The 142,599-nt window shown below is 46.8% G+C and overlaps 4 protein-coding genes and 1 non-coding gene across 10 annotated transcripts in view; 2 read left to right on the forward strand and 3 right to left on the reverse strand.

The window, feature by feature from the left end:
• Positions 1–1,716: 1,716 nt before the first annotated feature.
• PTPN23 (protein tyrosine phosphatase non-receptor type 23) lies at positions 1,717–37,006 on the forward strand. 2 transcript variants are annotated; one of them, XM_047839386.1, is made up of 25 exons: positions 1,717–1,884; positions 10,225–10,299; positions 28,155–28,282; positions 28,535–28,611; positions 29,263–29,312; positions 29,470–29,601; positions 29,868–29,948; positions 30,043–30,174; positions 30,277–30,324; positions 30,679–30,735; positions 30,874–30,932; positions 31,092–31,171; positions 31,286–31,400; positions 31,495–31,560; positions 31,932–32,077; positions 32,366–32,686; positions 32,761–32,915; positions 33,003–33,154; positions 33,248–33,427; positions 33,501–35,304; positions 35,407–35,591; positions 35,678–35,782; positions 35,861–35,999; positions 36,099–36,212; positions 36,291–37,006. In XM_047839386.1, exons 1-25 carry the CDS (start codon positions 1,801–1,803, stop codon positions 36,768–36,770), a joined length of 4,965 nt encoding a protein of 1,654 aa, XP_047695342.1. In that variant the 5' UTR covers positions 1,717–1,800; the 3' UTR covers positions 36,771–37,006. The 2 variants fall into 2 exon arrangements, with proteins under 2 accessions (XP_047695342.1, XP_047695351.1); XM_047839395.1 differs by lacking the exon at positions 10,225–10,299.
• A 323-nt stretch (positions 37,007–37,329) lies between these two features.
• SCAP (SREBF chaperone) lies at positions 37,330–110,517 on the reverse strand. Of its 4 annotated transcripts, none has more exons than XM_047839408.1 (23): positions 110,366–110,517; positions 73,888–74,107; positions 60,217–60,346; positions 50,884–51,041; positions 49,877–50,097; positions 49,591–49,696; positions 48,779–48,951; positions 48,256–48,382; positions 46,586–46,698; positions 45,495–45,589; positions 44,186–44,284; positions 43,819–44,037; positions 42,609–42,985; positions 41,953–42,141; positions 41,667–41,868; positions 41,473–41,588; positions 40,837–41,359; positions 40,656–40,741; positions 38,678–38,760; positions 38,410–38,567; positions 38,172–38,252; positions 37,783–37,989; positions 37,330–37,701 (listed from the first exon to the last, which is right to left on the reverse strand). In XM_047839408.1, the coding sequence occupies exons 2-23, from the start codon at positions 74,007–74,009 to the stop codon at positions 37,456–37,458; spliced, it is 3,831 nt and encodes a 1,276-aa protein (XP_047695364.1). In that variant the 5' UTR covers positions 74,010–74,107; positions 110,366–110,517; the 3' UTR covers positions 37,330–37,455. The 4 variants fall into 4 exon arrangements, with proteins under 4 accessions (XP_047695364.1, XP_047695371.1, XP_047695380.1 ...); XM_047839415.1 differs by lacking the exon at positions 110,366–110,517 and adding an exon at positions 108,163–109,046; XM_047839424.1 differs by lacking the exon at positions 110,366–110,517 and adding an exon at positions 103,129–103,149.
• Positions 101,616–101,718, forward strand: LOC125161350 (U6 spliceosomal RNA). The gene has a single exon (XR_007150565.1). It is a non-coding gene; the product is annotated as a U6 spliceosomal RNA (small nuclear RNA).
• A 7,926-nt stretch (positions 110,518–118,443) lies between the features above and the next one.
• ELP6 (elongator acetyltransferase complex subunit 6) lies at positions 118,444–132,884 on the reverse strand. Of its 2 annotated transcripts, none has more exons than XM_047851081.1 (7): positions 132,753–132,884; positions 130,604–130,682; positions 129,308–129,378; positions 126,089–126,207; positions 124,469–124,670; positions 122,272–122,418; positions 118,444–120,398 (listed from the first exon to the last, which is right to left on the reverse strand). In XM_047851081.1, exons 1-7 carry the CDS (start codon positions 132,882–132,884, stop codon positions 120,270–120,272), a joined length of 879 nt encoding a protein of 292 aa, XP_047707037.1. In that variant the 3' UTR covers positions 118,444–120,269. The 2 variants fall into 2 exon arrangements, with proteins under 2 accessions (XP_047707037.1, XP_047707036.1); XM_047851080.1 differs by having other exon boundaries at positions 126,050–126,207.
• Positions 132,885–140,248: 7,364 nt separating this feature from the next.
• The window catches only part of CSPG5 (chondroitin sulfate proteoglycan 5), a 52,771-nt gene continuing 50,420 nt past the window's right edge, over positions 140,249–142,599 (reverse strand). Inside the window, exon 6 of the mRNA XM_047850921.1 lies at positions 140,249–140,451. Coding sequence (XP_047706877.1) covers positions 140,388–140,451 — 64 coding nt within the window. The 3' untranslated portion in view covers positions 140,249–140,387. The remainder of the gene's footprint in view (positions 140,452–142,599) is intronic.

Here is a 142,599-nt window from a genome sequence, read left to right on the forward strand (position 1 = left end):
GAGAGTGAGGGGCACCTGGGTGGCTCAGTCAGTTAAGCATCTGACTTCAGCTCAGGTCATGATCTCGCAGTTCATGAGTTCGAGCCCTGTGTCAGGCTTTGTGCTGGCAGCTCAGAGCCTGGACCCTACTTCAGATTCATTCTCTCTCTCTCTCTCTCTCTCTCTCTCTCTCTCTCTCTCTCTCTCTCTCCCCTCCCCCACTCATGCTCTGTCTCTCTCAAAAATAAAGATTAAAAAAAAAAAGTTGAAAAAAAGAAAAGAGGAGAGTGAAGCTAGGGGAAGGAAGGACAGTAGGGCCAAAGGTGGCTGCTCTAGGAAACTGATTAGGTAGGGACCCATCTGCCTGGCTCCTTTGAATTCTGGAGCCTAGTCAGAGATCTCTTTTGTAGCTGCAGTTCCACCCACCTGGAATGCCTGCCTCTCTAGGTCCTCCCTGTCTTAGGAGGAGGCTTCCTACTCCCAACCTGTCCTGTCCCTTTCTGACTGTTCCAGTCCATACTGACTTCCAACTGCTTAATCCTGACCCTTTGCTGTCTCGTGTTTGGGGCCTAAACTGTCTGTCCTGTGGCCAAATTGCTTCCTATAGCTGCCTGCTTCATAGTCCCATGTCCTATCTTGCTTCTTTCCTTGCTCAGCGATGCTATGCTGTCTCCCACCGCCACAGCCTCCTCTGGTCCCAGCTGCTGTGTCCAGGTCTAATGATTCCCTTATGGCTGGCCACTACCACACCATCAGAGGACCCCAAGATGGGCTACTTTATGTTCCTGCATTTCATTTACTATAAATTGTGTTGGGGCAACTTTCTCCTCTTCCTCATGGTTGGGATTTTTCAGGGCATGGGCATTATCTTCAATGCCTTCACCTTGGCCAGGCGACCTCAAGATGGTCTTCCAGAAATAAGCTCTTTTAAGGTACTGGTCAATTTTTCCCTTCCCTTAAAAAAATAATTGCAAGGTCCTGCATTTTCTTTTCAAAAAATTTTTATTGTAGTAGAATATACCTAACATAAAGTTTGTATTTTAATCGTACAATTTGGCATTAAGTGCATTCACATTGTTTTGCAACTATTACCACCATCCATCTCTAGAACTATTTCATCATCCCATACTGAAACTATGCCCATTAAACACTAACTCCCTGCGCAGAGCCCCAAGTGGGGCTTGATGTCACAAACTGTTGAGATCATGACTTGAGCCGAAATCAAAGGTTGGTCGCTTAACCGACTAAGCCACCCAGGCACCCATAAGATTTTATTTTTAAGTTATCTCTGCGTCCTACCTGGGGCTCGAACTTACAACGCAGAGATCAAGAGTGGCAGTCTCCACCATCTGAGCCAGCCAGGCTCCCCTTGCCACGTTATCTTTATAGAACGCCTGCCCCTGTCTTCTATGTCCCCGACTCTACTTGGGACTATAAGCTTATGGGCTCCAATGCACTTGCTCCGACACAGGAGCGCCAAGGCCAAGGCCAGGACCCCAGGTCCTGGCTAGGGAGGAGAAAACCACCCTGCCCCGGCTCCGCAGCTAATGGAGGAAGACTATCATTCCCAGACACCCTTTCGAAGGGGGCTGGAGATTCGCTTTCCACGCCCTCCCCGCGGAGGAGTGAGCATGCGCAACGGCAGCTGCGCTTAGCGCTGAAGGCTGCGCGGGGGAGGACTGCATTTCCCAACAGGCCCCGCGTGCAATTTTCGGCCCCGCGTGACGAGTGACTTCCGGCGTGGAGGGGCGGGGCGCGAGGCTGAGGCAGCAGCTGGGGCAGCTGGGGGAGCGGCCGGGGGGCCGACGGGCTCAAGCCGCCATGGAGGCTGTGCCCCGCATGCCCATGATCTGGCTGGACCTGAAGGAGGCCGGTGACTTCCTCTTCCAGCCGGCGGTGAAGAAGGTAAGTGCATCCCCTCCCACCCTCCTACCTCTCCGGCGTAGCTCCGTCTGCCAGCGCGTGACGCCCCCTGCGCGTCCATCATCTCCCTAGGCCCTGGTCGCAGGGTCGGATGAGGCCAGGAGGGGCCTTCCCCTGGCTTTTCTCAGCCTGGTTCCTTCCCCCCCCGGCCCTCCGCAGACATTCCTCTCCCCTCCTCGCCCGCTCGGGGCCAGCATCCGCAGCCTTTTTAAAACCCGCTTCCCTACTTCTGCCCCGGGCCATCCACGGTTCCCACCGAGGCACCAGACTTCCTCGGTGTGACGCTCCGGACCTAGTTCTGCTCCGCCCCTCCTCCACGCCGGGACCGCCCCGCGGGGGAGCGGTGGGCGGCCCTGGCCGTCTAGTTTGAACTGTGCCCTCCGTGCGCTATCAGTCCAGGAGCGGATTGGGATGGACGCCGGTGATGGCTCAGCATGTGTGTTTCAAGATGGGAACCAGAGGAATGCCTGACCTCTGCGTTTGGGGTCTCTCTGACACTTAGTGCGATTCTCTCCGGTCTCTTGAGAATAAGAACCATATTCAGGAGCCCCCTTGGGCCGAAAGATACAGGTCCTTGTCATTTTGGGGGAGGGTTATTGCTTTTCTTAACTGCCCGAAGGGGATACCAGTTGTAGCTCCTGAAGAAACATTTGCAGTCGTTGTGTTGAACCGTCAGTTGGACGGGGAAGACAGGCAGGTTTGGTGGTGATGGAGGAAGAGACCTCTGTGGCGAGATCAGGTGGGGCTGGTACAGAGAGGGGCCAGGTGTGTTGAATGAGCATCGGGTGCCCTCTGAGACATCTCCCGTGGGGAGGGCCACCTAGCTGCAGTGGGTCAGAGCAGAAGAGAAAAGGAGCCAGGTTGTTGCAGGTTGGCATCCTTGGGTTTTCAGTAGAGCAGCTACCAAAGTAAGTCCCAGGTAATCTAGGCAGTGCACCACCCAGCAGGGTGCTGAAGAAGAGGGATAGAAGAAAGACAGTAGGTTTGGAAGTAGTTACCCCAGTAAACTGTCTCCCTCCTCTTTATACTGCCCCTGCCTTAGTTCAGACACTCACAATTTGTATTCCTTTGATTCTGTCATTAAATCTCTTTGGGTGTCTGTTTCCTCATTTGTAAAGACAGGAAATTAGATTAATCTAAAAGTTAAGAGTTTTGTTACCTTTTCCTCAGACTTTGGTCTTCTATCTGCTCTTTCATACAAGCACAATTAGATGACTTTTTCTAAAACAACAAAACTCCTTTGTTTTCTAGTTCAGTCCCAACCCATTTAGAGGTCTGCCTGACCAACCCCAGTTCTTTCAGTATTTTTTGAGGGTCCAGTGTGTGCTTGATCTATGTATTTGTTACAGATTCTGTTCACATTCAGCCATTTGCTGTTCCCTTAACATTCTCTGTATATTTGCTCTTCTCTGCCTTTGGTTGTGGATTTTCTCCCACCCAGAAGAACTCTCATCTTTGCCTTGTGGGATGGGAATGGGATCCTTCTTTAATGTCTGTATATTCTGTCCATCTTTCAAGGTCCAGTTTAAGTTCTGTCTCTTCCAAAAGGCTTCTTGAATCCGTTCATCTGGATTAATCTTTCCCTTCTCTGAATCCCTCTTTCCATTCTTTTCCTGGTGTTAGTATGTGTGCTATGTTTTAATTCCTCTATTCAATTCTAAGTGACCTGGGAGGCATCTGCATGCTGCTCGTAGCCTAGCAGGGCCCCCTCTACGTAGTTGGCATTCAGGAAAACATTTCTCAAATGATTGAATGACAGTCGAAAGGGAATTTAGACATGGTGACCACACATTTATGGAAATCCAGTGGATAAAATCCTAGCCCAGAAAATCCTAGGAGACGTTTTGTTTTTAACTTATCCTTTGATATTCTGATCACCCTTGCCTAACCAACAAGGTTTTATGTGAGTAATGACTTTGCTGGAGTAGTTGCTCATTACCATTTAGCCTGAGGTGGTATCAGATGCAGAAGAAACTTCGTTTTGCAGACATCACCTCTTTTTGTTTCCTCTTTGGGATTGGGGAAGATACCACCAGTTTATTTGATAGGTTAAGATTGGGGCTTGTATTGCGTGAACCCACTGAAAAGGAATAGCAGCCTGTGGGTAGGCTGGGCTCGAGAAGGGCCAGCTCCCTCGGAGTACCCTGGATCTCTTCCTGCAGAGAAGACTGCAGAAGCCACTGCAGCCTGGGAACTCTTCCTGACCTGGACTCCTCCCCTCAGCCCTAGAGCCCCTGCTCTGCCTCTGCCACTCGTACCCTTGTCTTCTTCTACCCTTTCTCTCAGCTGTGGGAACCTTCACCAATGACTTGGAGCTGAGAGGTAGAATTTAATGTAGAATACTAAGGTAAAAATGGTTCTGTTGAGGTCAACCTGTTGAGCACTATGCTGAGCCTTGGAAATACAGATGAATAAGAGACTGTTCTTTCTTTTTTTCTTTCTTTTTTAAAGAATTCAGTTTAGTAGAGGAAACTTACAATTAAATGGTAATATTAGTGGAAGTGTATGTGCACTATACAGAAGTACCAGCCTAAGGAGGGGCCATCAGAGAAGGCTTGGTGGGTTTTGAAAGATGAATAGGAATTTTCTAGATAGCTAAAGGGCTTGTTTCTTTGTGAGGCCTGGGCTGTTGAAAAGACCTTTCATAGTGGTTAGTATTAGTTTTCGCTCCTGATGGACATGCCTTCAATTATGGAATAATGTGAAATAAGAGCCAAGAGAACAGCAAGTTGGTTTTGAGCTGCAGTGCCAAGCTTTAGGTTGGGATACCTGGACCCACATAATTTTTTAGTGGGAAAATGCTGCTGTCTTTTCACTTTGTTTCCTGTGCTTTGGAGCCCAGAGTGCTGACTCATTGGCAACTGATGAAGGCTGACCGATACTTTTCATCACTGAGTGATTTTGGTGACAGGTGTTGGTGTTTGAAGTTGTTTCCTCTTGTCTCAAATACCTGCCTTTAATCAACTGCATTAGAGCTTAAGTCAAGCTTACTTGGACTTAGGTGTTAACATCCATCTCTGATTCATTCATTGAACAAATAGTTATTGAGTGACTATATGTGCCAGCCCTGGGAATTCAGGGCTATATGTTATGATAAAAATTCCTGCCTTCATGGAGCTTACCTTCTAGGGTCCACATGGTTATCTATCCTCAAGGGCAGATGTATCATGTAGTAGCCACCCTGCCAACTCAGTGACTTCTTGGCCTCTCTCTTCCCCACCCTTAGCTGGATTGATTTCTGCATCTCCACTTTTCCACCAGGTTCCTCCAGAGAATCTGCCTACTATTCAAGGCCTGCCACCACTTGGCTTCAGCCTCCTTCTCTAATTCATTCCCCCAGGCCTCTCCTATAGGAACTTTCAGTCTCTTTTCCTTCCACATCTGGTCATTGTTCTTGCTCTGGTCCTTACTGGAATTCCTTTCTTCCTGTTCATCACTCAGGTTGAACCATACCTCCTCAGGGCCCCTTTAGCTGCCTGGCTGTTGTACCACACTCCTAAATTCAGACCAGGCCTACCGCTGTTAACACTCAGTTGACCTGCACCACAATGCACACTCTTATTACCTCTTCTTACTGTTGATCTTATTCACGTGTAGGTAAAGCCTCCTTTTCAGGTTTGTGGAATCCTCCCCGCTGCGATTTCTCATGGGATAGTTGACTCCTTTGAAACACTTGCTACATAGAAAAGGAAATCAAATGGCCAGAGGCCTAAAAGGGGGCCCTGCCTTCTCAACAGTGAGGAGCATGGGACATTGCCAATTACCTGTGGTGATGACCTGTCTTTTCTCTTATCACAGATCTGGAGTTACCGAGCCTGTCTGCCCACTGTGTTTTACAGCAGAATGGCTCCAGGAACAGATGACGTGCACTGTTCAGTTCATTCTTCTCTGATTTTAATCTCCTACACCAAAAGCCTGTATCCATTTCACTTGAGATTCTTTCCTTTCCTCGGGAAGTAATAAATACTTATGTGTGGAGAATGCTTCATAAGTGTTGGATGAATGACCTAGTCTAGTTCTGGCACCTGCCAGGAGATGTAACTTGAGTTGTCCTTGCTGGTGTTGTTTAGAAGAGATGTGGGAGAGATTCCTTGAGTGTAGAGACAGAGGTTAGACTAGGCGAGGATGAAACTCTGTTCTCATCCTCAGTACTGTCGGCTTGTTATTTGGTTTTAGGTTTGCTGACACCAAGGGGCAATCCAACTCCTTTCTCTGAATAAAATTAATCTCATGTGAAATTCAGTAGCAAAACATATATCGTATTGTATTTATTAATAATCCTATATGTGGGACTTAGTTTTGTGTGTATTTCCATGGACCAGCCCAAGGAATCCCCCATTTCCCCATATTTGAGTAAATCCTGCAAGTGGAGAAAAGAGAAATATATGTACAGTGAACGAAGGTAATGTTTACACCTGTGATGCCTTTTATTCTCTTTTCTTCTTGGATTATTGCTTTAATTAGTTCCGTGAAATTCCAAGATGTTCTATCAAATTAAGAGCAAAAGCTAAACACCGCCAGCATCTGGGGGTGGGGTGGGGGGGTGGGAAGCATGCACAGAAGAATGAGAACATGCTAATTAATACAAGAGAAAGTGACACAAAAGGAATATCCTTGGGTCAGGAGTCAGGAAACCTGGCTTGGAGTTCTAGCACAGCCATTGCTGATCTCTAGTTTCCATTTTTCCAATCTGCAAAAGAATGGCAGGACCTAGGATGAATGTTTCTCATCCGTGATGAATGTGATCTTATCTGCCTACAAAATTCTGTGCCATTTGTTGCTCAGTAAAAGAGCCGAGTAGTATCATGGAAATAGCCTAGACATTGGAATCAGACCGACCTTGGTTTAGGTCCCATCCCTTCCACTTAATTGCTAGGTGACCTTCAGCTGCTACAAATGATTATATAACTAATCTGGTCCTCATTTTTCTCACCTATAACATGGAAATAATATACCTCTTAAGCCTGTGAGAACAAGAATTAATGCATGTGGGTCCCTATGAGAGGTCTTGGCATACTATATTGATTTTTCTCTGGAAATGGCCTTTGTATTCTTATTGTTTGCACTTGTAACTCCTTCCTCTCTTCTCCACCCCCCCCCCACCCCCCCGCAGTGGCTCTGATCCTTAGACATGCTCTCAATTAACATAGACATGTCCATAGGTCTTATTGTTTCCTCAGAAAAGGATCCCCAACTTCTTCAAAGTCCGGCCGGGCTCTGGAGGTTCTCTGGGTCCTGTTGACCCTAACTACCTGTTGGTTGTGTGGGTGCATTGGGGTCCTGTCATTGCCTTCTATGGTGGCAGTGACCTGCTGCTAGACCTGCTGCTAGGTCTCAGATTGTCGGGAGCTTCACATCCTGACCAGACTTTGTTCTGAGCTCTGTAGAACACAGACTGCAAGATGGTCTCTGTTTTTTACTCTAGAACCTTCAGCCAGCCTTTTTCCTCTCTTTGGTGGGGGAGTGATCTGCAGTCAAAGAGGACTCCATCAGAGTTTAAAAAATAACCTGGCTGCTCTGTTGTGGCTATGAGATTCACTATGTGGCTAGAGATTCATTTTCTCTAACTCTTTCCCCAGAATTATTTATGAGAACTGTATTAAAAATAGAGGGAATGAATTGGTCTAATGTGCGATTAAGAACCTGGGCTCTGAAACCCAAATGTTTGGGTTTTAGTTACTGTTCTATCAGTTATTAGTGCTGTGAACTCGGCAGATGCCCTGACCTCTTTGCCTCAGTTTGTTCATTTCCTCATCTGTAAAATGGTGATGATAATAGTATCTACTGCTTTGGGTTGTTACAGGGTTTGAGGAACTTTTTAGGTGCTCACCACAGAGCCTGGTCTGTGGCAGGAGCTCAGTCAGTTTTTGCTGCTGCTGATCTTAGAGGAGGAATGAGACAGGTAGAAGGTGACCTCTTAGGGACAGTTTGCTGGGGTTGGGGCAGCCTTTCTCTCTCCTTCACCATGTGTGAACAGCAAGGACAGGTGTTTTTAGCGACGCCAGGAGAAGCCTTGTTTCTAAGACTCCAGTATCCCTCTATCCCATGGGGCCTCCAGGCTGTGTGTACTGTTACTCTAAAACCTCTTACCAAAAGGGAATTAATCAAGGAATACATTCCCATTTTAGTCAAGTTCTACCTTACAGCCCAGGCCACACTCTATATTTATGGTGTTTGGAGGGCTGGTTGAGAAGAAGAGGTTTGGCTAGATCCAAGCGAGGATTGCAAACCAGGAGCCCATAAACGGGCTTAAGAGTGTCTGCGAACTCCTAACATTGTTTGCACATTTTTGCGTTTGTGCATAGTTGAGTATTTCTAGGAAGATTTCTTTCATGGCTTTTATCATATTGTCAAAGGACTTACAGAAGGCCCTGTTGGGCAGAATGTCCCATCTTCTGAATTTTTCGGAGTGTCTCCTTTTAGTATTTTCAATTTGTTCATCCCTCCTCTGCATTTCCTGTAAAGGCAGCCATTTGCTGAGGATCTAACACATACTAATGAGGGCCCTGCTGTTCCTGACGCACTCATTGTTTGGTGTGGATTGGAGGGGTGTCACTGGCATGACCCTGCCCCAAGGCACAGTCTGGTGCAGGCATGTTTGGAATGTAGAGAGAGCAGCAGCTGAAGTTCAAGGAAGTGACATTTCATCTGAGTCTTAATAGAGAAGAGGTGACAACATGGGGACAGGTATTGAGACCTGAGAGCAATTCCATAGGACTGTTGGCTGGGTGTCCCTGGAACATGCTAGAGGACAGTCTTTGAAGGCTGTTGGGAGCAGGTTGTGAAGAGCCCTGAACTCTGTGCCTAGGAGATTAGATTTGGACTTGGAGGCTTTGGGGAGCTACTGTTGCACATTCTTTTTAGATTACAATTTTTCTCTTTAGATTGCAACTCATTTCTCATAATCTCACTATCCTAAGAAAAGCATATTTTGGTTTATTTTTTTCCCCAGGTGCGTGTGTGTTTCAGAAGGCTCTGAAGTTAGGAGTGACATTGGAGTTGTGCTAGAAAGATCATTCTGGCCTCTAAGTAAGCGATAGCTTTGAAGGGGTTGCAAGAGGATAGAAAGGAGAGCTCATGGGCACATGGGACTTTCAGGAGGTAAAGCCAACAGAAGAGTGGTCAGGGTCAGAGGTTTTGGGAACGTGACTGGGTGATGCTGAAACAAATTCAGCAGTAGCCTCCCTTCTGTCTGTCCCACCTCTCCCTTTCCCTGCCAGGGCAGATAGGAGCTGTTCCACAGCCTTCCAGGTTTCCATGTGGCCAATTCCCTAGCCATGAGGCATAGGTCCTGGGAAGGGACCTCACAACAGGTGAGTGGGCCACAGACATCGTGCGAGTGTGCTGCTGGACAGAGAGGCCACCTCTTTTCAGTCTTTGAACCTCAGGGAACCTGTAAGGTGGGCATCAGTGCTCAGTGTTTGTGGAATGGATGCATCTGCCCCCCTCCCCCCACCCAGATTGCTAACTCGGGCAGCAGGAACTGCAATGGCAGTAGTTCAGCTGCCTTAGCCTGTCGATCTTAGGTAAACAAGGGGTCTTTTGGCCCAGGCTCTGCCTCCAGACCGATGAGTGTGCTCATTGTCCTAGAGGGTCAGCTCCTGAGGTGAAGAGTGCTGTTGTGGGCAGGCATGCCAGTCCCCTCTCTGATGCGGGCAGTGACTTTCCCGTCTCCTGTCTGAATCATTCCCATCACACACCTGTGGGCCTGTCCTCAAGTAAATCCTTTATTCTGTGGTGCTTTTTCCTAGTGAGAAGGGCTGGCTGGTGAAGAAGCCTTTGCACTCCCACTCTTACTTGGTATCTCTTGTCTGTGTTGGTTGTTGGGTTGGGATTATGGTTGTGATCTCAGAACACAGCAGGGTCCAGTCCTTGAAGGAGGCTTGAATTTGTGGCCTGTTTTGGGATGCTCAGTAGGATCCTATTTCAGCCAGCTAAGTTCCCCAATTCCTGACCTGCCAGAGTCCTGGACTTTACAAAGAGGGCAGTAGCATGACAAAGACCAGCCAGGGTGTTCACACAGGGTCATCCAGTCTTTCCATTTTGCTCAAAGGTGGAGGCTCTCATGGTCAGCTTTTAGTGCTGCCCTGTTACTGAGGTAGAGTTCCCGGTGGACCAGGAGGTAAGCTCATGCTTGTGGGTCTGGACCCAATCCTGAGCCCTGACTTGTGACTTCCAAGGACTCTGGGAAGGAGTGGGAGCCGGGGAGTGTTTTGTATTCCTGGCTTACATCTCTCTCTCTCTTTCTCTCTCTCTCTCTCTCTCTCTCTCTCTCTCTCTCTCTCTCTCTATGTGTGTGTGTCTCTATGTGTCTCTCTCTAGTTTGTCCTGAAGAATTATGGGGAGAACCCAGAAGCCTATAATGAGGAACTGAAGAAACTGGAGTTGCTCAGACAGGTAGGAGGATAGTATTTTTATGCACATATGAACAGGATTGGTTTGATAGGGAGGTAAAGAAACCACCTGGAACTGTGTTCTTCTTCTAATTTAGTATTTTTTCCTCTGTAAAAGCAGCAAAATTAATGATAGAAAAGTTTGAAAATGTAAAAAGTAAAAGATAAGCTTAAAAATCTTTCTCAGAAAGTTTTGCATATATATTTTATAACTTATACATATTTATATATAATTTATATACTTATATTTAAATGTGTATGTATGTTTATATACTATATATAATTATATAAATATATATGTTAAATTATATGAATATGTATATGTGCGTGTGTATATATATATATATATATATATATATACATATATGATATGATTGACCTTTTAACAACATGGGTTTGAACTGTGTGGGTCCACTTATGTGCATTTTTTTTATAGTACAGTACTATAAATGTATTTTCCTTATGATTTTTTTAAAGTTTATTTATTTTGAGAGAGCGCATGCTTGCGTGCAAGGGACTGGCAGAGAGTAAGGGAGAGAAGGGATCACAAGCAGTCTCCATGCTGTCAGCTCAGAGCCTGGCTTGGGGTTTGAACTCCCGAACTGTGAGATCATGACCTGAGCTGAAACCAAGAGTCCAATACTCAACGAACTAAGTCACCCAGATGCCCCTTCCTTGTGATTTCTTTAACACTTCCTTTTCTCTAGTTTCATTGTAAGAGTACAGTGTATAATACATATAACGTACAAAATGTGTGTTAATTGACTATTATCAGTGAGGCTCTGGTCAACAGTAGGCTATTAGTAGTTAAGTTTTTGGAAAGTCAGAAATTATAGTGGATTTTTGACTGCATGGGAGTCAGTGCCCCTACCCAGTACCCCCCTCACTGTTTTAAGTGTCAACTGTGTATACTGTATAAAACCACAGTAGGATCATACACCACCCAAACTGCTTATGTAGTCTGCTTTTTTCACTTCATGTATTGTAGATTTGTTTCTGTATTGATGAAAGTAGAACAGTAGTATTTTTAACGTCCTGTAATCATCACATTGCACTAGAATTTAATTAGTCTTGTCTCAGAGAACATTAGGTTATTTCAGTTTTCGGCATTGTGAATATAATGCCTGTCTGCATTCTTGGGCACATATGGGATTGTTTCTGTAGGAATTAGTGGGCAGATGGGATGTACTTGTTTTCATGTGCACCCCTAACTCTGATGATATACATGCCTACTCCTGCTGTTACTTTTCAGTTCTGGCGGTCTGGTAGTTGAAAAGGGTATTTAATTTTAATTTTCAGTTATTTCATTAATAGTAAGGTTTCACAGTTGTCAGTGTGTTTGTTGTATACCTTCTTTTAGAAATTGTCAATGTCCTTTGCCATTTTTCTATTTTTTTTTAATTAAAAAAATTTTTTAATATTTATTTATTTTTGAGAGAGGGAGAGAGTGTGCGAGCAGGGGAGGGGCAGAGAGAGAGGGAGACACAGAATCCAAAGCAAGCTCCAGGCTCTGAGCTGTCAGCACAGAGCCTGACATGGGGCTCAAACTCATGAAGTGTGAGATCATGACCTGAGCTGAAGTCGGCCACTTAACCTACTGAGCCATCCAGGTGCCCCTATTTTTCTATTCTATATAGGCATACCTTGTTTTATTTTCTCTTTAAGACTTTTTTTTAAAAACGCTTATGTATTTATTTTGAGAGAGACACAGAGTGAGAATGGGGGAGGGACAGAGAGAGAGTGAGAGAGACAGAATCCCAAGCAGGCTATGCATTGACAGTGCAGAGCCGGATGCAGGGCTTGAACCCACAAACCAAGAGATCACGATCTGAGCCGAAACCAAGAATTGGAAGCCCAACCAACTGAGCCACCCAGGCGCCCCTAGGCATGCCTTGCATTGTGCTTTGCTTTATTGTGTTTTTTTTTAAGATTTTGTTTTTAAGAATCTCGATAACCCAACATGGGGGGCTAGAACCCACCACCCCAAGACCAAGAGTCCCGTGCTCCACCAACTGAGTCAGCCAGGCACCCCACTGATCTGTGATCAGTGATTTTTGATGTTACTATTGTAATTGTTTTGCGTACTACAAACTCCATATGAGACTGAACTTAATCAGTAAATGCTGGGTGTGTTCTTATTGCTCTACTAACTGGCTGTTCCCCTGTCTTTCTTTCCTTGGGTCTCCCTGTTCCTTGCGACACAACAATATTGATATTAGGCCAATTAATAACCTTAAAATAACATCTAAGTTTTCAAGTGAAAGGAAGAGCCACATGTCTCTCATTTTAAATCAAAAGCTAGAAATGATTAAGCCTAGGGAGGAAGGCATGTTGAAAGCCAAGATGGACTGAAAAGTTGAAAGGTAGGCCCCTTGCTCCAGTTAGCCAGGTAGCCAAGTGGTGAATGGAAAAGACAAGTTCTTGAAGCAAATTAAAAGTGCTCCTCCAGTGAACACGTGATTAATAACAGAACCACATCAGCCATTGCTGATGTGGAGAAAGTTTGAGTGGTCTGGATAGAAGATCAAACCAGCCACAACATTCCCTTCAGCCAAAGCCTAGTCCAGAGCAAAGTCCTTACTCTCTTCAATTCTGTGAAGGCTGAGAGAGGTGAAGAAGTAAAGTTTGAAACTAACACAGGCTGGTTCATGAGGTTTAAAGAAAGAAGTCATGTCCCTAACATAAAAATATAAGGTGAAGCAGCAAGTGCTGATGTAGCATCTGCAACAAGTGATCCAGAAAGTTTGGTTAACATAATTCGTGAAGGCAGCCACACTAAACAACGGATTTTCAATGGAGACAAAACTTAGCCTTCTGATGGAAGAAGATGCCATCTAGGACTTTGACAGCTAGAGAGGAGAAGTCAATGTCTGACCTCAAAGCGTCAAAGAACAGGCTGACTCTCTTGTTACAGGCTAATGCAGCTGGTGACTGTAAGTTGAAGCCAGTGCTCATTTACCATTCTGAAAATCCTAGGGCCTTTAAGAATTATGCTAAACATACTCTGCCCGTGCTGTATAAATGGAACAACAAAGCCTGGATGGCAGCACATGTATTTACAATGTAGTTTACTGTATTTTAAGGCTCCTGTTGAGACCTACTGCTCAAAAAAAAAAAAAAAAAAAAAAAGATTCCTTTCAAGATATTACTGCTCATTGACAATGCACATGGTCACCTAAGAGCACTGATGGAAATGTACAAGATAAATGTTGTATTCGTGCTAACACAACATCTGTTCTGCAGCCCATGGATCAAGGAGTAATTGTGGCTTTCAAGCTTATTCTTTAAGAAATCCATTTCTTTTTTTTTTTTTTTTTTAATTTTTTTTAAGTGTTTTCTTATTTTTGAAAGAGAACATGAGCAGGGGAAGGGCAGAGAGAGAGGGAGACACAGAATCCGAAGCAGGCTCCAGGCTCTGAGCTGTCCGCATAGAGCCTGATGTGGGGCTGAAACCCATGAACCGTGAGATCATGACCTGAGCTGAAGTTGGATGCTTAACTGACTGAGCTACCCAGGTGCCCCTCCTGTTTTTATTTTTTAATTTTTTAAATGCTTTTTTTTTTATTTTTGAGAGAGAAAGAGACAAGCATGAGCAGGGGAGGGGTAGAGAGAGAGAGAGAGACACAGAAGCTGAAGCAGGCTCCTGGCTCTGAGCTGTCAGCACAGAGCCCAATGCAGGGCTCAGACCCACCAACTGTGAGCTTATGACCTGAGCCAAAGTCGGACACTCAACCGACTGAGCCACCCAGGCGCCCCTTTAAGAAAGATATTTCTAAGGCTATAGCTGCATAGATAGTGATTCCTCTAATGGATCTGGGCGGAGTAAATTGAAAACCTTCTGGAAAGGGTTCACCATCCTAGATGCCATTAAGAACAGTCATGATTCATGGGAAGAAGTCAAAATGTCAACATTCATGGGAGTTTGGAAGAAATGGATTCCAGCCCTCACAGATGACTTTGAGGGGTTCAAGACTTTAGTGGAGGAAGTAACCACAGGTGTGGTGAAAACAGCAAGAGAACTGGAAGTGGAGCCTGAAGATGGGACTGAAGTGCTGTGATCTCATGATCAAGCTTGAATGGATGAGGAGTTGCTTCTAATGGATGAGCAAAGAAAAGTTTCTTGAGCTGGAATATACTGGTGAAGATGCTGTGAAGATTGTTGAAATGACAACAAAGGATTTAGAGTATCATGTACACTTAGTTGATAAAACAGCGAGACTTGAGAAGATTGACTCCAGTTTTGAAAGAAGTCCTATTGTGGGTCAAATGTTCTCGAGTAGCATTACACGCTACAGAGAAATCGTTCTTGAAAGGAAGAACCAGTTAGTGCGGCAAACTTCATTGTTGTCTTGTTTAAGAAATTGCCACAGCCGCCCAGCCATCAGTGACCACCACCCTGATCAAGTCAGCAGCCATCAGTGTGGAGGCAGGACCATTCACCAGCAAAAAGATTACAACTCACTGAAAGCTTAGATGATGGTTAGCATTATTTTAGCAATAAAGTGCTTTAAAAAAAATTTTTTTTTTAACATTTATTCATTTTTTGAGAGGCAGAGTGAGACACAGTATGAACAGGGGTGGGACAGAGAGAGAGGGAGACACAGAATCTGAAGCAGGCTCCAGGCTCTGAGCTGTCAGCACAGAGCCCGATGTGGGGCTTGAACTCACGAACTGTGAGATCGTGACCTGAGCTGAAGTCGAATGCTTCACTGACTGAGCCACCCAGGCGCCCCAATAAAGTGCTTTTAAATTAAGGTATGAACTTTTTAAAGATCTAATGCTACTGCACACTTAGTAGACTACAGTGTAGTATAAACATAACTTTTATATGCACTGGGAAACCAAAAAATTCATTTTGACCCACTCTATTGTTTTGGTCTGGATCTGAACCTGCAATATCTCTGATGTGTGCCTTTACCTTTCTTCTTACTACTTTATAAGACTTATTCACACATTAATGATATTGCTCCTTTATCTTCTATGATACAAGTTTTTTTCAGTTCATTGTTTTTGTTTATTATGTTTTTAATGCACACTTCAGATTTTATATATAAATGTGTAAGGTCCATCCCATCCTTCCTTTTACCTGGCTTTGCTATGCACCCAGAAAAGCTTTGTCACCCATGTAAAATTGTGAGCAGTTACATATGTTCTGCTAGTACGTGTACTGGTTGATTTTTACTTAAGTCTTTATATGACATATATTTAAGTATATGATAGGTAAGGGGAAGCTTGTACTTTAACTTTTTCTCCATATGTTCTCTACTTGTTGGAAACACTCTTATACTGAATTCTTATATGTACTTTAGGTCTTTTCAGAATTTCCTGTTCTCTTCCACCATGTATCTGCCTGTGACAGGTCCACAGTATTTTAAGTATTGTATCTATTGTAGTTTTTCTATCTGCTAAGACTAATTCCTGGTGATAACTTTTCTTTTTCAAGTTTTCCAAGGCTATTCTCAAATGAGTATTTCTCAATGAACTTAGAATCTTTTTGTCAAGTTCTGCAGAATAGTGTTGGGAATTTTGTGAGCTCATACACCTTACAGGTTGATGAGATAGAATTAATATCTTTATGAGGTTGCTCTTCTCTGCATTTATTCATATATATTACACACACACACACACACGTGTGTGTGTGTGTGTGTGTGTGTGTGTGTGTGTATACATCTTTTTTTTTTCCTCCCCAGGCTTCTCAGTAAAATTTCCTTCATGTAGGTTTTTCACATGTCTTGTTGAGTTTATTTCCAGATTTTTTTTTGGTTGTTGTTGCTATTGAGTGTCCTTCCCCCTTCTATTATATATATTTTTCACCTGTTAAGAGTTGGTGTAGAGAAAAGCAACTGAGCAATTTAAGTTTATTTATTTATATATTTGTAAGTAATCTTTACATCCAATGTGTACTCAGACTCAAGACCCTGAGATCGAGAATTGCACTCTCCTCAGACTGAGCCAGCCAGGTGCCGCTCCATTGCAGATCCTATCCATACATTTTTCAATTTGGTTAAAGTTTTACCAGTCCTTGCTAGTACTAATTTCTGAATAGCTGATATAGAGAATGTTGGTAGTCTATGGGAATGCAAGCTGGTGCAGCCACTCTGGAAAACAGTATGGAGGTTCCTCAAAAACTAAAAATAGAACCACCCTGTGACCCAGCAATTGTACTACGAGGCATTTATCCAAGGGATATAGGTGTGCTGTTTCGAAGGGACACCTTCACCCCCATGTTTATAGCAGCACTATCAACAATAGCCAAAGTATGGAAAGAGCCCAAATGTCCATCGATGGATGAGTGGATAAAGAAGATGTGGTATGTATATACAATGGAGTATTACTCGGCAATCAAAAAGAATGAAATCTTGCCATTTGCAACTACGTGGATGGAACTGGAGGGTATTATGCTAAGTGAAATTAGAGAAAGACAAAAATCATATGACTTTACTCACATGAGGACTTTAAGGGACACAACAGATGAACATAAGGGAAGGGAAACCAAAATAATATAAAAACAGGGAGGGGGACAAAACAGAAGAGACTCATAAATATGGAGAACAAACTGAGGGTTACTGGAGGGGTTGTGGGAGGGGAGATGGGCTAAATGGGGAAGGGGCACTAAGGAATCTACTCCTGAAATCATTGTTGCACTATATGCTAACTAATTTGGATGTAAATTAAAAAAAAAAAAATGTTGGTAGTCTAATTGAAAATACATCCAAAGTTAACAGGTCACTTGTGTACTAAAAAGTCACGAGTACTATTGGTTTATTGCAAGGATGACTGCTTAGATATGTGGCCGGTGATAGACCAGAAAATACTAACAGCTAATGATTTCTACAGCACGTATGTACATCTCTGAGACCCGAGCTCAGTCAAGCCAGTACAGACTTCAGACCTTCAGACTTCTAACAAAAATCCCAGGGGGAAACACGTCTTAACAACAGAGCATAAAATGATTAGGAAGATAATATATAAAAATATATTATTTGTAATTTGTTAGAAACCTTATTGCAAGGAACTTACCTGACTTTTAAAAAATATTAAAACATTTTTTTCATTGTGGTAAAATACAGGTAATGTAAAATTTAACATCTTAAACATTGTTTTTTACAGCTTTATTGAGGTATCGTTTGTATACCATAAGATTTACTCAATTTAAGTGTACAGTTCAATGAATTTTAGTAAATTTATGGAGTTATGCAGCTTTTATCACAGTCTAATTTTAGAACATTTGTTATATCCCCAAAGGAAACTTCTTGCCCATTTGTGGTCATTCCCTGTTCCTATTCCCAGTCCAGACAGCCACCAGTCTGCTTCCTGTCTGTGTAGACTTTCCTTTTCCAGAAATTTCTCAGAACTCCTTTAGCCTCAGTTTCTTTGTCCAAAAAATGGGTTTCCCGATGATCCTTACTTCATTTTATCATTGTGTGGATTAAGTGAGATAATCCAGTATCGGTCCAGTGTCTGGTATTCAGTAAGCACTCAGTGAGTATTAGCTATCATTATTATTTTACCTAGCTATCTGCAATCCTTAGGGATTAAACCTGCCATGTTTTCTTAGATCTAAAATATTAAATCAGATTTACTCAACTGCCTTTTTTTTTTAACTGAACTTTAAACTACTTTTATTTATTTTTTAAATTTACATCCAAGTTAGTTAGCATATGATTTCAGGAGCAGATTCTTTAATGCCTCTTACCCATTTAGCCCATCCCCCCTCCCACAACCCCTCCAGCAACCCTCTGTTTGTTCTCCATATTTAAGAGTCTTATGTTTTTGTCCTCCTTCCTGTTTTTATATTATTTTTGCTTCCCTTCCCTTATGTTCATCTGTTTTGTATCATAAAGTCCTCATATGAGTGAAGTCATATGATATTTGTCTTTCTCTGACTAATTTCATTTAGCGTAATACTCTCTAGTCCATCCATGTAGTTGCGAATGGCAAGATTTCATTCTTTCTGATTGTCAAGTAATACTCCATTGTATATATATACACCACATCTTCTTTATCCATTGATGGACATTTGGCTCTTTCCATACTTTGGCTATTGTTGATAGTGCTGCTGTAAACATGGGGGTGCATGTGTCCTTTCAAAACAGCACACCTGTATCCGTTGGATAAATACCTAGTGCAATTGCTGGGCCATAGGGTAGTTCTATTTTTAATTTTTTGAGGAACTTCCATACTATGTTCCAGGGTGGCTGCACCAGTTTGCATTCCCATCAACAGTGCAAAAGAGATCCTCTTTCTCTGCATCCTCGCCAACATCTGTTGTTGCCTGAGTTGTTAATGTTAGCCATTTTGATACGCGTGAGGTGGTATCTCATTGTGGTTTTGATTTGTATTTCCCTGATGATGAGTGATGTTGAGCATCTTTTCATGTGTCAGTTGGCCATCTGGATGTCTTCTTTAGAGAAGTGTCTATTCATGTGTTTTGCCCATTTCTTCACTGAATTATTTGTTACTTAGATGTTGAGTTTGATAAGTTCTTTACAGATTTTGGATACTAACCCTTTAGTTCATATGTTGTTTGCAAATATCTTTTCCCATTCCGTCAGGTGCCTTTTACTTTTGCTGATTGTTTCCTTTGCTGTGCAGAAGCTTTTTATTTTGATGAGTCCCACATCTTAAGCATTTTTTGTGTGTGCATCGTAACCATTTTTAAGTGTATAGCGTTGTTAAGTACGTTTACATTATCATGCAACCAGAACTCTTTTCATCTTGTAAAACTGACACCTTGCACCCATTAAACAACAAATCCCCATTTCTGCTTCCCACACCCTGGTAACTACTGTTCCACTTTCTGTCTCTGTGAATTTGACTACTTTACTACTTGACATAAGTGGACTTACATAGTATTAATCTTTTTTTTTATTTTTATTTTTATTTTTTTTTATTTTTTTATTTTTTTATTTTTTCTAAAATTTTTTCTTTCCAACGTTTATTTATTTTTGGGACAGAGAGAGACAGAGCATGAACGGGGGAGGGGCAGAGAGAGAGGGAGACACAGAATCGGAAACAGGCTCCAGGCTCCGAGCCATCAGCCCAGAGCCCGACGCGGGGCTCGAACTCCCGGACCGTGAGATCGTGACCTGGCTGAAGTCGGACGCTTAACCGACTGCGCCACCCAGGCGCCCCAGTATTAATCTTTTTATAACTGGCTTATTTCACTTGGCAAAATATCCTCAAGGTTCCTCTGTGTTTTAGTATGTTTCAGAATTTCCTTTTTTCAGGCTGAGTAATGTTTCATTGTATGTACATACCACATTTTGTTTATTCATTTATCCATTGATGGACACATGGGTTGCCTCCACCTTTAGCCTATTGTGAATAATGCCACCGTGGGTGTGAATGGGTTGTATGTGTAATGCTCATGTACAAATATCTGTTTGAGCCCCTGCCTTCAATTCTTTGAGTATATATCCAGAAATGGAATTGCTGGTTCATATGGTAATTCTATTTGTAATTTTTAGAGGAACCTCCATACTGTTTTCCACGGCAGCTGCACCTTTATATTTCCACCAACAGTGTACAAGGGTTCCAGTTTCTCCACATCCTTGCCAGAATGCATTATTTTCCATCTTTTTTATAGTAGTCATCTTGAGGAATGTGAGATGGTATCTCATTGTAGTTTTGATTTTGCATTTCCCTAATGATCAGTGTTGTTTAGTATCTTTTCATGTATTGTGTATCTGCTTTGGAGAAATGTCTATTCAGGTCCTTTGCCCATTTTTGAACAGAGTTTCTGTTGTTATGTTGTAGTTCTTTATATGTTCTGGGTATTAACTCCTTATCAGATACATGACTTGCCAATATTTTCTCCTATTCCATGGGTTGCCTTTTCACTGTTGATTGTGTCCTTTGATAGTCAGAAGTTTTACATTTTGATGTAGTCCTGTTTATCTGTTTTTTCTTTTGTTTCCTGTGCTTTTGGAGTTCTACTCAAGAAATCATTGCCAGATCCAATGTCACAAAGATGTCTTTCCTTTGTTTCTTCTCCTTTGTTTCTTCTAAGAGTTTTATAGCTTCAGCTCTTAAATTTAGGTCTTCGATCCATTTTGAGTTTATTTTTGTAAATGGTATAAGGTAAGGGTCCAACTTCATTCTTTTGCATGTGGATTATAGTTTTCCCAGCACCGTTTGCTCAAAAGGCTGTCCCCCGTTGAATGGTCTTGGCACCCTTGTCAAAAATCATGTGACCCCATGTATTAGTTTACTATGGCTGCCATAATAAAGTACCACAGACTGTGGCTTAAATAACAGAAATTTAGTTTCTCACAGTTTTAGATGCTGGAAGTCTGAGATCAAGGTGTTGATAGGGTTGATTTCTTCTGAGGCCTCTCTCTTGAGCTTGTGGATGGCCATTTTCTCGCTGTATCTTCACATAGTTGTCCTTCTGTGCATGTCTGTGTCCTAATCTCTTCCTATAAGGACAACAGTCCTATTGGACTAGTGCCCATTTGTATAATTTCAGTTTACTTTACCTCTTTTAAGGCTTTATCTCTAAATACAGTCACATTCTGAGATAATGAGGGGGGTAGGACTTCAACATATCAATTGGGGGCAGTACAGTTCAGCTCATAACATCATATATGCAAGGGTTTATTTCTGGGTTCTTTCCTCTCTTTCATTGGTGTATATGTCTCTTTATGCCAGTATCACATTGTTTCAATTATTGTAGCTTTGTAATAAGTTTTGAAATTAGCAGTTGTGAGGGGCCCCCCTGGGGTGACTCTCAGTTGGTTGATTGTCCGACTTTGGCTCAGGTTCTGATGTCATGGTTTATGAGTTCAAGCCCCGCCTCTGGCTCTCTGCTGTCAGCCTGGAAGCCCACTTCAGATCTTCTGTCCCCCTTTCTCTTTGCCCCTCCCCCACTGGTGCGCCCGCACACACAATGTAATAAAACATTAAAAAAAAATTTTTTTTAAATTAATTGTGAAATCTTTAGCTTTGTTCTTCTTTTTCAAGATTGTTTTGGCTCTTTGGAGTCCCTTGAGATTCCATATGAATTTTAGAATGGATTTTTCTCTTTCTGCAAAAAATACCATTGGGATTCTGATAAGGATTTCACTGAATCCCTAAAGATCAAAAATCCAAAAAAGTAGATCATTTTGGGGGAGGTTTGCCACCTTAGTATTAAATTTTGTTAATACATGAATATGGATATCTATCCATTTATTTATGTCTTTAATTTTAAAGTTTTTGGCAAAATTTTGTAGTCTTTTGCATTCTTGGTTAAGTTTACTTCTGTGTAATTCTTTTTGATGCTATCGTAAATGGAATTTTTTTTTTAATTTCTCATTTTCTAATCGTCCATTGTGATTATATACAAACAAATGAATTTTGTGTACTGATTTTTTTATTCTGCAATTTTGCTGAATTTATTTCTAACAGGCTTTTTATGAACTCTTTAGGGCTTTCTATATATAAAATCATGTCTGTATACAGAGATAATTTTTGCTTCCTCCTTTTTAATTTAGATGCCTGTTATTTCTTTTTCTTGCCTGATTGCTCTGGCAATCCAGTATGATGTTAAATAGAAGTTGTACAAGTGGGAAGCCTGTCTTATTCCTAGTCATAGAGGAAGAGCTTTCAGGCTTTTACCAGTTTGATATGATGTTAGTTAAGAGTTTTTCACATATGGCCTTTATTATGTTGAAATAGAGGAACTTAACTGACTTTTGTAGAAGGTGACACTGTTCTTAGGAAATTTGTCCAAAAGGTGAAATATCTCGCTACTCTGTTTCAAAGAAGTTAAAAACAACTTTTCCTATCTGAATAACAAAAAGTTGAAATAAAAATTTTACTTACAATTTCAAAGTGTAGGAGATTGTATCTTTCTCCCAAAGCAGGGATAATTGTTTGTTTGTTTGTTTGTTTTTTCTTGTTTTATTTTAGAGAGAGAGCACATGAGCATGTGCCAGTAGGAGGGTGCAGAGAGAAAGAGAATCTCACTCAGGCCCCACAGCCAGTGTGGAGCCAAATGTGCTACTTGATCCCATGACCCTGGGATCATGACCTGAGCCAAAATAAAGTCAGACGCTCAACTGACTAAGCCACCCTGGTGCCCCAATTGCTATGTTTATATATACTAAAGAGGTCAACTACTGTGTATAAATTGAATTTTTTCCTTTTTTTGAAATATATTAGTCTCTTATGTAGAAAACAAAAAGTGGAGTCACATCTTTGTTAAAATAATTTTAGCTTTTATAATTGCCCACGTATGTACATTTACTGTGATCTTTATTTCTTCATGTGGCTTCAGGTTACTTTCAAGTGTCCTTTTGTTTTAGCAGTTCTTGCCGGGTAGATCCGGTGGTAGTGAATTTGTTCAGCTTTTGTTTATCTGGGAATGTCCTAATGCCTCCTCAGTTTTGAAGGACAGTTTTGCTGGATATAGGATTTTTGTTTGCAGGGTTTTTTTCTTTTTCTTTTTCTTTTTTTAAAGTAGGGCTCCATGTCCAGTGTGGAGCCCAGTGCAGGGCTTGAACTTAGATCAAGACCTGAGCTGAGGTCGAGTTGGATGCTTAACTGACTGAGCCACTCAGGCGTCTTAGCAGGCGTTTTTCTTTCAGTTCTTTGAATGTATGGATCTACTGCCTCTGGTCTCCAGAGTTCCTGGCGAGAGATCTGAGAATCTCTTTGAGGATCCCCTGTATGTGATGAGTCGCTTCTCTCTCGCTGCTTTCCAGATTCTCCGTGTCTTTGGCTTTTGACAGTTGACTACAGCGTCTTGTGTGGGTCTTTTGAGTTCATCCTACTTTTTTTTTAAGTTTCATGTCTTTCACCTAAGGAGTTTTAGGCCATTATTTCTTCAAATGTTTTCTCTGTCCCTTTCTTTCTTCTTTTTCTGGGATTTCTACAGTGCTTTTGTTGGTCTGCTTGAAGATGTCTTCACAGGTCCCTTAGACTGTGTTCACTTTTATTCAGTATTTTTTCTTTCTGTTCCTTAGACTTGGTAATTTCAGTTGTCCTATTGTCAAGTCCACTGATTCTTTTGTCTGCCTGTGCAAATCTGCTTTTCAGTCTAGTGGTGAATTTTTCAGTGTATAATACTTTTCAGCTTCAGATTTTTTTTTTTTTTTTTTTTTGGTTTCTTTTTACATTTTCTCTTTGTTGATGTTTGCGTCTTTCCTTACATTGTTTTCTTGGCCTTCTCTACATCTTCCTTTAGTTCTTTGAGCATCTTCTTTTTAAAATTTATTTCTATTTTTATTAATGTTTATTTTTGAGAGAGTAAGCACACAAACTGGAGAGGGACAGAGAGAGAGAGAGAGAGAGAGAGGGAGACAGAGGATCTGAAGCAGGCTGTGTGCTTTCAGCACAGAGCTCAGTGTGGGGCCCAAACTCACAAAGCATGAAATCATGATCTGAGCTGAAGTCGAATGCTTAACCAGCTGAGCCACCCAGGTGCCCCAGTTCTTTGAGCATCTTTAAGATAGTTGTTTTAAAGTATTTGTCTAGTACATCTACCACCAAGTCTTCTTCAGGAGCAATTTTTTTTTGTTTTTTAAGTTAATGTATTTTGAGAAAGTGCAAGCAGGGGAGGGGCAGAGAAAGAGGGAGAATCTCAAGCAGGCTCCGTGCTGTCAGTACAGAGCCCCGATGGGGGGCTCAAACTCATGAAGCAGTGAGATCATGAGTTGAAATCAAGAATTGGACACTCAACCAACTGAGCCATCCGGGTGCCCCTTCAGGGACAATTTCTGTTTTTTTGTTTTGTTTTTCCATTTGAGTGGGCCACACTTTGCTGTTTTTTTGTATGCCTTGTGCTTTTTTGTTGAAAACTGGACATTTGAATCTAATGATGCGGTGACTCTGGAAATCAGAATCTCTCCCTTCCTCGGGGTTTGCTGGGCTTTTTGTTTTTTTTGTTGTTGTTGTAGCCTGTGTGTCAAGAATTAGCTGAGGTTTAGGGGTGCCTGGGTGGCTCAGTCACTTAAGCATTCACCTTCAGCTCATGACCTCATGACCTCATGGTTCATGAGTTCAGGTTCTGCGTTAGGCTCTGTGCTGACAGCTCAGATCCTGGAGCCTGCTTCAGATTCTGTGTCTCCCTCTCTGTCTGCAAACCTCCTCCCACCCCCTCCACCCTGGTTTGCGTGCGTGCGCTCTCTCTCTCTCTCTCTCTCTCTCTCTCTCTCTCAAAAATAAATATCAAAAAGAAAAAAAGAAAAAGAATTAGCTGAGGTTTCTGAACTTAAGGTCTTCTCAAGTCTTCTAAGCCTGTGCCTTTCCCTGGATGTGCCTGGTGACTTTCTCATTTCCCCTGTGTATATGGTTGCTTTTGAATGTCAGTCTGGCTCCCACATGTCAGTCTGGCTCACAGAAGGGAAAAAAGACAAATGGAGGGGTGAGTGGAAGGAGAAGTACTGTTGCTTTATTTATTAAAAATGTTTGTTTATTTTGAGAGAGAGTGTGAGCAGGGGAGGGGCAGAGGGAGAGAGAGAATCCCAAACAGGCTCTGCACTGCTAGCATAGAGCCGACATGGGGCTCAGACTCACAGACCGTGAGATCACGACCTGAGCCAAAATCAAGAGTTGGGCACTCAACTGACTGAGCCACCCAGGTCCCCCAGCACTGGAGCTTTAAATCCCCTTTGAAGTCACTTCCACCTGAGGGAAGGTGCAGCAGTGGAGGGAGGTGTTTGTCCACCTTCCCCTTTGCTCCTCTGAGATCGGAAGCAGCAGTCCGTGATCAGAGCACAGATCCCCCGTATCTGGAGGACAGAGTCCTTGCTGCCTACTCTGGCTCCCACAGACTGTGCAGGCTGCTCCAGAAACACTTGCAGGGCTGGGGGCTGGGTAGCTGCTACTGTGCCAAGAGCTAAAATTCACCAAAATTTACCACCTAAGCCTTCCTCTGTGAGCTACAAGCCTTCAGTAGACTCCAGAGCTCCAAAATAGTCACCTCAGACAGATTCCACCAGTGCCATTGTTGTCTTGGTGGGCACAGGTTTCTGCTGCTTCCTGCTCTTCCACTTCCCAGAATATTCCTCATAAATTTTTTTAAAAAGGTTTTACTTGGACAGTTTGCAAACTAGTGAGAGAATCTTAACCCCCAGGACTGCCACCATTGTGTGCACGTGCCACGCCCTGGGAGCAGCACTCCTCCTGGTCTCCAAAACCTCTTCTGCGGCACATTCTTTCAGGTGTGGGGCAGGCGGCCTGCACAGAGCAGTGGGCTGGAGAGCACCGGCCCAGGACCCAAGGCTCTTCCCAGGCCCTGGGAGGACAGAGACTAGGATAGCTACTTCCTCTAGCCGGGACTTGATTTTTTTTATCCAGAAAGTGTGAGAATTGGACTGGATTCGTGTTTCTTCAGCAAACAAACTTTTGTGTATAATCCAGACCAAAAAACCTCCCAAGTTCAGCAGTACATGAAGTGAAAATAAGGGTTTAAATTAGGAGGGGAGGGTGGGTGAGGGGTACTGAGGAGGGCACCTTTTGGGATGAGCACTGGATGTTGTATGGAAATGAATTTGACGGGGCGCCTGGGTGGCGCAGTCGGTTAAGCGTCCGACTTCAGCCAGGTCACGATCTCGCGGTCCGGGAGTTCGAGCCCCGCGTCAGGCTCTGGGCTGATGGCTCAGAGCCTGGAGCCTGTTTCCGATTCTGTGTCTCCCTCTCTCTCTGTCCCTCCCCCGTTCATGCTCTGTCTCTCTCTGTCCCAAAAATAAATAAACGTTGGAAATGAATTTGACAATAAATTCCATGTTAAAAAAATTTTTTTAAATAACTAAATTATTACAGCAATTTTTTAACACTGGTCTAGTGAATTACAGAAAATGTGTCAAAGCAGAGAGACATGCAAAGCAGAGTCAGCATAAGTGAAGTTAAGCTTTTACCATGACTCTGTGATTTGTAGTTCAAATGGAGGGTGGATATAAGTTGGGAAGCTATGGGCAACCCTCTTTGTGCGATCTGGCCCCAGTTTCCTCACCTGAAAAGCAGGGGCTGGAAGAGTCGTCCTCTAAGAAGACCTTCCAGTTGTAACTCCAAAATTCTCAGTTCTGTGACTATAGGGCATAAAGCTGGCAGGCGTGGTGAGGGGCTCATGAGGGTGGTGGGAGTGCTGCGGCTTCAGAGCTTCCTTTCTGACTCCTGTTCTGCTTGGCTCCTCCATGTGTAGGCGACAGAGAACATGGCAGGTGGGACACGGAGGGCCGCGTTTCTTGGCTGGATTAAAAGTGCCAGTGGAGTTGTGTGGCTTGGAGGGAGGGTTGCTTCCATTGTCTCCCAAAGATGGTGTTAGGAAGTACAAAGACAAATCTTCTCTATTTTAACCTTTTTATATGTGCTTTATCGAGTATTTTAAAAAATGTGTAGCTAGCACATCAGATTTGTTGTTTCAAAGAGGTGGCTGCTTAAGATGTGGCTCCCGCTTTGAAAAATGGCGTCAGCCTGAAGGGAAAGGTTAAGTCCCCATGGTATTTGATGACAGCAGAGGTTCTGATGGGGAGGGGGTGGTGACTAGATTCCAGACGCCCTGGCCTGAGGGACCGGTCACACCTTACCAGCATGGCCGTGAGCCTTCGCCTTGCTCTGCACCCTCCGGAGGCTGCTCCACAAGGGAGCTTACATTCCTGCTCCGAGAGGACGACGGGGCCCGGGGGAGAGCTGCTGAGTGGGACGGGCCCCAGCTCTCCCTTCTGAGGCAGGGGCCTTGGAGCCCAGCTCCACAGGGTGGTGTCTTGGAGGGTTTCTTCTAGCAGGTGGTGCTGGCTAGCTGTCCCCTGGAGTCCGGGGGTGGGGGGTGCTGGTTCACCCAGCTGGGGGGCGAGGGCGTGCACAGTGCCTCCGGCCCAGCCCTTTTTTGTGTTGGGCACTTGCTTCTTGGAGAGTATGTTGTCTACTCTTCTCTTTGAGCACAGGTTTTGTCTGCTTTGTTTTGTTTCCCCAAAATGGGAAAAGTTTTGTTTTTTATAAAGAGTAAAAGTATTCAATATAAAAAATAGAGTATTAAATACATATCCCTATGTATATAGAGAATAGGATAAATTACTTAGACCCAGTGGTAATCACGTAACATTTTGGTGTATAACCTTCTAGAATCTTTTGTCTTTGTGTATATACCTAGTTGGCTCTCAGTATCTATGTAATTTTACATAAATGAAATCATACTGCTCATCTGTTACTTTTTTTTTCCCCCAACGATAAATATGTCATAAACATCTAAACATAATAGAGACTCTTGTCTTCAGCCTTTGTGGCTGTAGAGTATTCTCTTTTGTGGGTAGGCTTGACATAATTTAAACAGTCCTCTTTAATGGAAATTTTGGTGGCATCCAGTATTTGGCCCTGTTAATAATACTGTGATAAATACCCTGTGTGTTCATCCAAGCATTTGCTTTACTGGGTATCTTTTACTGTAGGTTTTAGATACAGAACTGTGGGTCAGCATTAAGTACTTTAATGTTTTTTTCCTAGTATTTATTTTTTTTGAGAGCAGCGGGGAGGGGCAGAGAGAGGCTAGGGGTGGCGGGGCACAGAGGATCTGAAGCAGGGTCCGAGCTGACAGCAGACAGCCTGATGTGGGGCTGGAACTCACAAACCCTGGGATCATGACCCGAGTTGAAGTCAGATGCTTAACTGAGCCACCCAGACACATCGTACATTAACGTTTTTAATGTATGTTTTAAAATTGCCTTCCAGAAAGGTGGGACTGAGCCAGCCAGCCAGCCCTGGCTGGTGGGATGGGTGTTGAACAACTACAGGTATAGCTGTGGGCTTTCTTTGCATCCCTTGGAGTGTGCAGTCTCCTAGCTCAGATGTATGTTTCTTGGGCATCTGTGGGCAGACAGACCTGCCTGTACTCTACCCCAAATGATGGCAGGCCTGCTTCTCCCATCTGCCCCCCAGAATGCGGTCCGTGTCCCACGGGACTTTGAGGGCTGCAGTGTCCTCCGCAAGTACCTAGGCCAGCTCCACTACCTGCAGAGTCGGGTCCCCATGGGCTCGGGCCAAGAGGCCGCTGTTCCTGTCACCTGGTAAGAGCTGGCAGGCAGGGCTGGGGGGAGCCTGGAGGGTGCCTGGGCAGCCCAGGGTGTTTGGATGGTGGGGGTGTCCCTTCCCTTTACTCTCCTCCCCGCCCCCTTCCTTGCTGCCGAGGATGGGGAGTGGCTTGGTGTGGTCTCCCCAGGCCTCCCTCTGACCTGCAGTGGGGTAGCTGGTCCCATCACCTGGCCTCAAGGTCCCGGCCAGCTCCTTCCCTTAAGATGATGGGGGTGGCCTGTCTGCAGGACCGAGATCTTCTCTGGCAAGTCTGTGGCCCATGAGGACATCAAGTATGAGCAGGCCTGCATTCTCTACAACCTCGGTGAGCTGCCTAACCCCTTCTCCATGTCCCTACCTCCCAGGCCCGCCAACCCAGGATCTCAGCTCAGCAGAAAGTCACAAAGGCAGTGTGTTCATGGACAGAAGGTCCCCGGATTCTGACCCCTTCACTGCCTCCCCCATATCTCTGCCAGCACCTCTTTTCTGGGCCGCGGGCAGCCACCTGCTGGGGAGAAGCTCCATTGGGCTGGCTGCCACATGGTATTGCTGCTGTGTGCTCTGGCCAGGAGTAGCGACCTGTCTTCATAGACTGGACAGCACTGCCTTGGCTTCTGGTTGGTCTCAGCTAGCCCTGATGACTTGGCCTTAGTGTGGCTCAGGGGAGGCGCCTGGGGAGCCCCAGAGTCCTGTGTAGGCACCCCTGGGGCTTCAAGACTGGACCTGTAGGCTAGGGGCTATGGATGGGAGCTCCTCCTTCCAACACCCACACCTCTGCCTGGTGTAGAGCAGCAGACTGAGGGGCTAGGCTGGACTTCTGAGTGTGTCCTTGGGCCAGCAGCCCCAGTTTTCAGATCCCTGTTTTCCTGACTGTGAGTGACAACACTGCCCCCTCTGCCTTACACTTGACAAAGGTGTGGGCAGCCTGGGAAGCAGCCCCGGGCCAGCCCTGACACCATGTTCTCTGACTCCCCAGGGGCACTGCACTCCATGTTGGGGGCCATGGACAAGCGGGTGTCTGAGGAGGTGAGGAGGGGAGGGGCAGTGGGTGGGACAGAGGACATAACCCAGGAGGGGTGCTGAGTGTCCTTCACCTCCAGAGTTTGCGTCCTGTCCTGTGGGAGTGGACACGGGCAGCTATCTGGCTCTGCCTCTGGCCATCCTCCGCCTCTTCCCCTCCCAGGGCATGAAGGTCTCCTGCACTCACTTCCAGTGCGCGGCAGGCGCCTTTGCCTACCTGCGTGAGCACTTCCCTCATGCCTACAGCGTTGACATGAGCCGCCAGATCCTCACTCTCAATGTCAATCTCATGCTGGTGAGGAGGTGCCCTTGTTGGGGCCCGGTTGAATCCGGGGATGGGGACGGCTGGTGCCGGCTCCTAGACCAGGCCCTGTGCAGATGGCAGTGGGGCCTTGGCTTTGAGCTTTTGAGCCCCGGTGGATCAGAGCAGGGCAGCGCTTCTTGGAGTAGGGGAGGTTGGAGGAGCGAGGACAGGGGAGGGGAATCCCTCTGTGGTCCCCCTGATGGGAAGGGTAAGATCTCCGGGTAAACAAGCGAACGCACCTGCATTTGTTGGTCCAGGGCCAGGCTCAGGAGTGCCTTCTGGAGAAGTCAATGTTGGACAACAGGAAGAGCTTTCTGGTGGCCCGCATCAGTGCACAGGTAGGGACGGGGGTGGGTGGTGGCCCTCAAGGGACTGAGAGCAGGCCTTTAGTTCACTCCTGACCCCCACTCACGGCCCCATCCTGGCTCCCAGGTGGTGGATTACTACAAGGAGGCATGCCGGGCCTTGGAGAACCCTGACACCGCCTCGCTGCTGGGCCGGATCCAGAAGGACTGGAAGAAGCTCGTACAGATGAAGATCTACTACTTTGCAGCTGTGGCTCATGTGCGAGCACTGTGACCACTGGGCGGGGGGGGGGGGGAATGGGCCGGGGGTGGGGCTGCCACAGCTGGGAAGTAAGTGGTGGCGTCTCTTCTCTCTCGCCAGCTGCACATGGGGAAGCAGGCTGAGGAGCAGCAGAAGTTCGGGGAGCGGGTGAGTGAGCCACGGCAGGGGGTTAGGACTAAGTGCAGCCTAGGGGGTGCTAGAGGGGAAACTTCCCTTACGGAGTAGGAGAGGTTGTCCTGGCCGTCCCTCACGCCCACATCCTTGGCCACCGCTGGCTGTAGGCCTGGTGTTTCTTTTATGTTGTCCCATCTGTTTTCACCCTGATCCCAAGAGGCCTGAGGAGGTGGGGCAGGGGGTGACACTAAGCTGTTGGCTTGGCTGGTGCCTGGCTGCTTCCTCAGCTTCTGGTCTTCTAATGGGTCACCCGATGGCCAGGCAGGGCTTAATGGGGTGGCAGGAGGAGGGAAGGATGGACCGGGCTCTGCCTGCTGCCCCGTACAGGTCGCATACTTCCAGAGTGCCCTGGACAAGCTTAATGAAGCCATCAAGTTAGCCAAGGTAAAGCTGAGGAAGAGCATGGCTGCCCCTCAGAGCCCTGAGAGTACATGGTGGGGCTGAGGGTTGTCCTGACGCCGGCTTGACTTGGTGCTGAGTGTCCTCCCCACTCCCCGCCCCCCCACCTTCCCTGTCCTACAGGGCCAGCCTGACACTGTGCAAGATGCACTTCGCTTCACTATGGATGTCATTGGGGGAAAGTGAGTCTGTGGGGCTGGTGGTGGCCCTGGTTCCTATTTGTTGGGAAGGGTCTTGGCCCTTTGCCTGCATCATGTACCTGAGAATAGTGGGCCCCCTGGGAGGCTAGGTCCTGGATCCCTGCTGATTGCTGGACTCCCCACTTCCCCTTCTGACCCCAGGTACAATTCTGCCAAAAAGGACAATGACTTCATCTACCACGAGGCTGTCCCAGTACTGGACACCCTGCAGCCCGTGAAAGGTCTGGAGCTGAGCCGAGGCTGAGGCTTGGGGTAGGGGGTGAAGACGGGAGGACAGAACAGAGGCAGACTCCGCTCGTGTGGACTTGGTCTCCAGTTGTTCCTCTCCCTCCCAGGTGCCCCCTTGGTAAAGCCCTTACCAGTGAACCCCACAGACCCGGCCGTCACGGGCCCTGACATCTTTGCCAAACTGGTACCCATGGCTGCCCACGAAGCGTCGTCACTGTACAGGTGGGCGGGAGGGGCCGGCCCCGTTCTTAGCAACACGTGGGGTTGGGATGTCTCAGGACATAGGTTTCCAACAACTGCTCTGTCACTTCTGTAGTGAGGAGAAGGCCAAGCTGCTTCGGGAGATGATGGCCAAGATTGAGGACAAGAATGAAGTCCTGGAGTGAGTGTGGGGTTGGACGTGACACAGCAGATGTCTGTGGGGTCCCCAGTGCTGCCTGCAGCAGGGAAAGGAATAACGAATGTCCTCTTGCCCCAGGTTTCCTAGCACTGCTTTTCCTGCCCGTGGTCTCGGGTGCTGGATTTAGAGGGTGAAAGTCACATGTCTTGGGAGGACAGTGTCCCTCTGTCGCATTTTCTTCACCAGTGCCCTGGGTCTGTTCTGTGGGGCCAGGTGAAGACCCCCAGTGGTAGAGTCAGGATGCGAACTTGCCCTTTGCTAGGACCTCAGACCCAGTTTCAGTGGTGGGGCTCGCTCTCGGGAGAGGAGTGAGAAGTTAGGTCAACACCCACCTGGTCCTCTTGCCCTCACAGCCAGTTCATGGATTCGATGCAGTTGGATCCGGAGACCGTGGACAACCTTGATGCGTACAGCCACATCCCGCCCCAGCTTATGGAAAAGTGTGCCGCTCTCAGTGTCCGGCCCGACACCGTCAGGAACCTTGTCCAGTCCATGCAGGGTGAGCAAGTTGGGAGAAACAAGTGGGTGGTGGAGGTCACCTGTAGTGGCCGCCTCCGTGTCCTCTGTTCCCCGAGGACAGAGGTTAGACTTCTGAGCACTAGGCACGAGCGCCCACCTCCATCCCTCCGTGGATCCCTGCACCCTGTGTGCCCTGCTCGGTGAGCACTGGGTCACACATGGGCCCTTGACTGAGTGGGTGGTTCTGTCTCCCTGGGGATGGACACAAACGGGTGCCTAGTGTGCCTACCTCAGGAACTGCGCCCCCCCCTCCCCCGACACCCCCTAGTGCTGTCAGGTGTGTTCACGGATGTGGAGGCCTCCCTGAAGGACATCAGGGAGCTGCTGGAGGAGGATGAGCTGCTTGAGCAGAAGTTGCAGGAGACCCTGGGCCAGGCCGGGGCCAGCCTGGCGGGAGGGGCCGGCTCCAAGGCAGAGCTGGCCGAGGTGAGGCGAGACTGGGCCAAGTACATGGAGGTCCACGAGAAGGCCTCCTTCACCAACAGCGAGCTGCACCGCGCCATGAATCTGCACGTCGGTAACCTGCGCCTGCTCAGCGGGCCGCTGGACCAGGTCCGGGCTGCCCTGCCCACGCCAGCCCTCACCCCAGGTGAGTCCCTCCCCTCCCCAGGGCAAGGGAGGCAGGGCTGGAGGCTCCAGTCTCACGACCACTGCTGCTCCCAGAGGACAAGGCCGTGCTGCAGAATCTGAAGCGCATCCTGGCCAAGGTGCAGGAGATGCGGGACCAGCGCGTGTCCCTGGAGCAGCAGCTGCGTGAGCTTATCCAGAAGGATGACATCACCGCGTCACTGGTGACCACGGACCACTCGGAGATAAAGGTGGGTGGGTGAGCAGGGAGAGTGTCTCTGGGCTCCGCCTGTAAGCGGCGAGGCCCTGAGTGTCTGTCCTCCGCCTCCTTCCCGCAGAAGCTGTTCGAGGAGCAGCTGAAGAAGTATGACCAGCTGAGGGTGTACCTGGAGCAGAACCTGGCGGCCCAGGACAACGTCCTGCGGGCACTGACAGAGGCCAACGTGCAGTACGCGGCCGTGCGGCGGGTGCTTAGTGACCTGGACCAAAAGTCAGTGTCCGGCCCCCTGCTTTTTCTTGCCCAGCCTCCCGCCCAGAGCGTGGCCTAAGCTGCTCACCTCGTGCTGGCCCTTCTGCCCCGCAGGTGGAAGTCCACACTGCAGACCCTGGTGGCCTCCTGTGAAGCCTATGAGGACCTGATGAAAAAGTCCCAGGAGGGCAAGGACTTCTATGCCGACCTGGAGAGCAAGGTGGCTGCCCTCTTGGAACGGGCCCAGTCCACCTGCCAGGCCCGAGAGGCTGCCCGCCAGCAGCTCCTGGACAGGTGGGTGCGGCCCCACACCCCAGGCTAGGCCAATGGGGGTCTGGCTCCATGACTTCCTCACCTCGTTCTGCAGGGAGCTGAAGAAGAAGCCACCCCCACGGCCCACCGCCCCGAAGCCGCTGCTGCCCCGGAGGGAGGAGGGAGAGGCGGTAGAGACAGGAGACCTGCCTGAAGAGCTGCGCAGCCTGCCTCCAGACATGGTGGCCGGCCCACGGCCACCCGACACCTACTTGGGAGCCGCCGCCCCTCTCCACTTTCCTCCCGGCCCCTTCCCCAGTGTTGCAGGCCCGGGACCCCACTATCTCTCAGGACCCTTACCTCCTGGTACCTACTCGGGCCACACCCAGGTATTGCCACCCAGGGTCCCCCAGGCCCCAGGACACCCTGCAATGGCCATGGCCCCCGGACCTGCCCTCTACACGGCCCCTGCCTACACACCGGAGCTGGGCCTCGTGCCCCGATCCTCCCCACAGCACGGCGTGGTGAGCGGCCCCTATGCGGGGGTAGGGCCACCCCCACCGGTGGCAGGACTACCCTCAGCCCCACCTCCCCAGTTTTCGGGCCCCGAGTTGGCCATGGGGGTTCGGCCAGCCACCACCACGGTAGATAGCATCCAGGCCCCCATCTCCAGCCACACGGCACCACGGCCAAACCCTAGCCCTGCTCCTCCCCAGCCCTGCTTCCCGGTGTCCCCACCGCAGCCACAACTGCTCCCTGCACCCTACACCTACCCTCTGGGGACCAAGCAACCCCTCACAGCTCCCCCTGCCCAGCACCACTTTCCTCCTGGGATTCCCCCAGGTTTTCCAGCCCCGAGGGTGGGGCCCCAGCCCCAGCCTCATCCCCAGCCTCATCCCACAGGCGTAGCATTTGGGCCCCAGCCCCCCCAGCAGCCCCTTCCACTCCAGCATCCGAACCTCTTCCCACCCCAGGCTCCAGGGCGGGTACCCCTCCAGCCCTCCCAGCCCCCCCAGCCTCCCTATCCCTTTACCCCTCAGCCTGGTGTCCTGGGACAGCCAACACCGTCCCTGCACACACAGCTCTACCCGGGCCCCTCTCAGGACTCTCTGCCCCCCCACTCAGGGGCTCTGCCCTTCCCCAGCCCTGGGCCACCTCAGTCTCCCCATCCCACCTTGGCATACGGTCCTGCCCCTTCCTCCCGGCCTCTGGGCCCCCAGGCAGCCCCTCTCTCCATTCGAGGTCCCTCACCTGCTGGCCAGCCCCCGCCCAACCCCCACCTGGTGCCTTCTCCGGCCCCATCACCGGGGCCTGGCCCAGTACCTCCTCAGCCCCCCGCAGCAGAGCCGCCCCCGTGCGCGCGCCGGGGCACCGCGACCGCGGACCTGCTCTCCTCCAGCCCTGAGAGTCAGCACGGGGGCGCACAGCCCCCCGGGGGTGGGCAGCCCCTGCTGCAGCCTACGAAGGTGGACGCGGCTGAGGGCCGTCGGCCACAGGCCCTGCGGCTGATTGAGCGGGACCCCTACGAGCGCCCCGAGAGGCTGCAGCAGTTGCAGCAGGAGCTGGAGGCCTTCAGGGGCCAGCTGGGCGACGCAGGGGCTCTGGACGCCGTGTGGCGAGAGCTGCAGGAAGCACAGGAACAGGACGCCCGGGGCCGGTCCATCGCCATCGCGCGCTGCTACTCGCTGAAGAACCGGCACCAGGACGTCATGCCCTACGACAGTAACCGTGTGGTGCTGCGCTCGGGCAAGGATGACTACATCAACGCCAGCCGCGTGGAGGGGCTCTCGCCGTACTGCCCGCCCTTGGTGGCCACCCAGGCACCACTGCCCGGCACAGCCGCTGACTTCTGGCTCATGGTGCACGAGCAGAAGGTGTCGGTCATTGTCATGCTGGTGTCTGAGGCTGAGATGGAGAAGGTAAGGGGGGAGGGAGGGGTGCCGGAGAAGGTAAGAGGGGGCGGGGGGTGCCCAAGAAGGACCCTGCAAAGAGCCCTAACTGCCTCATCTGTTTTCTCTCAGCAAAAGGTGGCACGCTATTTCCCCACTGAGAGGGGCCAGCCCATGGTGCACGGTGCCCTGAGCCTGGCGCTGAGCAGCGTCCGCGCCACCGAGACCCACGTGGAGCGCGTGCTGAGCCTGCAGTTCCGCGACCAGAGCCTCAAGCGCTCGCTCGTGCACCTCCACTTCCCCACGTGGCCCGAGTTGTGCGTCTGCTGCCCCGGGGTGGGGACGGTCGGGGCGTCGGATAGGGTCCCCCTCCGGCTCACGGGTCCTGCCCCCACCCCCGCAGAGGCCTGCCCGACAGCCCCAGCAACTTGCTGCGCTTCATCCAGGAGGTGCACGCGCACTACCTGCATCAGCGGCCCCTGCACACGCCGGTCATCGTGCACTGCAGGTAAGGCACGGAGCGGGGAGCGGGCACTTGCCCGCGGGGTTCCTCCGGCCCCGGCCTCACACCCCCTTCCCGCCGCAGCTCCGGGGTGGGCCGGACCGGGGCCTTTGCGCTGCTCTACGCGGCTGTGCAGGAGGTAGAGGCCGGAAACGGGATCCCCGAGCTGCCCCGGCTGGTGCGGCGCATGCGGCAGCAGAGGAAACACATGCTGCAGGAGAAAGTAAGGGGCTGGGCCGGTGGGCGCTGGACGGGGGCGGGGGGCCTGCCCCGGGGGTGACGAGGCCCGGCCTAGCTGACCGGGCCGGGGGCACCGCTGCAGCTGCACCTCAGGTTCTGCCACGAGGTGGTGGTGAGACACGTGGAGCAAGTGCTGCAGCGCCACGGTGTGCCCCCTCCGGGCAGGGCTCCGACCGGCACAGGCAGCAGTCAGAAGGTGAGGAAGGCGCCCCTGGGGGAGGCTGGGCCGGCCACAGCCCCGTGGACTCGTTTTCACGTGCCTCTGTCTCCACAGAATCACCTTCCTCAGGACTCCCAGGACCTGGTTCTCGGTGGAGACGTGCCCATCAGCTCCATCCAGGCCACCATCGCCAAGCTCAGCATTCGGCCTGCTGGGGGCCTGGATTCTCCGGCTGCCGGCCTCCCTGCCCCTGTAGAGCCCCCAGGCCCGCCGCCAGCCAGCCTCCCGGAGTCTGCCCAGCTCCCCTCCTCCTCCCCACCCCCTCTCTCTTCACCGCTGCCCGAGGCCCCCCAGCCTGAGGAGGAACAGCCAGCACCTGCGCCTCCCAGCCTGGGGCCCCCCTCTTCCTCCCTGGAGCTGTTGGCCTCCCTAACTCCGGAGGCCTTCTCCCTGGACAGCTCCTTGCGAGGAAAGCAGCGGATGAGCAAGCAGAACTTTCTGCAGGCCCATAATGGGCAGGGTCTGCGGGCTGCCAGGCCCACCGATGACCCCCTTAGCCTTCTGGATCCGCTCTGGACGCTCAACAAGACCTGAACAGGCTTTGCCTACCCGGTTTTTCTGCCACATCATCTCCCACGCCTGTCTGCCCATGCCTAGCAGGGCCTCTCAGGTGGGCCTGGCCTCTCACTCCCATTCCCACTGCCTTCAGCCCTACCTGGCCCAGCCCGCACCCCTGTGGGGTTGAGACGTATCGCGGCCCTTGGGTCAAGTTCTCCTTTGTGGGACCTGACATTTTTCAGCTCTTTGCTATTAAAGTAATCAACCAACCAGTTCTGTGGCCAGTGTCTGCCCACTGCTGCCTTAGGGAGGGAGCCGGAACCTCTTAGCAAGCTTGGATGTGGACAGGTAGGAGGACGACAGTGGGGTCTCCCCTGGTGTCCACACCTCAGAAAGGTTAAGAAAGAAGGCCTGCAGCACTGCTCCACCCTGTAACCACCCCTCTACAGTCGTGTACAGCTCCTGCCTGGAGCAGCTCTCAGAGGCATGTGACTAAGTGCTGGGGTTCAGGCACACGGAGGGCACGCAGAAGTGATGGAGCAGCTCGAGGGGAAGATGCAAGTGGTTTGAAAGGTCCATGACAGGTGGGATTTAAAAAAAAACAAAAACAAAAAAACCTTTAATATTACAGTCAACAAGGCAGAACAGTTCTAGAGGCAGCTTCCAGAAGACTCAGCTCTGCACCGCAGCTCCTGCCCCCCCCCCCCCCCCCCACCCCGCCTCAGTCCAGCTTCTCCAGCACGGAGGGTACATATACCAGGCTGAGCTCGCTGCCAAAGTTGCAGACGATGGCGGCATTGTCCAGCACCAGGATCTGGCGGGTGGGCTGGGCTTCACTGTTCTTCCCCAGGTAGACAGTCTGTAACAGGTCCCCGTAGTTTAGGTCCCAAAAGGAGACACAGCCCTGGCCACCAGTCACCAGCAAGTTGTCAGAGATGACACCCAAGCTTGCTCCACAGCCCAGGTCCTAGAGGCAAAGACAGGATAACTTAGTGTCTTGAATCCCTCTCTACAATACCAACAGTCCTGTGGCCCCCAATGTGCCCACCTGCTGAATGGAATAGAGCTTGATGCCTGTGCTACGGTCCCAGATGCTGATGAGGTCATCCAGACCACTACTGATGACGCAGGAGGTGGTGCAGGTGAGGGAGGTGACATCCCCACGGTGAGCGAACATGTGGCTGACCCGGCTGCCAGTCAGTACATCCCACAGGCAGATGGCCCCATCTTGTCCTCCACTGGCCAGCACCATGGTCTAAAGGAATAGGCCCAAGGGAGCCGGGTCACCGGTGGAACACCTTTGGACCCAAGGGTGTCCCGGTGCCCTGGGAGTAGGGATCCTCACTGCTTCCCAGAAGGTTCTGAGGGCCAGCTGCTGAGAGTCAGAAACAAAACCCATGGCTTGGTATCCCTGCACCCCACACACGGCCCCCTCACCTGATCAATGTACACAGTTGTGATGGCCCCCGAGTGGCCCTGCAGGGTGAAGAGGCAACACGAGTCCTCCAGACGGAACACCTGGGGCAGGGACGGGCATCAGGTTCTGACCTCTGGCGTTTTCCCAATTACATGTGGGCCAGGAAGTCCCTCCTGCATCCCCTCCCTGGCTGACCCCCGGATGCCCCCCATCACCTGTGGCAGGCCACCCGGCACCCAAGAGATGGAGCCGACTCACTCTCAGCGTGTGGTCTTGACTCCCAGTCACGAGGCGCCCAGCTGCCGCCTTCAGGGCCGTGATGGGTTTCTGGTGTGCACAGGGCACGGTGTGGGTCAGGCGACACGTTACCGTGTCACTGCTGCTGTACACAGGGGATGCGGGGGAACTGCTCCGCCCTGGGGACGACAGGCCCAGTCAGGGATCTCCGAGAAGACATCGTGCAGGCAGCCACCACACTCCGCCCACCAGGTGCACGCACTCAGCCACCCAGCCTGGGCCCTCTGACCTCGGAACTGCAGGGGGCTGAGGGCAGTGCCGGTCTCCAAGGAGAAGAAATCGAGGGAACCGTTGAGCCGGGCAGCCACGATCCTGAAAAAGAGTGGCTGCTGATGGCTCTCCCTCAGAACGCCCAGGCCCGGGGCCGAGCACTGTGGGCACCCGCCAGGTCAACTCCACCAGACGTAGGGACGGTGGCCAAGAGGCAAGTGCAGGGGCTGGGGAACATGCTGAAGCCGAGGGACCCAGGTTACAATTCTGTTCTGTGTCTCAGTCTCTTCATCTGTGAAATGGGGACAACTGCCCACCTTACAGGGTAGTCACGAGGGATAGTGTGTGAGGTGGTACCTGGAGAACATCATGTGAGACTGGGAGTTAAAAAAACAAGCACGTGCTGGGTGGGGTTCCCCTCCACGGCCTGGAGCTCACGGAGGGGCTTCTGAGGAGGGGAAATCAGCCCCAAGGAGAGGCTGTGTGTCGGAGCCACAGGAGGTACTGTTGGGCATCCCCTCTTAAAGCAGCTTCAGTCCAAGTACCACCCACTCTATGTCCTTTTTCACAAAGAAAAGATTTTCTTCACAGCCCAGGAATTCCTAAGCAGAGATGGGGGCATTTGCCCAGTGGCCCCAAAACCTCAAAGTGAGTGGAGTTTAAAATCTTACTCCAGGGGTTGGATTTTAAACTCCAGGAGTTTAAAATCTTAGTTGGTTGAGCATCCGACTTCAGCTCAGGTCACGATCTCACAGCTAGTGAGTTCAAGCCCCGCATCGAGCTCTGTGCTGACAGCTCAGAGCCTGGAGCCCGCTTCAGATTCTGTGTCTCCCCATCTCTCTGCCCCTCCCCTGCTCATGCTCTGTCTCAAAAATAAAAACATTTAAAAAAAAAAAAAATCTTGCTCAGTTGGTTGAGCATGACTTTGGCTCAGGTCCATGCATGATCTCCTGGTTTGTGGGTTGGAGCTCCTTCATCAGGTTCTCTGTCAGCCTCTCCCTCTGCCCCTCCCCTATTTGCTGTCTCTCAAAAATAAATATTAAAAATATTTAAAAAACAAAATAGGGGTGGCTCACTTGGTTGAGCGTCTGAGCCCCATGCTGACAGCTCAGAGTCTGGAGCCTCCTTCAGATTCTGTCTCCCTCTCTCTCTGCCCCTCCCCTGCTCGAGCTCTGGGTCTCTGTCGCTCTCAAAAATAAACTTAAAAAAAAAAAAGTTAAAAAATAAAATAAAATCTTACTCCAGCAAAAGGCCTACAAGCCCTGACTTTGAAGGGTCTGAGCCAAAGCCTGCAAAAGTATCGTGTCAGAGGGCTCGGCCGAGACCTGGGGGCCTTCCCTAAACCTGATGAAACAAACAGCGGGGAAGAATTTACAAGTGTGAAGGGACCCAAAGAACTTGGCCAGGCTGGAGGGGAGGGTATCAGCCATGGCCTTTGCAAGCACAGCCTAACGGGGTAAAAATAACAACAGCAGCCACCAGAACCTGAGCGCTAAGGGCAATGGGTACCCTGGCCCCGAGAAGAAAAAGGCTCCAGCTCTAGCTTAGATATCAGGGACCCCAGAGGGCAGGGCCAGCACGGACGGACAGGTGAAGTGCTGAGGAGGCATCTGGTCGCAGCGAGACCTGGGTTTATCAGCCCAGAACAGGGAGCACCCACAGCCAACAGGCATGCCAAGGAAGGAGGCGAGGGAGGTGTCCAGCACCAACCAGGAAGGGAAGTTTTCACACAAAAATTCTGCTGAAAAAGCATTTTTCTGCCACTGAAAATGCAGCCAAGACCGGATCAGGTCAGCAGTGATAGGCTAATGGGGGAAAGAAAACTCTGTGGTTTCCCTCTTGCATGCTGTCACAGTGGTCAAGGGCCTATTCTGAGGGCTTTAGTGGTCACCTCCCACTGTGTGGTTTACCCCCTGTTCACAGATGTGGGGCTGAGTACCGGGAAGGGACGAGGAAGGGAACATCTAGGGACAGGGCAAGCAGCCCAGTGCTCTCACCTCTTGTCTAGGAAGACGAGGGCAGTGATACCCGAGGACACCTCCTCACTGCTGCAGCGCAGCGTGCCCTCGATGGCGTCCCACACCTGCAGACCCAGAGGTGGTGAGCACCTGTGGGCCGGGGAGGCCCTCAAAGCCGCGTGGGGACTGCCCTCTGCCCGCTCCCGGGGTCCCTGCCCACCTCCAGGCGGCCGCTGCTCCGCCCCACCACGATAAGGCTGCCCTGCAGCTCCAAGCTCCAGATGGAGCCGTCTGCGCTGGGAGCCCAGGCCAGGGACGGGGAGCCCTTCTCGGGAGGACAGACCCCGTCCTCCTCAGGGGTCAGGGGCGGCCCGGGCCCAGGGGAGGGCGGGCGCAGGGCTGGCGTGGGCCCCGGCGCCAAGCCATCCTCCTGGTACACGCGCTGCACCAGGCGGCTGAAGTCATAGCCCGGGCCATCACGAGCACGGCTGCAGCCGGCCCGGTGCCGGGGTTCGGGCTGCGCGGGTTCCAAGAGCCTAGGCTGCGCCGAGAAGTTGGTGTCGATCAGGCAGGTGAGGTCTGGCTGGTCCCCGAAGAGGGTGGGCGGCGGAGGGCCCCGGGGGCGGTGCCGCAGAGGAGGGCTGTCCCCCGGCTCCTCCGGGCCCCCCTTCCCGCTGTCGGACAGCCGTTCCCAGCTCTCCTGAGCCTCGAACGCGCTGCCAACGCCACTGTCGCGGCGCTGCCTGTCGGGGGGGGGGGGGGGGGGGGGGGCCGGGATGACGGAGTGAGGACGGAAGGGGGTGACGGGCAGGGAGTGTGGGAGGAGGGTGGGGCACGGGTGGGGCCGGGCACCTACCCCGGGCGCGGGATGCGCGTGAGGCAGTCCCCGGTCTGCGCGTCCCACACACAGACGTGGCCCGCCAAGCAGCAGCTCACCAGCAGCATGCCGTCGCTGGCCAGACACTCGATGTCCTGCGGGGACGGGGCACGTGGGCATGGGCAGAACCTGGCCCCGCCCCCGGCCCCGCCCCCCCGGGCCGCAGCGCTCACCATGAGGTGCCCGCGCAGCACCAGCGGCACGATCTCCGTCTCCGGCGGCGCGTAGCCGTAGTCGTCGCAGGGCAGCTCCCCGCGCCGCCGCCGGCCGGGCCCGCTGCCGGGCTGCCCGTAGTTGCGCGGGCAGAGCACGCGGTAGAGGCAGAGCAGCAACAGCACGAGCACCATGCCGGCCGCCAGGCCGAGCGCCGCCACCCTGCGCGGGCGGGAACGTGGTTAGGCGCGCCGCCGGCCCCCGCCGACCACCCCCCGCCCCCCCCCCCCCCCCCGCGGGCCTTACTTGTACAGGGTGACGTCGCCGTGGGCCTGCGCCGTCCCCGGCGCCCTGGGACCGGCCTCCCAGGGCCCACCCAGCCCGGGCCGCCGCGGGGGCCAAGCGCTGCGGCCGTCCTGAGGGTGCCGCCCCTCCAGGGCCTCCCTGGGGTTGAGGCGCAGCGTGACCGGGATGACGGGCAGCAGGCTGATGTACCTGGGGGAGGGCGGGGGAGGGGGGCGCGGTCGGCGGGGTGCCTTCAGAAGGGCCTTCCCTGCTTGCCAGGCGGACTGGCTCAACCTGCCGGACTCCAAGCCCACCCTCTGGGGACGGTCCAGACTCCTGTCCCTCCCGGCCCAGCTCAGGGCACCCAACCCTGCTCTGGTACAGGCAGCAGTACCCATACTGCCGCCACCGAATGCCGGCCGCCCCCACCACCCATCGTGGCACAGAGTGGGTGAAGGCCCGCGCGAGTCGATCTCATTCCAGCCCAGGGGCTGGCAGCGGCCTGGGACTCCCTGGAGCACAGCGCAATGCTGCTGACTTGAGCCCTAGTTCCTACCTCACAACCCTATGCTGTTTTTCTGAAAGGAAACGCAGAATTCAAACCGGTGGGTCTCCCCCTCTGGAGCGGGTGAGCTGACACCGAGTGGGGAGGTGGCACCTGGCACAGCCCAGCTCACCTCTTGGCCAGGGTGATGTTGTAGTAGCTGAAGAGCGTAGGCCAGTGGCGGAAGGAGAGTTTCCTCCAAAGTTCCTCATCCTCAGGCCCCCAGGTTACCTCTGGCACTGGGCTGTCCTGGGTGCCCTCTGCTGGACCCCCAGGCTCGGGTGGCTCTCCCAGCAACGTCTGGTTCTCGGACAACTTAGGGGCATCAGCGGGGAAGATGGAGAAGGCAGGGTCCGGGTGGCTGGCAGGCAGCACGCCGCTAGGCACGGGCATGGGAGTCAGGGCGCCCTCGCCCAGCGGGCTCTGTTCTGTCACCTGTGCGGCAAGGTAGGTACGCAGCCCTGCCGGGTCCGTGTACACCAGGATGCCGATCCAGACAACCGTGCCAGCCTACAGGGGGCAGTGGGTGCTTAGTGTGGCCTCTGGGTGGCCCCGAGCCCCGGCAGCGTTGGCCGTCGTGCCAGGAAGCAGCAGCACAGGGACCTCACGTCTGGGGATGGGGAGAGGACACAGGCCCCAATCCTCTTCCCTTCTGCCTGGTCATGTCCTTTCACTACCACCTGGGCCAACTGCCATTAAAGGGACCCAGTTCCCTTTCCATGGTCACAGTTTGGGTTTCCTGGCCTAGAAATACAAAGAGCATCCTCAGAACTTCCCCAACCCCCATATCAAAAAGTGGCCACCATTCCCACGGTCAGCACAGCAAGAAGGACGGGCTGGCTGACCTGTTCCAGAGACACTTATGGGTGCGCCCATCCTCAGAGGACCTCAGTCCTGCTCCCTCTCACTGTAGCTCCATGGGGGCACCACGGCTGGCCAACGGCCAGCCCTGCTCCTCTGCTGCTTCCCAGTCCAGCCAGTGAATTATTTGGGCCAGAATTTTCTGATGCCTGCGCACTATGTAGCAGGGAAACCCTGCTCAGGGAACCATGGTAGTTCCAACCATGGTGGTTCCGCCCTGTCTACCAGGCTCCTGTCCTGGGTCCCTCTCGGGAGATGACGACTCTTCTACCTGATGCTCCCGGGGCTGCTTCTCCCAGAGATAGGCTTCACCTCAGAAGCCACCAGGGTCTGGCCAGGAAGGTACGGTGGGCAGCCTCCCAAAGTCAGGCTTCATGGGGCCATGATGGCCTAAGGAGCACCCCCACCTCCAAGGCAAAGTGCAAGAGTCTGGAGGGAACTGAGTGCTGGCCCTCGAAGGGCAGGGCAGGGGTGGCAGGTACCATGATAAGGCGCTGTGCCAGGCGAGTGCGGGCCAGGAAGTAGATGACACGCAGCCTCTTCGGGAGCCGCAGGTTTCGGAAGGACGACGGTTGCAGTGTGATGGTGTGGGGTGTGGACGGCCGCACAGCCAGCTGACGCTCAAAGCGTGCCGGCCGCCCCACTGGCTTTGCTGGGGGCAGGCAGGCCTCAGAGGGCAACCGCTTGTTCAGGTCTGCTAGCTGTTGGGGGCACGGTAGTCAGGGCTCAAGGCTGCACAGGAGGCGGGGGACTGCCCCTGACCAAAGCCCGCACTGCTCTCACCCCAAGCCCTGAGCATGGCGAGGGCCAGGGGGGAGGCTGGTGGGGCAAGGCACAGCCCACTCCTACCTCCATTCGGCGAATGTCAATGGACAGGACAGTGGTGAAAAACAGCATCTGAAGGAAGAAGTCTGACACCAGGCCCACAACAGCAAAGAGACAGAACTCCTGGAATCAGAGATGAGGGGACACGATGACATCATGGCCTAGCACCCGAGAAGCAGCTCCCTGCTTGCAGGCACCTCAGAATCTGCAAGGCAGTGGCAGGCAGAGCACAGCAAAAAAGAGATGCTGGTAAGTTCTGAGTCTGGGAGTGGCCAAGGAGGGACAGTGCCAGCTGCTCCCACCACCCCACCAGGGGGCAGCAGAGACCCCATGCACCTTTATGCACAGAAGGCTGAAGGGTGTGAGCTTTCCCTACATCTTCCATCTCCTGAGAGAAGAGGGCCTGATCCAATCTTGAAAGCTCTGAGCCCCACCAGCCTGCCCCCCCAAAAGCCCTCCCCCACTAACCCCCTGGCCCTGCTCAAATGCTATGACCAACACCTGCCTGGAGCCCAGGCTGACCCATTATCAGGACTCTCAGAAAGCTTCCTGGCCAGTGACTGCAAGGGACCAAAGTGGGCGAGAGGACAGGAGGGAATTAATTTCTGCCCTGAAACTGAATAAATGTAGTCTCTCTGCTCTCCAAACTCTGCTCACATTTCAGTCTTCCCCTGCCCTTCACCACAGCTGCCATTCGAATCTGGGGGGCAGAGGAGGGATCTAGCCCATGGTGGCACAGTGGCCAAGTCCGCTCCTATGTCACAAGATGGCAATATGTCCTGCAGATGCCCTCTGGGTAAAAGCCTGCAGCCCTCTGTTCTCTGCTCACCCCCACAACTCAGTAGGCCCACCAGCGTTGGGGAAGGACAGGGAGGACATCACTCCCTTCCGTCAACCCCTCAAGCAACAGTCATCGAGTCCAGGTTCTGGCCCAGTGGAGGTCCTCCTCCACCTGCTCACAGCCCCACAGCTGAGTGAGGCACTTGGCCAAGAGGAGGAGCCACTCTGAGCAATGGGTGGTGGCCATGTGTCTGGAGGCCACATATGGGGGTCAGGGCTAAGCCTAGGAAAGAGGAGGGCACAAATTCAGGGACCCCACGATGTTTCTGCCTGAGAAAAGAGAAACAGGTGTGACTGGAACTGGGCTGAGAACCTCTGAACCAGGGCTGCCAGGAGCACTGTGCACAGAACCACCATCCCGGCAGCAGAGAGGTCCCATCTCCCAGGTGAGGGTGCCTGTGTTGAGAAGGGTGCACCCTGCACAGAGCTGCACAGCTGGGGAACTGGTCAACTGCTTCTGCGCTCACCCAAGTAGCGGGCCCTGGGGCCTTACCTGGATGGCGGGCACCAGGGTGAAGTAGCCAATGAGGATGATGCCCAGCTCTGTGGCCATGTTCTTCATGATGGACCAGCTCTCGCTGCTTAGGCCTGCAGAGGACAACAACAGGGCCTTGGGGCCAGCACATGTCTGCGCACGACCTTGTGCTCCTCAGAGGGGAGAGGCACGGGGAGGGCGCCCAGCCTTCTGAGGCGGCGACTCCACCACGGCGCCCCTGGCTCGGGAAGCTGCCGGGGCCCAGGCTCCAGGTGCTGCCGTCACTGCACAGTCGCCATGAAGGGGCCGAGGGGGGCACAGAGGCAGGGTGCCAAGGTGAGCAGTGCCATCCACTCTGGCACAGCCGGCCTCCACGGATTGTCCTGTCCGGTCAGCACGGGCATGGTGTGAGTGTGCCTGCCCACACGTGGCAGAGGCCCGAGCAATGGAAGTGCCAGCTGTTCTTCCTCCAGCCCTTCCCCCATAGCGAGCCCCTGGTGGGAAAGGCGCCATGTCCCCTCATATCCTCAGAGCTCCCCATCTAGCACAGGGCCTGGCCTCTCACAGGAGCTCACGAAGGTTCCTCGAATGAATAAACAGTCTACCCTTGGCCTTGTTCCCACAGACCTGGGGTCCGGAGGAGGAAGTGCAACACTTCAGACTTTCAGGCCTAGGCTCCCTGCCCACTTTCCTCAGAACCCCGATCCCCAGCTCCTGGCACTGAGTCCACGGGGCCTTTTCTGGCAGTTGTGGAGACAGCGTCTCTGAAGTGAGCAGCCACAGAAGCCTGGACCTAGTGTGGTGGAGTGTGGCAGGGAGAGAAAGCACCAGGTACCAGTCTGGACAAAGGGCCACTGAACACACGAGTCCCGCAGCAGAGTCCAGTCTGTGTTCTTACTGACATGTGAACCAGGACACGGTAAAGTCCAGCGACTCTTTGGTTCCTCAGGGCACACGCTAACAAGCTGCCAAGGCCTGGTGGCCCACATCAGATTACACTAGAGGGCAAAGCAAGGGTGACGTCTGGGGCTCCCCATCTCCCCCGCAGGAGGAAGCCCAGCACAGACCGCCCGCCCGCCCTGGCGCACCCCCACAGCCGGCCGTGTTACCTTGGGCAATGCGCAGCTTCACCTCGAGGTCCACTGGGGTCGAGACCACGGACTTGGTGAGCACCAACACGTTCTCTAACCCAATAACCACCACAAGGTAGGGGAAAATCTCTCTGAGGACAGAGAGGGAGAGGGTGAGGACAGTGCTGAGGAGGGCCCCCAACACAGGCTGGTTCTCAACAGGTTTGGGCCCCAGGAAGGCTGTGGGGTTTGAAGCCTGTAGTGAGAGGCAGCTGAGTGACTTCCAGAAGCACAGAGCAGAAACCCTAGACTCCCCCGCTGTGCTACATAGGGCCTCTGCCTACCCAGTTCTCGGCTTTCAGGCTGGCAAGCATCCCTGCCTCTGACTATGCAGCACAGCGGAAGGAGGGCCAGAGGAGCCCCCAGCTGTCGGAGCAGCCTTCTCCCACACAGGACTCTGCTGGCCAGAGGAAAGGACCATGGCCGGGACCCCTCGGCAGCACTGCAGGCCAAGCCATTGGGACTAAGTGGAAGCGGAACGAGAGGAGCTCCAAGCCCTGCTCGGCTCTGGAGAGACTGTTTGGAGAACTGGTCCTAAAGAAAACTACTAAGCTCTCTGGGACCACAGGCTCACACCACTGGAGATGAACAGGGCGCACCAGCTGAGGTGTGTGCCTCATGGGACCTCTGCTGTGGGGCAGTGGAAATGAGGGCTCTGAGGAGGCTCTGGCACAGCAGCCAGCCACGGGGGAGGGGTGTTAGCATCAGGTTCAGGAAAGGAAGCAAGTGTTCTACGAGTAAGGGAAGTAACAGAGAACACAACATTGCTGCTCCTGCAACTGGCCTGACAAGCCAGGGAGGGGACAGCCAGTCAGTGACCACTAACAGACAGGTGGGCGGGGCCTAGGAGACAGGGCTTCCAGCCGACTGGGAGATAAAGGACAAAAGAAAGCAAATATCACTGGAAAGGCGGCAAATTCAAGTGCGCTTGTGTCTTTTTTTTTTTTTTAAATGATGTTTATCCATCTATTTTTGATAGAGAGAGACAGAGAGACAGAGAGTGCATGCTAGTGCAAGCAGGGGAACAACCGAGAGAGAGGGAGACAGAGAATCCCAAACAGGCCCCACACTGACAGTGCAGAGCTTATGCAGGGTTCAAACCATGAGATCACGACCTGAGCCAAAATCAAGAGTCACTCACTCAACTGTCTGAGCCGCCTGGGTGCCCCTGTGCTTATGGTCTTTTAAAAACTTACTCTGAAATGACCTATTCTATTAGTCACTTAAATGTTTTAATAGTAAAAAAAAAAAAAAAAAAAAAAAAAAAAAAAAGGGAAAACCCGTGTGTGCCTTAAGCCATCAAGGAGTAGAATGCAGGAGTATATGTAATATGTGAACACACAGACACCTATATACACACACACACATGCAATACAAGGGTATACATATGCATACACACTTACATACACATACACGAATACACGTTCCACATATACACACATGTATGTACACACACATGCCTATATATATGTATATATAGATATACTACATATACACGTATATGAATATAAGCCCAGTAACTCAAAGGTAAAAAGTGTACCTCTTAAATGTCAAAATAACAACGTGAAGATATAGGGTAACGGCAAGCCCAGGGGCTCTCCAGCCTGAGGGTACTCCCTGAAGCTCAGCGGAGCCTAGTGGGGACCTACCCGCCGTTGAGGGTGGGTGTCAGGCCGAAGAGTGTGCAGAGCCCCACAGACATGAGCAGCGAGCTGAGCACTGTGACCACGGCAGCCAGAGCCAGCCCCCACTTGGACTTGACCATGTCGATCTTGCCTGGAGGGCAGAGAGGGCACATCAGGGCTGCATCTCTCCCAGAACGAGACTCACAGGGCCCTTCTGTGCAGGGCTCCTAGGAGTAGAGTGTGCCCTGACAGCTGAGGAAGGGACGGCCCCTGGTTTAACCTAAGAAAAGGATGACCATGTATACTTCATACTTCCCAGTCTCAGAGGAGGAGTGTGTCTTTTGGGAACCCTAACCCAGGAAAGATCTTTTCCTGAGAAGCCAGAAAAGCCATGGACCCACCCGAGCCCCTGAGACTCTGCTGGGGGATGAAGCCCTGGGCGTGTCTGACATCTCTCCCCAAGCCACCTCCAGAGGCAGGGAAGCAGGCGGTCTGGAATGCCCGTTTAGCTTGGAGGAAGCCCCTAGCCTCTGTGCTCTGGACCTACGCGTAGAGAAGTAGATGTAAGCAAACAAGATGATGTAGGTGGTCACAAGCGGGATGAGTTCCGCGATGCCAATCTCCTCCTTGAAGTGCACGTGGACCAGGCTCTCCGCCCGAAGGGTGCAGTTGGGGCTAGGGTGCAGGAGCATCAGACGGGCCCGCAGGCTGCCCAGGAACCTGGTCATGGAGCAGGTGGGATAGATGGACCGGCCCTCTTGGGCCAGGGGCAAAGGCAATCCCTGAAAGGAAGGCCCATCAGGGCTTCCCTCCTCCCCATGTTGGAGGGGGCTTTTCTGTGGTGTCTGAACTTCCTTGCAGTCTCTAAGGGGTCTTGGAAGAATTCTCAAGTTGTCTCAGGAGCCCCCCACCCCACCCTGCCCTGCTCCTTCCTCAACGTCCCTTTCCCAACCTATCAATGCCAAACGCCCACCAGGACAGCCAACCGGAGGCATCTCAAGCACTCTCTCCCTTGCTAGGGAGCTGCCTACAGCACTTTGCTGGGGAGGCCTGAGGCCACATGAGGCTCAGTAGTCTCCAGCTGGGGACCCCTGCCACAGGCTCAAGAAAGCCCAGTGGAGGCATCAAGACACTAAATTTGCCAGCCCTGCCTTAGTCCCTATTCGTAACCAGGAGTCAGGTCACCCCACTCAAATGTGAAAAGACAGCATCCCTCAATCTAAGAGAGAGAAACATTTCAACAGGAGGCCTGAAAACTCTAAGTTCCCAGGGGGGCATTCTGGACACCCTAGACCAGAACAGGGACTACTCAAAGCTTCATACCATTCCCAGCCAGGAGCCCCGAGCCGACAGCCTTACTTGGCATGGTAGCGCTGGAAGACCAGGGTAATGGTGTAGGAGACCATCCTCTTCCTGGTGTAGAGGCTCACCCCACTGTACTTCCCAGGAACACCAAACAGCAAGTCTGCAGATGGAAACCAGGAGGTACTGGCAGAAAAAGGCAGCTGCCGTAGAGCCGCCAAGGACCCCTCCCACACCCTAAAAAACATAGGGTAACCCCTGATCTGTCAGAGCACCCATCAAAAAGGACAGAGTGACCAACAGGGCACCCTTGCGGGCCCCTAGGGAATCTGCCCTGGAGTACCTTTGAGCGTGGCTGAGGTCTGTAGGGTTTTGGGCTCATGCTGGTGGATGGTCCCGATGATGTCAGGATCAGCATGGAAGCGTTCCCGGTCATTCTGCCAAAAGTTCCCAGGGGATAGCAGCAGGCACCCATGCTCAGGAAGTAAGTTCCGGAGCTTCCTGAGGCCAGGCAGTAGGTCGGTCACCTGCAGGCATACCTCCTCCAGGCCCCTGGTCCCGGAACTGTGCAGGACATAGGACAAGGCATCTGTCGTGTCTGCGAGCACAGGGCAGGCCCACTGCACTTACAGAGGAACCCTCTGTCATCAGGTTCCCAGATGCCCGGTATCTCTAAGAGCCTAAGGATTAGGGCAGCAGGAGAAAGTTCTTTTAGGTGGCCAACAACCAAACCATGTGGTTGACTGACCTCCAAAGTACATTTGGGGCCCAAGCCTCTCTAAGTAAGTTCTGGGAACATGCACAACCTCCCACCGATGAAGACACCTCAGCCAATTCAGTGGGCAAAGAGGCGAGGGTGAAAATTAGGGGCTTCATTTCATTCACCAGAATGCATGTCAAAGCCCTCAGCTAACTAAAACCCAGCGGAGCGGGTGAAGCAGCCTGTGAAGCCAGCACAGGCTGGGGAGCGCCACCAGGGCTGGGGCTTCAGAAGTGATCCCCAGGGGGAGTGTGCTTCTCCTCAGCTCGGCTACCACCACCATATCCATATCTCATAACCGTTGGGCAATAAGCCATCTGAGGCGCGAGGCAGGCAGTTCCCCGTCAGCTCATCACAAGGTCAGCCCCGTGGACACCTACTCTGTCTGAGACCTGCGGATGAAACTATGTGTGCCATCCGTGTAGGTTGAGGGGTAGTGGGGCCACAATGTGAAAGTGGCTCACCCGCCATTCTCACTTGTGCAATTTCTGCAGCACTGGCTGGCGCAGTGGAATCACACCGAGGACCGTACGCCCTCCACCTTCAGTAGGGAACAGATTCAGGGAGGCTGGGGGCACTGACAGGGATACCTGTCTCTTAGCACGTGGTTCCGGATCTCTTCCACCAGCTGGAATGCCCGGGACAGAGGGGAACGAAACACATCTACTGCCAGGAGGTTCTTGTGCCAGGGAGACACTGAAGACTTCACAAATATCTGCTGGATATAAGCCACCGGGGCACCCACGTACTGCAGAAGAAACAGGGCAGGGGTGAAAATGTCAGCTCGGCACATGAGGGAGAAATGGGCCCACACTCAATAAGGATTTACTAAGCATCTACTATGGGCAAAGCACTGTGGGGCCCAAAGGATGGGCCTTCAAAAGTGAAGACGTCTCCAAGGGGTTCTTTGCAATTTATGAACCACATTCCTACACACTTCCCCATAGATCAGGGGTCGGCAGACTATGGCAACAGGCTAAATCAAGCCCAGCGCCTGCTTTTCTAAATCAAGTTTTACTGGAACACAACCAGGCCCACTCCATTCCGTCCTGTCCACGAAGGCTTTCCCACAATAATGGCAGAGGTGAGTGTTCACAACAGAGACCGTGTAACCCACAAAGTCTCAAACATTCATCATCTAGCCCTCTATGGAAAACGTCTGCCGAATTCACAGTAGACCATCAGCTCCCAACAGGGTGCAGCCTGTCTTACTGATCCTGCCATTTGCAGGTCAGTGGTTTTTAAAGACCGAAAGACCCAACTTTAAATCCCAGCTCTCCAAGTGTATGGCCCTGGAAACATTTTTGACTTCTCTGGATTTCAGTTTCCTCACTGTGAAAGGGGGGTGACTGACATTCACCCTGCAGCATCAAGATGCACACACATCTCACACCACACAGACACACGTGTGTATACAAATAGCACGTGCACAGACAGGTATTAATGGAAATGTTAGCAATAGACAGTGTGGCACATCATTTCATCAACCCCCCACAATAGTCCTCTGAGACGCAAGGTGACTAGCTGGGGCTTCATAACTCCCGCAGGGTGCTGCAAGGTCTCAAACCCATGTCTCCTCAATTGACATCACACACTTTTTCACTAGAACCTGCCATCTGCCCTGAAAGAGCTAACAACAAGCACCTAAGTAACCAAAGTGTTCAGACATGTCTCAGGCAAGCCAGGAACTCCCAGTGATGGAGCGGTCATGGAGCACCCCCATAATGAGGTACTGGATTAGCCGTGGCAGGATTACAGCCAAGGGAGAAGGTGAGTGGAGCCACGAGGTGGGCAAGGACTGGCAGGAGAGGGACGGTGAGGGCCTCAGGGGTGCCAGAAACACTGAGAGCACAGACGGTCTAGATAACACCAAGGAGTCCTGTCAGGTAGTAACACAAATCACAGCTAAAATGAGGGGTGGCTATGATGACGCCTGACCGAGCTGCCTGGATTCTAACCAGTTGCCAAAGAAAAGCCCCTGAGTGTCTCTGAGATGGTGACCAGATGAACGCAGTGCTCTGGAAGGCTGCCCTGGAGTTACACTGTCATCCAACTGGAGGCAGGGAACACCGTCCACGGCCGTGACGTACTGTGGTGCCGGCTGGAGGGAGCTGAGAGGGTGATCCCCACACCTGTGCCGCCATCAGGGACTCCACAGGGTGGGGGAGTAGATGAAAGGCCACTTAGCCCCTCGATGATGCCTGACTACAGGTTATCGCACAGGCAAAGGTCAGGATGCTGAACATGAATGGCAAGTTAAGGCCTCCTGGGCCCCTGGACACAAAGGAACAACTCAAGGCAACCACCTACGCCTTTGTGAAGTTTACATTTATGAAGCCATGTCTTACAAAGGCTCTGGGGACAGAAGGCTGCACCTGCTTTGTCATTTGCACCGGACTCAGGCTGCTAGAAGCTGCCTAAAGGCACAGAGGAACCTGGATGGAGCTCGCTGCCGCAGGCTCTGACCTGAATAGCAGCTCATCGACTCAAGTCCTCACACAGGCCTGAATGGGGAGGAGCTGTCTGGAGACGAACAGCTCTAGGAGGAGAGCCATCCCCAGGGCAATCATCCTCAAGCCCTGCGAAGGACACAGCGTATCATCCAGGGACAGCATGACACCAGGAAGCCTCCAGACCTGGGTTTGTTCCCACTAGGCACAAGGCTGTGACTGCACATACCACCTCTTCTGCCTTCCACTTCCACCTCCACCCTCAGGCCCACCGAGCCTGTGCAACTGAGCCCTTCGTTTCTGGGTGCAAAACTCCTTCTAGCTCCTGGGCCCTCCGCTTCTTCTCCAGCCTCCTTCCCACCCAGGCACCTTCTCCCCAGCCAGGACCATTCGGACCACCATTTCAATGAAGTACTAATGAACATCTCAGAAACTAGAGCCCTCTCCCTGGGCTCTAGGGATGGCTCTAGGAGTTCTAGGAGCACACTGCTTCCCAAATATTTTTAAGTTTCTGCCTGGAAGTGTACATATTACTACTACCATCATCAGTTTTAGGCGAGAGGATCCAGGCTTTCATCAGATTTTCATAGGAACATGTAACTCCTTCACCCCAGACCTCTCTCTCCTTTGTCCTTCCACCAGCGCTGGGTAAATCCACAGCTCCTTTGTTTGCACGCCTCAGGCGGCCAGCCTCAACAAACAAGAACCATGTACCAGTGATTCTTACTGCACATCCCTGCTTCCCGGCCTTGGCCTCCTTCTGCTGGCAGCCGCTTGATACACCCTCCCTGACTTCCAAATGAACTTCTCAAGCAGCTATTCCAAGTTTTTCCAACTCTTCCAAGATCTTGAGTCCCCTCATTTATCACGATCGTAGCAAACTCGTCACCCAACATATGTGCCCGCAACCTCCTCTTATGGGCATCAAAATTCTCTTACAGTGGTTTATTCAATAGGCATGCGCCTGACTCTTGTCATTCACTACCTCAGTTTGGGATCCCCAGTAGCAGACCCTAAGCTGGGTGGTTTATTTGGAAGGTATAGAAAATACAGGAAGGGGAGTAAAGGCAGGAACAAGGGAGGGAAAGCAGCCAACAAAGGGTGTTACTGGACAAGTGACCTCTGTCGGTAATGGGGTTTAGCTGAGTCATCCCATCTGAAAGATCAGAGAGCTGAGGTATTACATACCAACCCCTGCAGCTACTGCTTGAGTGCTGCTCCCAGGGGGCATGAATCCTCCAGCATCTCAAGCCTTCACCAGAGATGCTCTGACGTATGAGATGCAGAAACTGGTGGCTGGAAAGCAGGCAGGCAGGCACTAAAATAAAAGGGTAGCTGGGATGTGGGCAGGGCCCACCACTCACTGCACTAGGCCCTATCATAACCACTACTGGACATTCAAGGGAGAAACAGACACAACACATGGTATCCAAAGTGAGCGATGGAGGAAGCATAAGGGCCAGTGGATCCAGATGCCTGTGGGCAAAGAGGGTGGACTCCTCACTAGATGGAGGCTGTGGCAGGTAGTCTTCTAACACGGCTCCAGTAACCCCTACCTCCTGGTGCTCCTGCCCACAGGCAATCCCCCTGGAGAGAGGGCTACACCCAGCGACCTGCTTCTGGCAAACAGACTACAACAAAAGTAATGACATGTCACTTCTGAGACTTGGTTACACAAGACTATGATTTTTGAGGACGTTATGCTGGGTGAAATTAGCCAGTCAGTACTGTACAATTCTACTTATATGAGGTACCTAAAGTCGTGAAATTTATACAGACAGAAAGAATGGCAGGTGGCAGGAGTATTAATGGGTCCAAAGTTTCTGTTTTACAAGACGAAAAGTTATAGAGATGGATGGTTGTACAACATGAATGTATTTAATACCAGTGCACTCTACACTTAAAAAGGGTTTAGATGATAAATTTTATGTTGTATTTTGCCACACACAAAAATAAAAATTGGAAGGAAAAAAGGACTATGATTCTTCCTCTGCCCCCCTCTTTTGGAACCACCACTCTGATGAAGTCAGCCATGTGTCAGCTGCTCTGGAAGGTCCACGAAACAAGGAATTAAAGGGGCCCTCGGCCAACACCGGGTGAGGAATGAAGACCCTCAGCTCAACAGCCTGCAAGGAGCCTGTTGCCAGGTGGGTGCTGAGAGAGCCTGCAAGTCAGGTGTCCCCACACTGGGCTTGGAGAAGAGTGCAGCCTTGGCTGCCACCTTGAGTTCAGCCTTGGGAGACCGGGAGCTATGGGACCCAGATAAGAAAACCAAGGCCCAGAGAGACAACAGGATGTGTCCAAGGACACAGCTGACAGTCAAGCCAGGATTAAAGCCAGGGCTGACCAATTCTCAATCCTGTTGTTTCTCAACAGCCAGCATGCCTGGGTGGTTGGGAACCATGAGAGTTCCTGCAGGAAACAGATGGGAAGGCCCAACATGAACAGTGTAGGAGGGGAGCTGAGGTCCTAGGGATCCCTGGGGTCTCTGGCCACCAGCACTGACAGTATGAGGCACCTGACCAGGGCTCCTTGGAATTCCTGTGTCCAGGCTCAGCCAGCCACCACAAACATTGCAATGCTGCCCCTGGTAGCCTAACCAGCTCTGCGGCCTGCCAGGTAGGGCTTAGTGTGAAGTTCAGGTTTCATGATGACCTGGTCTGGGAGAGCCAGGCCAGTGCAAGAGACCTCAGGCTTGTTTTGTTTAAAACACAGTCCTTCCTTTACATGCAGACAGAGCAAACTCCAGGGAGTTTACCTTCACACTGACACACCCAGAAGCTCTCTTCAGAACATGACAGAGGACTCCTGTTAACTCAGCTCTTCTGGAAAACGTGGCTGCTGATCTGTCCTCCAGCCCTGGGCAGGTAAGCGGGTGTGGTGTGGTGGGAATGGCGGTCTCAGGGGACCCACCTGGGTTCAACTTCCAGTGTCAGCCCTGGCTGTGCACCTTGGACAATGGTGTCTACATTCTCTAAGCCCCAGTCTCTTACTAGGGAACAGGGATGGAGTCCCAGACCTCACCTCATCACTGCGAAGACCAAACAAAACACACATAACCATCTGGCAAAGTGGCCAAAAACAGGTCACTTATATGTAGTCACATTATCGTGGCTTAAAACTATCATAATTTGATTTGGCATCTCCTGAGGATCTCTCTCTCCATCCCTTGCATACCCCGACCCTTTCGCTAAGCATGGTCACCTCTGTCTCTAAGTTTCTCCAAGTTCAATACAACTGATCTTATCGCCACTTTCCTCAAGCTGATGCTTCTGGGGGACTGGCTTCCCACTGCCCAATTAAAGTTGAAACCCCACAACCTGGGGTTCAACTTGGTCCCACCTTATCAACTATCATGCTCCAAGAAAAATGCCTCACTTTACATTCTTGGTCTGCTAAATAAGCCGTGCTGTTTCTCTATTCAACAAGAAGACTTTCTTGAGCATCTACTATGTTAAAATGTTGGACTATATACGTTTGAATGGAAAATGATCTCTAGTGGGTGGAAACAGAGCACAGAGGGGAGACAGGTCACGAATCTGCAAGACAGCTGGGGAAGGCTTCCTGGAGACAGTGGCATCTGAGCTCAGGCTAAAGGATAAGGAGTGCAGGCCTGGTGTGCCCCGAAGGGCAGTCCAAGCATGTGAACTTTGGTCACTCTCCAGAACTTTGGCCAGATCTGATCAAGGACAATGACAACAGTGCTAGCCACAAACATGTGTCAAGTGCAAGTGATGGGCCAGGCACTGCACTAAGCCTTTGCATGCCTTCATGTAATCCTCTGACAACGTCTAACGTAGGTATGATTATCATCCCATTTTCTGAATGCAGAAACGAGGGAACAAAGGTATTAAGTAACTTGCCCAAGGTCACACGCGTGTGCAAAATGGAAAGTCTCTACCATTTCTGCTTTGCTCTTCCCTTCCGTTGGTAGAAACATCCCTCTTTCAGAAAGAAGTGTCCCTCTGAACCCAACAAGGCTACTGGTTAGTGATTCCAACAGAGGATGGGCCTAAGAGCACCAGGACCTGGCAGGGTGGATCAGAGTCCCCTCTGCAAGACACACAAAAGCAAAAATGCACACTGCAGCTGTCATCACACTATGGGGCCACCACATCTAAAGGGGAGAAAGACGACTGTACAGAAAGCCATCTCCAGCATATGGAAAGACTTACAATTCAATAAAAAGAAATCCAAACAACTTCACTCAAAATGGGCAACACCTAAAAACACCAAAGAAAGATACGCAAATACAATAAACATGACATTAGTCATCTGGGAAACGGAAATTAAAACCATAGGGAGATTACTCTATACATCCATTAGAAAGCTTTTTAAAAATTTTGTGCCAAGAGTTTTATGGCCTGAAGACTGAACTTTAATGTTTGGGAATGTAAAAAATAACTTAAGAGGCTGACGGATGTGGAAAGAATGGCATTTCTCCTCCGCGGTCTTCCCCAAACCCATACCCCAGTCTAATCTAGAAAAAAACAGACAAATCCCACTGGAGGAGCACTCTACAAAATACCTGGCTGCCACTCCAAACTGTCAAGGTCATCAAAGATAAGGGACGTCTGCAAAACTGTTGTAGCCAAGGGAGGCCACAGGGAAAGTAACCACTAAATTTAATGTGGTGCCCTAAATGGAATCTTGGGACAGAAAAAGGACATTAGGTAAAAACTAAGAAAATTTGGTTTCCTTAGTTTTCCTTAGTGACAGTTTCTCAGAATTTCTTTGTTTTTGATAACCTTGACAATTTTAAGGAGTAGTGGTCAGGTACTGTATAAAAAGTCCCTCAAGTGGGATTCATCCAACTTCCCATAATTAGGCTGGGGTTATGGGTTTCTAGGAGAAAGACCAGAGGTAGAGTGCCTCACCTGTCACATATCAAGGGTATGTACTATCAGCCTGATCTATCACTGCTGACATTGACCCTGACCTCCTTGCTGGGGAGGTAACTGTCTGGTTCTCCACTGTAAAGTGATTCTTTGCTCCCTCTCTCCATATAGTATTCTTTGGAAGGAAGTCACTACGCACAGTCCATGCTTAAGGAAGAGAAGTTATATTCTAATCCCTTGAGGGAGAGTATTTACATAAATTATTTAGAATTTTTGCCTGGATTTATCTATTTCCCCCCATTTACTTAATCACATGAACTCAAGATATTTTATACTCTGGGTTATAATCCAATACTACTTTATTTTATTGCAAAATATCTTTTGTTTTCCAGCACTGGCCATTGGGAACTCTTTCAGTTGGCTCCTGTGTCCCTTTGACATATATTTATTTTGAACTGACATCTTTGTCTTCTCTTTCTAACCAGACAGATCTCCCCAGAAGCTGTGAGGCTCTACGTGTCCCCTAGATCATCCTGCTGGGTACATTGCAGAATGTAAACATATGCTGAATACAGGAATGAATGGAGGAATGAAGGATGTTCTGGTTCCTTAGTGGGCAGCAGGTGCTTGCATTGTTGTGCCCAGTGCCCGAGCCTCCTAATTTTCCTTTGGAAATGGTCCTCTCTTGTTCTAAGCCTAGTGATGGTGACAACTAGCTGATGAAGCCAGTCAACAAAGCACCACAGGATTTGGGATGGGGACAGGCAAGCTACATCACTTAGATACAACCTGGCACCTTCTCGTCCTGCACTGGATTAGATATTGCAAGAACATAAGGCTCAAGCTGCTGGAGCTTTTAAGCAGATCAAGAGTGGAGCCAAAAGAGCCGAGAGGTGAACTCCTTCTGAGGCCCAAACCATAGTGTTCTTGAGTTCTAGGACTCTAAAAATTCCTTTTGATTACTCTGGTTTGAGCTGAGTTTTCTGTTCCTTATAACTAAATCAGTCCTTACTGCTCCTATATTGCTGGCCTGAATTTTTATCATGGATGGTCAGTGGAGGTAAGAGAACTGACCCCTGACCTGCAAAACACTAGGTGACTGCACTGAGGCCTGGGTCCTTCTCAATCCTTCAAGGGGTGGGGGCTCCAAAGAGAGAGAAAACAGCCAATCTTCTGACTGCTGAGCCCTGAAGTTATTTGTACACCTACTTACTATCATCATCCCAGACCAATGAAGGGCATTAAGGAAGTTTAAAGAGCTCACAAACAAGTCACCTCCCTAACAGCCGTACCATTAAATACCTACCATGTATTATCAGGCCAACCGAACTCTTCTAGTCATGAAACATCCACAAACACAGACTCCCCTGTTGTGACCACAAACCATCAGTTCCATAATGTGGTACAACTGCTTCAAGAGATTAATGAAGGTAAAAGGTCTGAACCAAGAAGGTCCCATAGTGAGCCAATGGTCAAGCTGGTACATGAAGTTACAGAACCAGTTTCTGCCAGCACCACACCATGCTCCCTCTGATCTTCATGGACAGAGTCCCATTAAGCCAGATTAATATATGGCTTAACACACACCTATCTTACCAGCTATGTCTCTATTTCAGCAACAGTAGGGCCAAGTTTACAACAAGTTACCTGACTGCTATATTACCTATAAAGGACAGAGAGGAATGTATCATCATTGTCAGAGACAGGGCGGAAAAGGAAGAGCTCTGTTCCCCAGGCTTTGGTTTTCCTCCTCAACAATACACTCAGTCCAGCACAAATCCATGGGACCAAAGCACAATGTATGAAGGAAGGACACTTCATCTACTACCTGGCAGGTAAAAGCTTTCGAGATGGGCTAATCGAGCTTGTAAGATTTCCAGATAATGAGTCCAGCGTCACAGCGGGTTAAGTCCTCTACCTGAGACCCTCAGCTAGAGCAACTGTTACGTCCTCGGCTACATCAGTGCTCAGCTCAGAGGCAATCAACTGAGAATACTATGACCCAGAACAAGCAGGGACCTGGGGTCAGGAGTCCTGGAGTTCTGATCCAGTGCTGACCCCATCTATAACTAGGTAACTGAGGCACTTCATCACCCTGGGCCCCCTTTCCTAACTATAAAAGAGATTTAAAAAACCCAAAACACAAAAACTTAACACTTTTTACCAAACTTCACTGTGAGGAGAAAATCAGACGTGACATCTGAAAACATGAGGTGCACACTGATATATGAGACCCTGATCACAGAAAATTCTCTAAGGATGCTCCATGGCTCTCGTGACCACTTGGGACAAGGAGGAGATGGCCTGCTTGCCAGAGCACTGCTTGGGCCCGGGCATGGTATGTGAGCAGTCCAGGTAGGACTCCAGACCCATCTGGCCATAGCTACAACCACCACAGATCCCACCTGGCTGTTGAGGACAGTCACATTTTTGTGTCACTTGGCGGTTTCCTTTCAAAAAAGGTTATTCATTAACTATGTAATGAAATATTTGTGGTGCCTTTGTAAAAGCTGTTCAAGTACATGTACCCACCAATCCGAAGCTGGCCACCCTCACTCTCACTCCCAGAACCCCTGCCTTGGCCAATTTCCACCCAACCCTCGGGGCTCTCCCCAGACACACACTGAGCACCTACCCACTCTGGCCGCTCACTGGGCTCCCCTGGTTTGTGGTCAGAGGCCACAGGTGGGGGCGAGTAGTCCTTCACAGGAGTGGTGAACTCCACCGGTCCTGTCCCTGGTAGGGGCAGTTTCAGCAGTGGGCAGCTGGGACGAACAAGAAGGAGAGAAGGGTTAGGACATGGCAGGAGCACAATCTGCACCGAAATGAGTGACACAGGGGCCAGCACAGCCGCACTGCAGTCTCCCTGCTGGGACTGTATCTGTGTGCACAATATCGGAGTCATAAAACTTCGGAACTAGAAAGACACTCAGAAGACACCCAGATCAGAATATCAGAATTTTTCAAGCTCAGAGCACCTGGATGGCTCAGCCAGTTAAGTGTCTGACTCTTGGTTTCAGCTCAGGTCATGATCTTATGGTTTGTGAGATCGAGCCACATGTTGGGCTCAGAGCTGACAGGATGGAGCCTGCTTGGGATTCATTCTCTCTCTCCTCTCTCTGCCCCTCCCCACTTGCACACATGTGCCCATTTTCTCTCTCAAACTTAAAAAAAAAAAAAAAAGAAAAAAGAACTTTTCCAAAAAAAAACAGGATGCGTGGATGGCTCAGTTAGGCATCCAACTTCGGCTCAGGTCATGATCTTACAGTTCATGGGTTTGAGCACCACGTTGGGCTCTGTGCTGACAGCTTGGAGCCTGCTTCGGATTCTGTGTCTCCCTCTCTCTCTGCCCCTCCCCTGCTCGCAACTGTCTCTCTCTCTCTCAAAAATAAACATTAAAAAAAAAAACTTTCAAGCTTATTTTTAGCCACAGAAAGCTTACAAGGAAGTCCAATTGATAAAACAGACTGGATGAATATTTTTAGAGACATAATAAAGATGCTAAAAAAAAAAAAAAAAAACCTTGTCAAATTAAAAGACAGACAACAATAAGAAACGGGGGGGGGGGGCGCGGTGGGAATGTATAAAAATCCAGAAGGAGGGGCGCCTGGGTGGCTCAGTCGGTTAGGCGTCCGACTTCAGCTCAGGTCATGATCTACCAGTTTGTGAGTTTGAGCCCCGTGTCAGGCTCTGTGCTGACAGCTCAGAGCCTGAAGCCTGCTTTGGATTCTGTGTCTCCTTCTCTCTCTGACCCTCCCCCACTCACACTCTGTCTCTGTCTCTCTCAAGAATAAATAAACATTAAATAAATAAATAAAAATAAAAATCCAGAAGGATCCTGATGTACATTGCTGGGCAACTGCTCCAATTTAAAAAGACCACAAAAATTGTATATAACACACTGAGAGTGTATTTTACACTAGATTTTACACTAGACCCACCACTCACACAGGAAAAGCCCTGGCCTTACAACAAAAAGCTGGCAAACCCATATACGTTTTCATTTTGTGTCATGTCTCACTTTTTAACAAAACTTTTGTTTTTAATTTTAATTTACAACTTTGATACAATACATGTACAAACCTTAACTATCTGGTGCAATGAACTTTTACATAGGCACACACCTGGGTAACCGCTGCCTAGATCAAGCTATAGAACATTTCCAGGACCTCAGAAGGCAGCTTTGTGCCCTTGCCCAGTGAAGAGCACCCCAAACTACTATCAGAACTTCCATCACCATAAACTCGTTTTGCCTTTGTAATGACTTATACATAAAATCACCCATGCTTCGGGTGTTCTCTTTTGTGACTGGCTGCTTTCACCTAAATTTTATCTGCTAGATTCATCCATACATATCAGATCATTCTTTCCCGTAGGTATGTGCTATTCCGCTGAATTATACACTACCCTGCATTTATCCATTCCACTGTCGAGGAACCTGCGGCTGTTTCTGGTTTCAGTTATGAAGAATGGAGTTATTACGGTCATTTTCATAGATGGCTTTTGGTGGCCATCAGCACTCATTTCTGTTGGGTGTGTTCCCAGAAGGAAGTGTTATTTTATAGTGTATGTGTTTGGCTTTGTAGAGAATACCAATTCTCCAAAGTAGTTGTACAAACGTATGTTCCCACCAGCAGTGTGACAAGAGTTCCAACTGCTCCAAATCCTTGCCACCTCTTGACACTGTCAGGCCAATTAAATGTAACCACGTGGAAGAGGATGTAGTGGTATCTCCCTGCGGTTTCAATGTGCAGCAATGTGGAAAATTCTTTCATATGCTTGCTGGCCATTCAGACATAACCTCTTGTGAAGTCCCTCTTCTGTTTAATTGGGTTGGCTGTCTTTTCCTCATTGATTTTTCGTTCTTTATATATTCTAGACAAGAGTACTGAGTCGTCCTCACAGCTACACGTTTCCCTCGTAGTACGACTATCACAGCATCCCATTAGATCTGGTATTTCGTGGGGCGCATGGGTGGCTCAGTCGGTTAAGCGTCCGACTTCAACTCAGGTCACGATTTCGCGGTCCGTGAGTTCGAGCCCCGCGTCGGGCTCTGGGCTGACGGCTCGGAGCCTGGAGCCTGCTTCGGATTCTGTGTCTCCCTCTCTCTCTGACCCTCCCCCGTTCATGCTCTCTGTCTCAAAAATAAATAAACATTAACAATAAAAATTAAAAAAAAAAAAGATTTGGTATTTCGGGTCTTTGTTTTTGTCCTCACCTCAAGGTATTTTCTGAATTTCCCTTCTGACTTCTTGACTCATTGGGACTCATTGGTTGTTTTAGAATATCCTGTTTAACTTCCACCTACTTGTGAATTTTCCAGTTTTCCTTCTAGTATGTTTAGTTTCATTCCCCTGCGATTGGAAAAGATATTCTATCTGATTTCAGTCTTCTTTATTTATTTTTTTTTTTTTTTTCAACGTTTATTTATTTTTGGGACAGAGAGAGACAGAGCATGAACGGGGGAGGGGCAGAGAGAGAGGGAGACACAGAATCGGAAACAGGCTCCAGGCTCCGAGCCATCAGCCCAGAGCCGGACGCGGGGCTGGAACTCACGGACCGCGAGATCGTGACCTGGCTGAAGTCGGACGCTCAACCGACTGCGCCACCCAGGCGCCCCGATTTCAGTCTTCTTTAATTCATCAAGACTTGTCTGTGGCCTAACGGATGGTCTATCCTGGAGACTGCTCTGCGAGCACTTGAGAACATGTCTTCTGCTGTTGCTGGGTGTTCTCTGCATGTCTGTTAGGTCTGGCTGGTTGACACTGTTGCTCAAGTCCTCCGTTTCCTTATCTTGCTGTCTCTTCTTGTATCTAGTACTGACAGCACAGAACTGAAATATCCAACTATAACTGTGGATTTCTCAATTTCTCATTTCAATTCTGTCCGTTTTTGCTTCATTTATGTTGTAGCCTTGTTATTAGGTGTGTGAATGTTTATAACTGTGATGCACTCTTGCTGTACTAAAGCATTTATCAATATGTAATGTCCTTTATTTTGTTACCTTTTAGATGTTGTCTGACAATCATAGAGCCACTCTAGGTCTCTCTCTCTGTTACTGTTTGGCATGGAATATATTTTTCCATCCTTACTTTCAACTTCTTTGTGTTCTTATATCTCAAGTGTACTATGTATCTGAAGTGTCTTGTTGACAGTATATAGATTCTTTGTAAATTTAATCTGCCAATGTCTCTCTTATTTTTTTTTAAAATTTTTATGTTTATTTACTTTTGAGAGAGACAGCATGAACGGGGGAGGGGCAGAGAGAGAGGGAGACACAGAATCCGAAGCAGGCTCCAGGCTCTGAGCTGTCAGCACAAAGCCCAATGTGGGGCTCGAACCCACAAACCATAAGATCATGACCTGAGCCAAAGTTGGACGCTTAACCGACTGAGCCACCGAGGTGCCTCTTTTTTTTTTTAAGTTACTCATTTTTTTTTTTTTAACGTTTATTTTTGAGACAGAGACAGAGCATGAATGGGGGAGGGGCAGAGAGAGAGGGAGACACAGAATCGGAAGCAGACTCCAGGCTCTGAGCCATCAGCCCAGAGCCCGATGCGGGGCTCGAACTCACGGACCGTGAGATCATGACCTGGGCTGAAGTCAGACGCTTAACCGACTGAGCCACCCAGGCGCCCCTCTTATTTTTTTTAATGTTTATTTTTTGAAAGAGAGCGCATGTACAAGCATGCCAGTGGGGGAGGGGCAGAGAGAGAGAAGGAGCGGAATCCCAAAGAGGCTCTGCAGCCAGCACTGTCAGCGCAGAACCCAGTGCGAGGCTCGATCACACCAACCGTAAGTTCATGACCTGAGCTGAAATCAAGAGCCAGACACTTAACCAAACCACCCAAGCAACCCCAATGTCTCTCTTAATAGAAGAGTTAAATCCACTCCCATTTTATGTGATTACTAATAAGGAAGGGTCTACTTGTGCCATTTTATGTCTTGTATGACTTTTGTTCCTCAATTCCTCCAATTGCTGCCCTTTTTTGTATTTGGCTAATTTTTTTATGTGCCACTTTGACTCCCTTCTTCTTTCATTTTCTGTATTTTCAAGTTACTGTTTGGTTACCATACAGATTACAATTATTATTAACAACCCAGATCGAATAGCATTGTTAAAGAGGGGTTCTGCAGATGTGAGCAGGCAGGAGAAAGATCAGTGACCTTGAAAATAAGACATCTGAAAATTATCCAGCCTGAGAAGCTTAGTTTCCATAGTATCTAAACACTTTGCTATATATCTGTTTCTTCCCTTCTATATTGTCATTGCCACAGATTACGATTTATACATTGTATGCCCATCACTACAGATCTAAAATTACTATTCAGTGCCCCTGCCTTTTAAATCATAAAAGACAGACGTTACAAACCAAACCAAAAATATAAAAGTCTGGTTATATTTACTAGTGTTACTTTTATTTATGGTTTCAAATTATTGTCTAGTATCCCTTCACTTCAGCCTGAAGGACTTGCTTTAGTGTTTCCTGTAGTGCAGGCCCGCTCAGCTTTTGTTTATATGGATATCTCTATTTCTCCTTCATTACTGAAGACTAGTTTTGTAGAATATAGGATACTTGATTTTTTTCATTCAAAATTTAAAATGTTTTCTCATTGCCTTCTGGCCTCCATGGTTTCTGGGGAGAAATCAGCTGTCAATCACATGGAGACTCCCTTGTACATGAACACTGGCTCCTCTCTCGATGCTTCCAAAAACCAAGGTTCAGCTGTTTGGAGACCGGCGCCAAAGGCTGTCTCTGGAGATTCAGCTAAGGTTCTGCTTTGGAAAGCCCTGCACAACACAGACTAACCTCTGGGCTCTGAATGTGGAGAGGAGTCTCGGGGCCCAGAGCTAAGAATGATGGAGCTTTAGCTTCACTGCAAGATGAAAGCAGGCAGTACACTGTACATCTACATTCACTTTCCATACCACAGCTGCCCAAAACACACTGACTGAACCAAAGGCAGCCTGCTTCTCAAACTGTGAATTAAAAAATATCTGTGAATTCCAGGAGTCTAAACATGGCAGCAGGAAGAAAAAGAAGGGCAGCACACTCCAGAGCATCCAGCTTTCTCAGGATGAAGTCTACAGGCCTTGAAGTTCTTCAAAAGGCTCCCAGCCATTCCCCAACCTTGCCTCGGAGTCACACAACTGCTCTCTTGCTTCTGAGGCTCTGCCCCTGCTGGAACACACTCGCCTATTCTTCTCCTAGATAACTCACCTTGGCGGCCTCACTTGCAGTACCACTTGCTGTAGGAAATCTTTCCCCAAATCTGGGTTGGGGCCCCTCCTTCTGTGAGCTACCAAAGGACCCTACACTCACCCCAACATGGTTCTTACCACTGGCAGCAGACCTGCCTGTCTCTGTCTCTATACTAGCCATGGTTCCTCTCACTGAGCACCTACTATGTGTCCGACACCAATCCAAGTGCCTTCCATCTATCTGCTCATTTAAGCCTCAGCACAACCCAGTGTGACATGCAGAAGCTATATCCTCACCAGAAGGTGACAAAACCAGGATGTCAGCACAGGCATCAGAGTCTGTGCTCTTAACATCACACTCTAATACCGTGTATTGCATTTCTGTCTTGTTAAAAAACTGAAACATCCACACATTCCTTTTAACATAGGCAAAAGAAAAACACGCAAGAAAAAGAGTCTACAAAATTGCAAAATGCAAGGGAATAATCATCATCCACAGCTACCAAATTCTAGCCAAAAGGAAAACTTGGAAGAAAACCGTCAGGCAATTTTCAAAAGTAAAAACACTCACTTTTCCAAGGTTGGAAAACAGACTAGACATTTAAAGAAAGAAACTGTCTGGAGATTTCTACAACCACCCCCATGTTGCTTCCGCAAAACTTGTTTCTAAGACCAGATTATATCTTGGCTTGGCCTGATCTTACAGGGGCAAAGGAAATGAACCAGGTCTCCAAAACCTCCCCTGCCTTTCCTGTCTCAGCTCCACCCATCCAGCTGCTCAGGCCAAGCACTTTGATCTTGATCCTCTTTTTCTTATATTCCACATTTGGTCTTCAGACAATCCTGAAGGCTCCACCTTCAAAATATATCCAGACACCACCACATCTCACCACCTCCAGACCTTCAGCTTAGACTAAGCAACAATCACCTCTCACCTAGAGCAATGAATGCACTAGCCCAGCTAGACTCTCCGCTTCTACCCCTGAAATCACTTATCTCTTAATCAAATATGGAACTAAAATCTCCAATCTCCCCCCCACCCAGCCCACACACCACCTGCTACCATGCCTGTATGGCCTGCTCCCCACATCTGGCCGCCCAACACATCCCCAGAGGCTGCTGCCCTCCCCTTCTCCCTTCTAGTCTTACTTCTGGGCATGCTGCCTCAACTTCCAACTGTTAGCATCTGCATCTCTCTCGCTTGAGACTGTTCTGGAGGCCTCTCGCTGGAGGCCTCTCTGACTAGGCGGTGGGAACTGATGCTGGCTAGAGGCAGCCCTCAACCAGTGGCTGATGTTGTGTAGATCAGGGGTTGGGAAACTACAGCCCCTGGCCTGTTTCTGTGTGACCTGTGAGCTAAGAATGGTTTTTACACATTTACAGGGTTACTAAAAAAACAAAACTACGTGACAGAGACCGTATGTGGCCTTACCAACTGGCCCTGTAGGGAAAGAGTCTGCTGACCCTGGCACAGTCTGGCTGCCCCACACCCAGGTAACGAGCTCTGAGGTGGACGTCCTGTACCATTTCTCAGCGTTCCCCAGTGAGATTACACAGCTTCCTGTGGTGGAAAGTTGCTGGATGATGCTCCTTCCTATTTCACTTTTCCACCTTCCTACCAGTGCTCACTTCATTTTACACATTAGCTACATGTATATACTCAAATCCTTGTCTCAGGGGAGCCCAAAACGAAATGGCTCCCCTTGCTCTCCCCAAGGCCAGCCAAATTCCTGCTTGTCCTTCAGGGCAACACAGCCTTTGTATTCCTCCAATCCCAGGCAGGTAGGCACATGTCTTCTGTTCTCCATGGCAGCCTGCAAACACTGATCCTAGAGACTTCTCATCTGCATGATTAATATAAGAAATGTACAGGGAGGGTCCATGCTATTTTAATTTCTGCATCCCCAATATCAGTCACATAAAAGATGTTCAGGAAATGTTCAGGATTATTTATCTACCAGATGTTCCACGCGCGAGGCTGGCTTCATAACCCATATGGCTGCACAGGACTCCGCGCTCAGAAGGTCTCGGCGCTTGGGGTTTAATGCTCTGCAGTAGCTCTATGGAAATTCTCATTTACTTACTTACTTACTTATTTATTTTATTCTCAAGTTAGTTAACATACAGTGTAGTCTTGGCTTCAGGAGTAGAATCCAGTGATTCATCTCTTACATGTAACACCCAGTGCTCATCCCAACAAGTGCCCTCCTTAATGCCCATCACCCATTTTCCCCACCCTCCATCCCCATCAACCCTCACTTTGTTCTCTGTATTTAAGAGTCTCTTATGGTTTGCCTTCCTCTGTTTTTAATCTTATTTTTCCTTACCTTCCCCTATGATCCTGTTAAATTTCTCAAATTCCACATATGAGTAAAATCATGTGATATCTGTCTTTCTCTTATTTCGCTTAGCATACTACCCTCCAGTTCCATCCACGTTGTTGCAAATGGCAAGATTTCATTCTTTTTCATCTCTGAGTAGTATTCCATTGTATATACATAATTTGGCTATTGTTGATAGTGCTGCTATAAACATTGGGGTGCATGTGCCCTTCAAATCAGCATTTTTGTATGCTTCAGATAAATTCCTAGTAGTGCAATTGCTGGATCACAGGGTAATTCTATTTTTAATTTTTCGAGAAATCTCCTGTTTTCCAGAGTGGCTGTACCAGTTTGCATTCCCACCAACAGTGCAAGAGGGTTCCCCTGTCTCCACATCCTGGTCAACATCTGTTGTTTCCAGAGTTGTTAATTTTAGCCACTCTGACCAGTATGAGGTGGTATCTCATTGTGGTTTTGATTTTTATTTCCCTGATGATGAGCGATGTTGAACATCTTTTCATGTGTTTGTTTGCCATCTGGATGTCTTCATTGGTATGGAAATTCTTAATAAAATTTATCTTTAAACTTGCTTTTGAAGTGAAGTCCATCACAACACAGCATGTGCTGAGGGTACGGACTGTAGGCTCACCCATGGTCCCTCCTCCCTGGGACAGGTTCTTGACCACCAGCTCCTCTGCCCTCTCACATCCCAGGACCTGGCCCTGCCCTTCTTGTCCATATATCCCTTTTGTTGCCACCCTGGCAGGGGCCTGAATATAAAAACAAGGGGGCTTGGGGTCAGATGTACACATCCCGTTGTGTCTTGGGGCAGGGTGAGGCGACGGCCATCCCCTGGGCCAGGGTGGGCTTTTGGATGGGGAGGGGGGACCTTTCAACCACTCCCATGCAAGTATATTTAGGACCTTTAATGGTCCTTTCCCCTGCTTCTTGACCAAGCTTCCATGCACTGTCCTGTTGCCCTGCATCCCACAATTACACGGATGCTACTGGCTCTAGTCTCAACTCCTCCTCACTCCCAGTCATCTAGGATGGAGGTTCAGGAGATGCCGAAGACAGATGGAAACATCAGCCTCAGAAATGACACTCAGAGATGTTGCACAAGGCACTTATCTGGAGGCATCAGGGTGGGAGATGTTCTCTCTCTTCGCCTCTCAGGGGAGAACAGTACAGGGCTAGAGGTGGGGTAGCAAAAGACTAGAAGGCGGTATTTCTGAGATCTCCTGCCCTTTCCTGCTTGAGGAAATTTGGGGTGGTAAAGGAGTCTTTGATCTCCCACAGGCATTTCAGAACTTTTCCAGAGCTTGTTTGTGAGGCCAGGAGTTAACTTCTGCTGGGGGGAGGCTTTGGCTCTGGCATGCTGAACAGGTCAGCATCCTGGAGCAGCTGCAGGAGCTGGTCCCTTGGGCTCTCAAGTGCAGGCTTCAGGGCAGAGACGAGGGGTGCTCTGGGACTCATTCTCAGCTACCCAGCTGGCTCTCCAAAGCACAACTGCACATAAGGCTTCAGTTACTTAGATTTCTTTCTTGATCACAAAGAGAATATAAATGTGTCTACGGTGACCACATGGGCGTAGAAAGAAGGAACCTTTAATACAGGCCCCTGTATGCACACTTCCCAAGGACTCATGGTGATCTGGGGAAACTTGAGATGTGGGGAGATGGGGGGAGAGGTGGACAGAGACCATGCAACGGAGATGTGCAGCCTCAGCTCAAAGGTACTGCATTCTGCCAGAGAAAATGGACGAGGAAAGGGGCCAAGCCTGCTCTGGAATACCCACATAGTTTGCAAGATTACCGTCCTTCATGAGGTTTAGAATGGCCTCACTATGATTTAACTTGCTCTCCAAATGAAAATCACCATCTCTAGCCATGAGCAGCAGGCCGTAGGATCAACAAGTGACCCAATGACCCTCACGTTGACCTCTGTTCTGCACACAGGCAGTCCGCTAGCCTGGCGCTCGAGCACCCTCTCTTCACCCAACAGTGCGCCCACCACATCCCAGGGCGCAATGGGAGCAACGGCGCCCTCTGCCTTGCTGGGCTGCTGCTGGGCCACACCCTCAGGTCCTGATGGCCTAACCTCTAGGAAATGTGAAGACACCTCTTGCCAGTGTCTACGTGCTGCAAGTTTCATCAGATTTTCCTGGAGGAAAAAGCATTCACTGTTCCCAGGGTGGTCCAGTGCTGAAGAATGGGGTCTACAGCTCAGGTGGCTGCCAGATCTGAACAAGGACATCAAGCGCAGGGGCCCTTTGAGTTCAAGCTGCACAAGGGTCTCATTCCAGGAACAATACAAGATGAACAACTAAACAGAATCTAGGTATCTAATGAAACTACTAAATGCTATTACTCACACTCTGTTTTCTGCAGGCAACCCGAGGCTCTGAACAGAAGCAGGAAGCTGCTCTGCAGAGGGAAGGTTCCCGGGTCAGAAGAGGAGACGGAGGCTTGTGCCCTGAGTCCACAACATCTCATCTCCTGCCCCAAAAGACCCACAACCCGTGGATTCTCTGATACAAACTTTATCATTTTTGGAGGCTAACAGACTTCATCTAGCCTTGGAAAATGTTTCCTAAGCCAATCAGATTTTAAGAAAAGTTGTTAAAAAACTCTTTTGAGATAACTCGACAAAGATGTTAGTTTGAGAAAGTAAGTACACAGCACTAAGAATGGGAGAGTACAAGGCTGATTTTTCTCTTCAAAGAAAAACTTTGGACTGCAAAGACATGAGGAAACTGTGGTGCCGTCAGAGGGCGGGACTAGAGGAGGTAGCAGGTTCTTGGAGGGGCTTGCTGGGATACTCCCTTCCCTGCCCATTTGCTGAACGAGCTGACTGATGACCTTAAATGATGAAGACGAAGACACCACTTACTCTTCCCGCAGGGTTCAGCTCAGAGGCTCTCCTCCAAAGAAGCCTCCCTGACATTGTCTCCCTTTGCCCCAAGGCCAGGTCACATCTGCTGGGCACAATATCCAATGTCTTGGACCCACAATTGTGTACTTCTGAGAGGAATGATGTGTGCATCACTGGTCTGGCATAGTGCCTGGCATTTATTATGGCCATCTTTTGTTTTTTTAAGCCATCTTTATTGAGAAAACCCAACTTTGTGCTCTCTCCCCAACTTCTGTTATATAGGGCTACTGCCTCAAAAAGACTGTTCTCTATCTAGGCAGATCCTGCCAGGCCCTAATCCTGGCCCACTGCAACTGAGACCATCTCTCTCAGGCTTCTTGTTCAGAGAGCAAACATCTTGCAATGAAAGCTATCAGCACCAAATAGTATTCTTCAAAACGTTCCTATCACCTGGGTGAAGTAGAGAAAGTACAGGGCTTTCCACAGAGACCTGCCAGTCATAATATTTACCAATTACCAGCTCTCCACACTAGTTTAATCACTCTTAAAAAAAAATCTAGGACACAACCACCCCCCCTCCAAGGATGTCAGGCACCAAATGGAACAGTGTGTGTGTGAAAGGAAAAGCATCAAAGGACCTACAAAGCCGGAGGTCAATGAAGATCAGTCTTCCTTTCCTTCCCATCAGCCTAGTCCTACCCTGAGCCTCACCACCCACCTCTTCCTCTAGACTGATGCTCAGCCAGAAGCACCTGTGAAATATAAGGCAGGCTTGGCTGCATCTGGGCTGTACTGGTTGTTAAATATTGTTTTCATCACATCTGCCTCTTCCCCAACTTCCATCCTATTCTAATTCACCATGAGTCAAGAGGGAGTTCTCCAAACTTGACATGTCAGCTGTCTCCTAAGGTTTTCATACCAGAGGCCCTCGTATCATAAATCCAAGGACTGTCTGTTCTGAAACATTTGTGTAATATCAAATTATTCATTCAAAGATAAGGCCCAACTGCACCCAAGCAGCTGCTACACATATCCTACATTCCCTGTCCAGGAAGCTGCCTGGTCTCAGCTGGCTACACCCAATACCCAGAAGATGAACAGCAAAGAGGAAACATACTTTCCGTTCCCCGTAGCCAGAGTTGTGTTTGTGGAAGGGGAATCACAACTACCACCTCCTCAGCTCAAACTGCTCACCGAGCAGACAAGTTTAATCCAATGTAGTCATCCATCAAGTATTTCTTACCATGTTCCCATGTGCTGAGGCATGTGTAAAGAGGCCATCGAGGAGCTGAGAACTTAGTGGAGGGGAAGCTAAGTTCTACCACCCTCAACAGAAGGCAACATCAGTGATAATAACCATGAGTGTCCCCACACACTGCTGCTCCAAGAATCAGAATAAGAGAGAAAACTCTTTTCACTGAAAGGTGATAGAACTTCAGAGAAATTTTCAAAAAAGACACAGTCTAGTGGTTCTCAGCACATGGTCCCCAGGCCTGGGAACTTGTTAGAGATGTAAATTCTTGGGCTCATCCCAGACCTGATGAATGGAAACTCTAGGGTGGTGCTCAGCAATCTGTGTTTAGCATGCCATCCAGGTGATTCTGTTGCTAGCTCAGGTTTAAGAGCCATGGACTTATCACACAGGCCAAGCCTGGGAAAGTATGATTTTGAAGGAGAGAGATGATTTTTGAAAAGTATGATCTTGAAAGAGATTCTGAAAGAAATAATTAACCTAGAGGAAAAAACAAGAGCTATGTTCTACTAATTTATCTCCTATAGGATGTAGCCATAAGTATCCTGTACAACACAATGTAACAAAATTTAAACGTCAGTATAAATACACATCCACAGCGAGGACAGTCAGGGTGACAGAGTGCCATAGTGCTGGCACCAGAATCCCTAGGCCTAGATTTAAATCCCAGCGTCCCTGCTTATTAACTGTGCACACCATGCAAGTCTTCAATCCTTGACCTCACTTTGGTTAAATGGAAATATAACTGGACCGCTTCCCAAGGTTATTATTACGAAGCACCCAGCAGGAAATTCTCAATGAAAGATGCTCATCTTTCTTAGTCCTAATTAGAAAAGAGCTTGGGATCATTAACAAACTGAACAGTGAGCTCAGTCCTGAGCCACCCTCCTTCCAGCACAGCAATGACTACATCTAACAAATGTCAGATGTACAATGAATATGGAAACCAGAATTCTTTCCAGAGGCAAGGATCATACAGTTGGCTCTTTTCATGGGTGTCAGTGTTTTGGAGCCAAAAAGGCCATCAGATATCTTCTTACACCGAGCCTATCCTTTTATAAGCCACAGCCTTCAGCTTCTGTGAGGCCCTGTGACAGAAAGACAGATGTGGATGGAAGGCAGCTACCACAACAGTCCTTGGTGACCACAGCTGGCCCTGAGAATCAGCAAGAGATCAGAAAGAGGCTCCTCGTGGCCACAAGAAAATGACTGGAGAGCACAGAACCAAGTCTCTGGGTGAGCCTGAACGAGGGTGTCCAAGAAATTGTTCAAATGGACTTGGTTTTGCAACACACTCAAATGCTCCTGCTCTCAACCAGGTACCAAAATGTACCAAAATGAAACTGTCACTGTTGAGAAGGAAAATTAAAAAATCATGCCTTTCAATCATCTTGTGGTTTCTTAAAAGCATTTAAACATTATTCTGAAATAATTTTGAACAAATCTGGAGAATCCCTACATCAGGGCCAGACTGGTCTGTTTCAGTCTAGTGGCTAAATACCCCAGGACTAGAGCTCTCCACCCAGCAGCTTCAACCAGCCGCCAGTCAGTGTATAAAAAGTATACACAGTCCAAGGGCTACCGAGCAGTCAGAATTAGGAAACCTACTGTCCCAACACACTGGCCCAACATATCCAGGACAACTCAGAAACATACCAGCAGGCTAAGATGCAGAGCCCCGTGAAGAGGATGATAGGGATGGGGTAGGATGCACAGAGCAGCCCATGGTTGTAGAAGGCCTGAGATATCTTCTCACGCAGCCTTTCAGTCAGGGTCATCCTCAGCTGAAGTCACCTTGCTGCCATCCCGGAAAGTGACCATGGATCAGCCTGGTGCACGCTGGACAGCACTGACAATGGACACCATCTGCAGATACCTGGCAAGGGAGAAAAGTCAACATTAACAGCTAGTACTGGTTCTGCACACTAGGGCTGCTGGGGGAGGCAGCTGTGACGTGGGTGGAGACATGTCTCAGGATGCCCACATGCAAAATCTGGAGACATCAATCCCAACACGCGCGCGCGCGCGCGCGGACACACACATGCACACGCACACACACACACACACACACCCCGGTCAGCTCTTAGTGACTGTGGGCAGTTTCTAAGTCAGTCTAACTAAAGAGGCCAAAAGACTGCCCCTCTAGTTCTGATGACAAACTCTCAACCCTCTTCCATAGAAGGAATTTCTAAAAGACCACTCCCCAGGGGCTCCTGGGTGGGTGGCTCAGTCAAGTTGAGTGTCTGACTCTTGATTTCGGCTAAGGTCATGATCCCAGGGTTGTGGGATCAAGCCCCCGAGTTAAGTGTAGAGCCCATTTGGGATTCTCTCTCCCTCTACCCCTCCCCTGTTCACATGTGCACACACGCATGTGTGCCCCCTCTCTCTTGGGAAAAAAAAAAAAAAAAAAAGACCACTCCCCAGACAGGGCATTGTTCTCACAGGTGGCACAAGAAAGCACAGCTGAGTAACAGATATCACCTTCAGCTGCCCTCTGACAGAGGGGTGTTCTGGACACCCTCCCCACCTTTCTCTAGGCACAGGCAGATCGACAGAAATCCTTGGGGGAAAACTTCACACGGAGGTGACCCCTCAGAAAATATATTCTTGCACAGTGTTCCACTGGTAAAGAATGTTCAGTGGAGGGGCACCTTGGTGGCTCAGTCAGTTAAGCGTCCCACTCTTGGTTTTGCCTCAGGTCATGATCTCATGGTTTGTTTGAGCCCCGCATCAGGCTCTGCGCTGAATGTGCAGAGCCTGCTTGGGATTCTCTTTCTCCCTTTCTCCCTCTCTCTCTACCCCTCCCCACTTGTGCACTCGCTCTCTCAAAAAAAAAAAAAAAAAAAAAAAAAAGAATGTTCAGTGGAGTCAGCCTTTAACATAAAAACACCAAAAAACCCAGGCTCCTGATAGAAAATAAATTCACTGTGGCTGCATCATTAGGTGGAAGCTGCTGCTCTTGGTGAGGCAGTTGTTCCTGGGACACAATCCTGTTGCTGCCTGCCCAGCAGCTGTCTTCTTTCTGGCACAAGGGAACCACCTCCCTCCACAGGATTGGGCCTGGACAGACTGTCAGTCAAGGTGCCACTCCCTGACCCACACCAGGCCGGCTGGGCCTTTGTCCCTGGACTTTGACTTCTGAACAGACAGCAGCAGGAACTGGATGTGGTGGTGCTTATTCAACCCCAAGAGGTTCCTGCTCCTAAGATCACAGCTCCTCTGACACCAGCACTTTCTGAAGATGAGGCTCCACAGCTTTTCTTTCCAGTCTGTGAGCCATCCCATATCCTTCCAATAAATCCTTTCTGCTTGTACGAGTCAAAATTAAGTTCTGTTGCTTCCAACCAGAAAACCTTAAACCAGTAAATTCAGAATAGAAAACTCCAGCAGAAGCCAGGGATCTAGAATTCCCTTCCTTACTGAGTTCTCCAATGTTACCCTAGAATAAACCTACTTCTCCTGTTCCCCGTTGCTGTTTTCTTTGGTCTGTGCTACAGGGAACCTGCTGGGACTTGTGTCTTGCCTTGATCAGGCTCACTGATGGAAACCTAGGCCAAAGAGGTGACTCTTCAGCAGTGTTAAGACCAGAAACGAGAAGCAAAAGGAGTCATAAGACAGCCAATTCACAAGAAGACAAATGGCTGCCAATCTTTCCACCTTCCTGGAAACACAAGCCTTCAGTGCATATGCAATTTTCCAGTCCAGCAACCCTCTAAGGAAATACAAAGAATCCTCTGTGGGTCAATTCAATAGGAAATGGACAGAGGAGCCAGCAGGTAGCAGCTGCTGGCCCAAGTAGCAGAGGTGTTCACAATAGCTCAACAATTCACAAGGCTCACCTGGAGCGTGACAGGTCAAAGAAGTCTCTAGCAGTGCACCCACAGCAGGCGACCCACAATAGTGCTCACCACCTAGCATAAACAAGGATTCTGGGAAGCATTTGTTACTGCTCCTGCGCCACCGGCCTTCCATCCTGCCCCTGGGGTGGGGGTGGGGAAACAAACCTTGATGAGACGCACACCTGTGGAGAGACACTATCAAGAGGATCCCTGAAGACCGAAGGCCATAAACTAGCTTTTCCAACCTCTGTCCTCTGACAAATCTCTCGTCACTTCCCTGAAGTGTCGCAAAACCAAGCCCTCCAGGGAATTCTGATTTTGTAATTCCAATCTCCTTCTTGGCCTCCTCTGCACGCACATCGGCAATACAGGAGGGGTCAGGTCGCACCCCTGCAGTCCAGCTCTTACAAGCGGAACTATAGACAAGAGAAAAAACTATCCAATTCACTTCCGGTTTGCAGCAAATGCAACTCTTTCTGATATGATCTTAGTTAATTTCACCTCCCACTGACCTTTAGTAGTTATACTAATAGTTAATTTTCACAGCACCTGGAAAACAAAGCAAAAAAAAAAAAATTCTAGCTCATGACACAGCCAACCTACCTGAACCTACCAAGAGGAGACATTATTCATCTCTACTCCACTGTACACATTTTAATGCAAAGCTACTCCAAAGCAAAATTTACCCAACCTGATCCAAAAACCTGTTTTTCTTACATTGCCCCATACTCATAGGTTTCTTCAGATCAAAACCTATGGCTCTCCTTGAATTTAAAGAGAGAGACACAACATGCACAAAGGATGGAGGCCAGGAGGCCTGAGTGGACCACATTACATAAAAATGTAAACAACCCTGCTGCCTGCCTTTGTGGGAGACCCCACTATAAGCAAAAACAAAGGAGTTTGTTATTAGACACCTAAATTACAGAGCTGTGCACACGAAGGAAAAAACTCCTAGAACCAGTCAGAACAGCCCTCAGGAATTTTACAGAGGAACAAGCATAGATCAAGTCAGTCACTCTGGCTCAGAAAATAAAGGGCACTAGGAATGGAATGAGTCCATGAGGACAGACTGGGGAGGCAGGCGCATCCCACTTTGCTGTGAGCTCGCTTGAGGTGCCCACAGTTCTGAACCAGCGCCAAATTATGAAAATACATGTGAAAGTTTCAGAAAAATCCACACATACACGATATGTTAACATAAGACACAATTTTTTTTAAGATGATGGTCTTTTTGCACCTATATTCACCACTCAACATTTAAAATTCTCTTCAACCAACTCACACATTAAGAATCAACCAAGAGGGGCGCCTGGGTGGCGCAGTCGGTTAAGCGTCCGACTTCAGCCAGGTCACGATCTCGCGGTCCGTGAGTTCGAGCCCCGCGTCAGGCTCTGGGCTGATGGCTCGGAGCCTGGAGCCTGCTTCCGATTCTGTGTCTCCCTCTCTCTCTGCCCCTCCCCCGTTCATGCTCTGTCTCTCTCTGTCCCAAAAATAAATAAATGTTGAAAAAAAAAATTAAAAAAAAAAAAAAAAAAAAAAGAATCAACCAAGAAAAGGGCACCTGCGTGGCTCAGTCAGTTAAGCTCCTGACAGTGGCTCAGGTCATGATCTTGCAGTTCGTGGGTTCAAGCCCTGCGTCGGGTTCTGTGCTGACAGCTCAGAGCCTGGAATCTGCTTCAGATTCTTTGTCTCCCTCTCCCTGCCCCTCTCCCACTCCTCTCTCAAAAATAAAAAAATGTTAAAAAAAGATTAAAAAAAAAAAAAAGAATCAACCAAGAAAAATAAATGTGCCAAAGGAAGGTGGAGGAATAGGGAAAAAAGATGTAAAAAACTATACAGACTACAGGCTCTGTCCCACAGCTTTCCAGGACTGTTTGTTGAAAATACTCACCATCTCCCCCAATCTTTGGCTACACTGGAACTGTCACACTTGTTCTTACCACAAAGGTTTACGGACTATCCCATTTCTCTGGAATAAACGCCTAGAAGTGAAACACCTAGGGTACTATGGTTATGTTTACATTTTCTAAGAAACTGCCAAAATATTTCCCAGGGTGCCTGTACCACTTTACATTCCCCCCAGCAACATATGAAACTATTTCTTCTCATCCACCATCATTCAGTATTTCCACTATTTTTTTTAGCTGTGCCAACAGGTGTGTACTGATAGCTAATTGGGTCCTAAGTTATCCTTTCCTAATGACCAGTGACACTGAACACACACGTGTGCCACATGTCTGTGTGTATATGCCTCAGGATGTTATATATGCAAGATCATGTCATTTGCAAATACAGTTAGTTTAATTTCTTTTCTAATTTCGATGTTTTTTATGTGTTTTTCTTCTAAAACTGTCTTGGCTAGACCTTCTAGTACAATGTTGAATTGCACTGGTGAGAATGAATCCTCATCTTATTTCTGAGCTCAGGAAGAGAACATTCAGTCTTTCACCATTAAATGTGACATTACATGGAAGTTTTTCATAAATGCCTTTATCAGGCCTCTATTCCTAGTTCGAGACGTTTTTAAAAAAATCATTAAAGAGTATTGTTTTTTGTGTCTTTTGAGATAACCTTGTGTTTATTTATCCTAATAAGGTTTATAAAGACTGAGTTTTCTTCATATTTTGAACCAACTTTGCATTACTTCTAAATGTTACTAGACCAGGTTTGCTAATATTTTGTTGAGGGCTACTGTATCTGTATTCATGAGGGATACTGCCCTGCAGTTTTCTTTTTTTATGACATCTTTGTCCAGCATTTGGTATTAGGGTAATGCTGGCCTCACAGGATGATTTGGAAGTGCTCCCTTCTTATTTTTTGGAAGAGTTCATGATAAATCTGTAAACATCTGGCAGAATTCACTAGTAAAGCCATCAGATAATGGGCTTTTATTAGTGGCAAGTTTTTTGTTTTGTTTTTAGTGGGATATTTTAAAATTATTAACTCAAACTCTTTCCTTGTTTCCTGCTATTCAGATTTTCTATTTCTTCTTTTTTTTGTGATTTCATTTTATTTTTTATTTTTTTAAATTTACATCCAAATTAGCATATATTGCAACAATGATTTCAGGAGTCGATTCCTTAGTGCCCCTTACCCATTTAGCCCATCTCCCCTCCCACAACCCCTCCCATAACCCTTTGTTCTCCATGAATCTTTTCTGTTTTGTCCCCCTCCCTGTTTTTATATTATTTTTGTTTCCCTTCCCTTATGTTCATTTGTTTTGTCTCTTAAAGTCCTCATATGAGTAAAGTCATATGATTTCTTTCTCTAATTTCACTTAGCATAATACCCTCCAGTTCCATCCACATAGTTGCAAATGGCAAGATTTCATTCTTTTTGATTGCCGAGTAATACACCACATCTTCTGTATCCATTGATGGACATTTGGGCTCTTTCCATACTTTGGCTATTGTTGATAGTGCTGCTATAAACATGGGGGGGTGTGTGTTCCTTGGAAACAGCATACCTGTATCCCTTGGATAAATGCCTAGTAGTGCAATTGCTGGGTTGTAGGATAGTTCTATTTTTAGTTTTTTGAGGAACCTCCATACTGTTTTCCAGAGTGGCTGCACCAGCTTGCATTCCCATCTATTTCTTCTTTAAGTCAGTTTTCTTAGTTTGTTTCAGGATCTGCCCATTCTATCTAAGTTAACTAATTTACTGGCGTAGTATTTACTATTCATAGTATATCCTTGCAATCATTTTTATTTCTGGAAGGTGGGTGGTATTGTCCCCACTTTCATTAATAATTCTAGTAATCTGAATCTTATTTGCTTGGTCATTCTAGCTAAAGGCTTGCCAAGTTTGTTGATCTTTTAAAAGAATCAACTTTTGGTTTTACTTTGTTGTTTTCCTATTCTCTATTCATTTGTTTCCACTCTAGTTTCATAATTTTCTTCCTTCTGTTTGCCTTGGGTTTATTTCACTCTTCTTGTTCTAGTTTCTTCAAGTTGAAGAATAGTTACCTCCTTAATAGTTGAGGTTATTGACTTGATATCTTCCTCTTCTTTTTGTTATTTATTTGCTTTTGAGGGTGAGAGAGAGAGCACAGATGGAGGAGGGACAGAGAGAGAGGGGGAGACACAGAATCTGAAGCAGGCTCCAGGCTCTGAGCTGTCAGTGCAAAGCCTAATGTGGGGCTCGAACTCATGAACTATGAGATCATGACCTGAGCCACCAACTAAGCCACCCAGGTGCCCCTCTTCCTCTTTTCTTAATATAAGCATTGACAGCTATAAATTTCCCTCCAAAAACTACTTTAGCTGCATCCTGTAAGTTTTCATATTTGTGATTTTGTTTTCATTCACCTCAAAGTATTTTCTCATTTCTCTTATGCTTTCTTCTTTGATAACTGGGTTTTTAGGGGTTGTTATTGAGGTTTCCTTATATTCTTTCAATAGGAGTCTTTGTCTGATATGCTCTTTGGAAATATTTTCTCCCACTCTGTAGCTTGTCTACTTTTTTATTCTTTCTACAAACTTTTTGACATAGCCAAAGTTTCTAATTTAGATGAAGTCTAATTTATCCATTTTTCTTCTTTTATGGATCATGCTTTATTTGCCATGTATAAGAATTCTTTACCCTGCTGTGCTTCTGAAAATTTTCTCTGATGTTTTCTTCTAGCATTTTTTATAGTTTTACATTTAAATCTATGATCCATTTGAGTTACTTTTTTTATATGCTGTGAAGCTTAGGCCTAGGTTGTTCTCTCCCGACCACCCCATAGATATCCAATTGTTCCCACAGCAACTGTTGAAAAGACTACCCTTCCTCCACTGAACTGTCCTGACACATTTTAGTCTGTTCAAACTACTACAACAAAAATATCATGTACTGGGTGGCTTAAACAACATATATATATTTATTTCTCACAGCTCCAGAGGCTGGGAAATCGAAGATCAAGGCACTAGCAGACTACATTTCTGGGGAAGGCCCACTTCCTGGTTCACAGATGGCTATCTTCTGCGTCCCTACAGGACAGAGAGTAAGAGGTAAGAGCTCTCTGGGGTCTCTTTTATGAGGGCAATGATCCCATTTTTTTTTTTTTAATTTTAAACGTTTATTTATTTTTGAGAGGGAGATAGAGTGGGAGCAGGAGGGAGGCAGAGAGAGAGGGAGACACAAAATCCGAAGCAGGCTCCAGGCTCTAAGCTGTCAGCACAGAGTTGGACGCAGAGCTCGAAACCACAAACCGCGAGATCATGACCTGAGTTGAAGTCAGATGCTTAACCGACAGAGCCACCCAGGCGCCCCAGCACTGACTCCATTCTTGAGGGCTTCACCCTATAACCTAATCACCTCCCAAAGTCCCCCACCTTCCTAGTATCATCACACCGGGATTAGGATTTTAAAATGTAAATTTGGGGGAGTCACAAACATTCAAAAAGCAGTTGGCTGTACTTGTGTGGGTGCATTTCTAGGTTTCCTAGGTCCAGTGATCTATGTGTCTATCCCTCTACCAATACTACTCATGATTACCGAAACTATAAAAAAGTTTTGAAATGGGTATTCTGATTCCTCCCATTCAAAACTGTTTGATCTAGAGTCCTTTTTGTAGATTCCTTGGGATTTTCGACGTGGATTATCATGTCATCTGCAAATAGGGTTGCATTTATTTCTTCCTTTCCATAATTTCTTCCAACAGTTTTCTGTACTACTCCATCTCCTCTCCTTTTGGGACTTCAATAACATGAAAAGCTAAACCTTTTGTTATCGTCCCATAATTCCCTGAAGCTCTGTTCACTTCTCTTCAGTTTAATAATTCCTATTGGGTCAGACCAGATAATTTTCACTGTTCTATCTTCAAGTTAACTCACTCTTCTTTTCTCTCCACCCTGTTACTGAGTCCCTTTAAGGAATTTTTAATTTAGTTTTAGTTATAAATTTTACAATTTTATTTTTAATTTTTTTTTAACGTTTATTTATTTTTGAGACAGAGAGAGAGAGAGAGAGCATGAACAGGGGAGGATCAGAGAAAGAGGGAGACACAAAATCTGAAACAGGCTCCAGGCTCTGAGCTGTCAGCCCAGAGCCCGACGCGGGGCTCAAACCCATGGACTGCGAGATCATGACCTGAGCTGAAGTCAGACGCTTAACCAACTGAGCCACCCAGGCGCCCCTATAATTTTAAATTTAAATGTCTAATTTCCCATTTGTTTCCAGGGTGTTCACCCCTACTTCTTGAAGTTTTAATTATATTTTAATTATGCTTTTTGCCTTAAATTCTTTGATAATCCCAACATCTATAACATGTCATAGTTACCACCTGTTGACTGTCCCTTCTCCTTAGGAGACAGTAAGATTTTCCCAACTCTTCATATACGGGACAATTTTGAATTTCTGGATATTATGCTATGTTACTCTGGATCTTGTTTAGGTGCAATGGAAAACAGTGGATTTTTGTTTCTTTGAACAGTAACTACATTGATTAGGTCCAACCCACAAGTTCCTATCCATCTTTTGTGGGCTGTGTTGTGATGTCAGTTTAGTTTTCACAGCCCCTGTGATACTACTGTGATCTGTCCCAGGTATACCATGCAGTGGCCAGCACACTTCACCGCTGAATCCTCAAAGCTCTTGGTATGCTGTTCAGGGGTCAGATGCATGCATGCTATTTCAAAGGAGAGCCCAGGAGTTCATACACAATACTGTGGGTTCACTTTGTTGAGTTCCTTCCTCTCTGCAATCTTCCTAACACTTTTCAGCTTTCAGGGGCCCCTTTCCTGGTCTTCTGGCTAAAAAGGAAAGGCTTTAGCTTCTCTGCTGAGTACCTCCCACTACTGTGATTGTCCCTAGGGTAAAGTGGTGAGAGGATAGAGAAAACAAAACCAGTGAATGTCACCATGCTCTTGGGACCATAATCCCTAAAAATAAAAGGACTCCTTTCCCATCTGGCTGCCAATGTCACTGCTGCCTCCACTGCTATAGACTTTCATGGGGGCCAGGGCAGGAGAAAATGGGGGAGGGAGGCATGTGAACAACAACAACAAAAAGATCTTCATCCACCTCTACTCTCTGACCCATAGGAATCCCCTTTCCTGCTCTTGAGACTAGAAAGAGAGGGATTCTCTTGGACCTTATTCTGTATGCACCCAGTTCCAGATTTTCCTCTACCTTTGAGTCCAGGCTGGAAGGTATGCTCAGTGTTTATTTATTTTTTGACAGAGGGAGAGAGCGTGCACACGGGAGAGAGGCATAGAGAGAGGAGGACAGAGGATCCCAAGCAGGCTCTGCACTGACAGCAGAGAGCCGGATGCGGGGCTCAAACCCATAAATGGTGAGATCACAACCTGAACCTGAGCTTAAGTCAGATGCTTAACCAACTGAGCCACTCAAGTGCCCCAAGACTGAAAGGTATTCTTTAGAAACAAAAAACAAAAAGTTTCCTTCCCCAAACCACCTGCTACCATTATCTTCCAGGATACTCAACTGATGCATGCAATCTGTCCAGAGATTTTAATTGTATTCAATCAGAGAGAAAGGATAGAATGTGCTTACTACATCTTGACCAGAATCAGAAACCTTTTTTTTTTTTTTTTTAAGTAGGCTCTACACCCAGCGTAGAGCCCAACATGGGGCTTGAACGCACTATCCTAAGATCAAGACCTGAGCTGAGATCAAGAGTCAGACCCTTAACTGACTGAGCTACCCAGGCACCCCTGAACCCTTTCACTTTTTAATGTAAATATCTTCATAAATTCCTATATTCTTTGCCATTAAAGAAACTTAATGGTTACACTATACTTGTTGGCATCTTTCTGTCAATCATATTCCATTGTGAGAAGTATGTAGTGTCTTACTGTGTTTAACAAGTTTTCTATACAGGGCATGTATTCTTTTTACATGAATCTTTTTACAATCTCACAGAATCTTTTTACAATCTGAAATAATGAAATAAAGGTTATAGGCAAAAAATACACATCAGAAGAATGGAAGAAAATGTTAGTACTGGTTGCTGGTCTTCATGTGATATGAGTATGTGGAGAGACATTTTAAGTCAACTTTCTGTACTTTTACATTTTTTATGATGAGTACTGCCTTTTTATCTTAAACTTTTTAAATTTAGCATAAATATTACAGAAAAGTATACAAATTATAAGCATACAGCTCCATGAAAGTAAACATAGTCATTTAACCTAAATGCCACTCACATCAAGGAGTATTACCCAAAAGTTCCCCATTACCAGCCACAATTGTGACTGCTTTTCTTTTTTTTTTATTTTCTTTTTGTAACGTTTATTGATTTTTGAGAGAGAGCGAGAGCGAGAGAGAGAGAGAGCACACACGAACAGGGGAGGGGCAGAGAGAGAATGAGACACAGAATCTGAAGCAGGCTCCAGGCTCTGAGATGTCAGCACAGAGCTCGATGCGGGGTTTGAATTCACAAACTGTGAGATCATGACCTGAGCCAAAGTTGGACACCTAACCGACTGAGCCACCCAGGCGCCCCAATAGTGATTGCTTTTCAGTTACAAAAGTAGTACATATACATTTATACAAATAGTACTGGAACACACATATATTTTTAATGTTTATTTATTTTTGAGAGAAACAGAGTACAAGCGGGGAGGTGGGGGTGGGGTGGGGCAGGGAGACAGAATCCAAAGTAGGCTCCAGGTTCTGAGTTGTCAGCACAGAGCTTGACACGGGGCTCAAACCCATGAACCATGAGATCATGACCTGAGCCAAAGTCGGACACTTAACTGACTGAGTCACCCAGGTGCCCTTACTGGAACATATTTCTGATTTTAGCTATTGTGATGCTTATCTCTTCATATGTTGTAAATGTTTATATTTACTTCTTAAACTGTTACAAAAATTTCTAGTACATTTTGTATAGGTTGATTCTAGAACTTGACAACCATTTACAAAGCATTTGGAATATCATGCACTGGGAAAGCCTCAGAATCCCCAGCAGACTGACAGAAGAAAGTATTTCTCTCCCAAGGCCAGTCAGTAAAGACTGGAGAAGGTGACTGCTTCTTCAAATGCGAAGACAGCAACACAAGACACCCAAGAACAGTTTCCCAGTAACTGCCCCAAAGAAATAGAGATTTGCAATCTGCCTAATAAAGAATTCAGCTTAGTAAGCCACAGGGAAACACAGAAAGACAATTCAGTGAAATCAGGAAACAATGCGCAGACAAAACCAGAAGTTTAACAGAGAGACAGAAATTATAAAAAAGATCCAAACAGAAATCCTGGAAGTGAAGAATGCAACGAATGAAATGAAACATGCAGTGAAGAATACCATCAGCAGATGCGATCAAAGCAGAAGAAAAGAATCTGTGAATTTATAGGTCACTTGAAATTATCCAGTCAGAGTAGAGCAAAAAGAGAGAGAGAGAAAGAGAAAAGAAAGCCCGTGTGAATTATAAGACACCATCAAGAGAAACTATCTGAGCCCTGTTGGTATCCTAGAAGGAAAACAGAAGGAGAAAGGGATAAAAAGCTTATTTAAAAAAATAATGGCGGGGGGGCACCTGGGTGGCTCAGTTGGTTAAGCATCTAACTTCAGCTCAGGTCATGATATTGCAGTTTATGGGTTTGAGCCCTACATTAGGCTCTGTACTGACAGCTCAGAGCCTGGAGCCTGCTTCAGATTCTGTCTCTGCCTCTCTTCTCTGCCCCTTCCCCACTTGCAATCTCTCTCTTCTTCTCTCAAAAATAAACAAAAACATCTTTTAAAAATATTTTTTAAAAAAACACCTACAGTAAAAAAAAAAAAAACAAACAAACAAACCCTACAGTAATCTACAGTAATAATCATAAAGATACTCACTGGACTTGAAAAAAATGGAGGACATCAGTGAAACCATTAACATAGAGATAAGGAATAACACAGCAAAGATTAAAAGGCTCAATAAACAAAATGAGAAACACACCTGATAGAATGAATAGCAGGCTGGAAGAAGCAGAGAAACGAATTCATGACCTAGAAGACAGAGCAATGGAAAGTAATCAAGCTGAACAAAAGAGAAAAGAATTATGCAAAATGAGAATAGACTTAGGGAACTCTGTGACTCCCTCAAACATAACAGTATTATAGAAGTACCACAAGAAGAAGAAAGAGAAAGGGGGCAAAGAATCTATATGAAAAAATAATAGCTGAAAACTTCCCTAAACGGGGCAAGGAAACAAACATCCAGATCCAGGAAGCACAGAACCCCCAACAAAATCAGAAAAGCAGATCCACCCCAAGACATTTAATTTGTATTTAAATTTATTAAAATTTAATTGTAATTAAAATGGCAAAATATAGTGGTAAATAAAAAAGTATTAAAAGCTGGGGTGCCTGGGTGGCTCAGTCGGTTAAGCATCTGACTCCGGCTCAGGTCATGATCTTGTGGTCTGTGAGTTTGAGCCCTGCGTCAGGCTCTGTGCTGACAGCTCAGAGCCTGGAGCCTGTTTCAGATTCTGTGTCTCCCTCTCTCTCTGACCCTCCCCCGTTCATGCTCTGTCTCTCCCTGTCTCAAAAATAAATAAACGTTAAAAAAAAAAAAATTAAAAAAAAAAGTATTAAAAGCAACAATACAAAAGAAGACAGTTACATACAAAGGAAATACCATAAGGCTATCAGTGAATTTTTCAGCAGAAACTTTCTAAGCCAGAAAGGAGTGGCATGAATCAATATTCAAAGTGCTAATTGGTAAAAACCTTCAGCCAAGAATACTCTGTCCAGCAAGGCTATCATTCAGAATATGAGAGAGAAAGAATTTCCCAGACAAACAAAAACTAAAGGAGTTCATGACCATTAACCAGCCCTGCAAGAAATACTAAGGGGGACTTTTGGAGGAGGCACCTGGATGGCTCAGTTGGTTGAGTTCTGACTCTTGATCCTAGCTCAGGTCTTGATCTCAGGGTTGTGAGTTCAAGTTCCATGTTGGGCTCCATGCCCAGAGTGGAACCTACTTAAAGGGGACTTTTCTGAGTGAAAGGAAAGATGAAAAATGACAGTATGAAGATAGGAAACACAAAAGCATTAAAAATAAGTATTTCCAGGGGTGCCTGGGTGGCTCAGTTGGTTAAGCGTCTGACCTCAGCTCAGGTCATGATCTCACAGTCTGTGAGTTTGAGCCCTGCGTCAGGGTCTGTGCTGACAGCTCAGAGCCTGGAGCCTGCTTCGGATTCTGTGTCGCCCTCTCTCTCTGCCCCTCCCCTGCTCATGCTCTGTCTCTCTCTGTCTCAAAAATAAATAAAAACATTTAAAAAAAATTTTTTAATAAATAAATAAATAAATATTTCCAGGGGCACCTGGGTGGCTCTGTCAGTTGGGCTTCTGACTTTGGCTCAAGTCATGACCTTGCAGTTCATGGGTTCAAGCCCCACATTGGGCTCTGCGCTGACAGCTCAGAACTGGAGCCTGCTTCAGATTCTGTGTCTCCTTCTCTCTCTGCTCCTCCCCCACTCACTCTCACTCTCTCTCTCACTCTCAAAAATAAACATGAAAAAAATTTTAAATAAATATTGCTGAGCATGTCTGGGTAGCTCAGTCAGTTAAGCATTCAACTCTTGGTTTCAGCTCTTGATCTTGCAGTTTGTGAGTTCAAGGCCTGCGTCAGGCTTCATGTTGACAGTGCAGAGCCTGCTTGGGCTTCTCTCTCCCTCTCTGCCCCTCCCGTTTGTGTGCATGTTCTCTCTCTTAAAATAAATAAACTTTAAAAAATAAATAGTATTTCTGTAAAAAATCAGTCAAGGAACACAAAATGATGTAAAATATGACATCTTACACCTAAGACATGGGGAAAAGTAAAGAATGGACTCAAATTTAAACAACCATCAACTTAATATTAAGCTGCTACATGCAGAATATATTAATAGAAACTTAATGGTAACCACAAATCAAAAACCACTAATAAATATGTAAAGAATATAAAGAAAGAAATCCAAATATAGCACTAAAGAAAACCAGCATAAAGAAGATCCACATGAAAGACAGAAAGGATCGGGGAAAATCTTCACAAACAACCACAAAACAAGTAATAAAATGGCAAAAATATGTGTCTATCAATAATTACTTTAAATGCAAATGAACTAAACACTCTACTGAAAAGACATGGTGACAGAACAGATTAAAAAAAAAAAAGACCCATCTATATGCTGCCTAAAAGAGACTCATTTTAGACCTAAAGACACCTGCAGACCGGAAAGTGAGGAGATGGAGAAACATTTGTCACGCAACAGCTGTCAAAAGAAAGCCGGAGTAGCAATACTTACATCAGACAAAATAGACATAAAAACAAAGACTGTAATAAGAGACAAGAGAACTACATAACGATAAAGAGGAAAATCCAACAAGAAAATATAACAATTATAAATACTTATGCACCCAACATGGCAACATCCAAATACGTGAAACAGTTAACAAACATAAAAGAACAAACCAATAATAATATAGTAATAGTAGGAGACTTTAGCACCCCTCTTACATAATGGACAGATCATCTAAACAGAAAATCAACAAGCAAACAATGGCTTTGAATGACACACTGGGCCAGGTAGATCTAACATATCTATTCAGAACATTCCATCCTAAAGCAGCAGACTACACATTCTTTTCAAGTGCATATGGAATATTCTCCAGAGAAGATCACATATTAGGCCACAAAACAAGCCTCAACAGATTCAAAAATACGGAAGTTATACCATGCATCTTTTCTGATCACAACACTATGAAACAAGAAGTCAACCACAAGAAAAAATCTGGAAAGACCACAAATATATAGAGTTTAAATAACATGCAACTAGGGGTGCCTGGGTGGCTCAGTCAGTTAAGCAACCGACACTTGATCTCAGTTCAGGTCTTAAATTCGGGATCATGAGTTCATGCCCCACACTGGACTCCATGCTGGGCATGAAGTCTACTTAAAAAAAAAAAAAAATGCAACTAAACAATGAATGAGGGGTGCCTGGCTGGTTCAGCCAATGGAGCATGTGACTCTTGATCTCTGGGTTGTAAGTTTGAGCCCCATGTTCAATATAGAGATTATCTAAAAATTTAAAAATCTTTAAAAAAAATCAATGAGTCAACCAGAAAACAAAAGAAGAAATTATAAAGTACATGGAGAGGCACCTGGGTGGCTCGGCTGAGGGTCCAACTTTGGCTCAGGTCATATCTCACAGTTGGTGAGTTTGAGTCCCATGTCAGGCTCACTGTTGTCAGTACAGAGCCTACTTTAAGATCCTCTGTCCCCCTCTCTCTGCCACTCCCCTGCCCATGCTCTCACTCTCAAAAAATAAAAAAGTAAAGATTAAAAGTACATGGAAACAAATGCAAATGAAAACACAATGGTTCAAAACCTTTGGGATGTATCAAGAGCTGTTGTAAGAGGGAAATTTACAGTAATACAGGTCTACCTCAGGAAGCAAGAAAAATCTCAAATAAATAACCTAACTTTACAGCTAATGGAGCTAGAAAAAGAACAACAAAACCTAAAACCAGCAGAAGAAAGGAAATGATAAAGATTAGAGCAGAAATAAATCATACAGGGGTGCCTGGATGGCTTAGTTGGTTAAGTGGCCAACTTTAGCTCAGGTCATGATCTTGCAGTTCATGAGTTTGAGCCCTGCATTGGGCTTCTGTGTTACAGCTCAGAACTTATAGCCTGCTTCGGATTCTGTGTCACCCTCTCTTTCTGCCCCTTCCCCGCTCACACTCTGTTTCTCTCTCAAAAATAAACAAACATTAAAAAAAACTTTTTTAATTAAAAAAAAGAGGAATAAAGGATACAGAAATTTAAAAAACAATAGATCAATGAAACCAGGAACTGGTTCTCTGGGGGGGGGGGGGGGGGGGGAATCAATAAAACTGATAAACTTCTAGCCAGACTTATCAAGGGAAAAAAAAGGACCCAAATACATAAAATCACAAATGAGACAGGAGAATAACAAATACCACAGAAAAGAGAATATTATGAAAAATTACATAACAACAAATCAGACAAGCTAGAAAAAATGGGTAAATTATTAGAAACATAGAACCTACCAAAACTGAAATGGGAAGAAAAAGAATATTTGAACTAATTACCAGCAAAGAAATTGAATAGTAATCCAAAAACTCATAAAAAAAAAATCTAGGCCCAGATTGCCTCACAGGTGAATTCTACCAAACACTGAAAGAAGAGTTAATACCTATTCTTCTCAAACTATTCCAAAAAACAGAAGAGGGAAGAAAAACTTGCAAACTTATTCCACGAGGCCAGCATTACCCTGATATCAAAACCAGATAAAGACACCACAAAAAAAAAGTAGAACTACAGGCCAATATCCCTGACGAACACTGATGCAAAAATCCTCAACAAAATAATAACAAACCAAATCCAAAAATACATTTAAAAAATCATTCAAGAGCATCTGGGTGGCTCAGTTGGTTAAGTGTCCAACTCTTGGTTTCGGCTCAGGTCATGATCTTGTGGTTTCATGAGTCCAAACCCCACACCAGGCTCTGCACTGGCAGCATGGAGTCTACTTGGGATTCTCTCTCCCTACCTCTCTCTGCTCCTTCCCAACTCGCACTCTCTCTCAAAATAAATAAACAAACTTAAAAGAAAAAAAATCATTCATCACGATCAAGTGGAATTTATTCCTGAGTTGCAAGGGTGGTCCAATATTCCCAAATCAATCAATGTAATATATCACATCAATAACAGAAAGAAGTAAGAACCATAAGATCACTTCAATCGATGCAGGAAAAGCATCTGACAAGGTACAACATCCATTCAAGATAAAATCCCTCAACAAAGTAGGTTTAGAGGGAACATACCTCAACATAAAAACATGTTGTTTTTATGAGGCCATGTGTGAAAAACTCACAGCTAATATCATTCTCAATGGGGAAAAACTGACAGCCTTTCCCCTAAGGTCAGGAACAACACAAGGATGTCCACTCTCACTATTTTTATTAAACATAGTACTGAAATTCCTAGTCACAGCAATCAGACAGCAAAAAGAAATAAAAAGCATCCAAATCAGCAAGGAAGAAGTCAAACTTTTACCAGTTGCAGATAACATGATACTATATGCAGAAAACCCAAAAGACTCCACCCCAGAACTGCTAGAACTCATAAATGAATTCAGTAGAGCTGCAGAATACAAATTCAATATACAGAAATCTGTTGCATTTCTATACATCAGTAATGAAGTAGCAGAAAAAGAAATTAAGAAAATCCCATTTATCAGACTTCAAACTGTATTACAAAGCTATAATCATCAAGACAGTATGGCACTGGCACACAACCAGACACTCAGATCAATGGAACAGACTAGAGAACCCAGAGATGGACCCACAAATATATGGCCAACTAATCTTTGACAAAGCAGGAAAGCATATCCAATGGAATAAAGACAGTCTCTTCAGCAAATGGTGCTGGGAAAACTCGACAGTGACATGCAGAAAAATGAACTTGGACCACTTTCTTACACCATGAGAAAAATAAACTCAAAATGGATGAAAGACCTAAATGTAAGACAGGAAGCCATCAAAATCCTCGAGGAGAAAGCAGGCAAAAACCTCTTTGACCTTGGCCACAGCAACTTCTTATTCAACACGTCTCCAGAGGCAAGGGAAACAAAAGCAAAAATGAACTATTGGGACCTCATCAAAATAAAAAGCTTCTGCACAGCTTAGGAAACAATCAGCAAAACTAAAAGGCAACCGACAGAACGGGAGAAGATATTTGCAAAGGACATATCAGATAAAGGGTTAGTATCCAAAATCTATAAAGAACTTACCAACTCTACACCCAAAAAACAGAATGAAGAAATGGGCAAAAGACATGAATAGACACTTCTCCAAAGAAGACATCCAGATGGCCAACTGACACATGAAAAAATGCTCCACATCACTCATCATCAGGGAAATACAAATCAAAAGCACAATGAGATACCGCCTCACACCTGTCAGAATGGCTAACATTAACAACTCAGGCAACAACAGATGTTGGCAAGGATGTGGAGAGAAAGGATCTCTTTTGCACTGCTGGTGGGAATGCAAACTGGTGCAGCCACCCTAGAAAACAGTATGGAGGCTCCTCAAAAAACTAAAAATAGAACTACCCTATGACCCAGCAATTGCACTACTAGGCATTTATCCAAGGGATACAAGTGTGCTATTTCAAAGGGGCACATGCACCCCATGTTTATAGCAGCACTATCGACAATAGCCAAAGTATGGAAAGAGCCCAAATGCCCACTGATGGGTAAGTGCATAAAGAAGATGTGGCATATATATACAATGGAGTATTGCTTAGCAATCAAAAAGAATGAAATCTTGCCATTTACAACTATGTGGATGGAACTAGAGGGTATTATGCTAAGCGAATCAGAGAAAGACAAATATCATACGACCTCACTCATGAGGACTTTAAGATACAAAACAGATAAACATAAGGGAAGGGAAGCAAAAAATAATATAATAACAGGGAGGGGGACAAAAACATAAGAGACTCTTAAATATGGAGAACAAACAGAGGGTTACTGGAGGGGTTGTGGGAGGGGGGATGGGCTAAATGGGTAAGGGGCATTAAGAAATCTACTCCTGAAATCATTGTTCCACTATATGCTAACTAATTTGGATGTAGTTTAAAAAATAAATTAAATTTAAAAAATAATCCCATTTACAACTGCACCCCAAATAAGAAGATACCTAGGAATAAACCTAATCAAAGAGGTGAAAAACCTATCACTCTGAAAACTGTAACCACCAATGAAGGAAATCCAAAATGACACAAAGAAATGAAAAAAAATTCCATGCTCATAGACTGGAAAAACAAATATTGTTAAAATGTCTATACTACCCAAAGCAATCTACACATTTAATGTACTCTCTATCAAAATACCAACAGAAATTTTCACAAAACTGGAACAAGCAATCCTAAAATTTGTATGGAACCACAAAAGACCCTGAATAGCCAAAGCAATCTTGAAAAAGAAAAGCAAAGCTGGAGGCATCATAATTCCAGACTTAAAGTTACATTACAAAGCTGTAGTAATCACAAAGTACTGGCACAAAAATAGGCACATAGATCAATGGAACAAAATAAAAAATCTAGAAATAAACCCGTAAGTATATTGTCAATTAATCTTTGACAAAGCAGGAAAGAATATGCAATGGGAAAAAAGTCTCTTCAACAAATGGTGTTGGGAAAACTGGATAGCAACATGTGGAAGAATGAAACTGGACCATTTTCTTCCACCACACACAAAAATAAATTCAAAATGGATGAAAAGCCTACATGTGAGGTCTGAAACCATAAAAATCATACAAAAGAGGGGTGCCTGGGTGGCTCAGCTGGTTAAGCATCTGACTTTGGCTTAGGTCATGATCTTGCAGTCTGTGAGTTCGAGTCCCACATCAGGCTCTGGGCTGACAGCTCAGAGCCTGGAGCCTGCTTCAGATTCTGTGCCTCCCTCTCTTTCTGCCCCTCCCCCACTCATGCTGTCTCAAAAATAAATGAACATTAATTTTTTTTTAATCCTACAAAAGACCACAGGCAGTAATTAATCTGATATCAGCTTTAGCAGCTTTTTTTTTTTTTTTTTTTTTTTTTTTTTTTAAAGATATGTCCCCTAGGGCAAGGGAAGCAAAAGCAAAACTAAACTATTGGGACAACATCAAAATAAAAAGCTTCTGCATAGCAAAGGAAACAATCAACAAAACTAAAAGGCAACCTACAGGATGAGAGAAGACATTTGCAAATGACCTATCTGCTAAAGGGTTAGTATCCAAAATATATTAAGAACTTATAAAAACCCAACACCCAAAAAACTAACCCAATTTAAAAATGGGCAGAAGACATGAAGCGACACTTCTCCAAAGACGACATTCAGATGGCCAACAGACCAACAGGCCAACATAAAAAAAATGCTCATTGTCACTTATCAGGGAAATGCAAATCAAAACTACAATGAGATATCATCTCACACCTGTCAGAATGGCTAAAATCAAAAACACAAGAAACAACAGATTTTGGCAAGGATATGGAGAAAAAGAAACCCTCTTGCAGTGTTGGTGGGAATGCAAGCTGGTGCAGCCACTGTGGAAAAGAGTATGGAGGTTCCTCAAAAAATTAAAAATAGAACTACCCTACAATCCAGCAATTGCACTACTGTGTATTTACTCAACAAATACAAAAACACGAATTCAAAGAGATATATGCACCCCTATGTTTACAGCAGCATTATTTAGAATAGCCAAGATATGGAAGTAGCTAAGTGCCCATCGACAGATGAACACATAAAGATGTGGTATATATACACAATGGAATATTCAGCCATAAAAAAAAAAAAGAATGAAATCTTACCATTTGCAATAACATGGACAGAGCCAGAGAGTATAATGCTAAGTGAAGTAAGTCAGAGAACCATATGATTTCACTCATATGTGGAATTTAAGAAACAAAACAAACTAGCAAAAGGGAAAAAGAGACAAACCAAGAAACAGACTCTTAACTATAGAGAGGAGGGATGAGGAGAAGAGTGAAATAAGTAATGGGGATTAAGAAGTGCACTTGTGATGAGTACTGGGTGATTCAGATAAAGATTTAGGACAAACAAACAAAAAACCACAAAGTATCGTAAGGAAAAACTGCCAACCAAGAATATCCAACAAAGGTGTCTTTCAGAAATGAAGGAAAGGGGTACCTGGGTGGCTCAGTTGGTTAAGCGTCTGACTTCAGCTCACGTCATGGATCTCACTGTCCGTGAATTCGAGTCCTACATCCAGTTCTGTGCTGACAGCTCAGAGGCTGGAGCCTGCTTCAGATTCTGTGCCTCCCTCTCTCTCTGCCCCTCCCCAACTCTCACTCTGTCTCTATCACAAAAGTAAATAAAAATTTAAAAATTAAAAAAAAAAAAAAAAAGCGGGCGCCTAGGTGGCGCAGTCGGTTAAGCGTCCGACTTCAGCCAGGTCACGATCTCGCGGTCCGGGAGTTCGAGCCCCGCGTCAGGCTCTGGGCTGATGGCTCGGAGCCTGGAGCCTGTTTCCGATTCTGTGTCTCCCTCTCTCTCTGCCCCTCCCCCGTTCATGCTCTGTCTCGCTCTGTCCCAAAAATAAATAAACGTTGAAAAAAAAAATTAAAAAAAAAAAAAGCAATGAAGGAGAGATAAAGATTTTCATGGATAAACAAAAGTTCAGAGAATTCATCACCATTAGACCTCACTTACAAGCAATGCTCAAAGCAGTTCTTCAGCCAATATGAAAGGATACTAACCAGGAAAAGGAAAACATACCCTGGGTAAAGGCAAGTATACCATCAAATTCAGAATATGGTGGTTTGCTAATCACTTAACTCTAATATAAAAGTTAAGGGGCGCCTGGGTGGCTCAGTCGGTTAGTCTTCCAACTTCAGCTCAGGTCATGATCTCACAGCTCTTGAGTTCGAGCCTCGTGTCAGGCTCTGTGCTGACAGCCTGCTTCAGATTCTGTCTCCCTCTCTTTCTGCCCCTCCCCCATCTGCACTCTGTCTCTCTCTCAAAAATAAACATTAAAAAAATTGTTTTAAGTTAAAAGACAAAACTATTAGTAACTGTAGCTCTAATAATTTGCTAACAGATTTTAAAAAAACATACAAATGGCCAACAGGTACATGGAAAGGTGCTCAACATCCCTAATCATCAGGGAAATGCAAATCAAAACCACAAGTTATAACCTCACACCTGTTAGGATGGCTTTTATTTAAAAAGACAATAGATACCATGTTGGGAAAGATGTGGAGAAAAGGGAATCCTTGTACACTGTTGGTGGAAATGTAAACTGGTATAGTCATTAAGCAAAACAGTATGAAAGTTCCACAAAAATTAAAAAACAACAACAACAACAACTATCTTATAATCTAGCAATCCTGCTTCTGGGTATATCCAAAGGAAACAAAATCATTATCTTAAAGAGCTATCTGCATCTCCATGTTCAGTACAACAGTATTCACAAGAGTCAAGATATGGAAACAACCTAAATGTGAACAGAGAAGTGGATAAAGATGATGTGGTACATATATACAATGGAATGTTATCCAGCCATAAGAAAGAAATCCTGTCATTTACATTGTACACACACACACACACACACACACACACACACTCATACACACACAAAGATACAAACTTCAGCTACATATTTATATCCTTTTCAACCCCAAAGCTAAAATCAAGTCCAATGAGAACACATTAGAATAATTTCCATCAAAGTCAAAGGCCAAACAAGCCTATCCCTTTTACTACTGTTGTAGAGGTACGAGCTGTCACAATTAGGTGATTGAAAGAAAACACAGGAATGTAAATGTAAAAGAAAAAGTAAAATGACCATTATTTGCAGATGATATTATTATATACCTAGAGAATCAACTAAAAACCTTTATAGTTTTGTAATCAGGTAAGGTGGTGAAAATTAATATATAGAAAATAATGCCTTCACATACACCATCAACAAGAAGGTAGAAGATAAAATGCTTCAATACCACCAAAAACAAAGACAAAGACCTGAGAATAAACTTAACAAGAAATGCCAAGAAATCTCTCAAACTCTGAGGGACACAGAAGAAGGCTTGAGCAAAGAGAAAGTCATACAATCTTCTCAGTGGGATCTCATCACCTAAATGTCATTCTTCCTACATTAACCTAAAAATGTAACACAGTACCAATAAAAACAAAAAGGATTTTTTTGAAACAGGCAAATCTACCTTAAAGTTCATACAGTAAAGCATAGCCAAGAAAATTCTGAAAATTAAAGGTAATGAATGAGAATTCACTTTGCCAAATATCAAAACATGCTCTAAAGCTAGAATAATTAAAACGTGTACTGAAACATAAATACACAAATTGACGTACAGAATTGAAAGTCCAGAAATACACCCAAATGTATATGACATGTGGCAAAGTATATCACATATAGTAAAGGATATTTGAACAAGTGCAAGAAAGATGACCTGTTTAATACAAGGCATTGCAACAAATGGGTGGCCATTTGGGAAAAAATTAAGTTGGACCCACACTTTTCACCAAAATAAATTCCAAATGGATAAGAGATTTAAAGGTAAATAATGAAATTCTAAAAGTACTTTAAGGAACCACAGGATAATTTTTCATACTCTTCTACTAGGGAAGATCTTTCTAGGTATGATAGAGAACCAAGAAGCCTTAAAAGTTCAATGAGTATGACCTAATTAAGAACTAGAGGGTATTCATGCCGTGTGAAATAAGTCAGTCAGAGAAAGACAGATATCATATGATTTCAGTCATATGTGGAATTTGAGAAACTCGACAGATAACATAGGGGAAGGGAAGAAAAAAATAAGATCAAAATAGAGGAGGCGGCAAACGATAAAAGACTCTTCAATACAGAGAACAGAGTTGCTGGAGGAGAGGTGGGTCGTGGGATGGGTTAAATGGGTGATGGGCATTAAGAAGGGCACTTTTCAGGATGAGCACTAGATGTCATATGTAAGAGACGAATTGCTGGGTTCTACTCCTGAAGCCAAGACTACACTGTATGTTAACTAACGTGAATTTAAATTAAAATTTTTTTCACGACAAAATCATTCTAAATAAAAAGATAAATAACAAGCTGGAAAAATATAACTGCAAGTTATATCATTAGCAAGGTGCTACGTTCCTTCATATACAAAAAAATTTTACAAAATCAATTTTAAAAACACCAAAGCCCAAGGTGCCTGGGTGGCTCAGTCAGTTAAGTGTCTCAGTTTTGGCTCAGGTCACCATCTCACGGTTTGTGAGTTCAAGCCCCACATCAGGCTCCGCACTGACAGTATGAAGCCTGCTCGGGATTCTCTCTCCCTCTCTCTCTGCCCTTCCCCACTCATGTTCTCTCTCTCTCTAAATAAATTTTAAAAAATAATAAATACACCAAAGCCCAATAGAAATATGGGCAAACGATATGAACAACTTATTCACAGAAAAGAAAATGGAAAACAGTCCTTCAACCTTATAGCAACAGGAGAGATACAAATTAAAACTACACCTGATAGGAGTGTTCACTCTACTACTCTTAACTTTTCTATAGGTTGAACTAAGCTTGGAAGAAAAAATATACAGAGGAATAATTTTTTCACCTATCAAACTGGCAAAGATCAAACTGTGTGCTATCACAGTGCAGGTGAGGCCACCGCCACACACAGCTGAGGAGCATACTGGACACAGCCTCTATGGAGGTTTATCTGCAAAGAGCTATCAAAATTGCAAAAGCACATACTCATCAACCCAGCAATCCTGCCTCTGCTAAGTGACCAGACAGATGCACTTGGCCATGCATCAAATGATGCCTACAGAAGTGTTTCTGCACTAGCAAAATTGACAACACCTTATATGTCCATCGACAGAGCTCTGGCTAAATAAAGGTATATCCTGACAATGGAAAATTATCCAGTTGTGAAAGACAATGAGAAAGTTCTTATGTATCGATAATGAACTATCACGGAGAGAAAAAAGCAAGGGATATAGTGGGCTACTTTCATGTAAAAGCAAAGAGCTCTCTGTGCATCTGCCTGTATTAGGCAAAGAACACCCCTGCACAGATACTGGAGAACTGGTAACACTGGCTGCCTCTAGGGAGAGGATGCGGTGGCCAGTGCAAGATGGAAGGGAAACTTCCCTGTGTATACTCTGTTGTTCCTTTTGAATTTTGTGCCATGTGAATGTATTACTGCACTGAAAAGCTAAAATTAAAAATAATGAACAATGCTTCCCTGTGGAAGCAGCAGTCTTCCCTGAATTTCTGTCACTGTGTATTTCCCCCATGCCTGTGTTCGTTCTGACTCTCTGAGCCTCCTCTGATTGATTATGGTCCCTTTGGGAAGAAGGTCACAGCTGAATCGCCTTTGTGTTCCCTAGAGTACCCAGCATCTCATTTGGTGCCGAGCGGAAAGTCACTGCAAGTCTGTTCACTGTGCTAAACTAGTCCACTGGTGCAAACAATTCATCCTTGGGGGAAAGAAGATTTTTCGGAAAGTTGTTTTGCAAGGCGGCCCAATGATAAGGACAGGAAATTCTGCTTCTGAAAGCATCAAAATTAGCCAAACAATCCAGAGAATTCTCAGCAGACCAAGTTAAAAGTAAATGAACAGAGAGAGGAGTTTCACTTCATGAATGAAAGCTGATTTCAGAGAACTTGAAGCCTGAAAATACATATATATTCAAGAGGATGATTACTGCCACACTTAGAGTAACTGTTAGGATGGCACAGCAATACTCAGATTGAAGGGAAGACCAAATTATATTAACAGGATGTGATGGTCATCACAAGTAACCACGTACATGACGCCGACTCTCTTCACAACTGGACAACAACAAATATATTACAGATTTTCTTCCACAGTGCCAGCTACCACATTCTTATTCCCTTCTTACCTGGTCAGGAAGGACTAACAAAGGGACTGAACTGACCCCTGCTAAGAATGTGGGCAAAGAATTTGTTTTAAACCTAGAAGCAACCCAGGAACCCAATGGGACAGCCCAGTCATTTCATAAGACTTCTGGCTGAGGGGGAGGGTGCCCTCGGTCTCAGTCCCAGCAGGTGCTGGCAGGAGCATGGCGAGGACCAGCCGCCTGCTCCCAGCTAACCGTGGGCAAGCACAGCCATATCCACACAGGACAGAGGCCCCTCGCCTGGTTTCCTGACAGAAGTGTGGCCTGATGGAGGGCATCACGGTTCTTGATAGCTTACCCTAAAGTGAGAGTGTGAAGAGACTCTTTTTCATTACTGTCACAAAAGCTTTTAATATAAACGCTACACAGAAAATGGTTTCATTCCCAACATAAATCTGCAAAAGCACTGTGAGAGAGAGCTTGAGATGAAGTTCACCTGGAGCTCTTCTCCTTGACACAGCCATTTTCAAAAAATGGTGCTGGGAAAACTGGACAGCCACTATGCAAAATAGTTAGATGGGACCATTACATCACATATAAAAATTCAAAATTCATCAAAGACCTAAACAAAGAGCTAAAACTATAAAACTCTTAAAAGAAAGTAGAGTAAAAGCTTCAGAATACTGGATTTGACAAGAATTTCTTGAATATGACACCAAAAGCACAGGCAGAAAAAAAAATTGGACCTCAAAAACTGAATTTTTGTGCATCAAAGGAAGCTATTGAGTGAAAAGACAACCCACAGAGTGGGAAAAAGTAATCATACCTGATAGGGACTTAATATCTAGAACACATAAAAAAAACTTTTATAACTTGGCAACAAAAAACCAAAAAAGCCTATTCAAAAATGGGAAAAGGACTTGAATAGACATTTCTCTAGAGAAGATATACTAATGGCCAAGAGGCACATGAAAAGATGCCCAACACCACTAATCATTAGGGAATGCAAACCATAATGACATTAAAACCATAATGACAGTGGGGTGCCTGAGTGGCTCAGTCACTTAAGTGTCCGACTTCAGCTCAGGTCATGATCTCGCGGTTCGTGGGTTCAAGCCCCGCGTCGGGCTCTGTGTTGCTAGCTCGGAGCCTGGAGCCTGCTTCAGATTCTGTGTCTTCCTCTCTCTGCCCCTCCCCCACTCGCACTCTGTCTCTGTCTCCAAAAAATGAGAAAAAAAAAATTAAAAACAAAAACCATAATGAGATATCACTTCACATCCACAAGCATAGCTATTATTAAAAAATAAAAACAGGGGCACCTGGGTGGCTCAGTCAGTTAAATGTCCGACTCCTGATCTCGGCTCAGGTCATGATCTGGTGGTTCAGGGGTTCAAGTCCCATGTCAGGCTCTGTGCTGACAGTGCAGAGCTTGCTTGGGATTCTTTCTCCCCCTGTCTATCTGCCCCTGCTCTGCACGCATGCCCTCTCCCTCTGTCTCTCTCTCTCTCTCTCTCAAAAATAAGTCAACATTTAAACATCTTTAAAAATAATAAATAAAAACAAATAAAAATGGAAAGTAACGTTGCCAAGGATGTGGAGCAACTGGGAACCCTTGTAAGTTACTGGTACAAAGTAAAATGGGGCAGCCACTGTGGAAAACAATCTAGCAGTTCCTCAAAAAGTTAAATACAGAATTACCATATGTTCCAGCAATTCCTCCCCTGGGTGTATATCCAAAGAACTGAAAGTAGGGATTTGAACAGATATCTGTACAGTCATGTTTATAGTAGCATTATTCACAATAGGCAAAGGGAGAAACAGCCCAAATGTCTGCCGACAGATAAAGAGATAAATAAAATGTGGATATACATACAAGAGAATATTTGGAAAATATTACAAAAGGAATGAAAAGAAAATGAAATTCTGACACATGATACAACATGGATGAACAATGTTCACTATGTTAAATGAAATAAGCCACATATAAAAGGACAAACACAGTATGATTCCACTTATACGAGGAACTTAGAATAGGCAAATTCATAGAAACAGAAAGGAGAATAGCGGTTGCCAGGGGTAGGAGGAGGGAAGAATGGGAAGTTGTTTAATGAGTACAGAGTTTGTGTTTGGAATGATGAAAAAGTTCTGGAAATGGACAGTGGTGATGGTTGTACAATACTGTGAATATATCTGATGCCACTGAAAGGTACACTTAAAAATGGTTAAAATGGTGCTTCAGCAGTAACATATGGTAATACTGGAATGACAGAGAAGATCAGCATCGCCCTTGTGCAAGGATGACACACAAATTTATGAAGCATTCCATGTATTAAAACAAACAAAAAAAATGGTTAGGGGTGCCTGGGTGGCTCAGTCTGTTAAGTGTCCAACTTTGGCTCAGGTCACGATCTCGTGGTTCACGAGTTCAAGTCCCATGTCAGGCTCTGTGCTGACAGCTCAGAGCCTGGAGCTTGCTTCGGATTCTGTCTCTCCCTCTCTCTCTGCCCCTTCCCTGTTCACAGTCTGTCTCTCTGTCTCAAAAATAAACATTAAAAAAAATTTAATGGTTAAAATGATAAATTTTACGTTATGTATATTTTATCACAATAAAAAAAACTCATCAACTAATTTAGAAAGGGGGTGCCTGGGTGGTTCAGTTGGGTAAGCATCCAACTCTTGATTTTTGACTCAGGTCATGATCTCATGGTTATGAGATCAAGCCCCATGTTGGGTTCCGTGCTGAGTGTGGAGCCTGCTTGGGATTCTCTCTCTGCTCCCTTGCTTGCACGCATGTATGCTCTCTCTCAAAGTAAAAAAAAATAAACATTTTTTTAAATGTAAAAAAAATTAAAATTAAAAAGTTAAAAATAAAACAATTTAGAAAGAAAAAATGAAAATATAAAAAGAGGAAGAGTGAAAGATACAGATGAAGCAAGAGTGCCCTGAGTTAATTAGTAAATAACAGATATAACTGAATAATAGGCACACAAAAGCTCACTGCTCTCTGCTTTTGTATATATTTGAATTTTACCATAATAAACATTAATAAGCAAGGAAGTCTTTGTAATGTGTGAAACCTTTTTAGAATTTATCCCCTTACAAAATTTAGCAAGAATGAATACGCAAGGTTCAAAGACCTTCCAACTGGCTGGCTTAGTTGGAAGAGCATGCGACTCTTGATCTGGGGGTTGGGAGTTTGAGCTCCACATTGGGTAGAGATTACTAAAAAAAATAAACTTAAAAAAAAAAAAAGGTTAAAAGACTTAAGCTTAAGGCCTAAAACTATAAAATTCTTTTCTTTATGCTTTATTTATTATTTAGAGAGAGAGAGAGAGAGAGAGAGAGAGAAAACCCCACGCACACAATCCCACAACCATGAGATCATGACCTGAGCCAAAATCAAGAGTTGGACACTCAACCAACTGAGCCACCCAGGCATCCTTATAAAATTCTTATAAGAAAACCTAGGACAAGGGGCACCTGGCTGGCTCAGTTAACCTTAGAGTCATGAGTTCAAGCCCCATGTTGGGTGTAAGATAACTTAAAAAAAAAAAAAAATGGCAAAAGCTTCACAACATTGGACTTGGCAATGATTTCTTGGATATGACACTAAGGACACAGGCAAAAGAAAAAAACAGATTGGACTTCTTAACAATGTTAAAATTGTGTGCACCAAAATACACCAGCAACAGAGTGAAAAGGCAGCACAAAGAATGGGAGAAAATATTTACAAATCAAGTACCTGGTAAGGGATTACTATCCAGCATACACAGAGAACTCCTAAAACAACAAAAAAACAAACAATCTGATGTAAAACTGGGCAAAGGACTTGAATAAACATTTCTCTACAGAAGATACACCAATGGCTAATAAGCACATAAAAAGATGCTCAACATCACTAACCATTAGGGAAATGCAAATCAAGACTACAATGAGATATCATCTCACATCCACTAGGATGGCTACCATCAAAACAAAACAAAACCCCAGAAAATAACAAGTGCTGGCAAGGATGTGGAGAAACTGGAAACCTTGTTCATCACTAGTGATAATGTAAAATGGTACAGCCACTGTGGAAAACTGTATGATGGTTCCTTAAAAAATTAATCAAAGAATTAGTATATGATCCAGCAATTCCATTTATGTATATACCCAAAACAGAAAACAGGAACTTGAATATTTGTACACCCATATCCATAACAGCATTATTCACAATATACAAAAGGTACAAACAACCCAAATATCCATCACTGGATATATGGGTAAATAAAATGTGATATATAAATTCCATTTTAACACAGGCTACAACATGGATGAATCACAAGGACATCATGATAAATGAAATAGGCCAGTCACAAAAAGACAAATACTGTAGGATTCCATTTATATGATGTACTTAGAGTAGACAAAATCAGAAAGTAGAATGGTGGTTGCCAGGGGCCTGGGGAAGAAGGGAATGGGAAGCTGTTCAATGGTATAGAGTCTTGGTTTTCCAAGATAAAGAGAAATGGGAGATGAACGGTATTAATGGTTGCACATTATGAATTTATTTAAACCACTGAACTGTACACTTAAAATGATTAAGATGACAAGTTTTATATATATTTACCACAATAAAATAAATTAAACACCAAAAAAGAAGGAGCACACAGGAGGGGGTGGGGGGGAGGAAGACAGGGCTAGGAGAGATTAAGTGTTTTAGAAGGAAAGGAAATAGGGGAACAGAGATTTGGTTACAATATAGTTACAGTAATGTTTAGAATAGGGATGAAATGTGTTTTATATATATGTATGTGTATGTGTGTCTATATATATATGTGTGTATATATATATATATATTTTTTTTTATGCAGGGAGACTTTTTTTAACGTTTATTTTCTTTTTTTAAATTTTTTTTTTCAACGTTTATTTATTTTTGGGACAGAGAGAGACAGAGCATGAACGGGGGAGGGGCAGAGAGAGAGGGAGACACAGAATCGGAAACAGGCTCCAGGCTCTGAGCCATCAGCCCAGAGCCCGACGCGGGGCTCGAACTCACGGACCGCGAGATCGTGACCTGGCTGAAGTCAGACGCTCAACCGACTGTGCCACCCAGGCGCCCCAACGTTTATTTTCAAGAGACAGACAGAGACAGAGCATGAGCAAGGGAGAGGCAGGGAAAGAGAGGGAGACACAGAATCCGAAGCAGGCTCCAGGCTCCCAGCCGTCAGCACAGAGCCCGACGCGGGGCTAGAACTCACAAACTGTGAGATCATGACCTGAGCCAAATGTGGACACTCAACTGATTGAGCCACCCAGGTGCCCCAAATGTGTTATATATGTTATGGTATAATCTAAAAGAGCAAAATAACTAGACATTAAAAAGAACATCATAAGCCAAAAGTAACCTTAATATAGAAAATACAAACCATAGAACTCTGAGTACAAATCAGACTCTGAACTCCCAAATAGCCAATGCAAAGAGGGAACCATTACTGACTTAGTTCACACTATACTTTAGACAAAATCAAAACAGTGGCTTCGAAGAGGCACAGTCATTCCAAGCATTAAACCTCAAGGAAATTCCAGTAGGCCTCAGAGATTTTCTTAGGGACTTCTCACACAGATCTCCATGCAAGCTGCTGGGACCATGCAAAGTCAGTTTACTAAAAAACAATTGGAGGAGGGGCCAAAATTATGTTGCCTCCTAATGATCTGGCTTCACTCAAAGACAAAACACTGCCCAGAACATGTGCATTGAAACACCTTCCAGCACAGTCTCACGAATGTTTTCTCACAGTTGTGCTTGGGATGGCATTTGGGAAGTGAAAAATTCAAGATTATCCTCCCTGACAGGAATATGAGATGCAACATTCTCTGTTGTTTGCTAAAGGCAGGTCTTGATGTTTCCAACAGTTACTGGTGCAGGGATGACAAATCAGAATGAAACGTCCACATCCAACCAGAGGTCAGGCCTGAAAGAAAGCACCTAATCACCCCATGGAGATGAGGCGGCATCTACATGAGCTGGTAGAGAGAAGAGTTGGGTACATCATTTTGGGGAAGATCATGAGAGCAGGGAGCTACTAAAGACTGTTGAAGAGGACCATGATTGGAGACTTTGAGTGATAGTGCAGTCTTCTGAAAGGTGCAACCCCAACCCACAGCCAAACACAGCAAGCTGCTCAAAGTTGAAAGTTACTGGGAAACATAAAAATAAATGAAATTTTAAGTTTAAAAAAACAAAAATGGGGGTCCCTGGGTGGCTCAGTCGGTTAAGTGTGTGACCTAAGCTCAGGTCATGATCTCGCACTCTATAGTTGGAGCCCCACGTTGGGCTCTGTGCTGACAGCTCGGAGCCTGGAGCCTGCTTCGGATTGTGTGTCTCCCTTGCTCTCTGCCCCTCCCCTGCTCATGCACGCACTCTCTCTCAAAAATAAACATTAAAAAAATGTTTTAAGTGCTGTAGAATAGGGGCGCCTGGGTGGCTCAGTCGGTTGAGCAGCCGACTTTGGCTCAGGTCATGATCTCGCGGTCCGTGAGTTCGAGCCCCGCGTCGGGCTCTGTGCTGACAGCTCAGAGCCTGGAGCCTGTTTCGGATTCTGTGTCTCCCTCTCTCTGACCCTCCCCTGTTCATGCTCTGTCTCTCCCTGTCTCAAAAATAAAACGTTAAAAAAAAATTTTTTTAAATAAATGCTGTAGAATAGTGTTTTACGTAAAATCATGTTTACGCAATAACAAAAAATGGATACAAGACAGTATGATCTCATTATAGAGAAAGAACACGCGAGAACAAGAAAATGAGCAAGAATAAAGCCTGCCACTGGAATTATAGAAAAAAAAAACCTGTGCACATGCACACCTGCCTATTAACTGTTCAACAGACAACTTGTATTTTTTAAACATCTCTAACCCTGCAACAAATTTAGAAATATAGGATTGCAGTAAAAAATAAAAATAGCAATATAATGAGAATGAAATTCTCAACTGAGAATTGAGAATTATGACATCATCTAAAAATAATGAGAAAACTGGCTAAGAACAAGAGCCAGTTATGTACTTGGCAAAACTATAGTATACGACTAACGCTGATGGGATTCAGTGTGAAACACGTAAGTACTGGCATCATGCTCTGGTTTTAGGTGCACTGTATGGAGCCATAGCTCTCAAAGTATAGTTCCCTAGACCAGCAGCAGCACCTGGTAACTTGTTTGAAATTCAAATTCCAAGGCCTAGCTCTAAACTACAGAGTCAGGGACTGTAGTGAAGTGAGGGTAAAACCAGCCCTCCAGGTGATTCTGATTCACACTAAAGTAAGAACTGCTGGTATGAATCATGTCCCACCTGGATTAAAAATAAATAAATAAATAAATAAAAAGCTTGTCTAGCCAAAGAAATACAGTTTCTGCTCAAACTCCTTTCTGTTATTTTAAACTGAACTCCTAAACATTCACTAATCTATTCAACTGTGAAATAAGCTGGAAGTAACTTACATATATTTTTTAAATTAGAATTCTGGAATTTCTTGTTTTAATACAATGCACCAATCACTGCAGAGGAGTGACCTGAAGAAAATCAAATCTAGTTTGTAAAAAGTGGTAAGGAATCAACGTATCTGGAATTTCAATATATCTAACTATCATCTAAAATTTGCAAATACTCTGAAGTTGCTTAACAGCTACGACTATTACAACTGCCACATTTACGTTAACTGATTGTTTTAGTGTCTCACTTCTGACATTAACAGGTTTAAAATAGAAGAGATTCAACAAAATTTTAATTTCTAAAGGGCTATCTCAGTTACTATAGCTTCAAACTTAAAACTGCTGCTATATTTGGGACAAAGACCATTAAAATAACCATATCCTCTTTCACAAAATTGTAACTGCAACTTTTAAAATAATTTATAATTGGTTATTAATATGAAATACCATTCTCCCTCTTCATGTGGAATCACACTGAACTTCATTAAACTTCCAACTCAGGAACAAATGATTAGCACAACACCTTACAGATTTGATACAAATGCTAAATATCAAATCAGAGGTTTCCAAATGTTTTTGATTATGAAACCCCAACAAGAATTTGAGTAAACATCCCAATATATATATATATATATATATTAGTACATGTTATATGTATATACTACTATATAGTGTACATTATAAAATAACCTAATAAAAATTAAGTAAAGCTAAAATAAACACGAAAGTCAGTTTTGATTTTTTTTTTCCCTGAGACCCATGTGCACCTTTGATGCATGCACTCCCCATCTTTGGACTCCACTGCAAAACTCATGTATGGGCCAGCAACCCTGCAAGCGTTCTCTGGCAGTGCCCCTGACCACTCAAGAGGAAGCTGTCAAATGCAGGGCCGAACTGCAGTCTACTTCCTGCTGAGTTCCACATCTGAGACCTGGGTCTGTGATGCTGGCTTCTACCCTTCACCCCATCACCTTCTTCTGCTACCTCTCACCTGCCAACGGGCAACGGAGGAGACTGTGAAGCCAGCAGGCGCAAGAAGAACATAAAAGTACAGACTCGTCAAGCAAGCCTAGGTTTGCAGAGCCTGGGCTCTGCCTCTAACTCAGCAGGTGACCCGGGGCCAGGCAGATAACATCTGTAAAACTCATCATTAAAGGGGGTGATAATGGTATCATCTCCCCCGGTTACTACGATGATTAAGTGAGATAAGCTATTATTAGAGCACCTAACACAGTATCTAGACAGTACACACGTTCAATAAATATTTCACTCAAAATTACTACTTCAGGCAGGGGGGAAAAAAAACACATCACCTGGACTTTGTTTCATCAGCCAACTCAGGAAGGGAGCAAGTTACAGTGGAAGTAGCTCAAGTAGCAGGGTCTGGCAGATCTGAAGGCCTGATTCACCACTTACAAGCTGGGTGACCCTGGAAATCCACTTTCTCTACGAGAGGCAACCTTCTCATCTGCTCAAATGGAAGTGATGACATAAACCGTATACAAAGTACCCGTCAGAGCCAATATAACTAACCCTGGCGACAGCAAATGGCTACCAATGGTGAGGTTAAACAAACAGCACAGAAACCTAAGTGTCATTCCACGGTCCTTAAGACACATCCATGTGCATGGCTAGATACTAAGAGAGTAAGCATCTCTAAAGTCGGCCGCCAAACATTAATAAATGCACGAGTACTGAACCCCACAGGCATGGTTTGCTTCCCAACTGGACAGTTTACTTGCTCAGGCAACTCATAATGACCCCAGGCAACTCATAGTCTTTCTGCCCGCTAGGAGTACACTTTTTATCCACCCCACAACCATAAACTAGTCTAGATTGCTGGGACAGTGAGGGGGAGGGGGGGATACCAATGATTATAAAGCACATGGGGACCTCAGGAAACATGCTGCTTTTGCACAACAGCAAAAAAAGAGAGAGACAGAGAGAGAGAGAGAGAAAAAGAGCACTCAAACACCCAATTAGTTCATAATAAATGAGAAGTAATGCTTTCAATCTATGACCAAAAGAATGAATATTAAGATACATTTATATTTTGTTTTTTACATCATGTGCTTAGTGGGAATGCTCCAAATGTGTAAAAACACCTTAAAACCAAAACTATAACAACATTCACTTAGAAATATACAGGTCAGGGGCACCTGGGTGGCAGTTAAGCATCTGACTTCAGCTCAGGTCATGATCTGGCAGTTGGTGAGTTCGAGCCCTACGTTGGGCTCTCTGCTGACAGCTCAGAGCCTGGAGCCTGTTTTAGATTCTGTGTCTCCCTCCCTCTCCCCCCCCCCCCCGCCCCCCACGTTCGTTCTCTCTCTCTCTCTCTCTCTCTCTCTCTCTCGAAAATGAATAAATGTTCAAAAACAATATACAGATCAGATGGCAACTACTCTTGTGGTGGGCAAAACATAGGAAGTTCAATCACTGTTGTACATCTGAAAATAATGTAACATTGCAAGTCAACCATACTCCAAAAAATTTTTATCTTAAAATGTGGCACTGTAAAAAAAAGGAAAAGAAATAGTTCATCATTTAAGCAGCATTCAGGAACACTAGAGTGTGTTCGGCACTAACCAGACATCCTTGACCCTAGCCTTCAATCTTAGCACGATATCCTGAGACAGCAGCACACCAATAAGCCACCATATAACCAAACTCCGCAAAAGGTCTGGTCGGATAAAAGAAACACAAATCTAACATCATTAAGTAAACCTTTCATAGGTCTTTTTCACAAATATTATCACAAAATCCCCAAAGAGTGTAATCACGCAGCTCTGATTGTCACCACAAGAGGTGGGACAGCCAGAAGCCAGACCGAGGAGAACTCCTCCCAGAACCCCCCCCAGAATCCTCCCACAGGGACCCGCCGCCCCCTCCGGCCAACAGCATTTCCACCTGTACAACTTTCTGCGATTCAAACGGTCCAGGCTCCCTGCAACCGTGACATTATAATCCTGTACGATATACTAAGGTAATAATAAACACGAAGCAACACGGTAAACACAGGCAACGTGACTGAGCAAAGTTTGGGCTTCGGCAAAACATAAAACTAGAAGCCAAGCAAAACCCAGCAAAGAAGCTACGTGTTGCCTCAAAACCAGAGAGCCCAAAAGAGACAGGAGTGGACAGCATGCTCTCCCCCGCACTCTAGAAAACCCAGACAGCCCCAAAGCAGGTTCTAGAAGCGGCGGCTTCCCGGGACCGCGGGCCAGGGGCCGGCCGCAACGGCGAGACCCCCTCCCCCGGCAGTGGTCACGCGGGACCAGGGGCTGGGTGGGGGCACGGGCGCGGGGGCGGGGGCGCGGCTCGGGTGGGGGTGGGGACGCGGCGGCCCGGCCCCCCTCTCCGGGCTGCGGTCTCCCGGCCCGCACGGCTGCTGGACAGCGCCCACGCCCGCGCGCCAGTGCCCCCGGCGGTCCCCACCCCCGACTTCCCGGGACCGCGCGGCCGGAGGCCCGAGCCCGAGCCCGTGGACAGGCGCCGTGGGGACACGCGCGGCGGTACCTGTGGCGGCAGCAGCTCCCAGGCGGCGGTGGCGGCGGCGGCGGGGGCGGGGCGCGGCGTGCGCGCTCCCGGCCCGTGGTCCGGTGCGTGGTGCCCGCCCTCTCTATGCCGGCCGCCGGGCGCCCGCGCAGCTCTCCGCCCCTTCACCTCTCACCTCCTACCTTTCCCCTCCCGCCCTCACCGCCCTCCGCACGTGCTCCAGAGGCGCGCACATGCGTAGTCGAGCCCCGCCCGCGGCTCCCGCTTGCCCCCTGGCGGACGCCCGCCACAACACACAGAGGGAGGGAGAAGTGGCGGTCCTGGGCGGGGCGGGGCGGAGCGGGGCGGGGCGTGAAGATGGAGCAGGGCCCTGAGGACTGCACCAGGGCTTTTGACAGACAGCACCTTCCAGAGAATTTATCAAGAACGTGCACCAGATGCCTATGGCCCCGTTTGGAACAGCGATAAATTAAAAACAACCATGCAGATGCACAACAAATACATATGGCTGGAATAACTTCTGTCCATAAAACAGATTTCCCTACAGCCTTTTTAAAGGATAAGTTTTATGAATATTTACTGATGTTGAAACCTGTTCTTGAAAGATGGTTCAAAATGAGCTGTACAGTACGATCTCATTTTTGTGAAAAGTCATCCACAGAGAAGGAAGGCTCTGGGTGCTGCTGATGTGTGGTGGGCAGATATGATTGAGTGGCGGGCGGGTTTAGGGTGCTGGGCTTTTCTATCCGCCGAGGGGCATTTAACCATTCATTTTACACATACTGTGTGTCTTTGTTGGAACCGCACATCTGCGTCCACTGAGTTTTTTACTATGTGCCGGGTGCTGAGCTGAGCATTCATCTGAGCGTCCCGAAAGCCCTTACGTAGGGCTCCTTACTGGGTCTCACACAAGCGGAACAGGAGGGGCCTTCGCCCGCACTGGGGACACAGCCCAGTGCTGACCATCCCGGGATGCTGCGTGCTGCGACTGCCCGGGGCCCACGCGCAGGGACCTGGATCGCACCCCCTTCGCCCTCGAGTGCCAGGGGTCGGCCCCGCCCCCACCCTGCTGCCCTAGGCACGCTCAGCTCAGCCGCACCCACCCCGGGGCGGATCCTGATCCAGCCCTCAGGAGCGGATGGGACAATGCAAGATGGGACTCCAGCCCCCAGCCCCTCCTAAGCCTTCTTCAAAGAGTCATACTCCTCCCTCACGCCCATTCATTTCCACTGGACTCTGGACCGCCTCTCCAAGGCCGCCTAAGGCTTGCCTCCCTCCCTGCCCCACCACACTATTGTCACAGGGAAATTAAACAATAGTGAGGACAAGTGGCCTAGACCCAAAGTGACCTTGAAGATTTTGCCCTGTATTCAGGATTAGTTTCTGGCTTTAGATGGTAATTTTTATTCTATGAAGAATTTGTTTTTGGTTTTATTTTTATGTTTTTTTTATTACGTGAAGGTCCCTTACTGGTACTGTTTCCATGAGTGGCTGAGACCAGGGGGAAAGGGGTAGGGAAACACACGTCTTGCTTGTTTTTAAATTAGAGAGAGAGGAGGGCACCTGGGTAGCTCAGTTGGTTGAGCACCTGACTTTGGCTCAGGGCATGATCTCACACTTCGTGAATACAAGCCCCACATGGGCTCACTGCTATCACTGCAGAGCTGGCTTCAGATCATCTGTCCCTCTCTCTCTCTCTGCCCCTCCCCCCTCATGCTCTCAAAAATAAATGATAAAAAGCAATTTAAAAACAAATAAATTAGAGGCCACAATGAGCAGCAGCGTGGAGAGCCTTACCTACATCCCTCATCCATTCTCACATCACTCTCTACACATCTGGCCCTTGAAATGCCATCCTCTGGCCCCTCAGAAACCTTGAGCAAGAGGGATCCCACTTATCCTTCAGCTGTTCCTTCTCTCTCTCCACTGTCTCATTCCTTTTGGCAAAAATAAAGTCTATCCAGTTTATTTTTAGTTTTCTTGGTGAAGCTACTGTGACCCTGCATGACTCAGTCCCAATCCTTTCCTTTTACTGCCAAGTTTCTACAAAGAATGTGGTTCCAAACTTGCCTTACAGCAGAATCACCTGGGGAATATTTAAAGTTAAATCTGTCTTCCTGAGCCCTATCCTAGGCACACTGGATCAGAGTCCACTCCAGAGAGGGGGAGGAGCCTGCTTTTTCACAACCCCGATTATAGAGACTTAGACTGTCTTTTGGGAAGTGCTGTCACCTCCCCCCCCCACCCTTCTTCACCAACCCCTCCCCACCCAAACACTCCACCAAACCTGTGTCTGCAGGGGACTGACTCTCAGCAAGGTCTGGACACTGCCTCCAAAAACAAGAGCCTCCAAAACGGACGAGCACTTAGCTAAGCGTCTATGTACCTTGCAGCACCCACTGCCAAGAGTCCTTCATGGCTGGGGGCTGAGGTTCTTGGGCTCCTGGTGAAGCTGCTCCCTAGGAGTGGAATGCAGTGGTCATGATTTTTGGGCTCCTCCAACACTTTATTATGAAAACAGAGAAAAGTTGAAAGGACCACACAGTTAACAACTATATACCCTAGAGCTGTTAATGTTTTGCTTAGTATCTTATACCTATCAAACACACACACACACACACACACACACACACACACACACACACACGAAATAAAACTTCTCTTCCTTTATCCACCCAACAATCCATTCAATTTGTTACGCATTTCCAGGTAAGTTGCAGATACAACTTCAGCTTTTTTCTTTTTTAATGTTTATTTATTTTTGAGAGCAGGAGAGAGGGAGACAGAGGAGCCAAAGCAGGTTCTGCACTGACAGCAGAGACCCTAATGTGGGGCTCGAACCCACGAACTACGAGATCATGACCTGAAGTCAGACGCTTAACTAACTGAGCCACCCGGGCACCCCATGACACATTCAGGTGAAACATCTTCATTTAGCCCTAACTAGCCAAAGCTCAAAGCTCAACTTTACTTCAGATTGCTCCCCACGGGAATGATAAATCCAAAAGCTTTAAAAACTCAGTGGAGCAGAGAGATCATCAAGAAGTGATAACAGTCCCCCATACCTGAGCTTCCACACTGGGCCAATCCTTATGACAATCTTAAAAATAGCGGCTTGGTCTATTTTACAAATGAAGAAAACGTCTAAAGAGAGGAGGGAGGAGGTTTGCCTACGGTCATTCTGGTAACTGACCAGGTGGCCACAGGCTAAGACCCAGGGCTCTGGGTTCTCAGCCCTCTGTCTAGCTACCTCCACCTGTCATGGACACAGAGAAGGGTGTTTTATAACGACACAGGTCTGTCTCTGCAATCATTTGCACTCACGACCATGCCCACCATGAATTAAGCATTAGTGATAGCAGCCGGCAGCATGGTAAAATGGAAAAGACTGTTTCAGGACCAGATTCCTTGGATTTGTTATTATTATTTTTTTAATGTTTATTTATTTTTGAGAGAAAGAGTGCAAGTGGGGGAGGGGCAGAAGAGAGAGGGAGACACAGAATCCAAAGCAGGCTCCAGGCTCTGAGCTGTCAGCACAGAGTCCGATGCAGGACTCAAACCCATGAACCATGAGATTATGACCTGAGCCGAAGTCAGATGCTTAACCATCTGAGCCACCCAGGTGCCCCAGACACCTTGGATTTGAATCCTGGTCCTTACACGGAGCAGCAGTGACTGTCCTGTGGCTGGGAAAATTAACCTCAGGAAACCTTGACTCACAAGTCCAGTTCTAAGATGCAACCAAGAATAACAAAAATACCAACGTCTGTGGCCTGCAAAAACATTGAATCAATGTGAACCCATGTAAAATACCAAGACTCCAATAAACAGTAGCCATTCTATTTCTGATACATCCATGGTATCTGTAACCATGATACAGTCATTAAAAATATTTAAAATCTCCAAGTTGTGTTGATACTCATTCAGTGCCTTCATTACCTAGCAAGTTCCTGCCATGTTATCAGAAGCCAGGAATATAAGATGTTAATTCCCTGCACTAGAGAAGTTGTCTTTGTGCATACCTTCAAGCAGAACCTTATAGGCAATATGGTAGTGGTCACAACAAAGGCCATGATAGTGCCAATGATAATGACAAACTTGTTTTTTAAGTTTATTTATTTATTTTGAGAGAAAGAGACAGAGAGAGACCACAAATGGGGGAAGGGCAGAGAGAGGGAGAGAGACAGAATCCCAAGCAGGCTCCAAGCTCCCCTCTGAGCCTGATGCAGGGCTTCATCTCAGGATGGTGAGATCATGACCTGAACCTAAACCAAGAGTCGGACACTTAACTGACTGAGTGAGCTCGAGTGGGGGAGGGGCAGAGAGAGGGAGAGACAGAATCCCAAGCTTTGCGGGACACAGATAGAGATCTCTGTGCTAAACAGTGCAGAGCCTGACAAGGGGCTTGAACTCACAAACCGTGAGATCATGATCTGAGCTGAGATCATGAGTCAGACACTTAACTGACTGAACCACTGAGGTGCCCCACCTCACACTACTCTTAACAAATTTCCCAAATATTGGAGCAACGTTGAACTAAAAAAAACTTTTGCACAGCAAAGAAAGCCATTAACAAAATTAAAAAGCAACTGTTGAATGGGAGAAGAGATTTGCAAATGATATATATGATAAGGGGTTAATATCTAAAATACATAAAAAGGAGTGTCTGGGTGGCTCAGTCAGCCAAGTATCTGACTCTTGCTCTCAGCTCAGGTCTTAATCTCAGGGTCAGGAGTTCAAGTCCAGTGTTGGGCTCCAAGCTGGGCATGAAGCCCACTTAAAAAAAAATCAAATTGGGGCACCTGGGTAACTCAGTCAGTTAAGCATCTGCTTTTGGTTCAGGTCATGATCTCATGGTTCAGGAGTTCAAGTCCCACATCGGGCTCTCTGTGCACACAGAGCCTGCTCAGATCCTCTGTCCCCCTCTCTCTCGGCCTCTCCCCACTTGTGCATGTGCCCTCACTCTCTCTCAAAAATAAATAAAAACTTTAAAAAACTTAAAAAAATAATTTAAAAAAATAAAATACATAAAAAATTCATATAATTCTGTACCAAAAAAAAAAAGGTCCAATTAAAAAATGGGCAGAAGACATGAACAAGTATTTTTTTCTAAGTGTATTTATTTTGAGAGAGAGAGAGAGAGCACGCACACACGAGTGGGGGGATGGGGAGAGAGAATCCCAAGCAGGCTCCACACTCTCGGTGCAGAGCCTGACATGGGGCTTGAACCCACTAACTGTGAGATCGTGACCTGAGCCAAAGTCAAGAGCTGGATGCTTAACTGATTGAGCCACCCAGGTGCCCGAATAGGCATTTTTCAAAGAAGATATCCACATAGCCAATAGACACATGAAAAGATGCTCAACATCATTAATCATCAGGGAAATGCAAATCAAAACTACAATGAGCTATCAGTTCACGCTGGTCAGAATGACTAGAATCAAAAACACAAGATATAACCAGTGCTGGAGAGGATGTGGAGAAAAAGGAAACCCCATGCACTGTAGGTGGGAATATAAATTGGTGCAGCCACTGTAGAAAACAGTATGGAGATGCCTCAAAAAATTAAAAATAGAAATTCTATATGACCCTGTAATTCTATATGTGAGTACTCACCCAAAGAAAAGAAAAACACTAATTCAAAAAGGTAAGGCACCCCTATGTTTACAGCAGCATTATTTACAACAGCCAAGATCTAAAAGCAACTCAAGTGTCCACTGACAGATGGATAAAGATGTCTTACACTCTCTCACTTTCCTTCTCTCTCACACACACAATGGATTACTCAGCTATAAAAAAGAATGAACTGTTGCCATTGGTGACAACACGATGGACTAAGGGTATTACGCTAAGTGAAATAAGTCAGGCAGAGAAAGACAAATACCATATGATTTCACTTACATGTGGAACTTAAAAACAAGAGCACCAAAGATTTATAAATACACAGAACTGATGGTTGTCAGACGGGACGGGGGTAGGAGAATGGGCCAAACAGATGAAGAAGATTAAGAGATACAAACTTCCAGTTATAAAATAAATAAGTCACAGGGATACAAAGTATGGCATAGGGAATATAGTCAATAATATAATTAATAACTTTGCATGGTGACAGACGCTAATTACCAATACTTGTATCCTGGTATTTCATTATGTATGTAACTGTCAAATCACTATGTTGTACACCTGAAACTAATATTGTATGTCAACTTCAACAAAAAAATTTTTCCCTATTTAAAGAAAAAATAAGCAAGGGTGGCATTATTTGCAGATGTTAATATCTGAAAAAAGGAGAACAAGAAAAAAACATCAAAAAATTCGGGAATCTCAATCAGAAAATTATTAGAATAGTTGAGAAAAACTGTAGGATAAGTTATAAATTTTAAGAAGTCAACTACATCCCTATGTCAAAGACACCAAAGAAATATCCACAAAATGGGATCATTTCTTGTCAAGTAATAAAAAAAAAAATTAATAAGAGGGTATTAATTTCCTCACTATTTTTTTTAAATAAAATTACACTACGACAATTTTAAAAACAAGAGAAAAAGTCACTGAAGAATACTGTCTAGAGCTTGAATGAAGTGCTGGTAAAATTCATCTGGATAAACAAGAGGGCACGATATCCTTTTAATAAAGGCTCTTGAGAGCAGACATATACTAAACTTTCAGTATCAATTAAAGACAAATTTCAGGGGCATCTGGGTGGCTCAGTTGGTTAAGCGCCAACTTGGCTCAGGTCATGATTTCACAGTCCGTGAATATGAGCCCCACATCAGTCTCTATACTTCAGATCCTCTTTGCCCCTCCCCCCCTTCACGTGCGTGCCTGTGCATGCACATGCACTCTCTCTCAAAAATAAGCAAACATTAAAAAACAAGATAAATTTCGGGGCGCCTGGGTGGCTCAGTCAGTTAAGCATCAGAATTTGTCTTGGGTCACGATCTCATGGTTCATGGGTTTGAGCCCCACGCTGGGCTCAGAGACTGGAACCTGCTTCGGATTCTGTGTCTCCCTCTATCGTTGCCCCTCCCCAACTCACTCTCTCTCTCTCAAAAATAAATAAACATTAAAAAAATTTTTAATAAAAAATTAAAAAAGGATAAATTTCAGAAAAGCTCAGCTTTAAGAACTTTACGTATAAATAAAGCCAAACTACATAGAGAGGATCACTACTTTTCAGTAAATACTATAAATACTGTCGGGCTATTTAGTTATCAGCAGGTAGACAAATTACAGTACTGTAGCAAATTCTAAAGAAGTTAATTTTCTTAAATTATTTTAAACCAGAAACAACAACAAAGAACAGCACCTTCATTCCATTCAGGAAGAAAAATATATTCCTGAATCCTGAAGAACAAAGGTAACATCAGTGACAAAATAGGAACATTCCAACGTCTTGTTCAAATAGTACTGCCTCCATAAATTCTTCCCCAGTTTTCTGCTCCCTTAACAACAAAACAAAAACAAAAACGTGATGGGAAATAATTACTCCTTCCTGTGACCACCAATCTGTCCCCACTCACCACTTGAGTTGCTTCTGTGGCCCGCATTATCTTTTCCACAGCTGCACGTTATTTATTTCAATGCCTGTTCCCTAGCCCCAATCACAGCACAGGAGGTGACTTGAGGACCGTCTTTATCTTGAGTCCCTCATATAAAACAGGAACTCCACAAATACTTCATGAATTAATGCATATCTGCATAGAAAACAAAACTTTTTAAATTTTTTTAATGTTTATTTATTTTTGAGACAATGCAAGAGACAGAGTGCAAGCAGTGGAGGGGCAGACAGAGGGAGACGCAGAATCCGAAGTGGGCTCCAGGCTCCGAGCTGTCAGCCCAGAGCCCAAACTCACGAACCGTGAGATCATGACCTGAGCTGAAGTCGGACGCCTAACCGACTGAGCCACTCAGGCGCCCCAAAACTTTTTTTTAACGTTTATTTTTGAAATGGGAGAGAGAGACAGACAGAGACAGAGACAGAGAGAGAGAAAGAGAGAGAGAATAGAAGAGGGGCAGAGAGAGGGAGACAAAGAATCCGAAGCAGGCTCCAGACTCTCAGCTGTCAGCACAGAGCCTGATGCGGAGCTCAAACTCACAAACCAAGAGATCATGACCTGAGCAGAAGTCAGATGCTTAGCCAACTGAGCCACCCAGGTGCCCCAAGATAAAGTATTTTTAAAAACCCAAATATAGAAAAAAATATACATGAACACAGACAATGATAAAATCCTTTCCAAAATATTACAAAGAACTGAGAAAACAAAGTTGACACCACATTCTAATTGATAAGTCATTAAAAGTGAGGAATACATTCTCAACACACGGGAAAATACAAAGAAAATTATATCCTAGCCATTAAAGAGATATTCATTTTTACAAACTTTACACAACTATTAAGTTAGTAAAAATTAAGTTAAATCCAACACTGGTGGAGGAAAACGTAGAGGTCACTGTTAACTGGCTCCATCATTCCAAAGAACAATCTTGATACCACGTGAGGGCCAATCCAGGCTTTAATTCAGAAATTCCTCTACAGGGAAAAAACTAAAATTTCATTATCCCTCACTTTCCTAGGCCCCTTCCCTGCTTTATTTTTTGTTTGTTTGTTTATTTATTTATTTTGAGAGAGAGAGAGAGAGAAAGTGCAAGTGGGGAAGGAGCAGAGAGAGAGGGAAAGAGAGAATCCCAAGCAGGCACTGCACTGTCAGCAAGGAGCCTTGTTGCAGGGCTTGAACTCCCAAGCCATGAGATTATGATCGAGCTGCAGTCGGAGCTTAACTGACTTGGCTTAACTGACTGAGCCACCCAGGCGTTCCTGTTTTTTTTAGTTTTTTAAGTTTTTTTTTTTATGATTTGAGGGGAGGAGTGATAAATTGTTTCCTCTTATGAAGACTACAAAATGTGAAAAAGTTACAATTAAACAACAGGTATGAAATTTCCTTAGTCCCTGCAGTGTTATTTTTTTCATTTTATTTACTTTTAATTTTAAAAATAATTCATTGTGGTACAACAAAATGTACCCAGTTTAAGGGAATACCCCAGTGTCTACTGAGGTGATCTTGACCAATGGGCAGAGTGTGGTAAGTTGGCATCTATGGGACGCTGGGTCAAGTGCTCACCTCTTCAGTCTTTACAGGTAAGGGAGGCAGCAACTTGCCAAGGCCCTATCCCACCTGGTGGCAAGAACACTCCTTACCCCTGTCACCAAGGCCATGAAGCCTCATGTGACCAAGGCCGCAGTTTCATGACACCTGGGTCAGGGATACCACACAACCAAGGAGGCTGTGAACCGGCTAGGGAGCCTGCCCCTGGTTTCCTTGAGGGTCAGTCAGCAAGTGTGGACTTCAGAGTTAGGCTCCACTATCTACAGCCTGCTCTACAACCGTGAGCGTGTTTCCAAACCTCTTTAAGCCGGTTTTCTTACTGTACTGAAGGAAAAATACCTTTGCTGGATGAAGGTGAAAATTAAATGAGACAATCCATCGTGAGGAAGCCATGATGTAGGACTCGCCTTACCACAGCCATAATTACCCAAGTTGTCACCTCGTATGCCTGCCACCCAGGACTGTCCCCTGGCTGGCACAGTTATACCTTCTCTGGCTCTGAAAGGCTCAAAAGCCAAAAATGGGCAGTTGAGGCTAAAGTGTATTTAATGAAAGGCTCCTGGGATGACTTTCACCTGGTTTCAATATGTGGCATCTCTCTCAGCAGAGGCCGGGTTGCAATTCCTTATGTGTTTCCGGAATAGGGCCCTGGGCCACAAAGGCATACTGTCACAGAGCCATTCCACGGCATCGGGTCACAGTGGTGGCAATCCAGGCTGAAATACCACTTCAAAGGTGTGCAGATCCATTCCCACTCGTTGTTTCATCTTTCACATCTGAAAACAGTCCAAGGTAGCTACATTTGCCCCTCAATCAGGTCACAGAACAGCAGGAGACATTCCTTTGGCGAAAAAGGACACGCTCTTGTCCTGTATCTTGTACTGGTAAGTGAGGCTCCGATCCCGCTGGGTGGTGGGCTGTGATGGCGTCCTCCAGAGGATCCTCAGCTACAGTGACAAGAAGCAGGATGAGAGAGAAGCAGCCCCCAAGTTACCTGCTCCATTATGAACCCTACCTGCCTCCTCTGTAACCTGCAACTAAGGCCCCTAAGTTGAGATCACAGTCATGTGCCATGCAGCCAGGGGCTGGCTTCTAAAACAAAGCTTATGACCAGCTAACTAAAACTAAAGGTTTCCCCTTCATTACAGTAGTGATATTTGCTCACTACAGAAAGTGTGAAATGGAAAGAAAAAGAAAAAAAGCCCCCCAGATACAAACCCTTAAAGTATTTTTATGTGTTCTCTTTTGCTCTTTTCCCTAGGCATGGTTTTATATCTGTCGGCTACAATAATTGGGAAAATCGACTCATTAAAATCAGTACATCCAATTCAGAGGCTCAGGAAGGCTAGACATTTATTCTTATTCTGATGATATCTCAATGCCAGACATGCTAGAATGCTCAGGGGGACTGGCCTTAGAGCCACGACACAAGCTTCCTGGCAGGACCCTCTCCTCATGCCATGCACATGAACACGACCAACACAGCATTTCTGAGCTTGCTCCTTTGTTTTATTTTCTATAGCTACCCCTGAATGACTCTGGGCCAAAACTCCCACCCACCTCTAATGTGCCAAGAGTGGTCAACATCAAGTTAACCTGGAAGCCATGACAGCTTTGGGGGATGATTCCAAAAGAGAAGTTCCAGGGGCACATGGGTGGCTCATTCAGTTAGGCGTCTAACTCTGGGTTTTGGCTCAGGTTATGATCTTGCAGTTCATGGGATCCAGCCCCACACTGGGGTCTGCACTGATAGCACAGAGCCTATTTGGGATTCTCTCTCTCCCTCTGTCTCTGCCCCTCCCCTACTCGCACTTTTCTTTCTCTCGAAATAAATACACATTAAAAAAAAAAAAAGTTCCAGAAGGCACAGAAGCATGGTAGCCCCTTGGGAGGGGTAGAACCTGACCTTCCTCTAAGGCAGGGCTCTCAGCTTCCTCCTGAGTTCTCAAATATTTCGGTCAGAGGCAAGAGTGGGGCAGCAACAACCCCAGCCATGGGCATGGTCTCCCCACATTTGTGTTTTATTTATTATTATTACTTTTTAAAATTTTTAATGTTTATTTATTTTTTAGAGAAAGAGAGACAGAGTGTGAGCAGGGGAGGGGCAGAATCTGAAGCAGGCTGGAGGCTCTGAGCTGTCAGCACAGAGCCTGACACGGGGCTCGAACTCACGAACTGAGAGATCATGACCTGAACTGATGTCGGAAGTTTAACTGACTGAGCCACCCAGGTGCCTCCACATTTGTATTTTAAAAGGAGCAGCACTGGGGTGCCTGGGTGGCTCAGTTGGTTAAGTGTCTGACTTCGGCTCAGGTCATGATTTGTGGCTCGTGATTTTGAGCCCCACATTGGGCTCCATGCTGACAGTGAGGAGCCTACTTGGGAATTTGTTCTCTCTCCCTCTCTCTCTCTGCCCCTCACCTGCATAGACACTCTCTCTCAATATAAACAAACTTAAAAAAAAATTAATTAATTAAAATAAAATTAAAAAATAAAAGCAGCAGCACTGACCTGAGTATACAAAGCCTGCTGTGGTCCTGCAGAGGCATTCTGCTATTTGATAGCAGGGCCCCTGCATTCTATTCCAGAAGGCAATCTGGTCTCCTTTTTAGGAGCTGCACTTTGGTCACAAACGGGACCACCATGGAACACCTGAACAGGTACATGAGGCTAGCACCATCTGGAACAGACTCTAATTTGGGTTCTCACAACTTCTGAGGTTTTCCGTCCGTCCGAAGAAACACCCCAACCAGACAACCCCCAGGGCCTGACACTATCCCACACACAGTCTAGGCTCAGGCCTAGTGAGCCCCTGCGCACCTGCCCATGCACGTCCCTGCAGAAGCCAGTGGCCAGCCCCTCAGCCCGCAGGATCAGGTGGCTCTGGTGGCTAAGGCCGTTCAAAAGGATGTTGTTCTCCTCGTCCTCGGTGTCTCCACTGTCGTGCACCAGGGCTACTATGTTTCCCTGCAACAGAGATGGAAGATGAAAACCGTTCCTCCGGGCAGGGTCACCAGGGAGTACCGGGCTTTCAGTGCCTCCACTCCCCTGCATGTCCTCGCCCAGAGCAGCCTCTGGCTGCCGCTGCAACCACCCCCTCCATGGAAGGACCCTTGTTGCGCTCTAGGGTCCTAATTCCAATCACCTGCTGGACAGTCTCACCAGCACATCCAACCTATACTACCAGCTCAATCCCTCTTAAACAAAGCTCAGCTCAGTCTGTGGTCCTCAATGTTAGCAAAAAGTGCCACCTTTCTGCTAGGCACCAATTCATCCAGTCAGCAGCTCCTGAGTGCACAGCACGTGTCAGACACCACAGTGGGGATAAGAGGGGACCAGTATGGACCCTGGAGACAGAAAGATACTAACAACACAGGACACAAAGCCAGGAGAAAGGGGAGCATGGGGGGCTGGGGAGCCCAGGGAAGAGGCATCATGTCTGGCCCGGAGGGGAGGGTGACGTGGTGTGCACACCTGAGCCGAGTCAGAAGAGCGAGTAGGAGTTACCCAACCAGAACCAGAGGGGAAGGCTGATCCACTGAAGGGGATACCTTGAAGAGTAAGTCCTTTCAAAGGGATACCGTCCAGTTAAAAAGGATGAAGCAGATCTGTCTATTCTGGTTTTGGGCAATGGACATCAAAAGACACCGTGCATTATGAAATGAGAAAAAAGGCAGGCTACCAGTAATGTGAAGAAAAATGCAGAAACACATACACATAAACATGTTCATAATTGAACACACTCTCCAGAATACACGTTAGGAAAGAGATCATTACTTTTTATTAAAGTACTCTTTATGCTATTTACTTATTTTTAAAAAAATCTTTTTAGCATTTTTATTCACTTTAGAGAGACAGAGAGAGACAGAGTGCAAGCAGGAGAGGGGCAGAGAGACAGGGAGACACAGAATCTGAAGCAGGCTCCAGGCTCTGAGCTGTCAGCACAGCGCCTGATGCGGGGCTCAAACCCAAGAACTGTGAGATCGTGACCCGAGCCGAAGTCGGCCGCCCAACCAACTGAACCACCCAGGCGCCCTATTTTTTCTTTTTTAAACTATTCCCAAGTTTTGCTTTTTCAGCTAAAAGAGGTTTTTTTTAACCAAACGAGGGAGGTAGTGGGCACTTGCACTTAGTAGAGCAGGCTAAGCTGCAGGAGCTGTGGCCGCTTCACTGTCACCGAGCCGTGCCCTCCACGCCCCTTCTACTCTCTCCTCCTCCCATTCTTTCCCCATCACCTGGTTCCCACCCCGTGCCTGTAGCCACACAGTCCCAGGAGCTCCCCTAAACACAGCTTCCAGGTAAGCTCTTGCACCTGGGAGGTGCTCGGCGTGCAGTGCTGGGTATATGCACCCTGGTTGACTCCATTGGCTCATCCCAACCGCCCAGCACCCTCGGCCTGACCACACCGTGCTAAGGGCCGCAGGTCCCTCCCAGGGGCACCATCGCACGCTGAAGAGCTGCCACTGGGGGCCAGACGCTGCATGGGAGTGTTGTAAGCTTCATGTCACTTAACTCTTGCAGCTTGGTTCCTGCGAGGTGGACACCACAGCCATTCCTATTTTATACGTGGGTCTACTATCATTATTTAACTATTATGGTAAAATCCCCATTTTTGCCTCATAATTTGACAGTAAAAGTTACATCCTGTACTTGTACTGCATCTCACAATTTTTAATGCAGTTTATATCTCAACTGATCTTCAAAACACACCCAGAGCGATAATGACTTGTCCCAGGACACAAAGCAATGGGTGGCAGAGTTGGGACTGCCGTGGTACCACACATGACTGGTCCCATTTGAGACAGTACTGGTCAATCTTTTAATTTTGAGGGCTTTATTTTTTTAGCAGTGGCAAGAAGGGGAGGGAAGGATGGCAGACCAAAAGATTTCTGGGCCTACCAGGGTAAAGCCAAACCCCCAAATAAACAAAAAAGATCACTGCAAACAAGGGAGGTATGGGCCTGTCTGGGCCTATGGAGATCACAGGCAGCAGCACGGAGAGCAGGCGGGTCGGTACCTTTCGTTCCCAGCACACGGTGGCCCTGCAGTAGTGGATGAAGTCCAATACAGCCACCGCACCCATGCCCAGGCTCAGCAGCACACTGAGGTCGTCCACCAGCAGCACTGGGCACCTCCACGCAGCCTCTCCATCATCCACGGGCTTCAGAGCCTCCCGCACAAACTCGTACAGTGGCTGCAGGTTCTCAGCATTGGCCTCCCTGGAACATCAAGCGAGAGTCACCAGAGAGTTCACTCTGTCTACAAATGTTTATCTGGGACCAAGCAGCACCACAGGAAAGGGCTGGGGGAGGCAGAGAACTGGATCATAGTCCTTGGCACTAAGGGGTTCATGATCTGGTTGGAAAGAAAAGGCATGCGTGCATACACAAGCAAGCTGTACTTCAAATATTCCTTGAGGCCTAGTAGGTACAAAGCACTGTGCTAGAAACTGGGGTACACAAAAATAAACAGCCTCCTGGGTCCTTAAGAGACACCATGCAGCCAGCCCCTCAACCCAAGAGCTTAAGGTATTAGAAGATTAATTTGGATTGGGCAGGCAGAAGACGTCTTCCCAGGAGGTCATAATGGGTGCAAAAAGCTAAATAGCCATTCAGGTGGCCTGGTGGTGAGAACCAAGGTCTAAGGGCAGTTTTGTGTACCTACCGGATTCCATCTATTTCTAAAGAAGGTGGCCCAGCTACCTCCATCTCTCCAATGACTACCTCGGCAGTCACTTCCCAGCAAGAGAGGCTCAAAAATCAGCAGAGCACAGGGCCCAGGCACCTGCTCACGCTCCAGGTCTGCGGCCCACTAACAGCAAGGACAACAACTTCCCACAACCTGGGGTCAGGTGTCACCAGGCCCATCATTCAGACGAAGGCACCCAGGTTCAGAGATGCTAAAAGCTACGTGAGAGATCACACACACAGGGTCAGGGCACAGGGCCTTCTGACTCCACACTGCCTTCCAGCCACTGCAAAAGGTGGCATCTGAGAGAGGGGGCAGCAGGGAGAGTTCCCATACGGACTCCTCTGTGGTGAAGGAAGAACAGGTGGGGAGTCTGCACAGAGCTATGTTTGTGGCTGACACTCATAAAAGACAAAAAGCAGGAAAACCAATCTCAGAATAGCAAACCGGGGGTCACCAAACTTTTCTTAAAAGGCCAACAGTAATATTTCAGGCTTATGGGTCAAATGATCTCTGTCTCAACTACTCAACTGTGCTATGGGAGAGAACAGCCAGGGACAATATGCAAACAAATGAATGCAGCTATTCCAATAAAACTTTATTTACAAAAACAGGTAGCTAGCCATGGCCCATAGTGTGCCGATCCCTGTATCAACCCCAAAACAGAATAAAGGTGTGTGCTAGGGCTCTGAGCAAGGTTAGAAAAACATACCGTTCTGCCATACTCCCAGCAAATAATGCTTTCTGTAGCTTTGGGGTCAGGCATATACCCTCTAGCCCATGGTTAAGAGCCAAGAGCTTTCCAATAATGCTGTAACACCAGGGAAATGGCTACCTCTGAAAGCCAGCTCTGTCCCCCCACCCATGCACGGGAGGAATCACCCAGCAAAGCTGGTCTGGGTCCACCTACCAGGCATGCACTTCTGGGCTGGGCTGCAGGCTGACTGACCTGAGGAACTGCAAGGGGTGTGGCTCAGCCTGAGCCCGGAAGAAAACATCCACCGAAGACTTAAGACCTTCTAGGAACACAAGCTGCCCGCACTCCCGTGCCACAGTCAGGCTGACACCCTAAACACAACACAGAGGAGAATGAATTCATGTGCCTTGCAGAGGAACCCCTCACAGAGGCTGGATTCCAGCTCACAAAAAGGTACAGGACACATTCTAAGCCCTGCAAATGTGTACCTGTACACCTTTGTATGGGGCCCACGCCTTCTTTCCACTGCGTGGTCCCAACCCACGATCCCCACGGTTTTGAGGTGAGCCTCTACATTTATCACTTTTTAAAAAACTGACCTTTTTGTTTATATGCTCATTTTTGTGATTACTCAATACTTGGTTCTAATTTGCAGTAGTATTACAAATGCACATATTTATAAAATTAAGTATATTTAGAAACAATAATAATGACAATAAAATGGTGGCAGAATGACCAAGGTCTGAAAAATGCTGGTGAAGGAGACAGGGACAGATTTTGGCTTTGAGTTTCACAAACCCTCTTGTTTACGCATCAGTGGCACAGGACCTCAGAGTTGCTCTGAGGCTTTCAAATAACATAACTCAGAGATTGGAGTTGCCAGGCTGCCTAGAATACAGGAAGACTGCATTACCAGCAAGTTCTCCTTCTCTTCCCTTTACCTCTGAGGAAGCACTCCCATGAGAGTTAGGACAATACGAGCTCTTGATGCACTAGTTCAGAGCTCAGCAAACTTTTTTAGCAAAGGGCGAGACAATCTACGCTGCAATACTCTGGAGTAAGAGCAGCCACACACGATTCATAAACAAATGGCAGTGGCTACACTATGTCTAGCCCTCCTCTAGACCAGAGCTTTATTAAAACTTATTTTCTAGAAAATTTTTAAAGTTTACTTATTTATTTTGAGAGAGAGCATGAACAGGGGAGGGGCAGAAAGAGATGGAGAGAGAATCCCAAGCAGGCTCCACACTGTCAGCGCAGGCCTGGTGTGGGGCTCAACCTCACAAATCATGAGATCATGACTGGAGATGAAACCAAGACTCTGACACTTAACCGACTGAGCCACCAGGCACCTCTAGACCAGAACTTCTTAATATGGCTCTTTATAAACTACCCAATTAAGAATCTTTTTCTTAGGAAACATCCAGTTAAAATGCAGATCCCTGAGCACCATTCCAAACCTCCAGAATCAGAAGCTTTGCAGGCAAGGCCCAAGAATCTGCATTTCAACAAACACCCAAGGACAGACACAATCTAAATCTGCAACTCACTGCTCTCTCTGTGCAGAAATAGGTCACGTGGAACTCTTTAGATTCCTCATGCCCCTAGACCAGGTCTCAATTGCTCATTTATACCCCAGTGTCCTCCGCTATGCAGCACCATGAGCTCCACAGCCACCCCTGGCAGAGAGAAAGACTCCTGTTCACCTTTGCTCTTGCTCATGACAATTCTACTAATGGCAGTTCAATAATACGCTAAGAGTATGGAGGCTCACATTCATGGACTTCACGTGCCCAGTACCGTGTCTGTCATTCTTGCTGTGCTGATGATTCAAAGGCAACAGAAGAAGTAGCCAATCTGGACATGAGAATACACAGCTTTCTCACCCAGAGACACTGATGCCAGGGCCATAGAGACATGCTTCACAGACCTGGAATGCACGTGTGTTCTTGACATGACTGCTCTCCCTGAGCTCATGCTCTGACCTCTACCACAGGAGGTCTTCCTTCTCTGCAAAGGATGGGAAAGAATCTACCCTCCTCCCATTCTCTCATTTGTTTCTCCCCATCAGAATGACATCAGGCAGTGTAATGGTCCAATAGGAAGACTGGCATTTCAGTAGTCACTGCTAATGGGTGGTCTGGTTCTTTCCCTCTCTGAGGCTAGACTATTAAAAACAAAACAAGGGGGGCGCCTGGGTGGCGCAGTCGGTTAAGCGTCCGACTTCAGCCAGGTCACGATCTCGCAGTCCGGGAGTTCAAGCCCCGCGTCGGGCTCTGGGCTGATGGCTCAGAGCCTGGAGCCTGTTTCCGATTCTGTGTCTCCCTCTCTCTCTGCCCCTCGCCCGTTCATGCTCTGTCTCTCTCTGTCCCAAAAATAAATAAATGTTGAAAAAAAAAAAAAACAAAACAAAAAACAAAACAAGGGGCACCTGGGTGGCTCAGTCAGTTAAGCATCCAACTGTTGGTTTCAGCTCAGGTCATGATCTCACAGTCTGTGGGTTCAAGCCCTACATTGGGCTCTGTGCTGACGTGCAGAGCCTGCTTGGGATTCTCTCTCTGTCCCTCTCTCTCTGACCCCCCCCCCCCCACATGCTCTCTCTCTCTCTCTCTCTCTGTCTCTCTCTCAAATATAAATTAATTAAATAAAAAAAATTTTTTTAATAATAATAGGGGTGCCTGGGTGGCTCAGTCAGTTGAGCATCCAACTTCGGCTCAGGTCATGATCTCACAGCTTGTGAGTTCGAGCCCTGCGTCAGGCTCTGTGCTGACAGTTCAGAGCCTGGAGCCTGCTTCAGATTCTGTGTCTCCCTCTCTTTCTGCCCCAACCCACTTGCATTCTGTCTCTGTCTCTCTCAAAAATAAATAAACATTAAAATTTTTTTTTAATTTTTAAATAATAATAAATAAATAAAAACAAAACTAACAAACAAAAACTAGTAAGCCCACCTGGTCACAGGTCACAGGTGATGGCCTAAACTAGGCCAGAAGGTTCACCAGACTCTTGGCCATCTTATTCTTGCCTGCCTACATCTGATAAGATGAAAGGCAGGCTGAGATGAGGTAAGGAGCAGGTCACAAAAGCACCTCTCTCCACCTTTGAGTACTAAGCCGTAGACTTAGGGAGAAACAGTAGGAGGCACTCAACTTGGTGGTAGACCAAGCTGTGGGTCTCCAACCCAGCAGAACTAAGATTAAAGCCCACAGTGAGAAGGAGAAAATCTTAACTGGTCCAGAGTCAGTAGAGCTAGGTTTGATTAATTAACAACTGATTTGGTTCTATAAATTCTAAATGAGTAAAATAGGTAGAGATGCTGCCTTAGCTTTCCAGATAAGGGTTTCAGAACTCCATGATTTCCTCAGTCCCTCCCTTGCTAAGTTCTCTACAACCCAACCAGGGGAGCCCAGCCTTGGCCCCACTCACACCTGCATGACCCACATACTCTGCACCACAGAGGTCTACAATATTTACCAACTTCTGTCCCACGATATTGTAGTGACTGAAGGACTGGATCAGTGCCACAAAGCAGACTTTACAATTAGCTAGAAAACAAAATAAACAGATTTTTAATAAAGTCTCTATGTATAATCAGTCTCATATACTTTGTACCTCTAGAAAATAAAGCTCTGACTTTATTGGGTCTATAGACCCAAGAGGCCTTGCAACCAGACATCCCCAATTTGACTCTAAGCTGCACTTTTTTTCATATATAATAATTATACCTATTTCATTGATCCTGAAATGTACTTCTTCAGTTATGTGTATCAATAGGTACCTTGTTTTGTTCTATTGTAAATAAATTGTGGTTTTTAAAAAGTAATACTTTTCTGTTTGTACAGAAATACAACTTTTTTTTTAACAACTCACTTTTTTAAAAACTGGTCTTATATCCAAGAAATTATAAGTGGAACACAAAGAAACTCTAGCTACCTTAATGAACATAATTAGTTCTAATATTTTATCTATAGATTCTCTTGCTCTTTCAATCCTGACAATAATATCATCTGGAAAAGAAAACAACTTTCAAAGCTGTAAACGATCACAACTAAGAATGACAAAGGTGTACCCTCTATTCTGGCCTGGCTCAGTAGGGGCTCACGGAGAATCAGCTGATAAATGAGTCTTTTTTTTCATTTGGCTGTTTTCTTCTTCTAATCCATTTTCATATGTAAACTGCAGTGGCCCCACAGTTTTCCTATGCTCTCTAGGAAGCATCTACTTCCAGGGCAACGTGTCAATGGGTCCAGAGCCCAAAAACCTCAAGATACACAAGGACTGGGGGGCGCCTGGGTGGCTCAGTTGGTTGAGCATCTGACTTCTGCTCAGGTCATGATCTCACAGCTCATGGGTTCGAGCCCCGCTTCGGGCTCTGTGCTGACAGCTCGGAGCCTGGAGCCTGCTTTGGATTCTGTGTCTCCCTCTCTCTCTGCCCCTCCCCTGCTCATGCTCTGTCTCTCTCTCTCAAAAATAAATCAAAATGTTTAAAAAAAAAAAAAGAGAGAGATACATAAAGACTGAGGAGCAACTAAATCAGGAGGCCACACGAGGATCTCAGTGAGACCATGCCTGCACACTGGGTGGAGAAGGGAAGATAGGAGCACATACCACCCTTTGGCAGGGATGGGCAGGGAACAAGATGGTCAAGTAACCTGTTACCTAATAAACAGCCATCTGGCTACCCAAACACCTAAGACCTAGTTAGTTAATACCATTCCTATTGCTTTTAGCCTTAGGTTTCTTTTTCTATAGCACCAATGAGTCGTATACCTTTGAGGTAGAAGGAGAGAAAGTGGTGCACAAGGAAGCTGCCATCTGTGTTGGCATCACAGAGTAGAGTCAGTTTCCCCTACGAGTTAAGAGGAACACAAAAAGGTGAATTAGACTCCCTGGAAAGAGGTCAGTACACACACACACACACACACACACACACACACACACACACACTACCAGAAAGAAGAAAGTAAGTCAAAACTATGGAAAAACCAAAAGTTAGAGTGATTGTTATTAAAGTCACTCATTACGGACAAGCACATCTCAGCTTCCACTTTCCCAAGGCAAAGAGAGAATAAAAACCCTTCCCTTCCTCATTCACCTTGGTAACTCAGGGACCGGTCTTGGAAGAACTAGAGAAGCTTTTACCATTAGAATCCAACAAAAATCACAGCCTGCTAAGACTGGAATGGACCTCCAAAAAAGTAGTATGATCCAACTTCCTTCCTATTTTTTTTTTAAGTTTATTTATTTTTGAGAGAGAAAGAGGGAGCATGAGCGGGGGAGGGGCAGAGACAGAGGGAGAAAGAATCCCAAGCAGGCTTTGAGTTATCAGCACTGAGCCGAACGAGGGGCTTGAACTCACTACTGGTGAGATGGTGACCTGACCCAAAATCAAGAGTGGGAGGCTTATCCAAATGAGCCACCTAGGCGCCTCCCTATTTTTAATTCCGATACCAAATCTGTACAATAGGGTGGGAGAGAGGGAAGAGGAGTTGTTGACAGAGAATTCCAATAACAAAATTCTCATCCCAATGGCCCTAGACACTGCTTCAGGAAAAGCTCTGATCATGGAGAGTTCTGGAAAGACCTCTAAAGATGGTCTCCACAATGGCTGACTGCCTTGCTGCAGCCACCTCTAGTTCCTTTTCAGTGATAGGGAAGGTCGCAATCAAATGGTATCAGACACGACACTGCTGTACTGTTGTGACTTTTTTTTCACTTATAAAATATGAAAGATCGCACCATCAGACCTTGAGGGTTACCTCCAGGGCTGTCATTTCCTGGTGCCCACTTTGATCTTCCATTCCTTCACTCTGGCCTTGGGCTGAGCACTTTGGAGGTGCCAGCAGTAATTAGCAAGGTCACCAGAAACATCTTCAGGCTTGAGCAACTGAAATCCACAAGGGTCTACTTAAAACTATAATTTGCCTGACACTGAGCGCGCGGGGGGGGGGGGGGGGGGGGCGGGGGATCATAAAAAGGCCTGATTGAGGGGCACCTGAGTGGTTCAGTCGGTTAAGCATCCAACTTCAGCTCGGATCATGATCTCCCAATCTGAGTTGGAGCCCTGAATCGGCTTTATTCTGACAGCTCAGAGCCTGGAGCCTGCTTGGAATTCTTTGTCTCTCTCTCTCTCTCTCTCTCTCTGCCCATCCCCTGCTCGCACTCTGGCTCTCTCTCTAAAATAAATAACATTTTAAATTTTTTCATAAATAAATAAGCAAGCAAGCAAGCCTGATCGATACACACGATGTCTTGGCTGCCTGGAGTTTACCATTTCCTTAGGAAGACAATGGTTATAAAATGAACCAGGTAAATTCCTGAAAGAAATAACCCCTGGGTTAAAATAAAAAATTTCGGGATGCCCCAAAGTACAGAAAGAAGGAAAGACTGGCGAGGCTGCTATGCCTCAGGCAGACTTGATACAAGCCAACGCTGGCTGAACGCAGTTTGGAATAGCACTATTAAAGACCAAGAGGAGGATGAGGAAAAGGAGGAGGAGCAGCGTTCACCGCGGAGTACTGAGGGGCCAGAGAGAGACCGAGGGCGATTAAGAAGCTGGTCTCAAGTGAAGGGTGGAGAATCAAACTCTCAGGCAACCTCCTCTAGACGCCGGGCCCCCCACCCCAGTGACAACGCACAGGGCCCCCCGGTATCCGTCTGTGTACGTAAGCCGATGCATAGTCGGCCAACCTTCCTGGGCACTTTCAAAGATACACAAGCCTTTGAGAAGACCCCCACCTCCCGCAGGCTCCAGGGCGGAGCCCAGTCCCCGGGGCGGCCATCCCTGGACTACAACTCCCAGGCGCTTCATGCCCGCGGAGGTCGTGCCTTTCCCACGAGTCCGCGTGCGCTTCATCCGGGTATACGGTCTTCCGCCACGCTCCGGGACCCGCCCCCTTCCCACCGCGCGACGCCTTACCTGCTCCGCCCTGTCAGGAGTGGTGTTGAGAAGGTTATTGAGTTCAGGGAACATTCCGAGCTCTGAGAATGAGCCTTCCCGGACCGGGAGCTGGGGCTGCGGCGGCGGGGAATACGAAGAGCTACGCACCATTCGAGCCCGCGCGAGGAAAGCGCGCACGCGCAACGCCGCTTCGAGAAGCCGTCGCAGCCAATCAGCCAAGCGCCTGGATCTGGGCTGCTGCCGGCGCACGCGCGAGGGCGGGCATCCGGCTGGGGTGGTGGATGGTACGGGTCTTGTGGCGCTTTTTCTGAGGGTCTTAGGTGCTGGTGCTTTGCTCCTTCACCTGGCCTCGCTCTCTCCCCAACGCTGGGATTTGGGGCAATGCAGTTCGCCCCTCCACACGTGCCTGTCGAGCACCTGCTGTGTGTCCCCCACTGCTCAAAGCTAGGGCTACATAGGGAACGAGATGAGTGAGGATGCCTGCCCTTTCTCGCAAACGCAATGAACACAGAATTGTACGTTGAAAAGTTCTTGGAAAAAAGCAAAAGCAGGATGAGGGAGTAATGGTGGGGTAGGGGTAGGTTTCGTACAGAGGTTGTGAGGGTAGACTCCCTATGAAAATATGATTGGAACACACCCATGCTCTTGCCCGGGATTTTGCACCAACTGTTCCTCTTTACTGGAATGCTGTTTGTCTAGATGTTGAGACGATTAAAAAAATCCTCCACTTACTTCAGGTCTCTTTGCTCAGATGTCACTATATTCGAGGCCTTCCCTGACCATCCTGTTTAAATTTGCAAACTATCCTTTCCCCCTGCTTTTATGTTGAACACAAAACATGAACATTGTCCAAACCACAAGTTACTAGACATCCTCTCCCCAACCTGAGGACTATGGCTTCTTTACCAGTCCCAGGTTTAGCCTCACTCTAGTTGGCCTCCCTGTAGATGAAATCTATTAAGGTACTCAATTATAGAATTATCCCCACTTTCTGACAGCATCCTATCCCAAACCCTCCTCCCAATCATCTAACAAGCCCAAGTCCTGTAATTATGTTCTAACACTCTTAATGATATACACCACGATTTCCCATGATATGCATTCTCTTTCACAGCAATGAATAACAAACCCAACTTTTCAACAATAGATCAATTTCTGGTGGTTGTTGCCTGGAAGGAATTGACATGATTTCTAGCAGCCAAATTTCAACTTTAGAAAACAGTTTCTCAGTAAGAAAGCAGGAGTCACTCAGAGAAATAGGATACTATCAGACTAGCAGCTGCAGTATTTCTTGAGAGAAATACTGTTTCTGGTTACAGCTGGTTTTATCTGTGTTGATGATGAACAGCTGGACAGGTTAATGTCCTTATTTGAATCTCCACACCAGATGGCAGGAGGGCTGGGATTTTTGTCTCTCATTTTAAGTCTCATTTCCTCAGTGCCTAAAAGATTGCCAGGCACATGGCAGGTGCTCATTTTGAAGTAATGGATGTATGTATTTTTCTGTAACCATGGGCTGTCTTTTCACTTTCTTGGTGGTTCCTTTGAAGCAAAAAAGTTTTTAGCTTAAAAAAAATTGTTTAATGTTTATTTGTATTAGAGAGAGAGAGAGAGAGAGAGAGAGAGAGAGAGACACTGTGTGAGCAGGGAAAGGGCAGAGAAACACAGAGACAGAATCTGAAGCAGGCTCCAGGATCTGAGCTGTACGCACAGAGCCCAACACAGGGCTCAAACTCACCAGCCATGAGATCATGACCTGAGTCCAAGTCCAACACTTAACCGACTGAGCCATCCAGGTGCCCCATTTTTAGCTTTGATAATATCTAATTTATCTTCTTTTTTTCTTTGTTTCCATGGGTGTTTGGTGTCATCTAAGAATCCATTGCAGAATCCAAGGTCATGAAAATTTACCCTTGTGTTGTCTTCTAAGTATTTTCTAGGTTTCTCTCTCACACTTAGGTCATTGATCTGTTTTGAGTTCATTTTTGTACATCGTGTAAGGTAAGGATCCCTTTAGCTGGGGTTGTATAGGGACCGTGTTAAATCTGTAGATGGATTTGAAGAATATTGTCATCTTAACAATGTTAGGTTTTCAAATTCATGAACATTGGAAATTTTTATATCTACTTAGATATTTAATTTCCTTCAACGATGTTTTGTAGCTTTCAGAATATAAAGTGTACTTTTGTTAAATTTACTCCTTGTTTCTTTGTTATGCTATCGTGAATGGAATTTTTTCTTCATTTTTCATGTCGTGCATTGCAAATGTGTAAAAATACAATTGATTATGTATATTTAGCTGGTATCCTGCAACCTTGCTGATCTTGTTTATTCTAGTTTTTTTTTATTTTTTTAACATTTATTTTATTTTTGAGACAGAGAGAGACAGAGCATGAATGGGGGAGGGTCAGAGAGAGGGAGACACAGAATCGGAAACAGGCTTCAGGCTCTGAGCTGTCAGCACAGAGACCGACGCGGGGCTCGAACTCACAGACTGCAAGATCATGACCTGAGCCGAAGCCGGCCGCTTAACCGACTGAGCCACTCAGGCGCCCCTATTCTAGTTTTTTTAAGTGGGTTCTTTAGGATTTTGTATGTATAAGATCTTGTCATCTACAAATAGAGATAGTTTTACTTCTTCTTTTCCAATCTGGATGCCTCTTATTTAATTTTCTTGCCTAAATGACCTAGCCAGAACCCCCAGTATGCTGTGGAATAGGAGAGGGGAGGTAAGACATCCTTGTTTTGTTACTGCTGTTGGTGCAAAAGCATCCAATCTTTCACTTCTGAGTATGATGTTAACTGTGGGTTTTTCATGGATTCCCTGAATCAGGTTGAGGAAATTCCCTTCTATTTCTAGCATATTTAGTCTTCTTATTCTTTATGATGTTTCTTTCCCCAGCCATGGGCATTCCCTCACATGCTGAGTACTTGAGGGTGACCCCCTGCAGGTCTCAAGGATCTTTCTCTGTGCAACTCTCTCTTTGCTGGTACTCTGTCCTATCTACGAACTCAGGCAGCCTTGGTCTCCCCAGGCTCTTAGCTTCAACTTTTCAACTCAGGGAGTATTACACTTTAGTTCCTCCTCCCTGTCTGGAAATAAGACAGCTTGGACAATCACAGGGCTCACCTTGTTCTTTGCCCATTTCTGCAGGGTCACTGTCCTTTGTTGCCTGATGTCCAGTGTCTTTCAACTTGTTGCATATATTTATATATGCCATCTTTTCTTTTTCTTTCTTCTTCCTCCCTTCTGGCCCTCCCTCTTCCTTCCTTCCTTCCTTCCTTCCTTCCTTCCTTCCTCCCTGTGTCAGCCTCAGTGTGGGTGACTGTGGGCTGTAGCAGTGGTGGGGAGTTTTAGGAGCAGTGGGGGTGCAGGTGCCTGGGTTCTGTCCAGCAGCAGCCAAGTCCACAGCAATGCTTCCAGTGGCTCCATGGCTCCCATTGCTCCCCCTTTGTCTGTAGTCTTCTCACACTCTCTCTCCACCAGATATCCAGCTCTGTTTTGACCTACAGGCCTTCAGGTGTCCCATTTTCTTTCTATGAATTGGGACTTGCCCCACCCCCCCATTCCCTTCCCTTCCCAGCATGATCCCATGACTGCCCTGGAACTCAGAGCCCTCTGGCAATCACCCTCAGTGTTTTCACCTTGTTCTCCTCCTGAGAACAAGTGCCTGCTCTACAGCCTCCAGCCCTAGATACATTCTTCAGCCCCACTTCTCTGCTTCTAATCATCACTGGTAGAAAACATCACATGGCCCTGCCCCAGCCCCACTTCAAATACTGTTGCATCCACACCACAGTTTCCCTTTGCCTTCCTTTGTCTAAGTTGATGAAATGTTTCCACCAAGTGCTGCCTGATACCTCCACAATCAGATCCATGACAAAAGAGTTCTTATAACTGCAAGTTGAAGGTGAACCCACAGGCCCCATAGACTGCTGGCAAAAGCAAAGCAAAGCGGGAAGTGGGCGTGGGTAATCTCTAGCACATCCACCAGAGGGCAGCAGATACTGCCTAAAGATGCAGGGTAAACAAGGCCTGGGTGATCCTGAAACTGTTGCATTCCAGAGCATTTCCAGGGTGCGGGCGCTGACCGTCTTTAGCTCCCCTCTCCGGAAGCTCGGCAGTGGACTCTTCATGGGCTCTCCTGCTCCAGAATCTCCCTCCCTCGGTAATGTCCTTACTACCCTCACCCCTCCGCCTATCCATGGTGCCCTTCTTGCTCAGAGTAAAGGTGGGACTCTTCACGTGGCTTTGGAGCTGGCCCACTACTGCTCTGACTTCCTCTCCTGCTGCTCACTCACTTCAGCCTCGCGTTGCTCAGTGGCCTCAGTGGCAAGCACACCCGGGATATGTGCTTCTCTGTTTCCTGTCTGTAGGACTCTTCCTCTACATGTCTCAGCTTCTGCTTCCCTGATCTCCTTCAAGTCTGCTCCACGAGGCCTTCCCTGAGCTCGGTCCATGTGGTAGACACAGTGCTTGCACTAGCCAGACTCCCTTTCCCGAAAGATCTTCAGGAAGAGCCATCACCAGATAACCTCCAGCTCTCGGATCCTCCAGGGTCCACCTGAGCTGCACAGAGCCTCCCCTGAGGTCACAGTCTTCCAGGTGATTCGCAGCATCTGGTGATTGAGTGAGGCAGGGGCTATGGCACCTTGACCTTTCCAGCCTAGATGGGACCAAACTTGCTCCAGAACTCCCCACTGAGGCTTTGTTGCCCTTGTACCAACCAAGCTCTCCTCTCCTTCTCCCGGATCTGGCTGCCTCCCCCATCTTTTCATTGGCTTACCCAGAGCCCCTCCTCACTAGGCTGGGTGGGGGCAGGGATTTTGTCTCTTTATTCATAGAATAAAGAAGAGTGCCTGCCTAGAAGAGTGCCTGCCTACAGCCGGTGCTACATAAATGTGATGGAGGAATGAATGGGGCAAGGACCTGTGGTTTGTTTGCATAGCTGGAAGATGTGCTTTTGAGAAAGGTTGTAAAAGATGGAGGAGGAGCATTCTTAGCCTGGCTTCCCTAAAAGCTGAGCCGAGATGGCGTCACTTACAGGGAAGGGAAACCCGGAGCAGGGAGAGACAGAAGTGGGGGGACTGGGGCAGGGTTGTGTTGTCAAAGTGCAGGAGTCTGCTGGGAAAAGCATGCAGAGTGCACCTGCAGGACAGGTGACTGGAACCTTTTTCTATTGGTTTCCATCCCCACTGGTGGAGGGTCGCTCGGGAGTGCACACTGCCTGTACCCTCGAGCCCTCTGCAGAGCCTATTTGGGGTGAGGGGCGAACACACAGAGGGAGTCAAAGCTGACATGGAGGAATGTCTGTGAGGTGCTGTGTGACCGCTGAGGTGAAGGCAGGGGACTCAGAGGCCATGCTGGCCAGGAGGTGGGAGTGATGTCATCAGAATGTGGCTAAGGAGGGCACAGAAGCCACAACACAGCTGCTGTAGAGGGGGTGAGGCAGGAAGCTCACAGGGGCTGAGCTGGGCTTGGCAGTGAGGACCAGGAGAGGAGGAATCTGAAAATGCCATGCAGGCTGGAGAGGTGACAAGACTGAGGCAGGGGGGAAGAGATAAGGTGAGGGGGGAGGCATGGGTTTAAAATGAACGTGTCTGAGGCCCCAGACATGGAGGTGGGCATGTCCGGCAGCCTACATGGGAACCTGTGGCCCGGTTAGTGGTCTGGGTCAGAAACTAGGTGGGGGATCACCGCTGTTCTGGCTGGAGTGAGGAAGGGCCGTCTCTCTGGGCCTCCCTTTGGTCTTGTCTAAAATCCCAGAGTCTCTAAGGCTCCCTTTAGCTCCAGACGGCTGGCTGAGCTCTGGCTGATATGACTCCCCAGATGAGCCATACTTCCTGCCGCCTCGGTGGTTCTCCTTGTTACCTCCAGGAGCGAATAGATACCCAGACCCCCTGCCCCGGCCTGCCCAGTTTGCTGCCCTGCCCAGCTTTGGAGTAGAGGGAGAACAGAAGCCCTTGCGAGGCTCCTCATTACCAATCAGAGATAGAGGGGGGGTGTCTGGTCTGGGCTGCCCCTTTGGAGTTTCATGAGGCCAAGAGAAAGATAAATCATTCTTTAAAATCTCAACAGCCACCTGGGTCCCTGAGAATTGTGTGGATAGGCAAGGCAGGGTTGGAATGCATACCTCCTAATAGAGGGCGGTGAATGGGCCCTGCGGGAGCCGGGCCGTGAGAAGTCTGGGCCTACAGCTGCCATAGAATGTGAAGAATATGGTGTCTAGTAAGTATATACTTCTTCAGCCCTAATGTGAGGTAACCATGCCACGGCTCCAAGCTCAATATGGTTGGCTCTACCTGCAGAGTCTCTGATGAAGGAGTTTGGGAAATTTAGAGGCTGTGGCTCCAACCTGAGGGCACCTGCCCCTTCCAGGAAGATGGTTCTCTGACCGGGAGCTGGCAGGAGAGAGAGCTCGGTCCTCTGGCCCGCATCGGTCTGGAGTGGAATTTCCATCCCGCCGAACTAGGAGGAGAGAGAGTGGGAATGGCACTGATTCAAATATCATAGCTTTCCTTTTTTTTTTTTTTTTAAGTTTACTTAAGTTGCTTTTTTTTTTTTTAAGTTTATTTTGAAAGAGAGCGAGAGTACAAACGAGGGAGGGGCAGAGAGAATCCCAAGGAGGCTCCACGTTGTCAGCACAGCTCCCGATGCAGGGCTGGAACCCATGAGCCGTAAGATCGTGACCTGAGTCGAAATCGCGTTGGACACTTAACTGACTCAGCCACCCAGGCGCCCCTGGCTTTCCTTCTTTTACCGAGTGTTAGTAGGTGTTTTGAAAACATGTTTCTTTGTTTGTTGTATGCCCTTAGGTCAATTTTCAGAGACTTAACATTTTTTTTTAATGTTTATTTATTTTTGAGAGAGAGAGAGACAGATGCAAACAGGGGGAGGGGCAGAGAGAGAGAGGGAGACACAGAATCTGAAGCAGACTCCAGGCTCTGAACTGTCAGCACAGAGCCCGACGCGGGGCTGGAACTCACCGACTACAAGATCATTACCTGAGCTGAAGTCAGACACATAACCGGCTGAATCACCCAGGTGCCCCTCCAGAGACTTTATAATTGTCACCAGCTGGACTGGGGAAGGGGACTGCAGAGCTCCTCATATTGTCAAGCCAGAAGTGGACCTCTAGGGGACTGTTGAAGGTATCATTACTATTTTGCTTGGATGTTACAAGATATCAAATCACTAGGTGACCATCATCAGCATTGAAGTAACATTTCTACTTTCTGCAGCTCTTTCCTATAAAAAGAGCAGAAATTGTGAGGGGCAGCATGGGGTATTCCCTCCACACACACCCCCCCCCACACACACACTCCGTTCCCCTGTTGCTGAGGCTAAGTTCTGGGTGGGTGGTCCTGAGGCGGTAGCTCCCTTAGTCAGCTCAGGTCCCTCTTACGTGAGAGGCTGTAGATGGCTTCAGTACCACTGAGAACACTGGGGCCCTCGCGTCCTCACCCGGGCTCATAAAGTGGAGACGAGCTGGGAAGAGTTGAAGCTTCTTCCCTCTAGTTCCTGGAGTAGGGGGTCATTCAGAGACGGAGGGGCCCTGTCCCTAAGATTGTCCTGAGCTGGAGCTCAAAGATTTTGCCTGGGGCGAGGAGAAGGCAAAGGGAACTCCAAGTTTCTTCTCAAAGGAACTGACTTCATTTGCAGCAGAGTGTGGAGAAGTTCCAGCCTAAGGGCGCTCTCAAAACAAGGCAGGTTGTGCTGAAAAGCAATTATGGGAGATTCATTAGAGATAGAAGTTAAATGGTAGGTTGGCTAGTTTACCAGACAGAACTGGGGAAAGATATCGCCAAGAAGAGCTATCCTGGGGTCAGAACAAATCTCAGACATGGCCCTTAAGAGATGTTCCTTCTGGGGTGCCTGGGTGGCTCAGTCAGTTGAGAGTCTGACTCTTGGTTTTAGCTTGGGTCATGATTTCACGGTTCATGAGTTTAAGCCTGGCGTTGGGCTCTGTGCTGGGGGTGCAGAGCCTGCTTGGGATTCTTTCTCTCCCCTCACCCCACTCTGACCCTCCTGTGCTCATTCTCTCTCTAAATAAATAGACTTAAAAAAAAAGAGGGGGCGTGTGTCTGGGTGGCTCAGTTGGCTGAGTGACTGACTTCAGCTCAGGTCATGATCTCATGGTTTATGAGTTCGAGCCCTGCATTTGGGCTCTGTGCTGACAGCTCAGAGCCTGGAGCCTGCTTCAGATTCTGTGTCTCCCTTTCTCCCTGCCCTTCCCGCACTCACGCTCTGTCTCTGTCTTTCTCTCTCAAAAATAAATAAACATTTTATAAAAAAAAAAAAAAAGAGAGAGAGAGAGAGAGATTCCTTCAAAGGAGCCCTATCTTAACTAGATCAGTCTGTGGATCAGTTTATGCCCCAAAGCATACTGTTGAAAACATTGATGGGGGGGGGGGGTGTGAAACAGGTGATGGGGATTAAGGAGTGCACTTGTGATGAGCACTGGGTGACGTATGAAATCGCGTGTGTGTGTTTTTTTAAGTAAACTCTGCACTCAACATGGGGCTCAAACTGACGGCCCCAAGATTAAGAGTCACATGCTCCACCAACGGAGCCAGCCCAGGCGCCCCAGATGGCTCAGTTTTTAACAACACTGAATAATATTCCATTACCGGATGTACCACAATTTATTTATCCTTCACCTGCTGAAGGACATCTTGGTCGCTTTCAAGTTTTGGCAATTATAAATAAAGCTGCTATAAACATCCCATGCAGGTTTTTGTGTGAACATGTTTTCAATTCCTCTGGGTAAATACCAAGGAGGGAAACTGCTGGACTACATAGTAAGAGTATGGTTAGCTTTGTCAGAAACTGCCAAACTGTCTTCCAAAGTGCCTATACCATTTTGCGTTCCCACCAACAAAGGATGAGAATTAATGGCATTATTTTAAATTTCGTTGACAGTTAGTTGTACTGAAATACAACTAATTTTTGCATATTGATCTTGTATCTTTCAACCTTACTAAACTCATTTATTAGCTCTAATAGTTGTGTGTGTATGTTCCTTAGGATTTTCTACATACAAGTTCATGCCATCTATAAATATAATTTTGCTTCTTCCTTTTCCAATCTGGATGCTTTTTATATTATTCCCTTGCCAATTACTCTGGCTTGAACTTCCAGTACAAGGCAACATGGAGACTCACATTTCCAGCCCACACCTCTCTCCAGGCATCTCACTGACATCTGTACATGGACACCTAATAGGCACCTCCTACCAACTCATGATCATCTCCTCAAACCTGCTTCTCCCCCAGTCTCCCCCAGTTCTGACCTGGTGTTGAAGTCAAGTTCCCCTCCATTCCTCACTTTCTCTCATCCCCACATGGGATCCGTCAACAACACCTGGTGCCTCGGCCTCCAAAATATGGCCAGCTCTACAACCACCAGCCCACTCTGAACCTCCAGAACCACGTGCTTGGATCAGTGCAGTAGGCTCCTAACCGGTCCTCCTGCCCCTGCCCTTGCCTCAGCCTCAGCCTAAGTGCAGTGACCCTTTTAAAACTGAGTTAGACCATATCACCCCTCTGCTATAAATCCCTCTATGGATCCCATCACATTCTGAGAAAAGCTGGGGCCCTTGCAGTGACCTCACTGCCTAGGTTACATTTCTGACCTCACCTCTTCTACCAGCCTCCCCATCACTCACCCCTCGGTGCCCCATTGGACTTCTTGCTGGTTCTTGAACACCCCAGGTAGTTACCTCCAACTGTTGTTGGTTCCCTTTGCCTGGAATGCTCTTCCCTCAGTCATAAGATCTGCACTTGGTTGCCCCTTGCCTCCTTCAGGCTTCCATGCAAATGCTATCTTCTCGGGCAGATGATATCTCTCCCATATCAGTATAAA

Source organism: Prionailurus viverrinus, chromosome A2 (genome assembly GCF_022837055.1).
Source record: "Prionailurus viverrinus isolate Anna chromosome A2, UM_Priviv_1.0, whole genome shotgun sequence".
Taxonomy (NCBI): Eukaryota; Metazoa; Chordata; class Mammalia; order Carnivora; family Felidae; genus Prionailurus; species Prionailurus viverrinus.

Excerpts from the sequence above, each read along its gene's own strand:
- PTPN23 (XM_047839386.1), top strand. The coding sequence starts at position 1,801 with ATGGAGGCTGTGCCCCGCATGCCCATGATCTGGCTGGACCTGAAGGAG. Across the intron at positions 32,078-32,365 it reads CCTTGTCCAGTCCATGCAGG|TGCTGTCAGGTGTGTTCACG; the intron begins GTGAGCAAGTTG and ends GACACCCCCTAG. Across the intron at positions 35,783-35,860 it reads CCGGTCATCGTGCACTGCAG|CTCCGGGGTGGGCCGGACCG; the intron begins GTAAGGCACGGA and ends TTCCCGCCGCAG.
- SCAP (XM_047839408.1), bottom strand. The coding sequence starts at position 74,009 with ATGACCCTGACTGAAAGGCTGCGTGAGAAGATATCTCAGGCCTTCTAC. Across the intron at positions 48,952-49,590 it reads TTCCAGCGCTACCATGCCAA|GTTCCTGGGCAGCCTGCGGG; the intron begins GTAAGGCTGTCG and ends CTCCATGACCAG. Across the intron at positions 42,986-43,818 it reads TGGCACAGCGCCTTATCATG|GCTGGCACGGTTGTCTGGAT; the intron begins GTACCTGCCACC and ends TGCCCCCTGTAG.
- ELP6 (XM_047851080.1), bottom strand. The coding sequence starts at position 132,884 with ATGGTGCGTAGCTCTTCGTATTCCCCGCCGCCGCAGCCCCAGCTCCCG. Across the intron at positions 126,208-129,307 it reads ATATCGTGGGACAGAAGTTG|GGTGTCAGCCTGACTGTGGC; the intron begins GTAAATATTGTA and ends TGTTGTGTTTAG. Across the intron at positions 122,419-124,468 it reads CCGTGTGCTGGGAACGAAAG|GGAAACATAGTAGCCCTGGT; the intron begins GTACCGACCCGC and ends TCTCTGTTGCAG.